The sequence below is a fragment of the Oncorhynchus keta genome, chromosome 13 (genome assembly GCF_023373465.1).
Source record: "Oncorhynchus keta strain PuntledgeMale-10-30-2019 chromosome 13, Oket_V2, whole genome shotgun sequence".
Taxonomy (NCBI): domain Eukaryota; kingdom Metazoa; phylum Chordata; class Actinopteri; order Salmoniformes; family Salmonidae; genus Oncorhynchus; species Oncorhynchus keta.
Window position 1 is genome coordinate 30,519,174 of NC_068433.1, and position 144,179 is coordinate 30,663,352.

A 144,179-nucleotide genomic window follows, 5' to 3' on the forward strand; every position below is an offset into this window, starting at 1 on the left:
TAAAGGTTACATTTAAAAATAAAAATAATTAATACTATGGAATTGTTTCTAGTCACCACCAGATGGCAGTATATCGCCACAATCTCATGAAAGAAATACTATTAAAATCGATTTTATTGGTCACAAACATTTAGCAGATGTTATTGCGGGTGTAGTGAAATGCTTATTCATCACTACCTTAAAAAGGTTCTACTCAATACATTGTTTCACTAATTTACATGAGTGTTAAGTCAGTACTTACGATTTTGTCATTTGAGTAGTGATGAGCACAGTGGCGACCGCACAATTTTTGGGGGAATAGTGACATTTGCGCGATCGGTTTTCTATCACTCATTTACACATCACGTCAAAGATATGTCACCGTGTGGGACTGGATCAATTAACCTTGTCAGAGTGGGCGCCCTGATTCTATTTTTTGAGCTGGGCAGGTCTCCCACTCAAAAGTACGAGATGGGGAGGGGGGTCGGTTGACCTCAGGTCTCCCCACTGGAAGCCCGATGGGGGAGAGGGGGAATCTATCAAACAGCGCACATCTAACTGTGTACAGTACTAATGCAATTAGTCAAATTAGTCACACTACCAAATAAACCACAATTCATTCATAATAGTGTGAATATATAGTTTCAGACATATTGTTGCATTTTTTTCTGGTTTGTGCAAAATCATTAAAAATAAAATTAAACCAGTCTGCACACCACCAAGGTGAATTGGTTTAGTCTTGACTCTTGGTTGACATTGTTGGGGGATGGGTAATGTATCGATGCTCGAGTGCCAAACCAACACACATGTTTTTGTGTGTTTTAAATGTTATGATTATTTTTGTGTTCCAAATTTCTGAATAAAAATTACAGTTAGTGCAGAATGGTGCTTTTTTTTGTTGTTGGTGGGGGGGAGCTGAAGGGGGGGGGTCGCCCAGGGAGCGGAATTTAGGTCGAGGGACAGCTATTGGGGAACTGTGGGGGGGATCTTGGAGGGTTCAGGCTTCACAAGATTGTGATCATGAAAAAGGAAACTGACATATTTTACATCACTATCATGCACACGCACCCTCACACATAAAGGATGGCTCTGTTGCGGAAAGACATACATGTTTGAGTGTCTTGATGCTGCTGTATTGTTTGTCCTTCATGTTTTAATACTTTACCCATTCCTTGTTTTTTGTAATAAATAATTATAAATTAACATTTTTTTAAAGCACTGGAGGTTGTTACTGAGAAAAAGTCAATGTAGAACTGGCACCAGCGCAGGGTGCAGCATTGTATTACTAATGCCCTGGACAATAGAAAGTACTGCGCCGCCTTGTTCATAGATTTGTCTAAAGCTTTTGACACTGTAGACCATGCAATACTTTCAGGTAAGCTGTCGTTAATAGGACTGGGATCAGATGCTGTTAATAGGACTGGGATAAGGTTTCCCTGTTAGTAAGCATTTATCCTTTGCCAAGATAACCCATCCACCTGACAGCTGTGGCATACCAAGAAGCTGATTAAACAGCATGATCATTACACAGGTGCACCTTGTTCTGGGGACAACAAAAGGAAACTAAAATGTGCAGTTTTGTCATGCAACACAATGCAACAGATGTCTCAAGTTGAGGGAGCGTGCAATTGGCATGCTGACTGCAGGAATGTCCACCAGAGCTGTTGGCAAATAATTAATTGAATGTTAATTTCTCTACCATAAGCTTTCTCCAACATCATTTTAGGGAATTTGGAATTCCAATGTCCAAATGGCCCCATATCCACAGACCATGTGTAACCTCGCCAGCCCAGGACCTCCACATCCGGCTTTTTCACCTGCGGGATTGTCACCATTGGTGGTCTGAAAGAAGCCAATGAAATGTAATAACAGCACATTGCATTTATTTATCTTTATAACATTCATGCAGAATTGATTGGCTGGATAGAACGACAAACTAATTTGCTCAAAATCACCCGTATGAAAATCCCTGAAAAATATACTATTTTGTCAAATGATATTTACAAACATTCACTGTCAACTTTTGTAACAATGTGAAGAAAAAACAGATCCCATGCAAGACACAAAAGCCATGATGTACCACCATGTTATTTGCAGAACTTATTTGCAAATAGATAGCCATACAAAATATGTCTAAAATAGCACACATTATCGATTGCTACAGTCATTAGAAGTAGACCTGCAAATGTTTCCCCGAACTGCAAGTCATGAAACATGGGTCGTATTCATTAGTATGCACCATTTCAAAACGTTTTGCAACGGGAAAGGAGAACAAGGGCTTCTTATTGGACAAGTCCTGGTCCATCCTTCCCAGTTTTCTTCTTTGGTGCCTAATGAATAGGACCGTGGGTGTGCAAATGATTACAAACATATACTGCATTATATTGTGCATTATTAAACAGATTGATAAACATTATCTCAACTTATTTGACAAATTGCGAACAGCTTTTGAAGAACACACCCACGCTTTAACACATCTACCCGTCTGTCAAGTCTCCTTTGTTTTCTTTCTACAATCCATCTTCTGTATAAATTCACATATGTCAGAATTCAGTCAAGACATGCACTCACGTGTCTAGTTACACAAACACCTAAATGCTAGCCTGGTCCCAGATCTGTTTTTGCCATCTTGCTAACCCCTATGGTTACAAATATTGGACTCAAGGATACCTAGACGTACTAAATTAGTTGTGAACTATTGTGGTTTGAAATTCATATCTGCAGGTAAGTGCAATACCTTTTAATTATTTATATAATATTAATTATCCAGTGCACTCAAATAATGAACACAGTATAACAATGCACCATGCGTTCAACCAGAGAATACAAAATAAAATGTAGCTTTCACTGTTTTCGGAAAGTATTCAGACCCCTTGACTTTTTCCACTTTGTTACATTAGAGCCTTATTATAAAATGTATTAAATTATATTAAACTAAAAATAGGACTACTTTATTTACATAAGTTCAGACCCTTTGCTATTAAGACTCGCAATTGAGCTCAGGTCCACCCTGTTTCCATTGATCATTCTTGAGATGTTTCTACGACTTGATTGGAGTCCACCTAAATTCAATTGATTTGACATGATTTGGAAAGCCAAACACCTGTCAATATAAGGTGCCACAGTTGACAGTGCATGTCAGCAAAAACAAAACCATGAGGTCGAAGGAATTGGAACACAGTGGCCTTCATCATTCTTAAATGGAAGACGTTTGTAACCACCAAGACCCTTCCAAGAGCTGGCCGCCCGGCCAAACTGAGCAATCGGGGGAGAAGGGCCTTGGTCAGGGAGGTGACCAAGAACCCGATGGTCACTTTGACAGAGTTCGAGCGTTCCTCTGTGGAGATCGGAGAACCTTCCAGAAGGACAACCATCTCTGCACCACTCCACCAATCAGGCCTTTATGGGAGAGTGGCCAGACGGAAGCCACTCCTCAGTAAAACGCACATGACAGCCCGCTTGGAGTTTGCCAAAAGACAACAAAAGACTCTCAGACCCTGAGGGTCATGGTGGTGGCGGCATCATGCTGAACGGAGCAAAGTATAGAGAGATCCCTGATGAAAACCTGCTCCAGAGCGCTCAGGACCGATCAAACATCTATAGAGACACGCTCCCCATCCAACATGACAGAAGAGCTTGAAAGGCCTTGCAGAGACAATTGGGAAAAACTCCCCAAATACAGGTGTGCCAAGCTTGTAACGTAATACCCAAGCAGACTCGAGGCTGTAATCGCTGCCATAGGTGCTTCAACAAAGTACCGAGTTAAGGGTCTGAATACGTAAGTAAATGTGATTTCAGTTTTTTTTATACATTTGCTAAAATGTCTAGAAACTTGTTTTTGCTTTATAATTATGGGGTAGTTTGTGTAAATTGATTTTGGGGAGAAAAAAAACAAATTTAATACATTTTAGAATAAGGCTGTAATGTAACAAAAATATGGAAAAAGTTGAGGGGTCTCTGAATCCTTACCCGAATGCACTATATACTAGACCAGGTCCTGTATTCATAAATTAGGGCTATTCAACTGGTGGCCTGTGGGCCTGCGGGCCAAAATGACAAGCACTATAGTTTCTAGAAACCTACGTGACATTTGGATTATTCTTTCTTTATATGAGTTTGGCTCTAGCATTTGAACAGTTTAAGGGAACAAATACATTTTGACCCCATTTCTGAAAGCTAAGCACACGTACATGCCTTCTGTTTCCCTCTCTGATGCCCACGAGGACTTGCTAGAGGAAGTGTGACAAAAAAAAACACACCAAATGACTGAGGGAAATAAACTCAAAGCATACTTCCTTCAGACTGGAATTTGGCATTACCGGACTTGACATAAGTGTGTTATTTTTTGAGATACTTCGTTTTCAGAATTTAAAATGACCTAATTACTTTTAAGAAGCTTTAAATGGTGAGCGAACATTGCGCCTTTTCTTTTTCAATTATTGCATTTTTGGGTTGCACCTCTAACCACATTGGTTGAGCGACATCCACTTCTTTCCTAATTCATTTTAGCAACAATTTAAGAAAAGTACTTGTTGTGTGCTTTTATTTTTTAAACAGTTCTTCCTTAAACTAAACGCATGTGGATAATGTCTGCCCCCCCTGCAATTAACCTTTTTTACATCTGTAAGAATATAGTTGAATAGCCCTGGCCTAAATAGTGTACAACATTTGACCAAAGCCTGGTCAAAAGTAGTGCACTATATATGAAATATGGTTCCATGCACCCATAAACATCTCTCCTTCGAAACATTGATGTAGAATGTATAATATTTGAAAGGATTCCCAAAATGGTTGGGAAAATCCTAAATTCAAAGTAAAATGTTTACATGGTCAAATATTGGTCAGTGGGAGGCTATGAGAGACAGGTTGACTTAAATGGAAGAATGGATTAGACAATTCACCCCATAGTCATTTCATCAGTTCGAATAAATCTCCTCTTCATCTTCCTCACCGTAGAGTTCGTCTGCTGACTCGTGGTCGTGTATACCCTCCTCTTCCTCGCTCATCTCCTCCTCTTGTTCATCTCCATCACTGCCATCCTCCTCGTCGTCATCTTCATCCTCCTCTCCTCCGGTGTCCGGCTCTTCCCTGACTGAAGGACCTGGTAGAAGACAAAACCTTTAAAACTAGAATCTGCATTTGGTGAAGCAGAGCCACTGTTCACCCTCAATGCCTTTTGTGTATATTTTGTTGAAACGGAAGAGCAGCGTCCGGCAGCGTTGTTAATTACATTTCGCAATACATATTCTGCTGTTCAATCGCAACATTTGTTGTTGTTTCAAGTAACTTTGTTGTAATATCCCAAACGGATTTGGCAGTTTCACCAAATACAGATTCTAGCTTTAAGAGAACAATACTTTGTCGATTTGTCGTCACTGGGAAACAAATGTGTGTGTAGGCGTGTGAGTGTGTTGCACAGTATACTGGTATCACAGTACCAAAATGTCATGATACCAACCTTTTTAAATAGCTTAGTAGTTTCATATGATAACACCAACTTTATCAGCCCTACTAATCTAAAAATGTTTATAAAGTCCGCTGTTTAGTTACATTTTTGACGGGCGGGGATGGAGACCATGATCAGTCTTCTGTTGTTACATTTGTACATTGGAGCAGCACGCAAAGCAATGTAAAGTTGATACATTGTATATAATTTAATCCCTGGTATAACCAAGAGCACAGGCCAGTCTTAAGTACAGGCTTTGCAAGTTCGCTGTCAAGCAGCAGTGCCAGAGAGGAAACACAGCAAAGGAAAGTGCTTGCTCTAGCTCTAACAACAACAAAAAATAGCCTTTTTCTTCTTCCAGCACGATTTTTATATTATTTCACAAACCATGTCAAGGCCATTTTAAAATAATCCCAGAGGGCTAATTATTGATTTGATAACAAACAATGTTGTTCAGTCATGTTACCTAGCTAACTAAAAACATATTTGGGGAATCTATTTGATTTTTTAAATTCAATGCAGTCTGGTATTAGAACGGTAGCGCCTACCTGCAAAAGCAGGGTGTCTGCAGAAAGCTGTGTATCTTGGCTATTGATTGGTGCCTTCAAATCTTTTGCGTGACTTACTACCATATAATTAATTTATAAGGGCAGGCCCAGCTGATGACCTCATTTTAAGATGGCTGATATCTACATTCCGGGTAGTTTAGTGAAGCATAAACGAAATAAACACAGAATACGTTGATACACACCGAAAGCCGGGACTCCACAGATCATGGGGATATGTTATTTGTCTGCCTGTGACCTACCGTTTTTGATCACCAGCCCCGAGTGTCAAAATGTATATATTTTACACAACATTTCCCCAAACAGCTTACAAGTTAAGCTTACATTTAGTCTGTGTTTGAGCTATAACTACATAGGGGGTATCTAGCCTATTGCCAATGTTATCTGATGTATGACTTAATAGCAACATTGAATGTCACCGAGTGACTATATCAAAAATATGATGTTGCCTGCTTACGCGCTGTAGGCATCCATTACAAGGGACTGGCTACAATGGCACCATGACAGTCCATTAACCAATGATATGCAGTTTACCTGGGTGGGACAAAGCAAGACCTTAGTCTTGTAACTTGGGTGACTGGAGACTGACAATTTTAAGTGGCTTTTCTCTGACACCGCCTAGTATAAAGGTCCTGGATGGCAGGAAGCTTGGCCCCAGTGATGTACTAGGCTGTAGAGCCTTACGGTCAGATGCTGAGCTGTTTCCATACCAGGCAGTGATGCAACTGGTCAGGATGCTCTTGATGGTGCAGCTGTAGAAACTTTTGAGGATCTGGGGACCCATGCCAAATATTTTCAGTCTCCTGATGGGAAAAAGGTTTTGTCGTACCCTCTTCACGACTGTCTTGGTATGTTTGGACCATGATAGTTTGTTGGTGATGTGGACACCAAGGAAGTTGAAACTCTCAAACCGCTCCACTACCGCCACGCCGATGTTAATGAGGGCCTGTTCGGCCCGCCTTTTCCTGTAGTCCACGATCAGCTCCTTTGTCTTGCTCACATTGAGGGAGAAGTTGTTGTCTCTGATCTCTTCCCTAAATGCTGTCTCATCGTTGTCTGTAATCAGGCCTACCACTGTTGTGTCATCAGCAAACGTAATGATGGTGTTGGAGTTGTGTTTGTCCACGCAGTCGTGGGTGAACAGGGAGTACAGGAGGGACTAGGCACAAACCCGAGGGGCCCCAATGTTGAGGATCAGCGTAGCAGACGTGTTGTTGCCTACCCTTACCACCTGGGGCTGCCCATCAGGAAGTCCAGGATCTAGTTGCAGAGGGAGGTGTTTAGTCCCAGGGTCCTTAGTGATGAGCTTTGTGGGCACTATGGTGTTGAACGCAGAGCTGTAGTCAATGAACAGAAATCTCACGTAGGAGTTCCTTTGGTCCAGGTGGGAAAGGGCAGTATGGAGTGAGATTGCGTCATCTGTGGATCTGTTGGGGGTGGTATGCAAATTGGAGTGGGTCTAGGGTATGTGGGAGAATGCTGTTGATGTGAGCCATGACCAGCCTTTCAAAGCACTTCATAGCTACCGACGGGAGTGCTACAGGGCGGTAATCATTTAGGCAGGTTACCTTCGCTTCCGTGGGCACAGGGACTATGGTGGTCTGCTTGAAACATGTAGGTTTTACAGACTCGGTCAGGGAGAGGTTGAAAATGTCAATGAAGACACTTGCCAGTTGGTCCGGGCATACTTTGAGTACACGTCCTGGTAATCCGTCTGGCCCCGCAGCTTTGTGAATGTTGACCTGTTTAAGGACTTGCTCACATCGGCTACCGAGAGCGTTATCACAAAGTCATCCAGAACAACCGGTGCACTCATGCATGCTTCAGTGTTGCTTGCCTCGAAGCGAGCATAAAAGGCATTTTGCTTGTCTGATAGGCCCGCGTCATTGGGAAGCTCGTGGCTGGGGTTTCCCTTTGTAGTCCGTAATAGTTTTCAAGCCCTGCGACGTCCGACGAGTGTCAGAGCCGATGTAGTAGGATTCAATCTTAATCCTGTATTGATGCTTTGCTTGTTTGATGGTTTGTCTGAGGGCACAGCGGGATTGCTTCTAAGCATCCGGATTAGTGTCCCGCTCCTTGAAAACTGCAGCTCTAGCCTTTAGCTCGATGTGGATGTTTGCCTGTAATCCATGGCTTCTGGTTGGGATATGTACGTACGGTCACTGTGGGGATGTTGTCGATGCACTTATTGATGAAGCCAATGACTGAGGTGGTATACAGTAGCGTAGCATCCGCGTCATCTAACCACTTCCGTATTGAGCGAGTCACTGATACTTCCTGCTTTAGTTTTTGCTTGTAAGCAGGAATCAGGAGGATAAAATTATGGTCAGATTTGCCAAATGGAGGGCAGAGGAAAGCTTTGCATGCATCTCTGTGTGTAGAGTAAAGGTGGTCTAGAGTTTTTTAAATATCCTCTGTTTGCATTTGAAACGCAGGTAGAAATGAGGTAAAACGGATTTAAGTTTCTCTGCATTAAAGTCCCCCGCCACTAGGAGCACCGCTTTTGGATGAGCATTTTCTGATTTGCTTCTGACCTTATACAGAAGGTCGAGTGCACTCTTCGTGCCAGCATCGGTTTCTGCTGGTAAATAGACAGCTACAAATAATATAGATGAAAACTCTCGTAGTAGATAGTGTGGTCTACAGCTTATCATAAATACCTTGAGACTTCAATATTAGACATCACGCACCAGCTGTTATTGACAAATAGACACACATCCCGCCCCTCGTCTTACCAGAGGTAGCTTCTCTGTCCTGCTGGTGCATGGAAAATCCTGCCAGCTCTATATTATACATGTCAGCGTTCAGCCATGACTCGGTGAAACATAAGATATTACAGTTAATGTCCCATTGGTAGTATAATCTTGATCGTTGGTCATCCATTTTATTTTCCTATGACTGCACGTTGGCCAATAAAACAGATGGTAGTGGGAGTTTACTCACTCGCCTACGAATTCTCAGAAGGCAGCCCAACCTCTGCCCCCTTTTTCTCAGTCTTTTCTTCATGCAAATGACGGGGATTTGTGCCCATTCCCGAAGAAGCACTATATCCTTCCCATTGGACTTGTTAAAGAAAAAGGGGGTGTATGTTTGGTTCTCACCTCTGCCTCCAAAGTGTTACTGTTTGCATTGTGTGTGTGCTTCACACCTATGCAAGTCACTGTACAGATAAAGTTTAGGCTTGGTGTTTTTACTTGATAGTAATGTCGTTTTGTAAATTTAGTCAACTGTAATTCTGTGTGTCTTACAACAATATATCCCTAGATTTTATTCATCAGGATATGGATGCAGAGGATTTGGATGATGACGTTTGAGAGCCACCCCTCCCCAGCAAGCTCTTTGTGCTAGCCGATTCAGCCTCTGCCTACACGTGGAACTTTTTCATCTATGAAGGCAAGGCGATCACACCCACTAGAAAGGGCCTTAGTTATGACTGTTATGCAGCTGATGGACTTCTTATTTGGCAGTGGGTAACAAGCTCTTTGTGCACAATTTTATACTAGACATCTTGAAAAAGCAAGTAGGGGCTTGTAGCATTCGTGGGGAAACTGATTCTAAGGTAAACGACATGACAAACAAAGCGGAGAGGGGGTCCATACATTTGATCAGGACTAACAAGCTGCTTTTTGTGAAAAGAGGAACACTAGAGAAGTAACTATGCTCACCACACAGCATAAGGCATTAAAAAAACAACCATGTCTCGAGGAGGGTGAAAAATGCCAAAGGGCATGGGTGAGAAAGAATGTCCCCATTGCCGTTTCTGTGAAGGACTATAATGCCACCATGGGGGGTGGCAAACTAGCTGATGCTCTGATAGGCTACTACCAGGTCCTCCACAAGACTGGATAGTGGTACACTACTTTTTTTAACCATTTTGTGGACATGGCGACAGTAAATGCCTTCATTCTCCACAAGCAGATTGCCAAAGTAAATGGTCAAAACCCTCTCTCCCTGTTCGCCTTCCAAAGCAACCTCACAACCATCAAAGACGCGCAAGGTGGGTGACACGATTCAACACACATGCCAAAAGACAAAAGGAAGAACTGCAAACATTGCAAAAAACATTGCTCAGGAAGGAAAGGGGTCTTCAAAAGGTAGGATTCATATAGGCCTAACTATATATTAAAAAATCTATCACTTTCTGGTGTTCCTTACATTCTGTTTGGTGCCTAAACGTTTTTAAAGTTGGGAGTAGTGTGTGTGTGTTTGTGGAAGAGAGAGTGGTGTGTGTTAATGAGAAAGGGAGACAGTGTGTGAGGGAGGGAAGGAAGGTGCGTCTGTGTCCATTCCTCCAGCCAAATCACAGGTAGGGCTTTGCAAATATGAGCAAATTAGCCATTCAATGCAGTATTCTATTATATACAGTGAACAGTGTGAATTAATATGTGTAGGCCTCCCGAGTGGTGCAGCAGTCTTAGGCATTGCATCACAGTGCTGGCCGCGTCACTACAGATCCGGGTTTGATACCTGGCTGTGTCGCAGCCGGCCGCGATCGGGAGACCAATGAGGCGGCGCACAACTGGCTCAGTGTTGTCCGAGTTAGGGGAGGGTTTGGCCAGCGGGACATCATTGTCCCATCCCGCTCTAGACTCCTGTGGCAGGCCGGGTGCATGCACACTGACACGGTCACCAGGTGTACGGAGTTCCCTCCAACAGATTGGTGCAGCGAGCAGTGTGTCAAGAAGCAGTGCGGTTTGGCAGGTCGCGTTTCTGAGGACGCATGGCTCTAGACCTTCGCCTCTTCCGAGTCTGTACGGAAGTTGCAGCGATGGGACAAGACTGACTACCAAATGGATATAACAAAATTGGGGAAAAGGTACAATAAAAAATCCATATATGTTGCATTGAGTGAAAGTGTGAAAATCAGTGACAGGTTTTGTGTGTAGCACATGCGCATAACGTTCAGAAGACAGTAACAAGTGTCCGGGAGACGGGGCGACCAGTACCCTAGGACATTGAATTGTTCCCCCGTGGTATCGAGATAATACTTGGCCTGGTATCATGACAACACTAGTGCATGAATCACAAATTCAAAATCTATTCAAATTATTCTAAACTTCCAACACCCTGGTTCTTTTATCGCATGCGCACACACACACACACACACACACACACACACAACCTCTTTCTTTCCCCTCACTCACTCACGCACGCAAACACGTCTGTTACTCACAGATATCGTCGATGAATTGAGAGATGCAGGAGCGTACATTAGTGAGGAAGTCATCCTGCTTAACCTCCAGGGCCTCAGCCAGGCCTTCAGTATCCACACCAACATACTCTGGGTAGAAGAGGGGCTTCTTCAACTGCCTGCAGAAACTGGAACACACGCATTACAAATTGCACGTCACCCATAGACAGGATGAGAGACGCACTGCAAATGGCATTTCACCCATAGACAAGAGACACACAATACATATAATATTACACCCCACACAGACAGACACATTTCAGGTATACAGTGCCTTCAGAGAGTATTTATACTACTCGACCTAGTCCATCTTTAGTTGTGTTATAGCCTGAATATAAAGTTGATTAAATACATTTCTCACCCATCTACACACAAAACCCAATAATGACAAAGTGAAAACCTGTTTCTAGAAAATGTATTGAAAATGAAATACAGAAATATGTCATTTAGATAAGTATTAACACCCCTGAGTCAAAACTTTGTAAAGCACCTTTGGCAGCGATTACAGATGTGAGTCTAAGGGTAAGCCGAAGAGCTTTCCACATCTGGATTGTGTAACATTTGCCCATTATTATTTTCAAAATTATTCAAGCTCTGTCAAATTGGTTGTTGATCATTGCTAGAAAACCATTTTCAGGTCTTGCTATAGATTTTCAATTAGATTTAAGTCAAAACTGTAACTTGGCCTCTTGAGAACATTCACTGTCTTGGTAAGCAACTCCATTGTATATTTGGCTTTGATTTTAAGGTTATTGTCCTGCTGAAAGGTGAATTAATCTCCCAGTGTCTGGTGGAAAGCAGACAACCAGGTTTTTCACTAGGATTTTGCCTGTGCTTAGCTTCACTCCATTTATTTTGAATCCTGAAAATCTCCCCAGTCCTTAACGATTACAACCATACCCATAACATGATGCAGCCACCACTATGCTTGAGAGTGGTACTCAGTAATGTGTTGTATTGGATTTGCCCCAAACATAACACTTTGTGTTCTGGACAAAACGTTAATTGCTTTGCCACATTTTTTTGCAGTATTACTTTAGTGCCTTTTTGCAAACAGGATGAATGTTTTGAAATATATTTATTCTGTACAGGCTTCCTTTTCCCTCTGTCAATTAGGTTAGTATTGTAGAGTAAGTACAATGTCCAATATCCATCCTTAGTTCTCCTATCACAGTATTAAACAGTTTCAAAGTCACCATTGGCCTCATGGTGAAATCCCTGAGCGTCCTCTCTCTCCATCAACTGAGTTAGGAAGGACGCCTATAACTTTGTAGTGACTGGGTGTATTGATACACCAACCAGTCTAATTAATAACTTCACCATGCTCAAAGGGATATTCAATGTCTGTTTTTTTTAACCATCTACCAACAGGTGCCCTTTGTGAAGCATTGGAAAACCTTCATGGTCTTTGTGGTTGAATCTGTGTTTGAAATTCAGTGATCGACTGAGGGACCTTACAGATACAGTGCCCTCCGTAATTATTGGGACAGAAACAACATTTGTGTTGTTTTGGCTCTGTACTGCAGCATCATCACTTTCAGGTTAAAGTGCAGAATCTCAGCTTAAATTTCAGGGTATTTTCATCCATCTCGGGTGAACCGTTTAGAAATTACAGCACTTTGTGAACATAGGGACTATTTTTGGGGACCAAAACTACAGGTACAAAAATTCACTTGTGTATTGAAGTAGTCAAAATTCACTATTTGGTCCCATATTCCTAGCACCCAATGATATCAAGCTTGTGACTCTACTTGCTTGTCTCTCTACATCAAACTTGTTGGCTGTATTCAAATACAAAGTGCTGGAGTACAGAGCCAAAACAACATAACATGTGTCACTGTTACAAAAATTAAGGAGGACACTAATTGTATGTGTGGGGTACAGAGATGAAGTAGTCATTCAAAAATCATGTTAAACAATAGTATTGCACACAGAGTAGTCCATACAACTTACAGTGCGTTCGGAAAGTATTCAGACCCCTTGACTTTTTCCACTTTGTTACGTTACAGCCTTATTCTAAAATTGATTCAATTCTTTCCCCCCCCCCTCAATTGACACACAATACCCCATAACGACTAAGCAAACACAGGTTATTAGTATTTTTGCAAATGCATAAAACTAAACTGACATTTCACATAAGTATTCAGACCCTTTACTCAGTACTTTGTTGAAGCACTTTTGGCAGCGATTACAGCCTCAAATTTTCGCTACAAGCTTGGCACCCCTGTATTTGGGGAGTTTCTCCCATTCTTCTCTGTAGATCCTCTCGAGCTCCATCAGGTTGGATGGGGAGTGTCACTGCACTGATATTTTCAGGTCTCTCCAGAGATGTTTGATTGGGTTAAAGTCCGGGCTCTGGCTAGGCCACTCAATTAAATTCAGAGACTTGTCCCAAAGCCACTCCTGCGTTGTCTGGCTGTGTGTTTAGGGTTGTTGTCCTGTTAGAAGGTAAACCTTCGCCCCCAGTCGGAGGTCCTGAGTGCTCTGGAGCAGGTTTTCATCAAGGATATCTGTACTTTGCTCTGCTCATCTTTCCCTCGATAGTCTCCCAGTCCCTGCCACTGAAAAATATCCCCACAGCATGATGCTGCCACCACCATGCTTCGCCGTAGGGATGGTGCCAGGTTTCCTCCAGACGTGATGCTTGGAATTCAGGCCAAAGAGTTCAATCTTGGTTTCATCAGACCAGAGAATCTTGTTTCCCATGGGTTGAGAGTCTTTAGGTGCCTTTTGGCAAACTCCAAGTGGGCTGTGCCTTTTACTGAGGAGTGGCTTCTGCCTGGACACTACCATAAAGGCCTGATTGGTGGAGTGCTGCAGAGATGGTTGTCCTTCTGGAAGGTTCTCCCAACGCCACAGAGGAACTCTGGAGCTCTGTCAGAGTGACCATCGGGTTCTAGGTCACCTCCCTAACCAAGGGAGCAGCCGGAAAGCCAGCTGTTGGAAGTGTCTTGGTTGTTCCAAACTTCTTCCATTTAAGAATGATGGAGGCCACTGTGTTCTTGGGTACCTTCAATGCTGCAGAAATGTTTTGGTACCCTTCCCCAGATCTGTGCTTCGACACAATCCTGCCTCGGAGCTCTACGGACAAATGCTTGACCTCATGGCTTGGTTTTTGCTTTGACATGCACTGTCAACTGTGGGACCTTATATAGACAGGTATATCCCTTTCCATATCATGTCCAATCAATTGAATTAACCACAGGTGGACTCCAATCAAGTTGTATAAACACGGATGATCCGTGGAAACAGGATGCACCTGAGCTCAATTTCGAGTCTCATAGCAAAAGGTCTGAATACTTATGTAAATGTAATATTTCCATTTTTTATTATGGGGCATTGTGTCAATTATTGAGGATTTTTTAAATGTATTTAATACATTTTAGAATAAGGTTGTAACAAAATGTGGAAAAAGTCAAGGGGTCTGAATACTTTCCGAATGCACTTTATTATGTGACTTGTTCAGCAGATGTTTACTCCTGAACTTATTTAGGCTTGCCATAACAGAGGTTGAATACCTATTGACACAAGACATTTAAGATTTTCATTCATTTGTAAAAATTTCTAAAAACATAATTCCACCTTAACATTATGGGGTAGTGTGTGTAGGCCAGTGACAGAATACATTTGAGATTCAGGCTGTAACATCAAAATATGGAAAAAGTCAAGGGGTGGAATACTTTGAAGGCACTGTAACATACAACAATAACTTACTTTTTGCTTGATGATTTGTATGCCTAAACAGCAAATCAGAGAAAAGGATTAACATTTATTAGTTCCAGAAAACAGAACGAAAAATTAACTATTTAGGGACAGCAAGAGATTTTCCTGACCATGTGACTTTTTGTTGTGGTCAGTGAACAGCATCAACCACTTATGTACTATCCTTGATGATTTGAAATGCATATCCACCTGTTAATGTACAGTTGCATCCAAATATATTGGAACCCTTGAAATTTTCATAAATAATTTCCTTTTCTGAAATAAGTTGAAAAATAAAATTCATCTCCACACCCTCGTCATTGGACAATTTTAATTTAGAAAATAAAGACGAATGGCATGGCCAAAATTCTTGCCACCCCTGAGTTAGTACTTGGTTGCACAGACTTTGGCCAAGATAACTGCCAACAAACGCTTAATGTAGCCATATGAGCTTTCTGCACCTTTTTACTGGTAATTTGGCCCACTCTCAGCAGCAAACTGCTCAAATTCTTCAATGTTTGAGGGGTACCCTCCACTAACTCCTGTTTTCAGCTCTCGCCATAGGTTTTGGATGCTATTCAGATCTGGACTCATTGCTGACCACTCCAGAACTGCTTCTTGAACCTTTGATGTGCGTTTGAGTTTGTCGTCCTACTGAAAAATCCACAGCCTGCAACAGACACTGTTTTTGGAGTCTGGGTTGAACATTGCACTCCAAAGCCCCTTGATAATCGGTTGTTTTCATGTCTTGCACACATTCAAGGACTCCAGTGGCAGAAGCAGCAAAGCAATCCAACAGCATTATCGAACGTCCCCCATGTTTGATTGTGGGGAGGGTGTTATTTTCTTTAAATAGATGTGGTAAAGAGGTCAATGGAACGCAGACCATGGGGGATAGTAGGATGCCGGATTGGCGCACATTCAACAAATCGGATCTATTCAATGAAAAGAACACTCGCACTACAATCAAAAATGAGGAGGCTTGATAATGCTGTGGAGGTTGCTTTGCTACCTCTGGTACTGGGGGCCTTGAACATGCGCAAAGCATCTTGAAATCAGCAGAGGTCTTCTTTGAAGATTGTGGGTCTTTCAGTAGGACAACAACCCCATAACACACATCAAAAAGCACCCAGGAATGGTTCAAGAGATGCTGGCCAACGAAGAGTCCAGATCTGAATCACATCCTAAAGGTGGCAAGATCTGAAAACAGCAGTTGGTGGAGGGCAACATTGAAGAATTAGAGCATGTTTGCTGCTAAAAAGTGCAGTTATCTTGGCCAAAGTATGAGCTCAGGGGTGCCACTTCTGTGGGTTGTAGACTCAGTCATGCTACCACCAGAGTGAAAGCACCACCAACATTCAAAAGTGACCAAAACATCAGCCAGGAAGCATAGGAACTGAGAAGTGGTCTGTGGTCACCACCTGCAGAACCACTCCTTTATTGGGGGTGTCTTGCTAATTGCCTATAATTTCCACCTGTTGTTTATTCCATTTGCACAACAGCATATGAAATTTATTGTCAATCGGTGTTGCTTCCTAAGTGGACAGTTTGATTTCACAGAAGTGTGATTGACTTGGAGTTACATTGTGTTGTTTAAGTGTTCCTTATTTTTTTGAGCAGTGTATAAAACATGCCTTACCTTTGACAAGCTTCTTTTGTTGGCGCTCCAATATGTCCCATAAACATCACAGTTGGTCCTTCTGTTCGATTAATTCTGTCCATATATATCCAAAATGTCCATTTATTTGGAGCATTTGATCCAGAAAAAAAACAGCTTCCAAATTGCGCAACGTCACTACAAAATATTTGCCTGTAAACTTTGCCAAAACATTTCAAACTACTTTTGTAATTCAACTTTAGGTATTTTTAAACGTTAATAATCAATCAAATTGAAGACGGGTCTATCTGTGTTCAATACAGACAACAAACCAAGCTACTTTAAGTCTTGCGCAACTCTCAACAGTGTTACGAAGTTCCTAGATGGCTGTACTTCTTCATTGCAAAGGAATAACCTCAACTAAATTCCAAAGCCTGGTGACATCCAGTGGAAGCGGTAAGAACTGAAAACAAGTTCCTAAGAAATATTGTTTCCCAATGAGAACCTTACTGAACAGAGACCACAAAAAAAAGAATTCTGAACGGTTAGTCCTCTGGGTTTTGCCTGCTACACAAGTTCTGTTATACTCACAGACATGATTCAAACAGTTTTAGAAACTTCAGAGTGTTTTCTATCCAAATCTACTAATAATATGCATATCTTATATTCTTGGCATGAGTAGCAGGAAGTTGAAATTGGGCACGCTATTTATCCAAAAGTGAAAATGTAACCCCCTATACCTTAAGAAGTTAACAAAAATAAAATTGGTTCTGCAATGTTGAAAATCCAACAACGTGTGGTGACCAAAACTGTTTGAAATTTCAACTTATTTTAGAAGAAATAGGGAATTATTTAAGAAAAGTGTAAAGTTGCCAATATATTTGGCCGCAACTGTATATCCATTGTTTGGCTGAATATATTATAATATGAAAACAATCAAATGAAAAACTACACACTGACCTCTAGGAAGCGGAAGGGGTCGTTCTCCTGGGCGAGGTTCTGGATTCTGCTGTGGACATCCTGCAGACGAGCGTGATCCTGGGTCACCTTGGCTATGTTCCGCTGGATGTTGGGGCTACACTCACTCTCTTGGGAGCGTGTACAGTCCCTTAAAGCTGTGAGCAAGCCCTCCAGGTGGACCTGTAACTCCTCCCCCACCGTCATGATCCGCTGGTCCGAGTCCTCCAGGAACTTCTGCACAGAGAGAGAAAGAGAGTTGAGAGATGGGGGCAGGGGTGTGCGTGCGTGTGCTTAACCAGAGAAAAACAACGAATCAGTGTCCAAAGTTTCTCTTCGTCTGCCACTAAAGTAAAATGCATGAAAATATACAACTCTGAACAAACAAATACATGACATCTTACATTACGATAAGAGTCCGGGTCGGTACTCAGAAAGTGTCTCAGAATAGGAGTGCCGATCTAGGATCAGGTCCCCTCCGTCCATATAATCATATTCATTCAGTCTACAAGACAAAACATATCCTGGATCAGCACACTTACCGTGTTAATTTGTTCCTCCACTTTCTGCTCCTGGAGAGTTTTTTCTGCTTTGCTCAACTTCCTGTCTACCTTCTGTAGCTGGGTCTCCAGAATGTCCTGAGGGACCAGAGAGAGGGGGAGAAACCAGGGAGGAGAAGAGAGTGTGTGTTAGGGGGAAGAGAGAGAGTTAGGGGGAAGAGAAATAGAGACAGGGGGAGAACCAGTGTTACCTACATTCACTATGACAAGACTATAGTGAGGGTAAATGGTGAACTGAAAATGTCTCCCTTTCTCTCATTGGTTCAGACAAGTCACTTCTGGAAATGGGTTGAACAAGTCATTCAAACAGTGAGATCACAAGTTATGATTAGTCCTAAATGACACGCTACTTTATAGTTTACTACTTTTGAACAGAGCCCTATGGGATAGCTTTCTTCCCACTATAGGGAATAGGGTGCCATTTGGGACTTGCACATTGTCTCATTCGCTCAACCATGTCAGACTCGTGACAACAATAAAATTATATTCACCTGTGTTCTAGACTCAATAGCCTATCTGTGGCAGCCTAGTCTAGAGCACATAAGTGTGGTCTTTGTATCTGTGTGTGTGTGTGTGTGTGGTTCACTGTTGAGTGTGTGTGTGTGTTTACCTTTTGTTTGAAAGTAATTGGGGGTATATTCTTCTTGCTTGGGAGTGTGTTCTAGCAGAGCTTTAACAGACCTGCCAACCCTGTCCAACTTTTTAGAGTACCAGAAGCATGTAGCAAATTCAACCGAATTGGGGTTCTCTTTCCCCTGCAAGCTCATGCTGTTTGTGAGTATGATCGCAATTACAGAATTGTACCAGATCAAGTCTATAAAAGGTTAAAATATGTTCTTGACATTATTCCATTTACACATATGGTAAGTCACTAACAAGATATAATTAGAAAGAACACAAATGGTGTTTATTCTTGGAGTTCTTATTTTATTAAACAAATAAGTAATTTGTTTAGGTACAAAATGTACCAACGTCTTATCCACGATACCCTTTTTATTTAAAAACTCTGATATGATAAGAACAACAAATGTTTGAAGCAGAGCATCAGTATCAAATAACCATATTATTCATAATAAAAACAAAAACGCTATGATAGGAAACAGTGGGTGAGAACACATCTTCTGGAGACCTTCAAATGTTCAGGAAATAATAGCTTTATGCAGCAGGGCATCAGGGTAGACTTCTCTGTGGTAAACAGTTCCTCTGGCAATCATTGAAACCTTCTTGGTAACGAGGGCACTCAGCATGTCTGTACTGAGGGAGGCTTTGTACTGGGTTTTGTTCTTGGAAACGAGACTGAATATTCATTAGCAGTCTGTATTGCAGTGGAATATAACCAGCATCACATCCGAAAGGTGGGAGTAGACCAGGCTGGCTGCCCCCCCCTTTTTCATTGTGCCAATTTCTCTCCAGGTCTGACCCGTGCACATGTTGACCAGACTCAAAAAGGTTGTTGCCTGATCAACAGAGGTTCCCTCAGGAATAATGCAAGGAAAGCGGGCCATGAAAAAGTTGAGGGATGAGAATTTAGCAGTCTGCCTGTTGGCAATGTCAGCGACCACTGCATGCTGGAGGAGCACATCTCCAAATGGTAATTTCAGCAACATGTAGTCTACTGCAGAGGAAAATAAGTTTCTGACATCTGCATAGGTCTTCAGATCCAGCTTGCCTTGGCCCCCAAATTCAGTCTCTATAGTAGAGGAACGCTTGTCACCTCTCAAACAGAGCCAATCACTAGGGCCAGCTCACAAGTATTGGCTTTTTAGACACGGTTCCTAATTAACACCAAAAGGAAAATAATTTTTAAAACATATAAACAAAAATAAATGATTGCATCGACAGACCGCAAACTGGCTACGCAGAATAGAAGTAGGCTACCGCAAAGGGAATCTGAACGCTGTCGCTAGAAGAGTCCGGTGTTTCAGCCTATGTAAAAGGTGCCTATTGGATTTCTTTGCTGCGCAAACATCATTTAAGATTTTTGAAATGTATATAATCTCCAATCTAGTGCAAAGGCATTTTTAGAAGCATTGCCTCTATAGCTATTACCGGACACTCATGCATTCTTCATCGCGCAGTCTTCTAAACTTCTAAACTTTACTTTTGATTATACTTTTGTAATGCTTTTTGTGACATGGATCATAATTACAGTTACAGTCTATCAGGATGCATGATCCTCGTAATGTTACGTGGAAAATACAACTAATGGACGCAGAATTAAATGTATATCACACTTTCTTTCACTAGCAAATGCGAGTGAACTGCTGGCACTTTAGAGCCCACTGAATGACCATATCATGTTCGCTAAAGTTAGCTTGAAACAATTAGTGTTGACCTTTCCACAACACACGGAGTCAAAAAGAGATTTGTCCGCGAGTTTACGTACAGCTGACAGTTGGCAAACTCAGCATCACAACAAACAGGAGGGGCAGACACGGGGTAGCTACGTCGAATAATGATGTATTAATCTCCATGTCCGTTGACACAAACTCCATACATGTCTGTGTGTTGCAGCTCAAGAATCGGGATGTTAGATTTACTCAGTGGATTTAGTTTTTATAAAAAATATTTTTTTAAACATGTAAAAACAAAAATCAGGCCTTATTTCTGAGTACTTTTAACTCGGATCTCGTACCTGAGTACATGCGTACAGAAAATTGTGTACAGAGAATTGCATTTTGGCATGTCTGCTTTTACCTTCAGATCTTTCATGGTGTTCTTTGGTTTTTGGAGTGCTACATTTAGGCATGTACATCACCCTCCTGACTAGTAGACCAACCAACAGAGACCTCTTAACGCTACCGCTCTTCCTACAATCATTGTCATTTAGGTTCCAACTCCAGAGCCTTTACCTTCAGACCCTTCATGGTGTTCTTCAGGGTCTTGATGGTGTGTCCGGCGTGGCCCCCCTCTATGGTACAGGCATTACAGACACACATGCTGTCGTCCATGCAGTAGTAGCGGTACATCTCATCATGTTCGGGACACTTCCTCTTCCTAAGGTCTCCCAGGGGCTCGGTCAGGGGGTGCTCCCTAAATGCAGGAAGCTCCAGGTGGGGCTTCACATGCTCCTGACACGGACAAAATTAAGAAAAAAAAGTAATGTTTGAAAATAAATACATATTTGGGAGGCACTATTTGTCAATCAAACATCAGGGGAGTTTTGTAAGACCAACGCAAACGTGGCCAAAGACATGACTGAAACAGGAACCAACTTTTCCGTAATTCTAAAGCAAGGGGTCACAAATGAAAGTGATACATGAGACCTCTCTAACCAATTCAATTGTACACAGTCTGTTTTAAATTTGTGTGTGTGATATGGGGGTATAGAAAAGTTTGACATTTATAAAGAAAAACTTTTATTAACAATCGCAGCAGTGTAAAGTTCTTAAGTAAAAATACTTTAAAGTACTGCTTAAGTAGTTTTTTGGGGTATTTGACAACTTTTACTTCACTACATTCCTAAAGAAAATAATGTACTTTTTACTCCATACATTTCCCCTGAGACCTAAAAGTGCTCGTTACATTTTGAATGCTTAGCAGGACAGGAAAATGGTCAAATTCACACACCTATCAAGAGCGCATCCCTGGTCATCCCTACTTCCGGGGGAATTCACTAAACACAAACGCATCTTTTGTAAATTATGTCAGAGTGTGCCCCTGGCTATTGATAAATGAAATAAAAACAAGACAACGGTGCTCTCTGTTTTGCTTTATATAAGTATTTTACTGGGTGACTCACTTTTACTTGAGTAACTTTCTATTAAGGTATCTATTCTTTTACTCAAGTATGACAATTTGGTACTTTTTCACCATGAATCACAGCTCTGTTGACACTGCCATGTTGATATGAGCCTTGCTGTTGAAAAACTACTAGCGTCCGACTTTCGGTTGTCACAGATGCACCTCTACAGACTTCACTCGCCAACTTTCGTCTACATTCAGCTTAGTTAGCCTTAGTGCTCGAAAACACCCAATGTGTTGAGAATACTGGTGCTGCGCAAGCTGCGCAAAAACATAGACTTAGATAGCAGAATAATGTTGGAATATTTCTGCTCCACAGTGCTTAACAAGGGTGCCACACTAACATATTTGGAATTATGGGTGCTGAATAGCAATATTCCATGTATGGGCCTCATATCTTTACCTGACACATGGACACCTCGCATTTCAGACACGTCTTCACGGCAAACACCACCTCTCCTCCAGCCCCGGGAGCTCCAGGTTCCCCTTTCCCCGCCTCGCTAATGTCCCCTGGGCGGCAGTAGTCACAGGGCACGGACACAGGGATCTTGGCTGTTGCCGGGCGGCCACCATCTGGTTGTTGTAGTCTTGACAACGCTGCCTGGACATCATAGTGACAGCACAGAGAAAGGACAAGGAATAGAGTACGCTGTGTTTTGTGGTAGACCTATAGGCTATGAATCAGTAGAGTAAGCTATTGTATAGATGAATTCTCCTAAAACTAAGGTCATCATCACAGTGACAGTTCTATAAAATAGCAAAAATATCAAATTAATGGCATCCGGTAATCACGATTAATCAATATTTTTGAATTTGCTCAAATTTGGCCATAAATAAATATTCTTCCATTTCAAACAGTGCATTGAAATTACAGGCATATTATGCTTGATTGTAAGGGACGTAAAACACAAAATGATCTACATCAGAATGTTTTAATAGCATTTCTCACCACAGACAAAGTCACTGTAACATACAGCTTATTAATTAATGGTCCCAGTGTTTAAGTAGGCCTATTCCCTCTCATTAATGTTATTGAAGTGTAATTCGCGCACAGCACATACACACTCTCTCACACACCCACACCTTTAAGTACTGTTAAAGCTTCAGGCCTTCTAAATGAGTGTGACTATTAGAAAAAATAATTGGCTCTATGGATACAAAGAGCTTTAAAACTTGTCCAACAATGTTATGAAAACACTAACTATAAGCACTGTTCAGATAACCCACTCACACACATCCTCTCACATACACGCACACAATCATACACACCCCACTGTTGCATATGCAACCTACGTTTGAAGCATCTCTTTGAGTAACCTATTCCATTTCAGTCCTTCCTGTGCCATCCAAATGTGCACAGGAAGGTCAAGTTATCCGGTTGGCTAGCTAGCTAAGTAGCATTACTAAACAATATTGCTTGTTTAGCGACTTCGGGGTCATTTAAAATGGCCCTCGACATAAGCATGAATCCACAGCAGAAAGAAAACATAGCTCCAGTAATATTAGCCATAACTTTTACGATTTTGCCTGGAGGCACACGGTACTTCAGCGATGTAGCTGAAGGCGCAAGCATTGACTGTAGCTGTGTTTTGTTCTGCGCTTAACCCCCTAAATTCAATGCAGTGAAAGGTGACAGAGCTAGAGCAGTGTTTGTCAAATCGTCTGTAGCATCTGAAACAGTTTGACCCCTCTGTGGAAAGATGAGACTCTCACGAACATGTTTGTGTTCTCCATTTTGCTTTACGACCCCCACAAGCATCTTGGGACTTGTCTGAAGTAAGTACAGACGATCTGCCAACTTGTGTCTGTAGCGTCCGAACAGTTTGGGCTACACACTAACCGTCTGTGGAAAGGTGAGTCTCTCACAAACACGTATATGTTGGTTGTTTTTCTCTAGGACACCCACAGGCCTCACAAGACTAGTCTGAAGGTCCCCCGGTACCAGTTGAAAGAAATACATGGAAGTATATACGGAGACTGACAAAAATAAGGGGTTAAATACATATAGAAAAAAATTAGACATTCGTCTATTCCATGCAGGGGTGCAACTTTCACTGGAGACGGGGTGGCATGACCCCCCCACATTCTCAAATTGCATTTGTCCCCCCCCAGTTTTATCATTGCACTGTGATACAAAAAGTGGCACTGGTATCAGAGTGGTCGGGTAGACTCTTTGGCACATGCCGACTGGATTTAGGACTGCGCGGACATCACAAAGTGTGCGAACAGAGGCAGCTGTTGCCTCAGTGTTGTGCTTTTTCTCAGAGTTGTAAAAGCAAGCAGAGCAGAAACTGGCTACTCTTTATTTGACTGAAATCACTGACAAGGATATGCTGTTTGACTTAACATAAATGGTTTTTATTTATTAGCAGTGCTGAGTTGGTAGTGTAACTGACATGTAACGTTAGCTAATGCTTTACATGTTTCATCCCCTCTCAAATGAAGTGAATTAACTAGCTAGCTAGCTTAGAAGTTACCACAGCCAGTTCAGCTCCAGCCTCTAGCTATCTGTATCTAACAGCTTGTGTATATGGAAATGTTTTGTAGCCTTTGTTTTGTCGCATTTCAACAGAAGTAAATGAACTTGGCTAGTTTTCAATAACTTTAGTTATTATTTTTGCCTCAATCCCACGACATCGGAATCAAACGATGAAACAAGCGGCCAAAAAATGGAAGACCGATATTCTGACAATTTCTGAGAGCACAATGTGAGATTTCTTAGTCAGTATAGCAATGTAACGTTAATAATCTGTCAGTTTCCCTAGCTAATTCCATACTTCTCACACCGACACGGTATAAACAGCGCTATAGGCTTCACTGTCATGGTGCACAGTCAGTACACAACACTATGCTCATCATGTCTTAGCAGGATCAGATGGTGACAAGTGTCCCAGCAGGGTCAGACAGCCAGGGAAGACCAGTCTGCAGAGATCAGGTTAATTTTGTAGTATATTATTACAACCAGTGAATGGATACAAAGCTCCAAACTTGAGTTGAAGGGCAGGCTACTGTGTAGAAACGGGGAATAATGGTAATTTCAAGTATTGAACCATTGATTCTATTTTTGGATAATATAATGTACACCAAGGTCAATCTTTGTCATGCCTCATCTGAGCAGGTTCAAACAGTGACAGGGGTCTCAGGAGGGTCAGGCAACCTGGGAAGACCAGTCTGATGGCGCTGAGGTGAACTTTGGCAGATGCAACACTTTATTCTGTCTGTGCAGCAAACACTGGACAAGCCAGAAGATTCAAGGATAAACTTTAGAGGTTTGTCAGACTATTTCCAAACCATATCAAGGGTTGATAGAGGATTTTACCGATGACACAAAACATGTAAAACAAAAAAGTGAGGAAGATCTGGGAGACACTATGAATGGAAACAGATACACTACTGTTCAAAAGTTTGGGGTCACAGGCCTCCCGGGTGGCGCAGTGGTCTAAGGCACTGCATCGCCGTGCTAGCTGTGCCAACGGAGATTCTGGGTTCGAGTTCAGGCTCTGTCGCAGCCGGCCGCGACCTGGAGGCCCATGGGGCGGCGCACAATTGGCCCAGCGTCGTCCGGGTTAGGGAGGGTTTGGCCGGCAGGGATATCCTTGTCTCATCGCACACTAGCGACTCCTGTGGCGGGCCGGGCGCAGTGCACGCTGACCAGGTCGCCAGGTGTACAGTGTTTCCTCCGACACATTGGTGCGCCTGGCTTCCGGGTTGGAAGCAATGTGGCTCGGTTGGTTTGTGTTTCGGAAGAAGCATGGCTCTCGACCTTTGCCTCTCCCGAGTCCGTACGGAAGTTGCAGCGATGAGACAAGACTGTAACTACTACCAATTGGATACCATGGAATTGGAAAGAAAAACAGGGATACATTTTCTTTTTTAATAAATTAAAAGGTTTGGGGTCACTTAGAAATGTCCTTGTTTTTGAAAGAAAAGCACATTTTTGGTCTATTAAAATATCAAATTGATTAGAAATACAGTGTAGACATTGTTAATGTTGTAAATGACTATTGTAGCTGGAAACGGCAGATCTTTTATGGAATATCTACATAGGCGTACAGAGGCCCATTATCAGCAACCATCCCTCCTGTGTTCCAATGGCACGTTGTGTTAGCTAATCCAAGTTCATCATTTTAAAAGGCTAATTGATCATTAGAAAACCCTTTTGCAATTATGTTAGCACAGCTGAAAACTGTTGTCCTGGTTAAAGAAGCAATAAAACTGTCCTTCTTTAGACTAGTTGAGTATCTGGAGAATCAGCATTTTTGGGTTTGATTACAAGTTCGAAATGGACAAAATCAAAGAACTTTCTTCTGAAACTCGTCAGTCTATTCTTGTTCTGAGAAATGAAGGCTATTCCATGTGAGAAATTGCCAAGAAACTGAAGACTGTACAACGCTGTGTACTACTCCCTTCACAGAACTGCGCTAACTGGCTCTAACCAGAGTAGAAGGAGGAGTGGGAGGCCCCGGTGCACCACTGAGCAAGAGGACAAGTGCATTAGAGTGTCTAGTTTGAGAAACAGACGCCTCACAAGTCCTCAACTGGCAGCTTCATTAAATAGTACCCGCAAAACACCAGTCTCAACGTCAACAGTGAAGAGGCAACTCGGGGTTGCTGGCCTTCTAGGCAGAGATGCAAAGAAAAAGCCATATCTCAGACTGGCCAATAAAAATAAAAGATTAAGATGGGCAAAAGAACAGACACTGGACAGAGATATATATATGGCTTTTTCTTTGCAACTCTGCCTAAAAGGCCAGCATTTCGGAATCGCCTCTACACTGTTGACGTTGAGACTAAACAATTTTTATATTTTTGAGAATGTGGGAATGGTCCGTGGGTATTTAAATAACAATCCTGTCGAAGTTGTTTTCTTTTGTGACATCGGGAAAGGCAGTAGGACAGGATAATGGCATCTCTGGAAGTGTACATTCCTCAGTTATTAGTTTTCTACCTTAATGTTGTATAAAATGAATGAGTAAATATGAAACTATTTGTGAAAGATGTAATGTGATGTTTGCCTTCTAAATGGGAAAATTGACTGTAGTCGATAAGACATAAAAATATCGGAAGAGTTAATTTGGGAAATAAAGACCAAACATTTTCCCATGGTGCCCCGACTTCCCAGTTAAATAAAAAGTTACATGATTAGTTTAAATCACACAGAGAATTGATTTGATAATATACAGTCTTCACATTTAATGATAGTCAACGACACAACACTAGCATTTATAGTGACTAATTGCATTGGCATTCATTTTAAGATTGGTTATCCTCGCGCAATGTCATAATAGATGGAAGAAATGTGATGCCTCACTAGATTTTATTTATTACACGATTAAGGGTATACTGTGCAACTTTCGTAAATTCTGGATGCCTTATATGGAATATGGTACGACAAAAGGAGTCTATTGAAAACATGCCCATGTCAGGGGAGATACCTATTTATGCAATCCCTAGCTGCTGGGCGGCTCAGTCCTGGCCCTGGGGGTCTGCCATACTGTTGGTTGTCACTCTGGCCTTGGAGTAACACATCTGAAACCAATAATAAATGTTTCACTAAGATCCTAAAGCTGAGTGGGGTGTGTTGGGGCGCTGCAGGGCGGTGGACCCCTAGGGGCAGGATGGGGTGATCCAGCTATATTGTATGCAGGTAAAAAGAGCACTACAGTACTATTAGGCCTGTGATCTGAATTACAGTGCCCTCCATAATTATTGGGAAGTCATTTATTTTTCGGCTCAATACACCAAGTTTGGATTTGAAAACAAACAATGACTATGAAGTGAAAGTAAGTACTGTCAGGTTTAATTTGATGGTATTTCCATCCATATCAGGTGAACCGTTTAAAAATTACAGCACTTTTTATATATCATCCCCCCCCCATTTTAGGGGAGCAAAAGTAATTCAGACCCCCTGCCAGGTTATGTCCTCCCCTCTTCTAAAACAAAAGTTACGCCCCTGGTTCCATGCGGTGAAGCTGTTATTCAATAGGTTTCTATGAGCTAATAGCAGTAAGGCCCCCCCAAAAAATTCATCAAATAATTAGATGTATTTTTTTCCCCAAGGGGTCGTAAAATTCAAAAAGCAAAATGATCCTTGGTAAGACGAGCTTAAAACAATTCCATATAGCTTAGTAGAACCCCCCCCGGCTTAGACTCTTATGGGTTAAAAAGGGTAAATGCGGAAACAGGTGTACTTAAAAGGTTTCGTGCGGTGAACAAATGGAGACGCAATTAACGACGTCAAAAAGAATTATGCCGATAAACATCACGCATTAACTTAGACAATCCTACTATAAACTGATCAACTTTACTTTTCTGCTTTTACCACAACTTCTATGACCAAGCGCCATATGTATCAAGCGTCTCAGAGTAGGTGTGCTGATCCAAGATTGAAAAGGTAAAACTGATCCTAGATCAGCAGTACTACTCAGACGCTTTGTGAAAATGGCCCCAGGACACACATACCTGTCCCCGGAGGCGGTAGTCGTCGGCGATGTTGGCCAGCTTGAAGTTCTTCTGCGAGCCTGCGGAGCAGCGGTGGCTCTCGCGACACTCTGGGCAACGGAAGCGACCTCGCTCTGCCTGGCGTTTGAGGCGGCGGACGCAGAGGAGGCAGAAGTTGTGGCCGCAAGGCAGCAGGTGGGGGTCACGGAACAGGTCCAAGCACACGGGACAGGTGAGCTCATCTTCAAGAACAGTGGACTGATCCATGGAGGTAGCCATGATGGGAAGGGGAGGAAGCTGATAGATGGGAAGAAAAAGGGGGAAAGGAAGGGAGCTGAGCTGATGTGAGAGGGGGAAGAGACACGGTATGTGTGGTTTGTAGAGAAAAATTCAATGTTGATAGGAGTTTATGTCCCTCTAATATAAAACATGGTTATTGGAGTATTTCGAGGTGATCAGATAAGTAGTAACACATTTGGCAATTTAAAACATAACTAGATTTAAACTTTTATTTTCTCATTTCAATAAACACTGTAGATGTTGGATGAAAAGTGTAAGAGATGAGTCACCCAGCTCTGAACTTGCTGACAAAACCTAAAATTCAAAGGTAATTTGTGGTCGTAGTTGAATATCTGCTGGGGTGTATTCATTAGGTTGATGTTGCAAAAGGTTTTGCAACTGAAACCGTTTACTCCAAACGGAAAAGATTTTACCTTGGAAAACCAGTTACTATTGGACAAATTAATGTTGATCCCTCCAGGTTTCGTTCGGTTTGTTTCTGTTTGCCATGAACAGTGAACGGTTTCATTGCAAGACGTAACGAACAGGGATGGAAATTAAGTTGGCCCCCTAACCCGTGGCTACTTTTCAGACAGGACTAGAACAGTAGAAAATGTGCACAACTAGCCCACTGGCTAGTGAATATTTGTATTTTCAAATATTGCATGACAAAAGAAATGGGCCAATTTCAATTCCGATAGTAGCCTCATAACTCACCATTTCATACAGTGCATTCGTTAAGTATTCAGACCCTTGAATTTTACACAATGTTACGTTACAGCCTATTTCTAAAATGTATTAAATCGTTTTCCCTCATCCTTCTACACACAATAACCCATAATTACCAAGCCAAAAACAGGGTTTTAGAAATGTTTGCGGATTTATAAAAAATGTAAATACCTTAGAGGTCGACCGATTAATCGGAATGGCCGATTAATTAGGGCCGATTTCAAGTTTTCATAACAATGAGAAATTGGTATTTTTGGACACCGATTTACACCTTTACTCAACTAGGCAAGTCATTAAGAACACATTTTTATTTTCAATGACGGCCTAGGAACGGTGGGTTAACAGGTGCAGAACGACAGATTTTTACCTTGTCAGCTCGGGGAGTCAATCTTGCAACCTTACAGTTAACTAGTCCAATGCTCTAACCACCTGCCTCTCATTGCACTCCACGAGGAGCCTGCCTGTTACGCGAATGCAGTAAGAAGCCAAGGTAAGTTGCTAGCTAGCATTAAACGTATCTTATAAAAAACAATCATAATCACTAGTTAACTACACATGGTTGATGATATTACTAGGTTATCTGGCGTGTCCTGCGTTGCATATAATCGATGCGGTGCGCATTCGCGAAAAAGGACTGTCGTTGCTCGAACGTGTACCTAACCATAAACATCAATGCTTTTCTTAAGATCAATACACAAGTATATATTTTTAAACCTGCATATTAAGTTAATATTGCCTGCTGACATGAATTTATTTGTGTCACTTCTCTTGCAACAGAGTCAGGGTATATGCAGCAGTTTGGGCCACCTGGCTTGTTGCGAACTGTGTGAAGACAATTTCTTCCTAACAAAGACAGCCAACATCGCCAAACGGGCAATGATTTATTTTTGAGAAAAAAGCACAATCGTTGCACGACTGTACCTAACCATAACTAGGCAAGTCTGTTAAGAACACATTCTTATTTTCAATGATGGCAAGTCATTAAGAACACATTTTTATTTTCAATGACGGCCTCGTTCAGGGGCAGAAAAAGAGTTTCACCTTGTCAGCTCAGGGGATTCAATCTTGCAACCTTACAGTGAACTAGTCCAACGCAATAACAACCTGCCTCTCTCTCGTTGCACTCCACAAGGAGACTGCCTGTTACGCAAATGCAGTAAACCAAGGTCAGTTGCTAGCGAGCATTAAACTTATCTTGTAAAAAACAATCAATCATAACCACTAGTTAACTACACATGGTTGATGATATTACTATATATTATCTAGCGTGTCCTGTGTTGCATATAAACTGACTGAGCATACAAGCATATAAGTATCTAAGTATCTGACTGAGCGGTGGTAGGCAGAAGCAGGCGTGTAAACATTCATTCAAACAGCACTTTCGTGCGTTTTGCCAGCAGCTCTTCGTTGTGCGTCAAGCATTGCGCTGTTTATGACTTCAAGCCTATCAACTCCCGAGATGAGGCTGGTGTAACCGAAGTGAAATGGCTAGCTAGTTAGCGCACGCTAATAGCGTTTCAAACATCACTCGCTCTGAGCCTTCTAGTAGTTGTTCCCCTTGCTCTGCACGGGTAACGCTGCTTCGATGGTGGCTGTTGTTGTGTTGCTGGTTCGAGCCCAGGGAGGAGCGAGGAGAGGGACGGAAGCTATACTGTTACACTGGCAATACTAAAGTGCCTATAAGAACATCCAATAGTCAAAGGTTAATGAAATACAAATTGTATAGAGGGAAATAGTCATTTAATCCCCATAATAACTACAACCTAAAACGTCTTACCTGGGAATATTGAAGACTCATGTTAAAAGGAACCACCAGCTTTCATATGTTCTCATGTTCTGAGCAAGGAACTTAAACGTTAGCTTTCTTACATGGCACATACTGCACTTTTACTTTCTTCTCCAACACTTTGTTTTTGCATTATTTAAACCAAATTGAACATGTTTCATTATTTACTTTTGGCTAAATTGATTTTATTGATGTATTATATTAAGTTAAAATAAGTGTTCATTCAGTATTGTTGTAATTATCATTATTACAAATAAAAAAATTGGCCAATTAATCGGTATCATCTTTATTTGGTCCTCCAATAATCTGTATTGGCTTTGAAAAATCATAATTGGGTCGACCTCTATACCTTATTTACATAAGTATTTAGACCCTTTGTACGAGACTCAAAATTGAGCTCAGGTGCATCCTGTTTCCATTGATCATCCTTGAGATGTTTCTACAACTTGATTGGAGTCCACCTGTGGTAAACTGAATTGAAGGTCCCCAAAAACACAGTTGCCTCCATCATTCTTAAAATGGAAGAAGTTTGTAAACACAAAGACTCTTCCTAGAGCTGGCATCGTGGTCAAACTGAGCAATCAGGGAAGAAGGGCCTTGGTCAGGGAGATGACCAAGAACCTGATGGTCACTATGACAGAGCTCCAGAGTTCCTTTGTGGAGATGCGAGAACCTTTCAGAAAGAAGGTCAACCATCTCTGCACCAATATAGGCCTTTATGGTAGAGTGGCCAGACGGAAGCCTCTCTTCAGTAAAAGACACATGACAGCCCGCTTAAGAGTTTGACAAAAGGCAACTAAAGGACTTGCAGACCATGATAAACAAGATTATCTGGTCTGATGAAACCAAGATTGAACTCTTTGGCCTTAATGCAAAGCGTCACATCTGGAGAAAACCTGGCACCCTCCCAACAGTGAAGCATGTGGCACCATCATGCTGTGGGGAAGTTTATCCACTGGGAGACAAGTCAGGATCGAGGAAAAGATTAATGGAGCAAAGTACAGAGGGATCCTTGATTAAATTCTGCTCCAGAGCACTCAGGACCTCAGACAGGTTCACCTTCCAACAGGACAACGACCCTAAGCACACAACCAAGACAACGCAGGAGTGGATTTGTGACAAGTATCTGAATGTCCTTGAGTGGCCCAGCCAGATCCCAGAGTTGAACCTTTATCTAACAACTCTGGAGACCCGAAAATAGCTGTGTAGAGAGAGACGCTCCCCATCCAACCTGGCAGTGCTTAATAGAATCTGAAAGGACTGGGAGAAACTCCCCAAATGTGCCAAGCTTGTAGCGTCACACCCAAGAAGACTCGAGGCTGTAATCACTGCCAAAGGTGCTTCGACAAAGTACTGAGTAGTAAAGGGCCTGAATACTTATGTAAATAACAGTTCAGTGTTATTTTTAATAAATTAGCTAAAAAGCTAAAAGGGGGGTGTAATACATTTTAGAATAAGGCTGTAACGTAACAAAATGTGGAGTAGGTCAAGGCGTCTGAATACTTTCCGAAGAATGCACCGTACATGACATCTCCCTTTCTTTAGATGCACTGTAGCTAGCTAACTCTTTCATCGTGAACGATACTGGAGACATTTAACTACGTCTTGTATGCAAGTGCAATGGCTCAAAACAAAAGCAGCTGAGTTCAAATCTATTTATATGATAAATAGAATACGCTGACCTACATGGAATGCTGTAGTTTAGAGCGCTAACGTTAGCTATCTAGCTAAAGTTAATTAATTAGCTAGCTATCATAGGTGGCATAATAGCAGCGCAAGCGCACCTTGTGGCGCTAGGCGTTGACAATACAAACATTGCAGCACATACCTTACGTCTTTTACAGAGGACACCGTATTTCACAAATTCTTATTTATCCTCTCCCATTCTTTGCCATACCGGTATCTCCAATGAACATGATTCAGGCACTTACAATTGTTCTTCGACCATTCTTACCAGGGAACCGAAAGTGAACTCTCTCGTGACCTCGTGACGCTGCGGGCAAGCTGATAGGATCACGTGACTAGAATGCGCGCGTGGAACTTTTTTGTATTATTTTGTATTATTATTAAACAGTAACACACAATACGGGACAGACAGAGAGGGATTACATAGAGAAAAAACACATCAAATCCAGACGGGAAGTGACATTTTGTTTTGCATACATTTGAATGATTCTAAATTATTTTCCAAATCATTTAAATATTTTAAAAGGGACCATTTCTTCATACACTTCGTACAAAATGTTCCTAATAAAATAGAGAGATTCGTGTCGAATCAGTTTCGTAAAACAATATGTACAATTTGCATATTTAAATGGTGTATGCATTTTGTTGCCAAGATATAGCTTCAAATCAGTCCACAACACATCATTACTACAAAATAAGTGTAAAATGGATTCCGTTTCTAGTTCACTGGTTAACATCAGGTATACATTTAGAAATCAAGCTATTACACGGGTATAATCTATGGATAATCTTAACGGAGACCTTTACTTTTCGTCACCATAAATGTGTGTGGAGTGGGCCAAACAAGCCGTCAGCACACGTCAAACGATGGAGTCCAAAAAGCGCTCGTGGAATTTTTTTCTATATCGTTAACATTTTAGTCTTCATTTCAGGTTAGGGTTAGTCATAAGGTTAGCACTGTGGTTACGTTTAAAATCAGATTGTATGAAAATAAATTGCATCACTGCCTGGTCGGGCAATTGCTCGGCCTCTGACCGCAAGGCACAACAGAGGGTAGTGCGTACGGCCCAGTACATCACTGGGGCTAAGCTGCCTGCCATCCAGGACCTCTACACCAGGCGGTGTCAGAGGAAGGCCCTAAAAATTGTCAAAGACCCCAGCCACCCCAGTCATAGACTGTTCTCTCTACTACCGCATGGCAAGCGGTACCGGAGTGCCAAGTCTAGGACAAATAGGCTTCTCAACAGTTTTTACCCCTAAGCCATAAGACTCCTGAACAGGTAAACAAATGGCTACCCGGACTATTTGCATTGTGTGCCCCCCAAACCCCTCTTTTTTACGCTGCTGCTACTCTCTGCTTATCATATATGCATAGTCACTTTAACTATATATTAATGTACATACTACCTCAATTGGGCCGACCAACCAGTGCTCCCGCACATTGGCCAACTGGGCTATCTGCATTGTGTTCCACCACCCCCTCTTTTACGCTACTGCTACTCTCTGTTCATCACATATGCATAGTCACTTTAACCATATCTACATGTACTTACTACCTCAATCAGCCAGACTAACGGGTGTCTCTGTATGTAGCCTCGCTACTGTATATAGCCTCGCTACTGTACATAGCCTCGCTACTGTATATAGCCTCGCTACTGTATATAGCCTGTCTTTTTACTGTTTTTTTTATTTCCTTACTTACCTATTGTTCACCTAATACCTTTTTTGCACTATTGGTTAGAGCCTGTAAGTAATCATTTCACTGTAAGGTCTACCTACACCTGTTGTATTTGGGGCACGTGACAAATAAACTTTGATTTGATTTGAAATAGGTGAGGTTTGTGGCTGTGTTATTAACTACTGATGACCCTGCTGTAGAGGGACACCAGCAAACCACTTTTGTCAAGTCAGTGACCAACTTTCAAAGTGTGTTACATTATGGGTATGAACATTGTCCAATTTGCGCCAACATGTCAACTGCATGAATTTTACAAAAATCATGTCCTCCAAGGTCCTGACGTTTTGGCTGCAGTCAACTCAGAGATAGATAGCACGGGTGTGCTGACATGGCCGTATTCGTAATCGTATCCGTAAATTGACAGTTGGATGACACTCGTGATCAGAAAAAAAAAGTTTTTTAATATGCATAAATATATTCTGGCAAAATACCTCCTTGCACGTTTGCACGTGAAAAAAAATGCAGATTAGGAGCAGCACGCAGAGGGGGCGTGTGTGGTGGCTACTGAGGGGAGGACGGCTCATAATAATGGCTGGAATGGAGCAAATTGAATGGCATCAAACACATGGAAACCATGTAGTTTGATGTTGATACCTTTCCAACTATTCTGCTCCAGCCATTACAACGTGCCAGTCCTCCCCAATTCAGGTGCCACCAACCTCCTGTGGTGTGTATTTATGCGTTTATCCTCATTTTATAGCAGGCAGACATATATTATATTATGCACATTGATAGCAAATGTCCTTGCCATGTGTTTTATCATAGTAGCAGGCAGCAGTAATCTACATGATCAGACCAAAAACATGCAGGAAAAGTGATCATGTGAAATTATGAACCGAGTGGATGGAAAAATACAGCTTCACTCCATCTAATCAGAGCAGCTAGATCAGCGTGCAGCCCGCCCTTCTCTTTACAGACAGGTAAACTAGCCAGTTTAGTTATTTAGACCATGTAGAACCTTGCACATGGCTGACAAATGAGAAAGATGTGTGCTGGCACCTGAGAAATCTTTTTTTTTAAGATGAGGGATAATTACAAAAAATGAAAATCGAAATGTATTGGTCACATACAGGTCACATTGGTCATTTAGCAGATGTTAATGCGAGTGTTGCTTAATGCTTGTGCTTCTAGTTCCGACAGTACAGTAATATGTAACAAGTAATCTATCAATTTCCCAACAACTACCTAATACACACAAATCTAAAAGGGGTGAATGAGAATATGTACATATAAATATATTGATGAGCGATGGCCGAGTGGCATAGGCAAGGTGCAATAGATGGTATAAAATACAGTATATACATATGATATGAGTAATGTAAGATATGTAGACATTATTAAAGTGGCATTGTTTAAAGTGACTAGTGATCCATTTATTCAAGTGGCCAGTGATTGGGTCCCAATGTAGGCAGCAGCCTCTCTGAGTTAGTGATAGCTGTTTAGCAGTCAGATGGCCTTGAGCTGTTTTTCAGTCTCTCGGTCCCAGCTTTGATGCACCTGTACTTACCTCGCCTTCTGGATGATAGTGGTGTGAACAGGCAGTGGCTGGGGTGGTTGTTGACCTTGATGATCTTCTTGGCCTTCCCATCGATGTGGATGGGGGGGATGCTGTTTCCTGAAGTCCACAATCATCTCCTTTGTTATGTTGACATTGAGTGAGGTTGTTTTCCTGACACCACTCTCCGAGTGCCCTCACTTCCTCCCTGTACGCTGTCTCGTCGTTGTTGGTAATCAAGCCCACTACTGTTGTGTCGTATGAAAACTTGATGATTGAGTTGGTAGGCATGCATTGTCACGCAGTCGTGGGTGAACAGGGAGTACAGGAGGGGGCTGAGCATGCAACCTCGTGGGGCCCCAGTGTTGAGGGTCACCGAAGAGGTGACTGAGACTGCTCTTCCCTGTATCACGGAGGCGCTCCGCACCGCTAAAGCTAACTCTCTCTCCTCTGCTCTCATCCTTCTAGACCTATCGTCTGCCTTCGATACTGTGAACCATCAGATCCTCCTCTCCACCCTCTCCGAGTTGGGCATCTCCGGCGCGGCCCACGCTTGGATTGCGTCCTACCTGACAGGTCGTTCCTACCAGGTGGCGTGGCGAGAATCTGTCTCCTCACCACGCGCTCTCACCACTGGTGTCCCCCAGGGCTCTGTTCTAGGCCCTCTCCTATTCTCGCTATACACCAAGTCACTTGGCTCTGTCATAACCTCACATGGTCTCTCCTATCATTGCTATGCAGACGACACACAATTAATCTTCTCCTTTCCCCCTTCTGATGACCAGGTGGCGAATCGCATCTCTGCATGTCTGGCAGACATATCAGTGTGGATGACGGATCACCACCTCAAGCTGAACCTCGGCAAGACGGAGCTGCTCTTCCTCCCGGGGAAGGACTGCCCGTTCCATGATCTCGCCATCACGGTTGACAACTCCATTGTGTCCTCCTCCCAGAGCGCTAAGAACCTTGGCGTGATCCTGGACAACACCCTGTCGTTCTCAACTAACATCAAGGCGGTGGCCCGTTCCTGTAGGTTCATGCTCTACAACATCCGCAGAGTACGACCCTGCCTCACACAGGAAGCGGCGCAGGTCCTAATCCAGGCACTTGTCATCTCCCGTCTGGACTACTGCAACTCGCTGTTGGCTGGTCTCCCTGCCTGTGCCATTAAACCCCTACAACTCATCCAGAACGCCACAGCCCGTCTGGTGTTCAACCTTCCCAAGTTCTCTCACGTCACCCCGCTCCTCCGCTCTCTCCACTGGCTTCCAGTTGAAGCTCGCATCCGCTACAAGACCATGGTGCTTGCCTACGGAGCTGTGAGGGGAACGGCACCTCAGTACCTCCAGGCTCTGATCAGGCCCTACACCCAAACAAGGGCACTGCGTTCATCCACCTCTGGCCTGCTCGCCTCCCTACCACTGAGGAAGTACAGTTCCCGCTCAGCCCAGTCAAAACTGTTCGCTGCTCTGGCCCCCAATGGTGGAACAAACTCCCTCACGACGCCAGGACAGCGGAGTCAATCACCACCTTCCGGAGACTCCTGAAACCCCACCTCTTTAAGGAATACCTAGGATAGGATAAGTAATCCTTCTCACCCCCCTTTAAGATTTAGATGCACTATTGTAAAGTGACTATTCTACTGGATGTCATAAGGTGAATGCACCAATTTGTAAGTCGCTCTGGATAAGAGCGTCTGCTAAATGACTTAAATGTAAATGTAAGATGTAATTACCTACCTTCACCACCAGAGGGCAGACCGTCAGAAAGTCCAGGACAGGACCCAATTGCACAGGGCGAGGTTGAGACCCAGGGCCTCCAGCTTGATGATGAGTTTGTAGGGTGCTATGGTGTTGAATGCTGGGTTGTAGTCAATGAACAGCGTTCTTACATAGGTACTCCTCTTGTCCAGATGGGATAGGGCAGTGTAATGGCGATTGCATTGTCTGTGGACCTGTTGGTATTCAAACTGAAGTGAGTCTAGGGTGGCCGGTAAGGTGGAGGTGATATGATCCTTGACTAGTCTCTCAAAGCACTTCATGATGACAGAAGTGAGTGCTGCGTGGCGGTAGTCATTTAGTTCAATTATCTTTGCCTTCTTGGGTACAGGAACAATAGTGGCCATCTTGAAGCATGTGGGGACAGCAGACTGGGATAGGCAGCTATTGAATATGTCCGTAAACACACCAGCCAACTGGTCTGAGCATGCTCTGAGGACACAGCTAGGGATGCCGTCTGGGCCAGCAGCCTTAAGAGGGTTAACACGTTTAAAATGTTTTACTCACGTCGGCCACGGAGAAGGAGAGGGGTGCAGTCCTTGTATGCGGGCCGCGGCGGTTACACTATTATCCTCAAAGCGGGCAAAGGTGTTTAGTTTGTCTGGAAGCGTGACGTGTCCGTGACGTGGCTGGTTTTCTTTTTCTAGTCAGTTATTTCCTGTAGACCCTGACACATATCTGAGCCGTTGAATTGCGACTCCACTTTGTCCCTGTACCAGAATTTTACTTGTTTGATTGCCTTGCGGACGGAATACCTACACTATTTATATTCAGCCATATTCCCAGACCTCTTTCCATGGTTAAATGCGTTGGTTCGCGCTTTCAGTTTTGCGCGAATGCCACCATCCATCCACGGTTTCTGGCTAGGGTAGGTTTTAATAGTCACAGTGGGTACAACATCTCCAATGCACTTCCTTATAAACTCACTCAACGAGTCAGTGTATAGATTGATGTTGTTCTCTGAGGCTGACCGGAACATATCCCAGTACGTGTGATCAAAACAATCTTGAAGCGTAGATTCCGATTGATCAGACCAGTGTTGAATGGTTCTAGTTGCTGGTACATCCTGTTTCAGTTTTTGCCTATAAGACGGTTGGAGCAAGATGGCGTCATGATCGGATTTGCCGGAGGGAGCACGGGGGAGGGCTTTGTATGTATCGCGGAAGTTAGAGTAGCAGTGTTCGAGTTTATTACCCCCGCGAGTACTACAATCAATATGCTGATAGCCTTGTTCTCAAATTTGCTTTGTTAAAATCCCCTACTACAATAAATGCAGCCTCAGGATATATGGTTTCCAGTTTACATAGAGTCCAGTGAAGTTCCTTGAGGGCCGTTGTGATGTCTGCTTGAGAGGGGAATGTACATTAGCAGTGACAATAACTGATGAGAATTTTATTGGGAGGTAATATGGCCGGCATTTGATTGTAAGGAATTCTAGGTCGGGTGAGCAGAAGGACTTGAGTTCCTGGATGTTGTTATTTGCAACTGTGTGCAACTGGGTACTGGACTTCCTGACGGGCCGCCCCCAGGTGGTGAGGGTAGGCAACAACATCTCCACCCCGCTGATCCTCAACACTGGGGCCCCACAAGGGTGCGTTCTGAGCCCTCTCCTGTACTCCCTGTTCACCCACGACTGCGTGGCCATGCACGCCTCCAACTCAATCATCAAGTTTGCGGACGACACTACAGTGTTAGGCTTGATTACCAACAACGACGAGACGGCCTACAGGGAGGAGGTGAGGGCCCTCGGTGTGTGGTGTCAGGAAAATAACCTCACACTCAACGTCAACAAAACTAAGGAGATGATTGTGGACTTCAGGAAACAGCAGAGAGAACACTCACCTATCCACATCGATGAAATAGTAGTGGAGAAGGTAGTAAGTTTTAAGTTCCTCGGCATACACATCACAGACAAACTGAATTGGTCCACCCACACAGACAGCATCGTGAAGAAGGCGCAGCAGCGCCTCTTCAACCTCAGGAGGCTGAAGAAATTTGGCTTGTCACCAAAAGCACTCACAAACTTCTACAGATGCACAATCGAGAGCATCCTTGCGGGCTGTATCACCGCCTGGTACGGCAACTGCTCCGCCCACAACCGTAAGGCTCTCCAGAGGGTAGTGAGGTCTGCACAACGCATCACATAATGAATTACAGTGTGAGTCAAAAGTTTGGACACCTACTCATTCCACGGTTTTTCTTTATGTTTACTATTTTTTACATTGTATAATAATAGTGAAGACATCAAAACTATGAAATAACATTTGGAATCATGTAGTAATTTCTTTCCTTAATGCATTTTGAAGCAATCAATTGTGTTGTGACAAGGTAGGGATGGTATACAGAAGATAGCCCTATTTGGTCCATAGTATGGCAAGAACAGCTCAAACAAGCAAAGAGAAATGACAGTCAATCATTACTTTCAAGTTCTTAATGTTTCCGCATTGACTGACCTTCATGCCTTGAAGTTTCGCAAAAACCATCAGCCGCTATGATGAAACTGGCTCTCACGAGTACCGCCACAGGAATTAAAGACCCAGAGTTACTTTTGCTGCAGAGGATAAGTTCATTAGTGTTACCAGCCTCAGAAATTGCAGCCCAAATAAATGCTTCAGAGTTCAAGTAACAGACACATCTCAACATCAACTGTTCAGAGGAGACTGTGTGAATCAGGCCTTCATGGTCGAATTGTGGGAAAGAAACCACTACTAAAGGACACCAGTAAGAAGAAGAGACTTGCTTTGGCCAAGAAACACAAGCAATGGACATTAAACCGGTGGAAATCAGTCCTTTGGTCTGACGAGTCCAAATGTGATTTTTGGTTCCAACCACTTTGGGAGACATAGAGTAGGTGAACGAATGATCTCCACGTGTGTGGTTCCCACTGTGAAGCATGGAGGCGGTGTTGTGATGTTGCTTTGCTGGTGACACTGTCTGTGATTTATTTAGAATTCAAGGCACACTTAACAAGCATGGCTACCACAGCATTCTGCAGCGATACGTCATCCCATCCGGTTTGCGCTTAGTGGGACTATCATTTGTTGTTCAACAGGACAATGACCCTAAACACACCCCCTGGCTGTGTAAGGACTTTATGACCAAAGAGGAGAGTGGTGGTGCTGCATCAGATGACCAGGCCTCCACAATCACATGACCTCAACCCAATTGAGATGGTTTGGAATGAGTTTGACCACAGAGTGAAGGAAAAGCAGCCAACGAGTACTCAGCATGTGTCAACTACGTGGTTCCATTGGTTACTACATGATTCCATATGTGTTATTCCATAGTTGTCTTCACTATTATTCTACAATGTAGAAAATAGTCAAAATAAAGGAAAACCCTGGAATGAGTAGGTGTGTACAAACTTGTGACTGGTACTGTAAGTCAAAACTAACTCGGCCTCTCAGGAACATTCACGGTCTTCTTGGTAAGTAACTCCAGTGTATATTTGGCTTTTTGTGTTTTAGGTTATTGTCCTGCTGAAAGGTGAATTAATCTCCCAGTGTCTGGTGGAAAGCAAACTGAACCAGGTTTTCCTGTAGGATTTTGCCTGTGCTTAGCTCCATTCTGTTTCTTTTTTATCCTGAAAAACTCCCCAGTCCTTAATGATTACAAGCATACCCATAACCACCACTACACTTGAACATATAAAGAGAGTGGTAATCAGTAATGTGTTGTATTGGATTTGCCTTAGGACAAAAAGTAATTGCTTTGCCACATCCTTTTGCAATATTACTTTTGTGCCTTGCTTGTTTTGGAATATTCTTACTCTGTACAGGCGTTATTCTTACCACTCAGTAATCGTTAGTTCTGTGGAGTAACTACAATGTTGTTGATCCATCCTCAGTTCTCTCCTAATCACAGCCATTAAACTAACTGTTTTAAAGTCACCATGGTAAAATCCCTGAGCGATTTCCTTCTTTGGCAACCGAGTTAGGAAGGACGCCTGTATCTTTGTAGTGACTAGGTGGATTGATACACATCATCCAAAGTCTAATTAACTTCACCATGCTCAAAGGGATATTCAATGTCTGCATTTTTTCATTTTTACCCATCTACCAATAGGAGCACATATTTTGTGAGGCATTGGAAAACCTCCCTGGGCTTTGTGGTTGAATCTGTGCTTTAAATTCCCTACTCGACTGAGGGACCTTACAGATAATTGTATGTGTGGGGCACAGAGATGAGGTAGTCATTCAAAAATAATGTTAAATGCTCTTATTGCACAGTGTGAGTCCATGCAACGTATGTTACTTGTTCAGCTCATTTTTACTCCTGAACTTTAGGCTTGCCACAAAAAGGGTTTGAACACTTCATTTCGCAAGACATTTCAGCATTTAATCATTAATTCCACTTCAACATTAAATGGGGTCTTGTGTGTAGTGGCCAGTGACGTCTAAATTGAATCCAAATGTGTCAAAAGTAAAGGGGTGTGAATACTTTCTAAAGGCACTGTATACAGTATGTGGCCATACATTGCATTTTAAAATGGACATGTACAGTGTGTACTAATAGTATTTGAAGCCAGGTCTGAAATACAGGTCTGAAATACACCTCATCATCATAACACACAGAGAAGTTGAACCGGAATGATGTAGTAGAATACAGAGACGCAGGGTAAAATTGATAAAATAAATCTAGTAGTACTATACAGGGCATTCGGAAAAGTATTCAAACCTTTTCCTTTTTTCCACATTGTTACGTTACAGCCTTATTCTAAAATGGATGACATTTTTTCCCCTCAATCGACACACAATACCCCAGAATGACAAAGCGAAAACAGGTTTTCAATTTTTTTTCAAATTTATATAAAAAAGCAGATACATAAGTATTCAGACCCTATGCTATGAGAATCAAAATTGAGCTCAAATGCACCCTGTTTCTATTGACCATCCTTGAGATGTTTCTAGAACTTAGGTGGACTCCAATCGTGGTAAATTCAACTGATTAGACATGATTTGGAAATGCACACACCTGTCTATATAAAAAGGTCCCACAGCTGACAAGGAATTGTCCGTAGAGCTTCGAGACAGGATTGTGTCGAGGCACAGATCTGGGAAAGGGTACCAAAACCTTTCTGCAGCATTGAAGGTCGCCAAGAACACAGTAACCTCCATCATTCTTAAATGTAAGAAGTATGGAACCACGGAAACTCTTCCTAGAGCTGGCCTTTGGCCAAACTGAGCAATCGGGGGAGAAGGGCCTTGGTCAGGGAGGTGACCAAGAACCCGAAGAATTCCTCTGTGGAGATGGGAGAACCTTCCAGAAGGACAACCATCTCTGCAGCACTCCACCAATCAGGCCTTTGTGGTAGAGTGACCAGACAGAAGCCACATGACAGCCTGCTTGGAGTTTTCCAAAAGGCACTTAAACTTTCACACCATGGATAACAAGATTCTCTGGGTCTGATGAAACCAAGATTGAATTCTTTGGCCTGAATGCCAAGCGTCACCTCTGGAGGAAACCTGGTTCGATCCTTACGGTGAAGCATGGTGGTGGTAGCATCATGCTGTGGGGATGTTTTTCAGCGGCAGGAACTGGGAAATTAGTCAGGATCGAGAGAAGGATGAGCGATCCCCAAACTCGTCTGGAATGTCATTGTATCCTGTAGCATTAAGATTTCCATTTACTGGAATGAAGGGGCCTAGCCCGAACAATGAAAAACAGCCCCAGGACATTATTCCTCCTCCACCAAACTTTACAGTTGGCACTATTGGGGCGGGTAGTTTTCCTGGCATCCCCCAAATCCTGATTTGTCCATTGGACTGCCAGATGGTGAAGCATGATTCATCACTCCAGAGAACGCGTTTCCACTGCTCCAAAGTCCAAAGGCGGTGAGCTTTACACCGATGCTTGGCATTGTGAATTCTGATCTTAGGCTTGTGTGCGGCTGCTCAACCATGGAAACCCATTTCATGAAGCTCCCAACGAACAGTTATTGTGCTGATGTTGCTTCCAGAGGTGGTTTGGAACTCTGTAGTGAATGTTGCAATCGAAGATAGGACATAGCTACGCGCTTCAGCAGTCCCGTTCTGTGAGCTTGTGTAGCCTACCACTTCGCGGCTGAGCAGTTGTTGCTCCTAGACGTTTACACTTCACAATAACAGCACTTAGTTTACCGGGGCATCTCTAGCAGGGCAGAAATTTGGTGAACTGACTTGTTGGAAAGGTAGGCCTCCTATGACGGTGCCACATTGAAAGTCACTGAGCTGTTCAGTAAGGCCATTCTACTGCCAATGTTTGTCTATGGAGATTGCATGCCTGTGTGCTTGATTTTATACACCCGTCAGCAACGGGTGTGAGGGAAATAGCCAAATCCCATAATTTGAAGCGGTGTCCATACTTTTGTATAAAAAAAAATATATATATATATATATATATATATATATATAGTGTGTTACAATGAGTGCTAAAAAAAGAATCCCACCTACACACACACTTAACTTTTTCTACTAGCAGGCCTTGCCGATAACTACCTTGAGGACAAATGTACTTACTAGGACAAAGAAATGTGGTTGTCTCCCCTAACCATCTTAAGATGAATGCACAAAGTCGTGCTGGATAAGAGCATCAGCTAAATGACGTAAATGTAAAATGTAAATACTCATCCCCAGTGTGGTCAAGGACAGGTGAAAAACCACAAATAAGTACCCCCAGTCACACCTAACTGGTTATCTACCCCTCCCCCTTGCCTCTGAAGCTTAGTGTGGCCTGATGTCCCAAAGGGGACGATGACGATTAACCAACTACGGGTTTACTAAGGACGGGTTAACTAAAGATTAAGGAAGTTGCCTTTCTTTTACACAATTTAGATTACTTTTTTGGTCACATTATTATCACGTGTCAATTGTAATTGTTCTCGTACTAATTTGTTCGGTTAGGTGGCGGAGAATGCAGCCAGCCAACTCGGAAGTGAACCATGTAGCACAATAAATGGTTTATCAATTTCATAATAATTCATAGGTAGCATTGATAGTGACATTTTAATTAACGAAATGGACAGAAATAGTTCCTTTTCAATTTTATTACCCAAACAAAGAAAATCTGGATTTTGTTTTATTAACAATACAACAGTCTACCTATCCAGGATGAACAAAAAGAGAGAGGATAGGAAGGGAGAGGGTAGGAAAGGAGGGAAGGGAAAGCGACAGTGTGGGGTTTGTGAGTGTGTCTGTGTGTGTCGGTCTGTACAAACCCCCATTAAAAAAAAGGAATTGGAAAACTGAATATTGATATCTGCCCTCCAAAAATGAACATAAATCTTTCAACAAATAAAATGCGTCCAAGAAGATAAAAGAGCAAGGGAATAGATGGATTGTGACAGAGCGATGGGGAAGGAGGAAAGGGAGTATTCTTAGTTTTCACAAAGTCTTATAAAACGCTTGGCAGAAGATACTGTATATCATCGTCACTGCTTACTAGATCTATTAGTTCAGAAACAGTTTACCAGAAAACCAATGGTTTGCAATAAAAAAAACGTTCAACACACACATATGTACCTGGCCCCTGAAAACAGGAGAGTTAGTTGCCAAAGGAAAGGAAGGAGGAATGAAGGAAGGAAGAGAACAAAATAAAAAAGATGGATGGAGTTTGTCGGTTGCCAGGTACGATATGCCCATTTTAATCAAGACACTCAATGCCTAATACAAACGCATGGGGGTGCTACCTCTATATACACATTGTATAGTGTGTGTGTGTGTATGTATTTTTGTTTGAAAGAAAGATGAAGAGGAGTGACAGAGCGAAGATGAATGGGAGGAGAGGGTGATCGAATTGACAATGTTTTGGCAGTGTGTGTGTGTGTGTGTGTGTGCGTGTCTGGTGGTGTTATCGTTCAGTGGCGCCGTTTCTTCTTGCTGCTGGGGGGTGGGGCTGACGAGCGGCCCTTTCTCTTCCTATTGGCCGACGAGGTCTCCTCCGCGTCCTCATAGTGAGACTCTTTGTCCGCTGAGGGAGAGGAGGAAGAGGGAGATGTGTCAATACCAAACAATTTGCAACCGATTTCACAGCCCCTTTTCATTATGTGAAGTGTGTCAACGACAAACATATAAAAAAAAATTTAAAGGTCAAAAGTGTCACGGGTCGTTGAATGAAGAATTTCCAATTCACATCAAATAGCTAAGTATTATTTTCCGGTATTTCTCAGGCTTTTCTATACCAGGGACAAGCAAGCAATAGTACCTCTTGCTTCAGGAATGGTAAGCTATGATTCTCTCCTTGGGGGACCGCTTACATTAAAATGGGCATGTAAGTAAAGTAGACTCACCTTTCCTGGCCTCCTCTTCCAACTCATCCCAGTCTTTACCACTCTCCTCTTCACTGCCCAGCGATGCACTGTAGTCTGAAATATACACACACACAGTACTAAGCCTCTGTATGTGTTTGTATGCGTGTCAGACAGCGAGTCCACGCAAGTGATGTGTGTGCATGTGTGTCAGTAAAATGTGTGCGTATCTCAACATGATGCGTTACCATTACCAGAGTCCTCGCTCTCTGAGTCATAGTCTTCATCACTGTCTTCCTCCTCTGCCTCGCTCTCGTCTGCCGAGGGGTTGAATGTCTCATCTTCCCCCGACTCAGAGTCATCCTCCGCTCCCTCCCCCTGAAAGAGACAGATGTCGAACATCTTCATTTTAACACAACACATGTTCTGTCTTGCAATAATAGCTCAAATCACACACACGCTCCAGTCACACCAGTGTTAATTTCGTCAACAATAACGAAAACACTTTTTTTCTTGATGAAAACTAACGACGATAACAAGATGAGATGCCCTGGATAAAAATAAAAAATAAATCACTTTTCATTTTAGTTGACAAAAATGTAATGAGAATTTAATATGAGACTAATGGACATTCAATTTGACATGAAGCTCCTTTTCATCTGTTTTGTCCAATGATAAGCATTGCATCCCTTTGCAGAATATATAATGCAATCCACTCATTGGCCGAAAACGTCTTTCTGTTGAGCGGGCTGATTGAGAGTTAACCTGGCTCTCCCACACCCACAGCTCCCGGTCACTTCAAATCACTCTCAGACTCTTTTGAAGTGGTGTGCAATTGTAAGGAACTAAGCTCAATTAGAAAACAATGTCTTAAAAAAAAAAAATTGAGGCCATTTTTTGCTCTGATCACATCAAAAGCTCTATTTTGCCATGAGCGCTGTTATTATTAATGTGTGTTGCGGTTGCTTTTTTCCGATTGAAAAAACTGCTGAATAAAGTACCGTATTACTTCTGGCATTGTTGGAAAGCTCATTCTCCCCTTTCAAGGAAATCACTGTTATTTTACCCCCCTCCGACACTTATGAAGGGGAGAAAAATCAAGGCTAAATTGTTTAACCTGTAGGCTTTATATGCTATATGTTTAAATATGGCTGGCATTTGTTACAATTTTTCCAGCTGAGGTCAGCTAAGGTATACGAGGCAATGGTAGGCCAAGTTGGACACGGCTATTTGAAAGTACACATGATGCAAGTACGAGGTCAATATTCATTATTTAATGGAAAAGATGCACTGACTAAAATGTGACCAAAACTAGACCACAATTGTGCAGAGTTTGTGTCACCTGATCACTAAAACGAACGATGGAAGAAATTACTCAAATGTGACTATTAAGACCAAAATATATATTATATATTTTTCTCAAATCAAATTTTATGTCACATGCGCCGAATACAACAAGTGTAGATCTTACCGTGAAATGCTTACTTACAAGCCCTTAACCAAAAGCGCAGTTCAAGAAGAGCTAAGAAAATATTTACGAAATCAAATAAAGGAAAAAATAAAAAGTAACAAAAACGAGGCGATATACAGGGGGTACCGGTACAGAGTCAGTATGCGGAGGTACACGTTAATTGAGGTAATTTGTAAATGTAGGTAGGGGTGAAGTGACTATTTTGAGACGAAGACTAAATCGAAAATAGCTGGCAAAATTATCATTGGCTCGCTCGCTCACAAACACACACTCCCCTCACCTCACTCTCCGGGTCTAAAAAGGACCAGCCTCCCTGTTCAAAGAAGCCCTCTGGATCGTCCACTATAGTCTTCATGATCTTAGTCCAGTTCAGAGACTGGACCCCCTCTGTGTACTTGATATCACAGGAACTGGAGGGAAGACAGCACGGGGGGGGGGGGCAGAGAGAAAGGTTTTTAAAGTAGTTATTCTTTAGGCGAAACACTTGGTTAAACTCTGCTAAAACACAAATATCAATTGAAAATTGAATTCCTTTCCCGAGAAACTCCAAAAAAATCCATTCACCGTTAAAAGGGACAAGACTAAACCATTAAAATATGGCCATAAAGAGACTTATTGTTTTGTGATATTTAGCAGACACTTCAATCCAGAGAGTTTTACCGATGTGCAAACATTTTCTCATTGGTAACCCAAGTGTGAATCAAATCCACGGCTCTAGCATTGTGAGTGGCACACTACCAACAGCCACACGGAACCAATTGACTTACTTGAGCCACTCCTTGATGGGGTCCAGTGAGTTGACGGGCACTGCGTTGATCATGGTGACCTTCTTGCTGTAGTCCTTGTAGACGATGACCACGTCAAAGTTCTTCAGGTGGAACTGAACACGCTCAAAATGAACCAGCTCGACCTCATCCAGAGTCACCACGAACGGAGGCTGGGAAGGAAGAAAACAGGAGGAAAAGAGAAGAACATATGTACTGCTGAATGACCCTTTTAGCCTCAACTTTAACCTACTGAGGATTTGATCTTTAGTAAAATATCTGCCCTAAGGCCTAGCTTTGTTTAAAACACATGGTGGAGAATGCAAGCAGTACTGCTGACAATATCAGTGAAGGTGAATTATTAATATGTGCTGCAGTAGTAGTAGTAGTATTTATATGTGCTGCAGTAGTAGTATTCATATGTGCTGCAGTAGTAGTAGTAGTATTCATATGTGCTGCAGTAGTAGTATTCATATGTGCTGTAATAGTAGTATTCATATGTGCTGTAATAGTAGTAGTACATTTACATTTAAGTCATTTAGCAGACGCTCTTATCCAGAGTAGTATTCATATGTGCTGTAATAGTAGTAGTAGCATTCATATGTGCTGCAGTAGTAGTAGCATTCATATGTGCTGCAGTAGTAGTAGCATTCATATGTGCTGCAGTAGTAGTAGCATTCATATGTGCTGCAGTAGTAGTAGCATTCATATGTGCTGCAGTAGTAGTAGTATTCATATGTGCTGCAGTAGTAGTAGTATTCATATGTGCTGCAGTAGTAGTAGTATTCATATGTGCTGCAGTAGTAGTATTCATATGTGCTGCAGTAGTAGTATTCATATGTGCTGTAGTATTCATATGTGCTGTAATAGTAGTAGTATACATATGTGTTGTAATAGTAGTAGTATTCATATGTGCTGCAGTTGTAGTAGTATTCATATGTGCTGTAATAGTAGTAGTATTCATATGTGCTGTAGTAGTAGTAGTATTCATATGTGCTGCAGTTGTAGTAGTATTCATATGTGCTGTAATAGTAGCAGTATTCATATGTGCTGTAGTAGTAGTAGTATTCATATGTGCTGCAGTAGTAGTAGTAGTATTCATATGTGCTACAGTAGTAGTATTCATATGTGCTACAGTAGTAGTAGTATTCATATGTGCTGCAGTAGTAGTAGTATTCATATGTGCTGCAGTAGTAGTAGTATTCATATGTGCTGCAGTGGTAGTAGTATTCATATGTGCTGCAGTAGTAGTAGTATTCATATGTGCTGCAGTAGTAGTAGTATTCATATGTGCTGCAGTAGTAGTAGTATTCATATGTGCTGCAGTAGTAGTAGTAGTATTCATATGTGCTACAGTAGTAGTATTCATATGTGCTGCAGTAGTAGTAGTATTCATATGTGCTGCAGTAGTAGTAGTATTCATATGTGCTGCAGTAGTAGTAGTATTCATATGTGCTGCAGTGGTAGTAGTATTCATATGTGCTGCAGTAGTAGTAGTATTCATATGTGCTGCAGTGGTAGTAGTATTCATATGTGCTGCAGTAGTAGTAGTATTCATATGTGCTGTAGTAGTAGTAGTATTCATATTGCTGTAGTAGTAGTATTCATATTGCTGTAGTAGTAGTATTCATATGTGCTGCAGTAGTAGTAGTAGTATTCATATGTGCTGTTGTAGTAGTATTCATGTGCTGTAGTAGTAGTAGTAGTAGTAGTATTCATGTGCTGTAGTAGTATTCATGTGCTGTAGTAGTAGTAGTATTCATGTGTTGTAGTTGTAGTAGTAGTAGTAGTAGTAGGAACTCACCCACTCAGTGGTGTTACACAGGGAGCTGGATGTGGGCTGCAGCAGGCAGGTACTCCTGTAGGGGGCACCCTGGAACCTGAACACACACAACCATTCAGTTAATGTCCTCAACAAGTCTGATATTCTTCAAATTTTAACACGGTTCTATACAGTTTATTACCCAACTCCGTGCTTCCCACCCCTAAAGCTAGAACCCTCAATTGAAACAATTAAAGCGGGCATCCTCCTCTGTTTTAGTAAAAAGCTGAGGGGATGGGCCTGGAGAAATGTAAAACACCAACGCTAAGCTAATAACCAAAATTTGAAATAACCAATTGGCCGACATCGGTTCAAGTATTTGAATTGCATTTAGCTTGGTTGTTTTCTGAGCTCAACGCACCATTTCTCTTCAGGACAGATTAATATTATTACTACTACAGCACATGTGAATACTACTACTAATCATAGTTAAGTGCAGAAAACTTGGTCATTAACGACAATGACCAGCTGCCTGTTTTCATTGGTTCTTGCCCAGGCAAGCCTGGGGGGCCGGCAGGCAGACATGTAGAGTAACCACTCTCAAATTCATAAACAGAAGTAAAGATGCAAGGACAGACCATCCAAGATATCAAAATTATAGTTTTAAACAGGGTTTTGAGGCTATACAGTTTGTTTACAAACACTGGAGTAAAACAAGCTTATATTTTAGGTTCTGATGGGGCATATACAAGTAATATGGCTGTAGCACACACGCCCCTTCTCATAGTGCCCTACCCTGCCAATATCCCTCAACTCCTCTCCATAACGATAATAATAATAATAAATGCCATTTTGCTGACACTTTTATCCAAAGCGACTTAGCCACGTGTGCATACATTTGAAGTCCATTTTACTCCATCCCTCTCTTACCCATACACTTAGACGACTGCCAGCTGGAGTGTGATTTAAAAAAGGAATAAATCCAAGGTTGGCGATTTACTGCCTCCTGCAGTTTATGGAATGTTTGCTCACAAGTATAATTAATTGGCTGACCCCAATAGAAAGTCACACCCAGTTCACTACTTTAAAATGGTGGAAGTCCTCAATGGCAATTCGTCCATGCAAAAAAGGAGTTATTTCCAAGCAGCGATGTCATCACTCTACGCTCTTACCCGAGGTCCCGGAAGGGCACTTCGAACTCCAGCTCCTCCTTGGTGAGGGTCTCCACCTTCTCGATGAAGTTCTTGAAGGCAGACTTGAGCTTGTGTCTCATCTCCCTCTCCATCTGCTCGGCGTACAGGTCGTCGCGGTCGTGCATGTGCTGGTGCTTGCCCAGGTCTGTGGTGATCTCACCCACCTCTGTGTAGAACTGTACATCCGTGTGACGCTTCTTACCAAACATGATGGCGTTCTGAGGGTGGATAAGTCAAAATGGACGCACAAACACACGCCAAAATTAAGACCCCTCCAAGTGCCACCGGCAAAAGCATAGATCCAAAATACCCACAGCTTGACTACAAAACGCATACGAGATCAGACATGAACTAAGCCAAAGTTTATCACAACACACAAAACACCGGTAGGTACCTTGAGGTGGAAGTGCAACACGATGATCATCTCTCCGTCACAGGGCTGGAAGAGGGAGTGTTTGATGTTGTTGTAGAGGATGTCCACTTTGTCCCCACGGACGGACGTGAAGCGGAAACCTAGACAGACGCACGTTATTTACCAGGTGCGTTGATTAGTAGTATTCATGTGCTGTAGTAGTAGCAGTAGTAGTATTATTATTCATATGTGCTGTAGTAGTAGTATTATTATTCATATGTGCTGTAGTAGTAGTATTCATATGTGCTGTAGTAGTAGCAGTAGTAGTATTATTATTCATATGTGCTGTAGTAGTAGTAGTCATATGTGCTGTAGTAGTAGCAGTAGTAGTATTATTATTCATATGTGCTGTAGTAGTAGTATTATTATTCATATGTGCTGTAGTAGTAGTATTCATATATGCAGTAGTAGTAGCAGTAGTAGTATTATTATTCATATGTGCTGTAGTAGTAGTAGTCATATGTGCTGTAGTAGTAGCAGTAGTAGTATTATTATTATTCATATGTGCTGTAGTAGTAGTAGTAGTAGTATTCATATGTGCTGCAGTAGTAGTAATAGTATTCATATGTGCTGCAGTGGTAGACTACATTCATGTAGTCTTTTACAGCAACTATCTGATCTGGGGAAAAAAATATATACAAAATAAATACAAAAAACGTTCCCTTACTACTCTCCTCCACTCCCTTGATCATAGAGTTCCAATTATACATAAACTCGTGCTCAAAGTCTCTTGGAGGGACTCACAATTACATTGTAATTTGAACTCTGCTCCTTTCCTCACCATTGGTATGGGCCTCCAGCGACCCCTGCATCCTCTTCTGGGCGATGTTGGGCCTGATGTAGAGGTCTTTGAGTTTGGGGTTGGAGCGGTTCAGGTTGATGACCAGCGAGTCCTGCTTGACGATGCCCTCCTTCTCCTTCTCCTCAGCCTCCCGGGTCTTGTAGCGCTTCTGCACCTCCTTGATGATGCGGAAAGCATTCTGGAGGTTGGTGGACGGGACCGTTGGGTCACCTGGCGCCTTGAGGTTCGACGCCCGGTACGTACTGCACGGGGGGGCAACGGTTAGACATAGCAGCAGCTGGACACAAAGACGAACACATCAAATACACGTATGTACACACAGGGTCTACCCTACCACCTGCTTTATATTTGACAGCAGTGAAACCTACAGTAAGTGGGCGCACACAAAAATGTTTAATTTCCTCTTACATTTCTTTGACGAAGGTGGCGTCAGGGTTGGGGAAAATGTTGCCCTCGTTGCGTCCCAGAGAGCTGCCGGGAACGTAGAAGTTTATCCTCAGGTAGGTCCAGTCTCCTTCCACTGACGAACTGATGTTCTACACACACACACACACACACACACAAACGTGGAGAGACGGACACAGAAATGCAAAATTTTACCTCAGATAGGTGTCGTCTCAAATTCGGTCGAATTGTGCGATTGTGTGAAAAGAGGTCACAGGAATCCAAATATGCATTTTGTGAGTGAATGAGTGAGTGCACGATATTAGAGTGTGTGTCAGGTACCTTGATGGTAGCGATGTGGAAAGGGGTGGCGATGCCGAAGACGGGCATGACGACAGTCTCGTATTTCTTATCGATGAAGATCTTCATATCTCGAATGTCTTTCTCTCGAGGCATCTGAGAGCCGTTCTTGTAGGAGACATTGGACTTTCTGGACCTAGAGGACAAAGACACAGGGAAATACTTAATTTAATCATTCAATTCATTTGGTACTGCCACACATTTTTGGAAAGTGCATTTACATAAAAACGGAGAAAGTGAAATCATTAATAATTTAATATAAATCATTAATTAAAAACATGCTTTTAGACAGTCTGAAGCACACACAGACTTTGTTCAGAAAAGTCTAAACACAAATGTTCTACCATAGGCCATTTAGACAAACAAAACACCATATAAATCCCCATAACATAATTCCCATCCCCATTTTTCAATCTCTCCCCAATTATACACATTCTACCACCTCTCAACGCTCCATTCCACTCCTTTATTAACTAACCAGCAATCATCCCATTTCCCTCCTTCCAAACATCATTCCATCACCTCCACTCCTCTTTTCCCCTCGTTCACTCACTTCTGGACCTGTTGCTCTCCTTTCTGTTCCGTCAGACGTCGCTTGGCCTCCTCGTTCACCTGATTGGCCAGCTCCTTTTGGTGAGCCCGCCTCTTCTCCTCCGCCGTCATCTCGTTCTGACCAATCAAATAACAGTGTTCCCTCACATTCTGACCAATCAAACAGCCTTCACCTCATACACACAAACTGAGATGGTTTAAGTACAGTGAATTTCTCTCAAGAACACAGACAAACACAAACACACCCTAGTCCTGTCCTGAAGTAAAGCTTGTCCACGCGCTCCCTTCCCCAGTAGCTCCTCTGCATCGTCTGCATCTTCCTCCTCATCCTCTTCCTCATCGTTCTGAAGAGAACAAACAGTGTTTTATAGATACTCTGTTTTGATAAAGGATTTTTTTTTTTTTTTTTTAAGTGTAAGATAGCATGTCAACGCAACAGTTTCAGAGGGCATAGAGCCCTAAAAGAAACATTTTAATATATGAAATAGATGTGCATCTTTCAGGGTTGGAGAGGGACAGAGTGAAACAAGAATCCGAGAGAGACGGTGGTCATCTTTCGTACCTTTAGGAAAATTCCAACGTTCTTTAACTTCTTCTTGACCGGTGTGAGAACTGTGGCTGGATCATCCTACAAGATACGCAGACATTTTAAATGCACACACACAGAATGTTTGGACTGTTTTTTTTTGTTTACTACTGTCAATGTGCTTATATCAAAAATTATATTGACAGAACTAGACGTTTGACTCTGTAAAGACTTTGCAAAAATTAAACAAAAGTGTGTGTCCCGGTTTTACTATACTTCTGAGTACCAGAGGTCCTCACAAGAATAGTAAACCAAGGGAAATTATAACAAGTGAGGATATGTTGCCGGTCCTCACAAAAACAGCTATTTTAAGATTAGAGGTTAGGTTTAGAGGTTAGGTTTAGGGGTTGGGGTTAGGAATTAAGGAAAATAGTATTTTAAATGGGAATCAATTGTTGGTCCACAAATAGTCCTTACAAACGTGTGTGTGACCCCTACTTTGTCGAGTTGTACAGAGTCCTATGAACAGGGCATATTTCTGCTCCTTTTCCCTCTCATTCCTCCATCCCACCCAGCCTTATCTCTCGATGATCTTCAGTCTCCTATGAACAGAGCGTTTTTCTTCTGCCCCCCTCTCTTCTACCTCGTTGATCTGTACAGAGTCTCCTATGAACAGGGCATATTTCATCTGCGCCTTCCCCCCCCACATCTCTCTCGCCTCTACCTCGTTGATCTGTACAGAGTCTCCTATGAACAGGGCATATTTTATCTGCCCCCTACCTCGTTGATCTGTACAGAGTCTCCTATGAACAGGGCGTATTTCTTCTGCTCCTCCTTCTTCCCCTCCTTATTCACCAGGTCAGCGAAACCCAGGCTGATGCTCAGTACCATACCTAAAAACACACACACAGTAACTCACAGTTATGAAAGCGTCCGCTCTACACACACACACACACACCACTTAAAATTGCCTCTGTCTGAGACACACAACCGTGCCTACAAAGTAACCTACTCCGTAAGACAGTACAGTGACTTGTTTTCTCACCTTTCTTCAGTTTGTACTGGTTCTTGCTGTTCAGGACCAGGGAGCCCTCTCTGAACTCTATCCCCATGGCAAACCTACAACAGGAGGAGAGAGAGGGGCCGCACAATAAACACACGGGCCCATGGGGAGCAGAAGTGAAGAACGAGAGAGAGAGAGAGAGCGTCGCGGCGCGGCGTCCTACCCGAGGTTCTTGGTGAGTTTGGCCGCCAGGTCTGGTTTCTCCTTCTTAACGTAGTTCAGCACGGCGCTGTACGCGTCGCAGATTTTCACACCTACAAAAGAACAAGAAGGTTAAGAAGAAAAAAGGGGTCCGGTTACAGCAACCACGTGTACCCTATCCCACAAACACACTCCCTCTCATCCACAGCCCTCTCGCCCCTCGGGCAGCTTCAAACTGATGTCCTGCCCCCCCCCCCCATACACACTCTCTCTCCCGCCATCCTTCACCCACCATGTTTCAGCTCTTTGAGCAGCTCCTCCTCCACCTGTAGCAGGAAGCTGTAGTTGTCCTGCATCTCCTGTGGGGGGTCCACCATTAGGGTCCGGACCAGGTTGGCGCAATAGGACTTGTAGCGGATGCCCATGGCACACGTGATGGCCCCGAAGTGCATGTGGTTCTTGTCACTGTCATAGGGAGTTAGAACAGATGTATACAATAATTATAACATGGGGGTATAATGGGTTGATAGAGGTTATACTGTTTTAGAAAAAGGAGTCTGCTGTGACAGGTTATATACAATTTGATACAGTTCCTTGTGTGTCTTTCTGGTCAAGAAAAAGGGGATAAAATGAAAGATTGACGACTTCGCAGCCACAAGTCAGTGAAGCAGCAAACTGCCCGATTGACCTATTACCTGACGACGCTGAACTTGAGGCTGTAATTGCCCCCGCTCTGTATAATAGGGGGGTAACACATCTCCACCGTCGAGGGGTCCACTCCCCCGAGGTACTTCTTCTCCTCGATGGCCTTCTCCACAGACTCCGCCAGCTTACTGTGGCGCACCTTCTGTTTAGGGCACACATAGGGACACACTGTTAAGAAAGGAAAGGAATGGATTCAAAACTATTTGGACGTAAACTGTGAAGCTTACATCTATGTTTGCTGTATGATGTTCTCTCAGGCCAGTCTAGCCCGGTTCCAATACTTTGAAAATGCATCCTTTCTTCCTAATTTGAAAGATAGCACTGATCTGACTTGACTCGAGTGGTGAAAGCTGGAGTTGGGCCAGTGATTACTCCATGGGAGAAAGGAAGGTAGGGAGAAAGGAAAGAAGAAAGGAAGGATTTTAAAAGTACTCAAACAGGACCTAGAGCTTCTCTCGTGTCCTTCCCCTTACCTCATCCGCGTCCACGATCTCCATGACCCTCTCCTTGAAGAACTTGGAGTAGACCTCGCTGGTGACGGCTGCAGCTTTCTTCATCAAAGCCAGCTCCCCATCCTCCTTCACAGCCATGGTGTAGGCCACTACCGCACTGATGTCCACCTGGGGGGGGTTAAACTGTATGAGGATCCACAAACCAATGAGTAGGTACTTGTGCGTTACACGCAGACGAGCACATCACAGACATATCCATGGGTCGGATTGTCGGCCTGCTAACACACACCCACCCCCCGTCGGCCTGCTAACACCCCCCCCCCCATCATCCCTTCTTCCCTCTCTCCTTTCTCTCACCTTCTCCAGGCCCTCAGCAGTGATCATGTCATTCCAGCTCTTCATGTACTCTCCGGGGAACTTGTCCTTGCTGAACACACCTACAGTCTTGCCCTCCTTACTGGCCCTGATCGCCTCCATCATCTTCTCAAAGTTAGCCTTGTTGCTTTCGTTCTGAGTGGCAAGCAGGCGGGCGGGCGAGAGAGAGAGAGTTATACCAACAGGCTTGAACACACTCATGTGAGCGAGTGAGCACTCACACACAGGCTTTCCCCTCACACAAAAACACAAGCGCTCACAAACATGAGCTGATAAGGTCTCGCTCTCACACAACTTGGCAATTACAAATGGCTATGAGACTTACAACAACCACACGAACTTGATGTGTCACACACTACAAAGGACAGGCATGTCGGGGAAAGATACATCAACACTGACAGCCAATCAGTGATAGACCATGCAGCGTCTACCAAGCGGTGCTTACCTTTTCCCTGACGAGCAGTGTGATTGGTGGAACCCCATTGGCATTCTCGTTGCCCTTGCTGACAGCCACCTGTTTCAGAAACTCCACCTTCTTCTTGCTGGCCAGGAAGATGATCTTAGACTCACAGAACACCATGATGGTGTCGGTCAGCTCATAGCCAAACAGCCATGTCTTCAGAAAAGAGGAAGGGAAGAGAGGAGGAGAAGAGCATACATGTCATTCTCTGAAACGGTCGCTTATGCTGGAGTAGGGCTTGGCGATGTGGCCTAAAAATCATATATAGATTTCTTTTTTTTCCAAACTTATGGTTTAATGTTCCCTCGGAATAAGCTTTGTCGTACAATTAAAGGGTCAAACACACTGCATTTCAAACAGTCAGGAATAACCTAATGAATTCAGGGCGTGCGAAAATTCTACCTCGGCTAAATATAAGCCGTCCACAACCATAAGACCCACTTTTTGTAAACATTTGACCAGAATCATGCATAATGGCCATTCACTAATAATGACTTAAATTCTTGTAAGCAGGCATTTTAGACAATGAACACAGCTCCCGAACAGGTAGCCTAGTGGTCAAGACTGTTGGGCCAGTAACTGAAAGGTTGCCGGTTCGAATCCCCAATTGTTGTGTAGCACGCGCCAGATGACCTAGTTACAGCATGACATTCACAAATAAAAGGTTTGCCAGCTAGATACCCTAGAACTATTAAGTTAAATGTCTAAAATGTGCAAAATGCTCCGCATTTGTGCATTTGGATTGATAGCCAACATGAATGATCTAACTAAGTGCTTAGCTTCTTCCAAAACCAAGCTCTGTTTGGTATCAGCAGAGAATCCCCTACTGGATCAAGAGCCTTGCTGTCTAATATGTGCTTTGTGTGCAGCAAACTGTGCTTTTTTATTTACTTGTATAACTTTGAGCTGGGATGTCTGTCCTGCAAATACTTTAGGTCAGAGACAGGTGAAATGCAACAACCTCTCCCTCAATGTGAGCAAGACAAAGGATCGTGGACTACAGGAAAAGGCGGGCCGAACAGGCCCCCATTAACATCGACGGGGCTGTAGTGGAGCGGGTCGAGAGTTCCAAGTTCCTTGGTGTCCACATCACCAACGAACTATCATGGTCCAGACATACCAATACAGTCGGGAAGAGGGCACGACAAAACCTATTCCCCCTCAGGAGACTGAAAATATTTGGCATGGGTCGCCAGATCCTCAAAAGGTTCTACAGCTGCACCATTGAGAGCATCCTGACAGGTTGCGTCCTCGCCTGGTATGGCAACTACTCGGCGTCTGACCGTAAGGCGCTACAGAGGGTAGTGTGAACGGCCCAATACATCACTGGGGCCAAGCTTCCTGCCATCCAGGACCTATATAATAGGCGGTGCCATAAAATTGTCAGAGACTCCAGTCACCCAAGTTATAGACGGTTTTCTCTGCTACCGCACAGCAAGCAGTACCGGAGCGCCAAGTCTAGGACCAAAAGGCTCCTCAACAGCTTCTACCCTGAAGCCATAAGACTGCAGAACAATTCATAAAACCGCCACCGGACAATTTACAGACAACCCCCCCTTCCTTTTGTACACTGCTGCTATTCGCTGTTCATTATCTAAGCATAGTCACAACACCCCCACCTACATGTACAGATTACCTCAACTAACCTGTACCCCCGCACACTGACTCGGTACCGGTGCCCCCTGTACAATAGCCTCGTTATTGTGTTACTTTTTATTTTAGTCTACTTAGTAAATATGTTCTTCTTCTTCAACTGCACTGTTGGTTAAGGGCTTGTATGTAAGCATTTCACGGTAATGTCTACACTCGTTGTATTCGGCGCATGTTCACATCGTTAGCATTTAGTTAGCATTCTCTATGGGATTTTACATGTAAGCATTGCTACCCTTCGGATTATAAAGGCTCAGCAGGGGTTGGAATTTTTTTTATTTTTAAAACCATTGTGTTCCATGCCGTTATTACAGTACATCCCTGTATGGCACAAAGTTGGTATGAAGGTATGAGAAGCTGGATTCCACCCAAGCCACGTTCAGATACTGAAATCAAATGGCCTGCTTTATTTTTTTAGAATGAGTTGACAATTCATTCTATAAAATGTTTTTAATACTTATTGCATATTTATAAAAGACAGACTTGACAGCTAGTATAACAGTCTTTGGCTAAAATGCTGCTAGCCGTACGTGGTACCGCAATGCCACAAACTTGAGCATACATTTTCCAGAATCAATGTTCAGTGATACTCCCATTTTAGTGGTGTCGGCTCTGAGCGCAATTTGATGAGTTGAGACAAAGGGTATCATTATAAAGGTTAACTTCTCCATTACAGTCAAATGACGTCTCAATGTGTTTCGGTGTCCATATGACCTATTCTGTTGGACTAAATCTCAAATGCAAATAGTGAGTTGAAACAGCTTGTCAGAGAGAAAGTGATCTCTCCATCTCTGTTGTTGCAAGTGGCAGGCGGAGGGGCTTGGTGTGTATGTAAACAGAGAGGAAGAGCCGAAGCGAGAGGTTTCACGCTTGCAAAGAAAAATCGGTCAAAAATAAGCCCTATGCATTAACGGGTTTATTTTAGATCTAAGCTTGTTGCCTGCCTTGCCCGCCGTCGGGACAACGACTACAAATCTTAGGGCAGAGACATGAGCATCTCATCGTTATATACAGATATCTGGTGTAAATGGGAATGTGCAAAGAGCACACAAGGAGCAAAGTTGACGAGACCGAAAAGACGACAAGAGGTCAAACGCTCATTAAAACAAAAAATATTGCAAAAAAAGATCAAGTAGAATTAATCAAGTTATACATCACCCAGCCTTATGCTTGAGTGTAAACTAGCTATATGTCTTCATTAGACAAGTCATAACACACATGTAATGAGCGCACGCACACACGATTTGAAGTCAGACTATGCAACAAGTTGTCAAGGAGACATATTTTCCTGACCGGACCCAAATGACTCCAGGCCCCAGCTCCAGCCTACAATTGGGGTCCAGAGTTTTCCCTGATCAGCTCACACAGTTAGGAATAACTCCAGGATAGGGGTAAGGTTCATGAGTTTTACCTGCAGGGCAGTGGATTTGGCGTATACAATCTCCTCGTCCACACCAACAGAGACCACCATGGCATCCACTTTGCCAAACTCATCTTCTCCTTTCTGATAGAGAAAAATAACAAAATAGATAATTGATTAATAATACAAGAATGTTTTAACATAGATTCTAAGTTAAACAATGAGCAAAAAAGTACAGCTAGCCACAGTTGTGAGTTTTGGTTGACAGTTTGCTGGTTGTTCTTTTTGAGTGCAGGTGTTAAGTACGGAAAAACTGCTAGCAAGCTACAACCTAGCTAGCTAACCAGTTAAGAACAAACTGAAGTTTATAGCCATCTATTGCTATAGATACAGTAGTATCTCAATGTAGCTCAAGAGCAAGTTGCTAGTTAGCTAGCTTGGTTGGCATTCAAATGCAGGGGATGAGCTTAATCATTGCGTGCCCCAAAAATAATAAAAGTGCACTGTGCACGTAACAAATCAACGGCTAGCTATTGCGCTAGCTTGAACATGTCCAGCTTTCTGATGTTCAATAGTTGCAGGTCCGGCACCAGAACGAATCAGTTGGGTGGGCATTGACATTTTTCAAATGGGTTTTATAGTAAAGACATCATTTAACTGTAAAAAATGTATTATGATTTAACGTGGCATGAACACAACTAGTCATGATGTTTTCATCTGATTGTCAAACAAAATCGCTTTAAAAAGCAGGTTACCTTTGAACGTTCAACAAAAATAATTCCAGCATCCGAAGAGTGGCTGAAACGATCTCACCGGAGAAAGCATCCAAAGGAGCTAAACACGCCCCTCTGTTTTACTAGAAATAGCCCATGTATCTGATGCTGTCTGGTCAAAAAGAGTATGACATGCCACACTCTTTTTGTCCACACAGCATCAGGCTACACATTGAGACAGGGGGCCGCTGTTTTGCTCGCTCAGATTTGGGAAGTCGAATGAATGGGCTGTTGCACAGTCACTATGGGCGCTCTTTCTAGAGCCCCTGGTTAAAATTGTGCATAAGAGCATCTCTAAAATGGTTAAACTAGTGAGAAATGTGATTATTGAAAGTAAATAAAGCAAACTCGCATATTTTTTATCATCCAAAATCAGGATAATTATTTTGCCGTGGGCCTCCCTAGTGGCGCAGTGGTCTAAGGCACTGCATCGCAGTGCTAGCTGCAGACCCTGGTTCAATCCCAGGCTGTGTTGCAGCAGGCCGCGAACGGGAGAGCCATGAGGTGGCGCACAATTAGCCCAGCGTTGTCCAGGGAGGGTTTGATCGTCCGGGTTGTCCTTGTCCCATCGCGCTCTAGCGACTCCTGTGGCGGGCAGGGCACAATGCATGCTGACACAGTCGTCAGGTGTATGGTGTTTCTTCCGACACATTGGTGCGGCTGGCTTCCGGGTTAAGCGAGCATTGTCTCAAAAAGCAGTGCAGCTTGATGGGGTCTTGTTTTTGGAGGACGCACGGCTCTTGACCGCCGCCTCTCCCGAGTCCTGTTGATTTTGTCATACTCGCTGGAGGTGGTGGGGGAGTCACAGGACACAACTATAGTTTTATTTCTCAAATGGCACTGATCATTCAGGTGGTCTCTCTAAAAAGTTGCAGGCCACCACAGGAGGTTGGTGGCACCTTAACTGGGGAGGACGGGCTCATGGTATTGGCTCAAGCGGAATGGTATCAAATACATCAAAACACATGACTCTGATGCATTATTATGAGCCATTCTCCTCTCAGCAGCCTCCACTGCTGGCCACACACCAGTCAAACTATCACTTAAATAGAAGCCAACTGTTGTCGTTGTTGATATCGTGATTCGTTGAAGTTAACAGAAAAAGTGGTTTGTTCCCTTTTCTGGTGATGCCAGCCTCCTGAAATCAACATCCGCAATTACAAAAGATAGAAGGCTTATATCTACAACACCTTGTTCTACTTCAGCGTGATATCGAGAGTTCCTCTGTCCAGTGTCTGTTCTTTTGCCCATTTCAATATTTTATTTTTAATTGGCCAGTCTGAGATATGGCATTTACTTTGCAACTCTGCCTAGAAGGCCAGCATCATGGAGTCGCCTCTTCACTGTTGACGTTGAAACTGGTGTTTTACGGGTACTATTTAATGAAGCTGCCAGTTGAGGACTTGTGAGGCGTCTGTTTCTCAAACTAGACACTAATGTATGTGTCCTCTTGCTCAGTGGTGCACCGGGGCCTCCCACTATTTCTATTCTGGTTAGAGCCAGTTTGCGCTGTTCTGTGAAGGGTGTAGTATACAGCGTTGTACGAGATCTTCAGTTTCTTGGCAATTTCTCACATGGAATAGCCTTAATTTCTCAGAACAAAAATAGACTGACGAGTTTCAGAAGAAAGTTCTTTGTTTCTGGCCATTTTGAGCCTGTAATCGAACCCACAAATGCTGATGCTCCAGATACTCAACTAGTCTATTTGAAGGCAAGGTTTATTGCTTCTTTAATAGGAACAGTTTTCAGCTGTGCCAACATAATTGCAAAAGGTTTTCCTAATGATCAATTAGCCTTTTAAAATAATAAACTTGGATTAGATAACACAACGTGCCATTGGAACACAGGAGTGATTGTTGCTGATAATGGGCATCTGTACACCTATGTAGATATTCCATTAAAAATCCACCTTTTCCAGCTACAAGTCATTTACAAAATTAACAATGTCTACACTATATTTCTGATCAATTTGATGTTATTTTGATGGACAAAAAAAAATCTGTTTTTCTTTCAAAAACAAGGACATTTTTAAGTGACCCCAAACTTTTAAACGCAGTTTATATTTAAGTTTTTAATATATCAAACTGTTTCTGCATATTTGGTATTAGGAATATAAATGGGGCTTTCAACATTAATTTCCAATGGGGTATTGTACTTAAAAATCAGGTTTAATAGCTGCTGAATGAGATTTTTAATTTTTATATCCGGATAACTCCAAAAAGGGTTTGCCCTGCCTTCTCATATGCTTTATCTGGGATTGATGTGTCTTTCTTTCAGGGAGTGTCTCAGTCAAAGAAAGTATTCATATTGGAATATTTTATTTGGATGGGCAAGGAGCTACGTTAGGGCGGGCCATGCACCCTAAGGCCCGCCCTGGATAGTTGCTGGCTGGCTAGGTAGCTAGCTAGCATGTTTACTGATGCTAGTTAGGCATGTGAACAAGAAGCAACTAGTTACTGAAGATTACCATGGGATTTTTTGACAATGGTTCTTTGGCATTGTATTTTGGATGTGCAACCCAGAATATGAATTCATAATTTGCTAGCTAGCTAACGCTGGCTAGACTGGCAACGAGCTAAAGTGGTTGTGCCACACAGTGCCAGATACTAGTAAATGACTGTCTGGCTAGCTAGCTACGCGAATGAATAGATAACTTGGTGAATAATATACAATGCAGAATAAGTGGCAATGTTGTAGATATCATTGTTAGGATGTTTAAGATCTCCTGAATGTATTAAATCCACAGTAGTGTTTCATGCATGGAAGTCTACCTATATAATCAAAGTGAGGCCTTCCGCTCATTGTTGGGTGCTTTTTGCGCTTCTGTGCAACACCACCATGGCACTCACTCATGCCGAAAACAAAATCAACCACGCACTTCAAAAACGCGGCTATCCGCCAGTATCAGCATCTAAGCTAGAGCATGATTTTACGAGATTTACCCACAACTATACAAAACAAAATCGTTTCAAAACGTGCCGTTTACCTTCCAATTGCCATATAGGCGCTTGATTCGGCGGTAGTACGCTTCCTTGTCCAAGTTTACCGCCATAGCGAGTCTTCTGCACCTTCAAACTTCAGCTCCTAGCTTCTCAGAGTAGCACAGGCCGGATGAGTGTTTGCTGTTTCACGCACTTTCCACGCCTTGAAACCTCTCTACCAAAAGACACTCTTCCTTCCTCCTCGATGTATGGACGATGGTTACGTTCAATTCTTCCCAAGATGTGCCTCTATGGCTATGTTGCTCAATTTAAAAAATCAACAAATGTTTACATTAAATACACGTTTTGTTAAAAATCGATATTTGAAGTAAAAATGTCAAATTCATAATTTTTCTTGAGATGAATAATTGCATAACATCTAGCTGTTTGTTATCCACACTGGTGCCACGCATAAACGACTCGATTATAATTAATACCCCCCACCTTCTCCGTTTTCTCCTCCTTCTCTCTCCCCCTCCCTCTTCTTGCAGTCTGTCGAGCACTTTACGTGTCAGATAGGTCAATTCCAATACTCAGCCTATATCTGGCAAGCACATTATTTGGATAAAAGAATGAGACATGTTTATTATATAATGGTGCACTAGTTTATATGACACACACGCAATCTTGGTTTGCTCCTGTTTTCCTCTGGACCGCCTGGATTTCTAGCTTTAATCGATGTATAAAAAATAATATCATTGTATTAAATCGTTTGATGGGGTATTCAATTTGGGGCATTTCATGTATATTGTTAGATTGTTACAGTATAATTTTATTGTTTTACATTACTCGACAGCGCCTCCAGAACTACATCGGAATACCCACCTCCAGTCGGATTGTGCCAGCGACCATGCGCCCCCCACTACTGTATATTTTCCCGCCACCTCCACCCCCACTGCTGTATATTTTCCCGCCACCTCCACCCCCACTACTGTATATTTTCCCGCCAACTCCAGAATTCGAAATTCCTGAACACGTCACGCTGGAAACAAACGTTTCATTGCACAAACGTTTAAAACATATTCTTCTTACCGCTGGAATGAGATGTGCATGGAAGGCTCTTGCAAATAGTTTATCATGGTGATAAAATCATAATCTTTAATAGATTAGTTAATTTGATTTTTTTGATTTAAAAAAACAAAACAAAAATACCTTTTAGGGATATAAACCAAAAGTCAAACCAAAAATATTACGTTATGATACATAAAATATTAAACATTTCCATAAAACATTTCCATCACCATTCATTCATTCATTTGTTTTTGCTTTTTTTTATTATTATACATGTTTGTGTGATTTTTGTTCTGCACCCATAATATACTGACGATGACAACTGGTAAGTGATTAGAAATCAGAACCCATCATTTCTCTTTCACTAATCCAATGCCAAGCAAATATATTGATGCACGTGGTGAAACCATATGAAAAATAATTACTATTGTACAGAATTAAGATTTAATTAAATAATTATCTTTATGGGTAAAACACTGACATTGCTTAGTTACACGTCACTGCCGTTTTCATAAAGCATCTCAGAGTAGAAGTGCTGATCTAGGAACAGTTGTCTTTTCAATCAAAATTAATAAGATTACATATGGCAGCAGGGGACATGATCCTAGATCAGCACCCCTATTTAGAGAGCTTTATGAATATGGGCCCAGATTGAGATTAAACAGGGAAAAAATAATTAGGTTACAAAATCAAAATCATTTTTCCTTTCCCCTACTGAAATAAAAGTACAAACTGGTTAAGTGTTATTGTGTGCATTGTTTAAATTATTTTATGTATTTTCTTTCAAATACATTTTCCCAAATCTTATTTCACCACATAATTGTTTTTCAAAAACAAACTGTAAACCTGAATGTTCCAAATATCATACTTTAAAGGAGAGAAGCCTTCCCATTCAACGGGAATCATTTTCAGTAAAGAACAACCGTACAGATAGAAATATATTATATGAAATGCATGTAGTACAGACATACTTTTGTCAGGTACTAGAGAAAGGAATCATGTCCGTTCTATACATAGCATTTCTATCTGCAACCTTCAGAATGTTGCACACTCCTGAACACAGCCCAGAAGTTTATTTTATGTCAAACCCGGTCCCCTGCTCCGGAAACCAACTGTCTTAACCATTAACCACCGAGAGGAAATTCCCACTAGGGCTGAGGGTGACACTGATTTTAAGTTGCAGGCAGAGCTACCAAATCACAATGCATGATTTACAGTGCATTAGAAAAGTATTCAGTATTGACTTTTTCCAAATTTTGTTACGTTATCGCCTTCTTCTAAAATGTATTCAATTGTGTGTGTGTGTGTGTGTGTGTGTCCATCACATTTATTACAAATAAAAAATAAATATCAAATTTGCATAAGTATTCAGACCCTTTACTCAGTACTTTGTTGAAGCACCTTTGTCAGCGATTACAGCCTGGATTATTCTTGGGTATGATGCTACAAGCTTGGCACACCTTTGGGAAGTTTCTCACATTCTTCTCTGCAGAGCCTCTCAAGCTCTGTTAGGTTGGATGGGGAGCGTTGCTGCACAGCTAATTTCAGGTCTGTCCAGAGATCTGGTTCAAGTCCGGTCTCTGGCTGGGCCACTCAAGGACATTCAGAGACTTGTCCTGAAGCCACTCCTGTGTTGTCTTGGCTGTGTGCTTAGGGTCGTTGTCCTGTTCAACACCTTCGCCGCTGCCCCCCCCAGTCTGAGGCCCTGAGCGAGCAAGTTTTATTGCCGATCTCTCTGTACTTTGCTCCGTTCATCTTTCCCTCGATCCTGACTAGTCTCCCAGTCCCTGCCGCTGAAGAACATCCCCACAGTATGATGCTGCCACCACCATGCTTCAACGTAGGGATGGTGCCAGGTTTCCTCCAGACGCGATGCTTGGCATTCAGGCCAAAGAGTTCAATCTTGGTTTCATCAGACCAAAGAATCTTGTTTATCATGGTCTGAAAGTCCTTAGGTGCCTTTTGGCAAACTCCAAGCAGGCTGTCATGTGCCTTTTACTGAGGAGTGGCTTCTGTCTGGCCACTCTACCATAAAGGCCTGATTGATGGAGTGCTGCAGAGATGGTTGTCCTTCTGGAAGGTTCTCCCATCTCCACAGAGGAATTCTGGATCTCTGTCACTAACCATCGGTTCTAGGTCACCTCACTGACCACGGCCTTTCTCCCCCGATTACTCAGTATGGCCGGGCGGCCAGCTCTAGGAAATGTCTTAGTGCTTCCAAACTTCTTCCATTTAAGAATGATGGAGGTCACTGTGTTCTTGGGGACCTTCATTGCTGCAGACAGTTTTTGGTACCATTCCCCAGATCTGTACCTCAACACAATCCTATCTCAGAGCTTTAGGAATAATTCCTTCAACCTCATGGCTAGGGCTGTGGTGGTCATGACATTTTGTCAGCCAGTGATTGTCAAGCAAATAACTGTCAGTCTCACGGTAATTGACCGTTAATTAACATAAGCACATTTAGCATCTCCTGGTTTCCACACACGGCCCACAAGCCATTTTGAAAAATCCATGTAATATAGCATACATACTATAAATCCATTATTTATTTTAGACAGGTCTAAAGCAGCATGATAAGAAGAAAATGTAGTCTATTTCAGAAGAAAATAATAGCATACTCTGAGTTGTTCTTGTGTTAGGTCCTGATGTGGCTATGTCACATGACTGTGGGCTACGCTAGTTCATTTAGCAGACAAGATTTGCTTATAATTCCATGGCATTATTTTATAGTATTGAACAAAGCAGAATAAAATATAAATATTCTCTCGATTTGAGGGAGTGAGCACATGTGGCTATTCTATGTTGAGCGGTTAACAAAGAAATAGGTACTCCTATATGCTTAATTTAGAGGTATCAATGTAACTTTAGTTGTTCTATAAACATTGTAAGGCTGCATGATGAGACTAATGATGATTTGAAAAAAGTTGCTTGAATGGCAATGAGCTCTGTTTTATTTATTTTTTTGCGCAGGCTGTACACACTCCAATAGTCTCATTCACAATTTAACAAGAACTTGACAATGCCTCGAATTCATGGTGGCATCCCCTTTGTGGCCGTAATGCACCCTAAAAAAATCCATGCCTTTTGCGGCCCGGAGTGCTGCGTTGTGCCCTTCTCAAAGAGTGTGCTGCGCAATCTGTCACGTGACCAGGTCTTTCTCACAGGCTACAAGTGAAGACAGACATATCCGGGGACGCAGCTGCGTGAGTCCTTATCCAATTCCGAGGTACATATTGAAGATATTGGATGAACTGTCCACATTTACTTTTTGTCAGCCAACAAGATGAGTAGGCCAGCAAAAGCACTAGTCTATATCAAGCTACTATCCCCCGTAGTACAAAGGTCGACCTATTCTATCCTGTGCGATAAATAAATATTCCAAACAGTCTGGGACAGTTGTGGGATGCTATAGGTCCCAAATTAATACAGCCACTAGCATAAATGACTGACACAACAGATCAGAACGTTTAGCTTAAAATGTTGATAAACTATTAGGCTATTTCTTCACATTATAAGCGCAGCAATGTGGACATAGTAGTAGGCTGTAAGCGCGAATGTTCAATTAGAGGAAAACACCAGTATCAAAAGTGACCGCAAATGCAATTATGCATGTAATGCTTTTATTATAAAGGTGCATTTTTATGGTGAAAATTATCTTCCCCAAACTTGAAACTCAGGCGCTGCAAACAAGTCGCAAAAAATGTCATTGTTTCTTATGCTGGGCATCATTCACAAGTGATAACATATAATTCACAAGTGACAGGCTAATATTGTCACCCATCAGACTATTCTTGATTTAATTTTGTCTTTACATATACTAAATCATATATGTATGACATTTGTTTTGATTTAGAATGGACCATTATCATGCACCTGTATCGAAACAGGGCAGGGGGGAAAAATAAGTAATCTATGCACTTAAACAGCGAATGGAGGATGCTTTTCCCAGTGGTTTATTTTCATGCCAGCCAGGTAGGCTATACTCCTGTTGTAAATATAAGTAATGTTCTTAACATGAGGAAATTTGAGAAATTAATAAATATAGTAGGCCTAGCCTTTAGAAAGCTAATGGGATCCTCCTCTTTTTGTAAGTGACCATCACTCGGTTTTCTCCCACAATTGAATAGCCTATAGAAATGTTGCGCAACATGAGCTGATGGGCTCTCATGAAGTGTTTGATTCGATTTTAGAATACATTTACATTGATGTCAGAGTGATTAGAGGGACAATAGATTGCTGAGTAACAGGCAGTTAGCAAGTTTGGTAGGCTACCAATGACCAGCAGCAGCATCAGAGCTTAGAGAAGCCTAATTACCGTGACTAAACAGTCATGTGGAATTTGACTGCCTTCATGACTCGTGACTGCCGGTGTGGCAGTAATATGGTCACCACAACAGCCCTACTCATGGCTTGGTTTTTGCTCTGACATGCACTGTCAACTGTGGGACCTTATATAGAGAGGTGTGTGCCTTTTCAAATCATGTCTAATCAGTAGAAAGATCTTAAGGATGATCAGTGGAAACAATTTCGAGTCTCATAGAAAAGGGTCTGAATACTTATGTAAATAAGGTATTTCTGTTGTTTATTTTTTTTTTCATTTGCAAAAATGTTTTGAAAAAACTGTTTTTGCTTTGTCATTATGGGGTGTGTAAATTGATGAAGATTTTTTTTCATTTAATCAATTTTAGAATAAGGCTGTAACGTAGCAAAATGAGGAAAAAGTCAAGGGGTCTAAATACTTTCCGAATGCACTGTACATACCTTGAAATCACTTGTAACGACAACACTGATAACACGGTCAGGAGAAAAAACATAATTAGCTGTAGAGTTAGATAGATTAACACAGTCTATTTTTGCATGTACAGCACCATTTGCAGAAATGTGCCCTTTGTCCAACTCTATGGCACTAGCTATGAAATGCAAGAGACATACCAGTGGTGCCTGTAGTGTTATATTAGATATTACCTTAAAAACATTTCATATAAAATGATCGTATTATTTAAACTTCATAATGTATCAGCACAGGAGTATTGGTCTTCTGCTTGATTATTCTATGAGGACAAAGTCTGGTTGTGGAAAAAAGCCAAGTCCCTCTCTTCTCTTCTCCATTCTTCACTCTCCTTTCTCTTTAGTCCTGGCTAATCCCTATCATGTCCATATGTCACTCTTCTCTCCTCTCACTCCTCTTTGAAGTCTTTGTCCATCTATCACTCCTCTCTTCTGTCCATTCCTTACGTGACAGTGGAGACCTGCCCTCGGATCGCACACCAGGCCATGAACACATCCCTTTGAAGACAATAAATTGGAGAAGAAAACAAAAAAAAAAATAGATCAACTAATCAATAATAAATCAATTAAATCATAATTAGAGCAGAAATGTTGCTTTATCGACATTTTCCTTTCCTGGCTGCCGCCAAATGCTACGCCACGCCCACGGACATTAGTTTCTTCTCCACAATGAGTCTGGATCTGAGCTGTCGAAATGTTGGTTATTAGGTTATAACATTATTGCATCGGAGCTCCTAGAGTGTGCGGCTCTCCTTTTCTTTTCCAAGTGTTCTACTCCGCTAGCCAGCACCTCGCCTAAACAGGTGTGCGGTTCTCTCGCCTCGAGACCATTCTTTGGGAAGAACATGATCTACCTTGACTCCTAAGTGTTTCAGGTGGTAATGTCAGTGTGTTCTGTATATGTGTCTGTATGGCTGTATTTAGACAATATTTTTTCCACAAATTGGTATTTTGACCAATCATCAGATCTTTTCACATCAGATTATTTTTTCGCACTTATCTGATTGATCAAAAGTGAAAAAAAGTTTAAAAAGCGCAGAATTGGGCTGCCTGTCTAAACGCAGCCTATGTCCATCTATCTGTCTGTACCTGCAGTGTGTGGCGACACACTTGTTGCTGCAGTATTCCCTGTCCCAGTCCTTGTTCTCTACAGCTGGGTTGGTGCAGCCGGCTCGGACACACAGGTTAGGGCTGCAGGTCTGGGTCACATCTGGCCCTGGAGACACATTCAACTCCACCTGCATCTGGGAAGGGAGGGAGAGGTGAAAGACCGGAGGGAGAGAGAGGTAGAGGAGAGAGAAAAACAGTGGTTGATATACAGTAGTGTGAAGGATACCAATCATTAGATGACCAGGGCCCTGAGTTTTCAGAGAAAATTATGAAAATATATGCAAAAGTTTTTCTATTCTATACTTCTCTTACCCCATCCTCTCCTTCAGCCCCGTCCTCGGCTTCCGTCGAACAGGCCGTTACTAAGGAAGCGGACTGTACCACCTCCCCCGAGGTCGGAGTGGCCCCCCCCAACGCGGCTAACCCCCCTGCCGCCGTGTCGATAACGGGAGAGTCCAAATCTGAGGCGGGAGGGACGATCTTGATCTGCAGAGGGGGTGGTGCCATGGCACCCCCGCCTCTTGGTTTGGCCTGCAGTGGCGGTGGGGCCTGGGCATGTACCATCTGCTGGAGACGAGGCGGAGGAGGGGTGTTCTGCATCTGTTGGAGTGGTGGCGGCTGCCGAGTAGACAATACCGTACTACTTGACACCACCATTACCCCTGATGGCGACGTCTGTTGCTTGATGATGATTTTCGTAACGGTGGGGGGGTTTAGGGCCAGGGCGGGCGTATGAGTTGGGTTTTTTTGCGCCCCTGTACGGGAGCGGGTGGTGACCTGAGGGAGGTCTCCACCTGCTAGGATGATGTTGGAGGTGCAGATGTTGGTGATGGTGTTCTCTTCAGGGGCGAGGTGGGGGACGGAGGAACGGGTGGAACGGGGAGCAGGGGCGGGGAGTGGGGCAACGGGAGGAGGAGAGGGAGGCGACGGGGAACTGTCCAGAACCTCAATGGTCGGCTGGGAGAGAGAAGAGGAGGAGAAAGGTAGAGGGGTTGCAAGAGAGAGGAGTTGAGAGGGAAAAGAGGAGATGTAGTTTACACACTGACAAAGGGTGGCCATCATAATAAACTTACTCACACAAATAACTGAAGTGCTCTCTAGGAACACTCGTCTTGCCTCACCTGAGAAAGCTGATGATCTCTGTAGGCTTCCAGAGCCTCGAGATAATCCTTCTTAGCTGCTTCTGTCTTCCTCTTGTACACCTGAGAGGAATACACATACAGGGATATCATGAACCCGATACCATTACATTATTCATATCTGCGTGTGCTTGTGTAGTGAATGTGATTGTGAACATGCGTGTTTGCACATGTGAATGTGTGTACCTGCTTCTGCTCCTCCCCCAGGCTATCCCACATGGAGGCCACTATCTTGGACACCTCTCCGAAGGTGGCGCTGGGGTTCTGGCCCTTAATGGCTGCCTGCGTGTCCCTGAAGAACAGAGCGTAGGCCGACACAGGCTTCTGGGGCTCGTTAGGGTCTTTCTTTTTCTTCCCTTTCTTCCCTCCTCCCCCTCCGGCCACTGCCCCTCTCCGGACGAGGGTAGGAGGGGTGCTGGAGGACGGAGCAAAGGAAGGAATGGGGGAGTCGGAGAGAGGGGGCTCGAGGGAGATGACACCGAGAGAGATAGGGGACTCCACCAGCACACTCTGCTGAGTTAGAATGGAAGAAGGAGGGGTGGGATGGGAGAAAGGGAGGAATAGCAAAAACAAGGACATCAGTTTCATATAAAGTGTGTGACTGTAATCAATGAAGAGACTGAGGCAGACAGACGAACCAATAAACAGACAGACTGACTAGTAGACAGACCGACCAATAGGACTGACCTGTCTGAAGTCGTCCATGTCGTCGTCCTGTAGCGAGCCGGCCGGCGAAGCAGCGGCCGACAGTGGTTGGTCAGGTGACTGCGACCTCGCCAGGTTGGCCCCGCCCCCTAGGCTGAGCCCCAGCTGGGCGCTGAGCTCCGATTGGTCGATGGTGATCAGCTGGTTGTGGCCCAACAGGCTGTGGTCCATGTCACTCAGCGGGACGTCTATGGTCATGGGGGAGGAGCTGCTGAACTGGGAGCCAACAGGATGGCCCAGATCCTGGAAAATGAGGCAGGGTTCATACTCAGAAAAAGCCAAAGACAATGTTTTACAGGCAGGCAGGACTGGCCCGCCCATTAGGCAGGATTAGGCGGCCGTCGACAGCAGCAGATTGACGAGGGCGACACACTGTCAACAACACATAAAACCTCACATAATTTTGCCCAAAAATAACTACAATTCCTCTCACCTAGTGGCATATGGATTATTTAGGTGAGCGCTGATCCCCTCCTGTGATAAGCAGAGGCCACTTTGTCAACAGCAGGGGCGCAAAATATTTTGCTCGTCCATGCCGAATGCGCCTCTCCAGTGTGCTGTTGGCGAGACACACCGCTGCGGCACTCCACCAACATTGCTTCAAAAAAATCATCTAACATAAATAATTTAGCCTATGGTAGAAAGAGTATATGGCCTTTGCTGTAGCCTACAGGTAAAATGTATGTCAATGTCATGAGACACTTTTAACATCATGCACGCTTCGCCGATCAAATAGCCTAACCTAAATGGCACCCAATCAAATAAAAAATGTGCTTCGATGCGAATATGGCATGTTAACAAACATCATATCCTTAAAACAGGACAGCTCAAAATAAAATGGATAATATGGAATGGAAAAAATCAGGCTACTCACAACTGCTGTCCAGGAGTGTCACACCGTGGGCTAAATTGTCATGATAATCACTGGTTTCAAGTTTGTATCCATAATTGTTTTTACAAGATGATCATAGTGAAAAATACCATGTTTCAGCATTTACCGCTATGTAAACACATTGATTCTCATTGCAAATAGGCTCAGGATAACTCCTGATAAAGTTGGGGAGCTGATATTCAGAGCTTAAAACAGCCAAAATGATTATTAACAGGAATCAGGACTATTAAAGCCAATGCAACTGCCTATTTTTTTTATATTTTTTTTTACAAATGGTAGGTCTATCACATGGATGAGCATTCATAAAATGTCATTGTGGTCATTGATACCGTCCCATTTATTCCAGTCCAGCCATTACAATGAGCCCGTCCTCCTATAGCTCGTCCCACCAGCCTCCACTGCACCCCAGTAAGCACGGACCAACGAGGACGTCTTTTGGACGTATTTCTTTTGGTCCTGTCAGGACGTCTTTTTTGTGTATTGATTTGGTGTCGTCCGGACTTGATTTCAACATCCATGGACCGGATCTAATCTGGACCAATCATAGACGTATGTCTATGTTAAATTGAGATTTGGTCTGGTCTGGACCGGCCTTGATTTGGCCCAACCATAGATGTCTATGTTTGGTTCAGGTTTGGTCCGGTCCAGTCCTACTCAAGACATATGTGCAACTTTCATTCAGAACCGAAAATGAACCCAATAAAATTGTCTCGCCTAGGTTGGCAGAAGGGCCAGGACCAGGCCTGATTACAGGCAGCAGCCATCTTGTTATCAAAGAATGGACTGTGGTGTGAAAAGGGCCCAATTCATATAATTTCACATTTCTGGCAAGAACTAATTGTGTCGGAAATGGCACCCTAATAGGCTATTACCTACAGTACCAGTCAAATGTTTGGACACACCTACTCATTCCAGGGTTTTTCTTTATTTTTACTATTTTCTACATTGTAGAATAATAGTGAAGAAATCAAAACTATGAAATAACACATATGGAATCATGTAGTAAACCAAAAAAGTTTTAAACAAATCAAAATATATTTTATATTCTTCAAAGTAGCCTCCCTTTGCCTTGATGACAGCTTCGTAACACTTTTGGCATTTTCTCGACCAACTTCATGAGGTAGTCACCTGGAATGCATTTCAATTAACAGGTGTGCCTTGTTAAATATTTGTGGAATTTCTTTCCTTTGAGCCAATCAGCTGTGTTGTGATATGGTAGGGGTGGTATACAGAAGATAGCCCTATTTGGTAAAAGACAGAGTCCATATTATGACAAGAACAGCTATAATAAGCAAAGAGAAGTGACAGTCCATTACTTGAAGACATGGTCAGTCAATACAGAACATTTCAAGAGCTGTGAAAGTTTCTTTAAGCGCAGTCGTAAAAACCTTCAAGCGCTATGATGAAACTGACTCTCATGAGGACCGCCACAGGAAAGGAGTTACCTCTGCTGCAGAGGATAAGTTCATTAGAGTTTACTACGGGCTATTTGATCAAGAAGGAGTGATGGAGGGCTGCATCAGATGACCTGGCCTCTAATATCACCTTGACCTCAACCCAATTGAGTGAAGGAAAAGCAGCCAAGTGCTTTGCATATGTGGGAACTCGTTCAAGACTGTTGGAAAAGCATTCCAGGTGAAGATGTCTTCACTATTATTCTACAATGTAGAAAATAGTAAAAAAAATTTAAAACCTTGGAATGAGTAGGTGTGTCCAAACTTTTGACTGGTACTGTATATAGTGTATTACATTTGACCAGATTCATATGCAGGCCCTTTTCAAAAGCAGTGCACTACATAGAGAATAGGGTGCCATTTCAAAAGCATTCTCAACCCTTGCAGTCCTCACCATGCCCAGAGCAGACCCCAGAATAGCTCCTCCTCCACCTGGCTGACTGATGACCCCCAGACTCAGGTGGTGGTCCAGTCCCTGAGACCCCGGGTGGGGATTCACAAAGGTGGAGGCGAAGGACGGATCGTCTCCCCCGACCACAACGTTCCCGGGGGTGGACAAGCCACTGCGCTCTCTATCCGATAGCTCTCCGAAATGGGCCACCACATCGGACGCGATGAGCGCCTGGTCTGGATCCAGGGAGATGGGGGGGATCTCGAACTCCTCATCTCCCAGACTGGGGGTGTGGAACGTCTATTGGGGAAAAGCGAGAGAGAGAAGAGACGGTGGGGGATGGGGGAGCGGAGATGGTAAGAAGGAAAGGGGGTATGGAGAAAAGAGGAAGAGAGAAGAGGGTGGGAAGAGCAAAGGTTATTATTATTATAGATTGAGACATCCTCCCCTGCTATATTGGGTGTGAGTGTTGTGTGAGTAACTGCAGATTGTGTGTGTTGTAAAGAGAGAGAGAGAGAGAGACAGGATAGTCGAGAGAAAAAGAGAGCGAATGAGAGTTTAGAAGCGAGAGAAGTTGAAGGAAGGAATGAGTAGCTACCTCAGAAGATGAGAGGAATGGATGGCCCGCCCCGCTGATGGTCAGGTAGTTATTACTGCCTTCAGGGAACTGAAACACACACACGGGTCAAATCATCATCACATAGGAGAATAAGTCTCATCATCATCCTAACAGTCAGCATCCCTTTAAAACATCAGTGGCATCATACAAGGCTGCTGTTTCCCATCCGGCCGTGATTGGGAGTCCCATAGGGCGGCGCACAATTGGCCCGGTGTCGTCCGGGTCTGGCCGAGGTATGCCGTCATTGTCAATAAGAATTTGTTCTTAACTGAGCACATCTACTGCTGCTAAGCTTCCCAGTAAAGCAACGAAAGCAATTAAGCATTCCAGAAGAAAAGTGCTCAAAATAGCCCTTGTTAATATATGCAGCTTAAGAAACAAGGTTCATGAAATCAATAATTTACTAGTAACAGATGACATTCATATTCTGAAACTCACTTAGATAATACCTTTGATACAGTGGTAGCAATACAAGGTTATAACATTTATAGAAAATATAGAAATGCCAATGGTGAAGGTGCCGTTTATATTCAGAACCACATTCCTGTAAAGATTAGAGAAGATCTCATGTCAAATACTATTGAAATAATATGGATACAGGTTCATCTGCCTCACCTAAAGCCCATTCTGGTGGGAAGCTGCTATAGACCACCAAGTGCTAAGTCAGTATCTGGATAATGTGTGTGAAATGCTTGATAATGTATGCGATATCAACAGAGAGGTATAATTTCTGGTTGATTTAAATATTGACTGGCTTTCATCAAGCTGCCCACTCAAGAAAAAGCTACAAACTGTAACCAGTGCCTGCAACCTGGTTCAGGTTATCAGTCAACCTACCAGGGTAGTTATAAACGACACAGGAATGAAATCATCAACATGTATTGATCACATCTTTACGAATGCTGCAGAAATTAGCTTGAAAGCAGTATCCAGATCCATCAGATGTAGTGATCACAACATAGTAGCCATATCTAGGAAAACCAAAGTTCCAACGGCTGGGCCTAACATAAGAGGTCATACAAGAAGTTTTGTAGTGATTCCTATGTTATTGATGTAAAGAATATTTGTTGGTCCGTGGTGTGTAATGAGGAGCAAACAGACACTGCACTTGAAACATTTATGAAATTGCTTACTCCAGTTGCTAATAAGTATGCACCATTAAGAAAATGGCTAAATCCCCATGATGAGGAATTGAAAAATTGTATGGTTGAGAGGGATGAGGCAAAAGGAATGGCAAAAGGAATGGCAAATAAGTCTGGCTGCACAACCAATTGGAAAACGTATTGCAAATTGAGAAATCATGTGACTAAACTGAATAAAAAGAAGAAGAAACTACACTATGAAACCAAGATAAATGAAATAAGGATTGATAGTAAAAAGCTTTGGAGTGCCTTAAATGAAATTCTGGGGAAAAAGGCAAACTCAGCTCCATCATTCATTGAATCAGATGGCTCATTCATCACAAAATCAACTGATATTGCCAACTACTTTAATGATTTTTTCATTGGCAAGATTAGCATATTTAGGCATAACATGCCAGCAACAAATGCTGATAGTACACATCGAAGGAAAAATGCCCGAATTATGACAGAACAAGCATTGTAATTTTAAATTCCTTAAAGTTAGTGAGGAAGAGGTGAACAAATTATTGTTTATCAACAATGACAAGCCACCGGGGTCTGACAACTTGGATGGAAAATGACAGGATAATAGCGGATGATATTGCCGTTCCTATTTGCCACATCTTCAATTTAAGCCTACTAGCAAGTGTGTGCCCTCAGGCTTGGAGTGAAGCAAAAGTCATTCCGCTACCTAAGAATAGTAAAGCCCCCTTTACTGGCTCAAATAGCCGACCAATCAGCCTGTTACCAACCCTTAGTTAATCTTTTGGAAAAAATTGTGTTTGACCAGATAAAATGATATTTTACAGTAAACAAATTGACAACAGACTTTCAGCATGCTTATAGAGAAGGACATTCAACAAGCACAGCACTTACACAAATTACTGATGATTGGCTGAGAGAAATTGATGATAAAAAGATGGTTAGACTTCAGTGCGGCCCTTTGACATTAATCGATCAGTCTGCTGCTGGCAAAACTTATGTGTTATGACTTTACACCCCCTGCTATATTGTGGATAAAGAGTTACCTGTTTAGCAGAACACAGAGGGTGTTCTTTAATGGAAGCCTCTCCAACATAATCCAGGTATAATCAGAAATTCCCCAAGGTAGCTGTCTTGGCCCATTACTTTTTTCATTCTTTACTAATGAATTGCCACTGGCCTTGAGGAAAGCCAGAGTGTCTATGTATGCGGATGACTCAACAATATACATGTCAGCTACTACAGCGACTGAAATGACCACAACGCTAAACAAAGAGTTGCAGTTAGTTTCAGAGTGGGTGGCAAGGAATAAGTTAGTCCTAAATATTTATAAAACTAAAAGAATTGTATTTGGGACAAATCATTCACAAAACCCTAAACCTGAACTAAATATGGTAATAAATAATGTGGATATTGAGCAAGTTGAGGTGACTAAACTGCTTGGAGTTACCCTGGAATGTAAACTGTCATGGTCAAAACATATTGATACAGTAGCTAAGATGGGGAGAAGTATGTCTATGATAAGGCACTGCTCTACCTTCTTGACAGCACTGTCAACAAGGCAGGTCCTACAGGCCCTAGTTTTGTCGCACCTGGACTACTGTTCGGTCGTGGGGTCAGGTGCCACAAAAAAAGGACTTAGGAAAATTGCAATTGCTTCAGAACTGGGCAGCACGGCTGGCCATTGGATGTACACAGAGGGATAATATTAATAATATGCATGTCAATCTCTCCTGGCTCAAAGTGGAGGAGAAATTTACTTCCTCACTGCTTGTATTTATGAGATGTATTGACATGTCAAATGCACCGAGCTGTCTGTTTGAATTACTGGCGCACAGCTCGGACACCCATGTATACCCCACAAGAGGTTTCTTCACAGTCCCCAAGTCCAGAACAGACTACGGAAGGCGCACAGTACTAAATAGAGCCATGACTACATGGAACTCTATTCCACATCAAGTAACTCATGCAAGCAGAACATTTTGATTTAATAAACAGATTAAAAAAACACCTTATTGAACAGCAGGGACTGTGAAGCAACACAAACATAGGTGCATATACACACACAATAGCATACACACTATACACACACACACGTACGCATGGATTTTGTACTGTATACAGTGGGGCAAAAAAGTATTTAATCAGCCACTAATTGTGCAAGTTCTCCCACTTAAAGATGAGAGAGGCCTGTAATTTTCATCATAGGTACACTTCAACTATGACAGACAAAATGAGGGGGAAAAATCCAGAAAATCACATTGTAGGATTTTTAATGAATGTATTTGCAAATTATGGTGGAAAATAAGTATTTGGTCACCTACAAACAAGCAAGATTTCTGGCTCTCACAGACCTGTAACAACTTCTTTAAGAGGCTCCTCTGTCCTCCACTCGTTACCTGTATATTAATGGCACCTGTTTGAACTTGTTATCAGTATAAAAGATACCTGTCCACAACCTCAAACAGTCACACTCCAAACTCCACTATGGCCAAGACCAAAGAGCTATCAAAGGACACCAGAAACAAAATTGTAGATGTGCACCAGACTGGGAAGACTGAATCTGCAATAGGTAAGCAGCTTGGTTTGAAGAAATCAACTGTGGGAGCAATTATTAGGAAATGGAAGACATACAAGACCACTGGTAATCTCCCTCGATCTGGGGCTCCACGCAAGATCTCACCCCGTGGGGTCAAAATGATCACAAGAACGGTGAGCAAAAATCCCAGAACCACACGGGGGGACCTAGTGAATGACCTGCAGAGAGCTGGGACCAAAGTAACAAAGCCTACCATCTGCAAGGGCATTGAAGATGAAATGTGGCTGGTTCTTTAAGCATGAAAATGATCCCAAACACACCGCCCGGGCAATGAAGGAGTGGCTTCGTAAGAAGCATTTCAAGGTCCTGGAGTGGCCTAGCCAGTCTCCAGATCTCAACCCCATAGAAAATCTATGGAGGGAGTTGAAAGTCCATGTTGCCCAGCAACAGCCCCAAAACGTCACTGCTCTAGAGGAGATCTGCATGGAGGAATGGGCCAAAATACCAGCAACAGTGTGTGAAAACCTTGTGAAGACTTACAGAAAACGTTTGACCTCTGTCATTGCCAACAAAGGGTATATAACAAAGTATTGAGATAACAAAAGTTTATTGACCAAATACTTATTTTCCACCATAATTTGCAAATACATTCATTAAAAATCATACAATGTGATTTTCTGGATTTTTTTCCCTCATTTTGTCTGTCATAGTTGAAGTGTACCTACGATAAATTACAGGCCTCTCATCTTCTTAAGTGGGAGAACTTGCACAATTGGTGGCTGACTAAATACTTTTTTTGCCCCACTGTATATGTGGTAGTGGTAGAGTTGGAGCACACAGTCTGAATGTATTGTAATGTTTTTTAAATTGTATAAACTGCCTTAAATTTTGCTGGACCCCAGGAAGAGTAGCTGCTGCCAGGGGATCTATAATAAATTCAAATATTGACTTGCCTAGTTAAATAAAGTTTAAATTAAAAATATATAATGTTCACACAAACTTTACCATTAATCAAAACATTGAAAATCCCAATAACAGCTGAGCTCACATCACTTCCCCACACACATGTACTGTATATACTACATATTCAACCAAGCCCTTAAATGCTGTTGTAAAATAGTTATTGTACAGGATTGAGTGCATGTGAGAGTCCGTGAGTTTTCCATAGAGCACAACACACAGACAGACACACAGGTCGCTTGTCAAATCAATCTCGCTGTCAGTCACCTTATTGTCATATCCATTGAAAGACCCAGGGTCCAGGAATTCTGGATCTCCGTGTGGCCCAGTCCCATCCGTTAGATTGGAATAAAAATTCAGGTCCATTATCTAATGGCGCCTCGTATGACATTAATTCAATGCAATTGGTTGATATGCGGAATAAATCTATAATCTAAAACGTCTGTACCACTGTCTTTGTTTCAGTACCACAAAATGTATAACCAAAAAAAAAAAAATACAACTCGAGGCTACACACAATGAATTCAGATTTCTGTCATGAAATATGCAGGATTTAGCGACTTCATATGAAACGAAGCAGTTGTTAGCTATGCTCATATGGCCAAATATTTATTATAATGCACCCCAGCGCTCTCACACCAAAAATAACCTGTCTCTTGACTAATTCGCGTGGCTATCCTAGCTGACGCAAGGCTGTGTGGTACGGAATCATGTGCTAGTGGTATGTCTGGTTAAAATTATACAGCTACTACACCCGACAAAAACAGAAACTCATGTTAACAGATGGGTAATATTACAAGTTATATGGAGTCCCGCAAATAACCGTATTTTGATGTGTCTTGAGGCATTTCAGAATTGAGCTCGTCTGGTTCTCTTTCACAGCTGCTCTGCGCTCGAACAAGGCTGCTCAATGGATCCCGAACTGTGGATTTGGATTGGAATCAATCACCGTGGGTCGGGTTCCTGTGTGGGGAATGGTTGGGAATAGAGGGTGTCTGGGATTTCGGACTTTTGCATTCACAGTTGTTTTAGTTCAAAGATTTGTCATCATGTAACAATCAACGTTCTTGTGTAGATATTCATGGCTGACTCAAGTCTGTATACAACCACTCTCTAATTGAAATAAGTAAACAAATCGCAGACTTCTCTCCCCCCCAGGACCCAATTTTTCTCAAATGGTTCATCCCAATGGCCTAGTACACCAAATGAAATCATTTTAACAATTTATTCTCTGGAGGCAGAATATCCCAGACCACTAGTAACCCAATTTCAAATATTTGGTAAAGCCAATCGTCAACATTAATTTTGGTAAATAGCCATTTACCAAGAACAGTCGGAATATGGTAAGAAAGGGATCATGACTGCACTTTTCCTGTGTTGAGCTCTTGGTTTTACTAGCAAGCGTTCTCAGCCTTTGAAACAAGGCCACGTGAAACTCACTAACAAGTTCGTCTAAGGCTTCAATGACTTTTAAAGAATCAGAAGCGAACTGCAGCTCTCGTGACAAACTAGGAAACTGTAAGCGAACGTTATATCGGAATTGATGTCGGGCTGAGCGTGAGTGTTCATTGTGTGTTGGAAAACCAAAGATTGTGGACACTTGTGCGATCCAATCTGTACACGTAGTGAATATGCCGACCACGCGTGATTCCCCACTGCGAAACTTTATACGCATCTTACCTCCATTATTACCCCGAAATCTGCTCTGTCCCACTTTTCTGAATTTCGCCCGTGATAATTTATCCTAAAAAAATGACATTGCACCAGCTTCCGTGATCGTCTCGAGAAGTGGAAGTGACATCATTTCCACAGAGCGACAAAGTGGAAAAGCTATTTTTTTGTGAACTATAGCTTAACAATCATTTGAATGTTCTTTAATAAATAACTCAATTTCTACTGTATCCTGTCCTATAACATGTCAGAATACACAGAAAACGATAAGTCATCACAACTTAAAACGTGTTTTACTCACATTTTCATATTAATGCAATAAAAAGATACAACTTTACGTCTTTGTTGCTTGTACATAAACAAAAAGTCAAATATAACATTTACATAATTATTCAGACTAAGCAGTACTTTGTTGAGGTACCTTTGGCAGCGATTACAGCCTCAAGTGTTCTTGGGTATGACGCTACAAGTTTAACTACCTGTATTTGGGGAGTTTCTCCCAGTCTTCTCTGCAAATCCTCTCAAACTCTGGCAGGTTGGATGGGGAGTGTCACTGCACAGCTATTTTCAGGTCTCTCCAGATATGTTTGATTGGGCTGGGCCACTCAGAAACTTGTCCCAAAGTCACTCCTGCATTGTCTTGGCTGTGTGCTTATGGTTGTTGTCCTGTTGGAAGGTGAACCATCACCCCAGTTTGAGGTCCGGAGTGCTCTGAAGCAGGTTATCATCAATGATCTCTGTACTTGGCCGGTCATCTTTCCCTCGATCCCGACTAGGCTTCCAGTCCCTGCCGCTGAAAAACATCCCCACGGCATGATGCTGCACCACCATGCCTCACCATAGTGACGGTGTCATGTTTCTTCCAGATGTGACACTTGGCATTCATGCCAGAGTTCAGTCTTGTTTCTCACGACGTAGTGTCCTTAGGTGCCTTTTGGCAAACTGCCCTTTACTGAGGAAAGGCTTCGGTCTGACCACTCTAACCTAAAGGCCTGATTGGTAGAATGCTGCAGAGATGGTTGTCCTACTGGAAGGTTCTCCCATCTCCACAGAGGAATTTGGTCAGTGACCATTGGGTTCTCGGTCTCCTCCCTGACCAAGGCCCTTCTCCCCCGATTACTTAGTTTGGCCAGTTCTAGGAAGAGTCTTGGTGGTTCCCAACTTCATCCAATTAAGAATGACGACTGTGTTCTTGGACAATTCTTTTGACCTCGTGGCTTGGTTTTTGCTCTGACGTGCACTGTCAACTGTGGGACCTTATATAGACAGATGTGTGCCTTGCACATCCAAATCAATTGAATTTATCACAGGTGGACTCCAATCAAGTTGTAGAAACAGCAAGGATGATCAATGGAAACAGGATGCACCTGAGCTCAATTTTGAGCCTCATAGCAAAGGGTCTTGAGTACTTATGTAATAAGGTATGTCTGTTTTTTATTTTTAATGCATTTCTATAAAACCTTTTGCTTTGTCATCAGTATTGTGTGTAAATAGGGGGGGGACAATTTAATCAATTTTAGAATAAGGACATGTAACAAAATGTGGAAAAAGTCAAGGGGTCTGATACTTTCTGAATGCACTGTATATACTAGCTAGCCGATCTGACCTGCTTGTTTAGTTGCACTAGGCTCAGTTAGGTGTGTAGATTAAAAGCCAATTCATGCTTGATCCGAAAATGTGGTCCGTATGAAGGTTCTAATCCCAAATTTGGTAACAATGTGGAGGTCTCTAGAGCTCCACATTAACATGATTGGTTGGCTACAGGAGGTCCTGTATATAAATAAACTCACTTATTTTACAACAGCTCTCCAAAGCGCAAGAATGGAAATGCTGCACGGCAAATGCTCACGGTCGGATTGACCGTGCAGCGCCTTTAAGACACCATGGAGCCGGCGTGAGATTTGTCTCGGGAAAACATGCCTCAATCCAGGGCTGATAAATGCATTGTAATCCCATTATCCCAAATTTTACAACAAGATTGAACAACTGCTAGTTTAATTAATAGCGGTAGTTCAATCTTCTCTGTGTAACAGTTGGGATGATGGAACAATTAGGAGTACAATACATTTCTCACCCTAGGATTGAGGTACAATTCTGAATCTGGCACCAGTTCTAAGGGGTCTTAATCTACACAGAAACCCTGTAAGAAAATGGATCTGCTGGAGATTATAATATATACACAATCAAAACATAATTAGCTAACAAAAAGTTGTTGAAAAATATAATCAATATCTACAAAGCTCTCTGCCTAAGCAACCTCACAGCCCCATGGCACCTCTGTCCTATACATTTATCAAACTACATTTCAGTACACATACAAGAGTCGTTTTCACGTTTAATTTATTCTCCATCTCCAAAACAAATATCTTTAGAAAAAATATTGACACTAGTACATGTTAATTGAACAGTTGATATTGACAGCTCTGAAACCACATTCATAAGGATTAGGAAAATCACATACAGCACTCTGTATGGACTTCATGTCCAGAATGATATTCTGTACACACACAGAAATAAAAACTCAATTTAAAAATTACATTCTTCAGGGCAAATAGCCTATATAGGAGCAGGCTTGAGATTTTCACAAACAGATTTCTCAGGCTAGCCCCAAGACATACATCCTCTGGGCCCAAACAATTGTGGAGCGAGTCTTTTAAATCAATTGATGATAAATCAAAGCCTGATTCACACTTTAGGGCCATGCTGAGCTGTACTGGTTTAGCTGTAACCGTGCTAGAAAGGACAACGTACAAAGAAAATATCCAAGCCAACACAGTAGGTCTACGGTTCGGGTCGGGCCTGGAGGGAGAATCAGGCACAATAGTTGTCATTCATGCTTCAATCACAGAACTGGTCTGGGCTGCTGGGTGAGGAGGAGGCCGAAGCGTTTCTTCAGGGTTACCCGGTGCCGGGAGAACTTGTCGTCAGGCGAGAAGCGGGCGGGATGGGCAGAGCTGGTGGGCTGGCCCAATAGATCCACCTTCTGTTTGGTCACAGGGTGAAGAGAGGAGAGGGGTATGACAAGGAAAGAGATAGCATGAACAAGTAGCTGAGTATAGCTTGTCACAACGTTACAGGGTTGGACAGGCCCATTTTCTACAGAAGCCGTAGGGTCAGAAAAAAATTTGATGTAAAGTTTGGATACGTGGACCACCTCTGAGAAGGTTATGAATTGCATCAGTAGTTGATGTTTAGAGATGCCATCTAAGCAGGACCTAAGAACAGTTACAATCAGAAACTAGCTACAATAAGAATAACACCATATACAAGTAATAATTAGGTGGGTGATTATATTTGTCCTATTTCACACATGTACAAGTTTGTATTCACGTATAAGCATGTGTTTTTTGCATATCTCAACTCGGAGAGACCTTCGGAGAGTGGGGTCACAGCTGAACCAGTACCTGTGCTCCAGGAGATGAGATCTCCTCTGATGCCCAGGATTCTTCAATTCAAAGTCCCATTAACCAACTCCGTAAACATATAACGCCAAAATATGGAGCGTTCGCACAGCAACTATCGTCATTACTGCAGTTACGCATGGTATGTGCTTCCAAAAATGGTCTAAATAAAAATGTATCGTTTTTGACCAAGTGCGCATGCACATTATCTAACTTCGGCACTGGCAATAAAAAAAAAAATCACTCATTACTGCCAAGCACAAGTCAGCTGATCCAGCTACAGTACTGTATCCCGAAAGTATCATTGATTTTATTTAGACATGTTTTGGAAGTACATACCCTGCGTAACCACAGTAATGACGATAGCGGCTCTGCATATTTTGGTTAAAGCCCAAACCTATGTGGACATTAAAACATTTGCAGAGCTAGTTAATGGGACTTTGAATTTAAGGATACTGGGTGTCAGTCTCAAGCCCAGGTACTGGTTCAGTTCACAGCCAGAGTCTGACATTATCAATGGCGACCCTGGAGCATTTAGGGGTTAAGCTCAAGGGCACAGGAACAGATTTTTCACCTTGACGCCTCTGGGATTCGAACTAGCTTCAAACTAACGACCTTTTAGTTACTGTCCCAACCAGATAAATATAATTAATTATATTTCTATGGGCCCAATGGTCTTACCGCTAGGCTATCGGTGTATTAGAGACCTCTAAACTCTGATTGAAACTTCCATTCACCAGCTCTGCAAAGCGTTATAACCTTAATTTCAAAATATGTTTGCTTGTCACCAAATACGAGCTTAAATTTACTCCTGTACGGCCAGTATGTACCAGAGCTGTTTTCGACTTTGGCATTTTTTTGGGCTGCTTGTATATGTTGTGTGTGTTTTGGGCAGTACATATTGGCCTTAACATGAGTAAATGAGCATAGTTTCTCAGCAAACTCCATATGATCAACGAACGTATTTTGACAATGCTTGCAGAGCTGGTGAATAGGAGATTAAATCTAAACGTTAGGTCTCTAACCCAGATAGTGATTCACCTGTCGCCCTACTTGACTGCCTACCGCTTAGCTTTGGGACACAACATCGGGAGTCTTTGTATTGGTTGGACTCCCTCTGAGAATAATCCATACCACAATATAGCCAGCTTCACCCCCAAAAAGTTTCCAGTCCAAAAAGGGCATATATATATAATCTCTAGCAACTCTACCAGACGCACAGTGAAATGTGTGCTTCGCTATCAAATAAACATCTGAATTCAACTTCTGTCCGAACCGCACCATATTCCTGCTGTGTTGAGTAGACCGTGGTAGACTTTCATGGTAGGAATTCTCACGTGAACTGCGTGGTCTAATGGCGGCCGGCTGTTTAACATGACATGAATATGGTGCTTTTCGGACTAAAGTTGGATTCAGACGTTTATTTGATAGCGAGGGACACATTTCACATATGTTAAGTAGAGTTTCTATATAGTAAATACATGGCGTTGTTAACTGGAACGTTTTTTCTTAGGGTGAAGCCCTAAGATATGCGGTAGCGTTATTTTGATGCACAGCTAGCCTACCTCCCTAAAAAAACAATGAACGCACTCCGCTAAACTTTTCTTACAATGCAGAAGACAGACATAATATTTATGTGCACAGAGTGGACACGATTCTGTACCACATCATTGAATATTGCCAACGGGTTTGCATGCTAGTTAATTAGTTGTTAGCTAGCGAAACCTACCTTCAGAGTGTAAACTCTCTCCCCATTCTCGTTCAAGTAGAACTGCAGAAACATCGTGACGAATAACTTGTGCTTTGTAAGTTATAAACAAGTGGACTTGTTAGCTTTTATTTGACAGAAAATGTGCCTGTATTTGTTGCGTTCAGCGCTCCACGTGCTTTTTTCCCCCTCGGAGTGTTGAAAGCGGATATACGTGAGGGCAAAAAGTGCCTATTGCACAAACCTAATCGATCTTTTTTTTTTTCTTATTCGTTGAGGTGGCATCCAATAAATGTTGCATTACCGCCACCTACTAGACTGGAGTATAACTCCTTTGCTTGAAAAAATAAATACAACAAATACCCTACAATCTAACACCACTTTATTTATAATAATACAAACAATACCATACTTTGTCACATGCGCCGAATACAACAGTGAAATGCTTACTTTATTACAAGCCCTTAACCAACAACACAATTTTAAGGAAAATAGGTGTCAAGTAAAAAAATATAGGTAAAAAAAAAAAATAATAATGTAACTCATCTGATGTCAAGTCTCGAGACACCCAAATACCTCTCTGCAGCTACCACCACAACCTCTATTTTCTGTGATCCTTGCAGTACAGTTGATAACCATTGCCATAAATGCCAAAAATCCAATCTTACTGAAACATATCACTTGTTGGTTTATCCCTACTCACACCACTCCTCTCAGGATCCCTCCACCTTGACCCATCTTACTCTATTTTCTTCACTGCCTCAACATATGACTTCTGCACTACTCTAACCCGGGAAACCTCAGCGTGCCTCTCTCGCACAGGACAGTTCTGATCCCCAGCCCCATGGGCACCCCTACAATTAACACATACCACTACTTTGTTTCATGCCCTTCTGCACACTTCTCACACCTAGGAACCTCCCTCCGACACACTGCTGCCACATGCCCTTAAGTTTGAGACCTGAAACAACGTAATGTATTTGGCACAAAAGCTACAGGATAGGATATATATCCTAACATCACTTTGTCGGGCAAAGACTCATCATCAAAACTCAAAAGAACAGACAATGACAATGACTCCTGTTTTTCCACTCACGCCACCCTGTCTGCGTCACAACAAACAACGAGCATCACAAACACCGGGAATCTTCCCGTTCAGTTAGTCAGCTTTCATATTTACCGCTTCCCCAGTAATCATTCCTTTCAATGCCACCCTTTTCTTGAGAGCAAAACAATTCACATTTCTTGCCCACATTCATTTAACACAGAGCACCTGCTCCCTCTACCCAGCAGAAACAAACAATTATCACAAGACCACTTCTGGTTACCCTCACCGATTCCACAGCACCCAACTCTGTTGTCACCCACCCTGAAACCACAAATGGATCAGCAGAAAAGCAAGGGTCCACTTTTTCCAAAACTTCACTCCTACTGTCACAGACTCATCTTGATCCTGACCCTCTGTACAAGCCCCGGGCTCCAAGAACTACACCACACCTCTAAATTAATGGCGCCTGAGGAGACGGCTGCCGTTTACGGTCTCATAACCAATTGTGTTATTGTGTCTGTTTTTTCGTGTTATTTGTAACTGATTTTGTACATAATGTTTCTGCCACTGTCTCATATGACCGAAAATAGCTTCTAGATATCAAGACACCGATTACTCACCCCATAATGGAAGAAATTTTTTTCTTTAACGAGTCAGACACAAAGGATTTACTTCAGATGCCCGACAAGGCCCTCATCCCGTCATTCGCAGGAGAAAGAGACAGAGACATATCGGGGACATAGGTCTGGGTCCCTTGTAAGGATCTGACGGCGAGTGGATAATATGCCTTTACAATCGGTCCTATTAGCCAACATACAATAATTGTATAATAAAATAGATGAATTACGAGCATGTATATCCTACCAACGGGACATTAAAAACTGTAATATCTTATGTTTCACCGAGTCGTGGCTGAACAGCGAAATTAATAACATACAGCTGGCGGTTTTTACGCTTTTTTGGCAGGATAGAACAGCTGCCTCCATAAGACAATGGGTGGCAACAGGGGGTGGCAGTCTGTAGACAACACTATTTACCAAGATAGTTTATCATCTATATTCTTCGTAGCTGGCTATTTACCACCACAAACCGATGCTGGCACTAGGACCGCAATCAATGAGCTGTATACAGCCATAAGCAAGCAGGAAAAGGCTCATCCAGAGGCGGTGCTCCGAGTGCCCGGGGACTTTAATGCAGGGAAACTTAAATCCCTTTTACCTCATTTCTATCAGCACATTAAATGTGGAAAAATAAAAAACTCTAGACCACCTTTACTCCACACACAGAGAAGCGTACAAAGCCCTCCATTTGGCAAATCTGACCATTATTCTATCCTCCTGATTCCTACTTACAAGCAAAAACTAAAAGCAGGAAACACCAGTGACTTGGTCAATAAAAGAGTGGTCAGATGAAGCAGATGCTAAGCTACAGGACTGTTTTGCTAGCATAGATTGGAATATGCTATGGGATTCTTACAGGGGCATTGAGGAGTACACCACATCAGTCACTGGCTTGATCAATAAGTGCATTGATGATGTCATCCTCACAGTGACAGTACTTACATACAGCTACCAGAAGCCATGGATTACAGGCAACATTTGCACTGAGCTAAAGAGTTGAGCTGCCTCTTTCAAGGAGCAGGAAACTTATAAGAAATACCACTATGCCCTCCAAAGAACCATCAAACAGGCAAAGCGTAAATACAGAACTAATATTGAATCATACTTACACCGGCTACAATGCTCGTCAGATGTGGCAGAGCTTGCAAACTACTACAGACTACAAAGGGAAGTACAGCCGCAAGCTGCCCAGTGACACAAGCTAAATTACTTCTATGCTCACTTCGAGGCAAGTAACACTGAAACATGCATGAGAGCATCAGCTATTCCGGACAACTGTGTGATCACGGTCTCCGTAGCCAATGTGAGTAAGACCTTTAAACAGGTCAACATTCACAAGGCCGCAGGGCCAGACGGATTACCAGGGCGTGTACTCCAAGCATGCGCTGACCAACTGGCAAGTGTCTTCACTGACCTTTTCAACCTGTCCCTGACTGAGTCTGTAATATAATCATGTTTCAAGCAGACCACCATAGTCCCTATGGCCAAGGGGGACTTCTATGCCCAAGAACACTAAGGAAACCTGCCTAAATGACTACCGACCCGTAGCACTCATGTCTGTAGCCATGTATAGCCAAGTGCTTTGAAAGGCCGGTCTTGGCTCACATCAACATCAACACCATTATCCCAGAAACCCTAGACCCACTCCAATTTGCATAACGCCCCAACAGATCCACAGATGATGCAATCTCTATTGCACTCCACACTGCCACCTGGACAAAAGGAACACCTATGTGAGAATGCTGTTCATTGACTACAGCTTAGCGTTCAACACCATAGTGCCCTCAAAGCTCATCATTAAGCTAAGGACCTTGGGACTAAACACCTTCTTCTGCAACTGGATCCTGGACTTCCTGACAGTCCACCCCCAGGTGGTAAGGGTAGGTAACAAAACATCCGCCACGCTGATCCTCAACATGGGGGCCCCTCAGGGGTGTGTGCTCAGTCCCCTCCTGTACTCCCTGTTCACTCATGACTGCATGGCCATGCATGAATCCAACCCCACCGTGGTACATTTACATTTACATTTAAGTCATTTAGCAGACGCTCTTATCCAGAGCGACTTACAAATTGGTGCATACACCTTATGACAACCAGTGGAACAGCCACTTGCATCTAAATCTTGTTGGGGGAGAAGGGGGGTGAGAAGGATTACTTACCCTTACTTACCCTATCCTAGGTATTCCTTGAAGAGGTGGGGTTTCAGGTGTCTCCGGAAGGTGGTGATTGACTCCGCTGTCCTGGCGTCGTGAGGGAGTTTGTTCCACCATTGGGGGCCAGAGCAGCGAACAGTTTTGACTGGGCTGAGCGGGAACTGTACTTCCTCAGTGGTAGGGAGGCGAGCAGGCCAGAGGTGGATGAACGCAGTGCCCTTGTTTGGGTGTAGGGCCTGATCAGAGCCTGGAGGTACTGAGGTGCCGTTCCCCTCACAGCTCCGTGGCGAGCACCATGGTCTTGTAGCGGATGCGAGCTTCAACTGGAAGCCAGTGGAGAGAGCGGAGGAGCGGGGTGACGTGAGAGAACTTGGGAAGGTTGAACACCAGACGGGCTGCGGCGTTCTGGATGAGTTGTAGGGTTTAATGGCACAGGCAGGGAGCCCAGCCACCAGCGAGTTGCAGTAATCAAGACGGGAGATGACAAGTGCCTGGATTAGGACCTGCGCCGCTTCCTGTGTGAGGCAGGGTCGTACTCTGCGGATGTTGTAGAGCATGAACCTACAGGAACGGGACACCGCCTTGATGTTAGTTGAGAACGTCAGGGTGTTGTCCAGGATCACGCCAAGGTTCTTAGCGCTCTGGGAGGAGGACACAATGGAGTTGTCAACCGTGATGGCGAGATCATGGAACGGGCAGTCCTTCCCCGGTAGGAAGAGGAGCTCCGTCTTGCTGAGGTTCAGCTTGAGGTGGTGATCCGTCATCCACACTGATATGTCTGCCAGACATGCAGAGATGCGATTCGCCACCTGGTCATCAGAAGGGGGAAAGGAGAAGATTAATTGTGTGTCGTCTGCATAGCAATGATAGGAGAGACCATGTGAGGTTATGACAGAGCCAAGTGACTTGGTGTATAGCGAGTAGCCCTGATCCCCGACAACAATGAGACAGCCTATAGGGAGGAGGTCAGAGACCTGGCCTAGAGGTGCCAGGACAACAACATCTCCCTCAACGTGATCAAGACTACAGGAAAAGGAAGACAGAGCACGCCCCCATTCTCATCAACGGGGCTGTAGTGGAGCAGGTTGAAAGCTTCAAGTTCCTTGGTGTCCACATCACCAACAAACTATCATGGTCCAAACACACCAAGACAGTTGTGAAGAGGGCACAACAAAACCTTTCCCCCCCTCTCAGGAGACTATAAAGATTTGGCATGGGTCCTCAGATCCTCAAAAAGTTCTACAGCTGCACCATTGAGAGCATCCTGACTAGTTGCATCACTGCCTGGTATGGCAACTGCTCGGCCTCCGACTAGTACATCACCGGGGCCAAGCTTCCTGCCATCCAGGACCTCTATACCAGGTGGTGTCAGAGAAAGGCCCTAAAAAAATGTAAAAAACTCCAGCCACCCTAGTCATAGACTGTTCACTCTGCTACCGCACGGAAAGCAGTACCGGAGTGCCAAGTCTAGGTCCAAAATGCTTCTTAACAGCTTCTACCCCAAAACCATAAGACTCCTGAACAGCTAATCAAATGGCTTACCAGACTATTTGCATTGCCCCCTCCCTCTTTTACACTGCTGCTACTCTCTGTTTATTATCTATGCAGTCACTTTAACTGTACATACATTTACATATTACCTCAATTACCTTGACTAACCGGTGCCCCCGCACATTGACTCTGTACCAGTACCCCCTGTATATAGCCTCGATACTATTATTTTACTGCTGCTCTTTAATTATTAGTTACTTATATTTTTCCTCATCTATTTTTTCCTTAACACTTGTTTTTTTACTGCATTGTTGGTTAAGGGCTTGTAAGTAAGCATTTCACTGTAATGTATTTGGCGCATGTGACAAATACAATTTGACCTCCAATACATCGCCCCCATTCACTTTCAATTCCTTTCCCGTCTTCAACTCACTCTGCTTACACTTTCTACCATTCTTCTTTATCAAACCCTCTCCCCTTTTCCCACCATTTTTAACCAACTCAAGCTCACCCTCTTCCTCCCTCTCTCTCTTAGACCTCCTCTGCCTCTCTTTTTCACTCCATTCCTCCTCCGTATTCCAAGTATAAGTTTCCTCACAGAGGGTAGACGGACTGCATCACTTCTTTTCATAAGAAACATTGTGTTGAAAATCCCAAATGGTTTGCATAGTCAACTTACACACAGCTCTGACACAAACACTTATCCCACCAGACATGCCACCAGGGGTCTTTTCATAGTCCCCAAATCCAGAACAAATTCAAGAAAACGTACAGTATTATATAGAGCTCTTACTGCATGGAACTTCCTTCCATCTCATATTGCTCAAATAAACAGCAAACCTGGTTTAAAAAATACAGATATAAAGCAATACCTCGCGGCACAACACCTCTCCCCTATTTGACCTAGATAGTTTGTATGTATGCATTGATAGGTGGGCTACGTGTGCCTTTTTAAAAAAAATGTATGTAGTTCTGTCCTTGAGCTGTTCTTGTCTAATGATGTTCTGTATTATGTCATTCTGTATTGTTTCATGTTTTGTGTGGACCTCAGGAAGAGTAGCTACTGCTTTTGCAACAGCTAATGGGGATCCTAATAAAATACCAATAATACTGCACTTCTCCTGACATACATCTTGTTCTTGCCTTGTCAAGGGATGCCGTTTAACCAGCTGTCACAATCTCCTAAATTGAGTTTTATTTGCATCTCTCGTACTTGAGTTTTCATAGGATAATATTATTTCAGTCAATCATTAAATCACATGTAATGTTCTCTTGTTAGAATGTTTTTTTTTTGTCCTCAGAATGTTGGATCATCATCAGTGACGGAAGGAGCCATGGTAGTCTATTATTAGCCTATTCAAGTTGTCCAAATGTTCAGTACTGGCTAAAAATACACCAGATTTTCCAGTCTCCAACCAAAGTTGGCTTTATTACATTGCTTACATAGTTGTTGTTTTATGCAGGTAGGCTAGTTCTAATAGTCCTATTGCAGGGAGAGATTGAGATGTTCACGGACTCAAATCACACTAAATAAAAACTCCAAAGTTACAGTATGTTGGATATACTGTATGAAACCCCAGAGGCTGCATTAGAATGATCTCAGATACAAGGGAGGCAGACGCCGACCGAGCACAGATACTGTCAGATCAATCCCGTGTCTGTATAAGATCCACCTCTGATTCAGATAAATTAAGAGTCTAACCAAGTCCAGATACAGGCTTGTGCTCCTCTCCCTCACTTAGATTATCATGGATTTGAGTCTGTGCCACCTCATTCCCAAGGGGAATCCAACCCAGTCCTGTTACAGCCAGTCCCAGCCACAGACCTTAAATTGAAGACTGAAACCAATCTCTCTTCTCCAGTTTTATCATACCCGGCGTTTTACTTTGGACCAGAACCAGGTGCAGTGACTCTGCAGTCTGACTCACAGGACAGAGTCCTTGAAGGCTCCCACTTGCGACGCCTTCAACCTCACCCTGTCCCAAACCTCTCACCCATATACAGCCTCAGCAGCCTCCATCCATATCTAATGGCCTTCCACAGATAATCTGTCACTCAACCCTTATCCCAAGCTGCCCACTTCTGGATATAGCTCTCCACCAGGACATAAAAAAAAATGATTTCAAAGTTTAAAGCTAGAATCCTAAGCCGCTCTATCCATTTTTGGGCTTGCAAATGAATGATATTTAGCCATTGATTTTTGAAGAGTATAACTTATAAATGGCTCATGAGCTTAGTTCAACTGTCATACCCGATCAGAACCTAAAAATATTGTTTTACTCCAATGTCGGTAAACAATGTAAACAAACAATGTACAGCCTCAAAACATGGTTAAAACTATAATGTTGATATCATGGATGGTAAGTCCTTGCATCCATAGCTCTGTCTATGAATTTGAGTGGTTACATTTCTCCAGGCCCATCCCTCAGCTTTTTACCAAAACCGAGGCGGGATGACCGCTTTGTTATTGTTTCATTAAGGATTCCAGCTTTAACAAAACCTTACAACTCTATGCACAAGGACACATTTTAAACAACTCCCACTGAACATTTGACAAAAACGCATTTACTGGAAGGACTGTTCAGATGCAAAGTATGGTAACAGAAATTCTGTAAAATCACTCAGTTTATGTGATTATGTTTTCCAAACACTTCAATATTTGCTCTGAATTCAAATATGTCTGCATTAAGAATTGGGTTTTATCTTTGTCATGACACCTTGACTTTGAAAACATCTCTTTTGGTTATTGAACTACAGTAAGTGAGGTGGATTTACATCCGGTAACAGAATTACGGTAACGGAATTACATTATGGGTCCCTGATCTGTACCATAGAAAAATGCATTATTATTGGATATGAATGCCATTCTCTTCATGTATCCTAAATGGGTACCCCAAAAGTAGAAATATTCAATATCCTCCTTTAAACATCACAGCATACTTTAAAGATATATGGTGCGTAGAAATCTGCAGAGGGTGGTCAGCAGAGATAGGTGGGATTGGCTGAGGGAAGCTGAGGGTTGCGATGTGGAATTGGAGACAAGTGGGGGTGGAGTTGCCGGGCGGGGGATATAATGACAGTCAAAGATAAAAGTACAAAAATAAGGCCAAAATAAAACAGAAAGTACATTTGAATGACACCGAGGGGCAACGTTGTTACAGCTAATACCTGTTCACATGAGGCTGATGCATGTACACATGCATATACACACACACTCATTCAAACGCCCAACCGTGCACATTCACGGACACACACATGTAAATAGTGCCATACATGTACTCAAACATATTCAGTTGGCCTTGCTGTTATGATTTTTGTTGTCCTAGATGTCTTTTGTATTGTTGTTTTGTTTTTCTTAGGTCCATTTTGTTGGTTGTTGGGGAAGATGAGGGAGCTTGGGCCGGTGGCTGATGGGGACCCTAACCAGCGACCTGTTTTTGACCTTGTGGGAGATCTGTCGACGTGCCGTTGAGCAGGGAGTTGACACTGGTTGCTCCTGCGGGTTGCTCTGGATGGGAGTCTGTTAGATTACTGAATGTAATGTAAATGTTGAGCGGCTTCACTGCAAGTAGATTGTACGTTTTAAAACTCAATAATAAGAAATAAAATATCCTCCTTTGCATATTTAGCTATTATTCTAATGAGCTACACACCCAAACAAGACCACATTTGGTTGGTCTGGACCAGACCAAATCTGAACCAATCATAGACATCTATGTTTCACAAGTCTGGACAGTACAGCACAGTAAAGCTCAGTAGAGTTTAGTACAGTCGTTCAGTAGAGTACAGTAAAGTAGATACAGTACATTATACTGTACTCTAGTGCAGTGTGCTCTACTGTACTTAACTCAACTGTACAGTACTGAACTATGGTCAACTTTTCTTTACTGTTCTCTACAAAACTGTGCTGTCCAAACTTCTGAAACACATCTATGATTGGTTCAGATTTGGTCCGGCCAGGGCGAACTGACCAAATTTCAACTACTTTTCAATGTCTAAGGACATCTCGTGTCAGTTGGTGCTCAGTGGGTGAGGATGCTTGTTACAGTAAATGGAAAGAGGGTAAGTGTTAGGTGTCATGGTAGTTCCCTATAAGAGCCGTGAGAGGTGCCATTAACTGGAGAGAGAGTGAGAGGGAGGGGTTGTCCAGACTGTTTTTACACTCTTGTTTTCACCCCCAGACAACAGAAAGAGAAAGAAAACAGTTATGAGCTGAACATAACAGTATGCTAGTAGAAGGGAGGACAGACAGTAGCAGGTGTCTGACCCAACTGTGGTTTGTGACTACTATGATTTCCCATTGTAGCCATTTCAATTGCAGTAATTTGATTTGGGGACAGAATTACACATTTTAATCACTTAATTCATAAACTCAGTAACATAAACTCAGCAAAAAAAGAAACTGCCCTTTTTCAGGACCCTGTCTTTCAAAGATAATTCGTAAAAATCCAAATAACTTCACAGATCTTAATTGTAAAGGGTTTAAACACGGTTTCCCATGCTTGTTCAATGAACCATAAATAATTAATGAACATGCACCTGTGGAATGGTCGTTAAGACACTAACAGCATACAGACTGTAGGCAATTAAGGTCACAGTTATGAAAACTTAGGACACTAAAGATGCCTTTCTAATGACTCTGAAAAACACCAAAAGAAAGATGCCCAGGGTCCCTGTTGCAAGGAGGCATGAGGACTACAGATGTGGCCAGGGCAATAAATTGCAATATCCGTACTGTGAGATAACTAAGACAGCGCTACAGAGAGAGGAAGGACAGCTGATCGTCCTCGCAGTGACAGACCACATGTAACAACACCTGCACAGAATCGGTACATTCGAACATCACACCTGCGGGACAGGTACAGGATGGCAACAACAACTGCCCAAGTTACACCAGGAACGCACAATCCCTCCATCAGTGCTCAGACTGTCCACAATAGGCTGTGAGTGGCTGGACTGAGGGTTTGTAGGCCTGTTGTAAGGCAGGTCCTCACCAGACATCACCGGCAACAACGTTGCCTATGGGCACAAACCCACCATAGCTGGACCAGACAGGACTGGCAAAAAGTGTTCTTTACTGATGAGTCGCGGTTTTGTCTCGCCAGGGGTGATGGTCGGATTCGCGTTTACTGTCGAAGGAATGAGCGTTACAGAGAGGCCTGTACTCTGGAGCAGGACCGATTTGGAGGTGGAGGGTCCATCATGGTCTGGGGCGGTGTGTCTCAGCATCATCGTACTGAGCTTGTTGTCATTACAGGCAATCTCAACGTTGTGCGTTACAGGGAAGACATCCTCCTCCCTCATGTGGTACCCTTCCTGTAGGCACATCCTGACATGACCCTCCAGCATGACAATGACACCAGCCATACTGCTCGTTCTGTGGGTGATTTCCTGTAAGACAAGACAGGAATGTCAGTGTTCTGCCATGGCCAGCGAAGAGCCCAGATCTCAATTCCATTGAACATGTCCGGGACCTGTTGGATCGGAGGGTGAGGGCTTTCCCCCCAGAAATGTCTGGGAACTTGCTTTGGTGGAAGAGTGGGGTAACATCCCACAGCAAGAACTGGCAAATCTGGTGCAGTCCATGAGGAGGAGATGCACTGCAGTACTTAATGCAGCTGGTGGCCACACCAGATACTGACAGCTACGTTTGATTTTGACCCCCCCCCCTTTGTTCAAGGACACATTATTCTATTTCTGTTACTCACATGTCTGTGGAACTTGTTCAGTTTATGTCTCAGTTGTTGAATCTTATGTTCATACAAATATTTAAACATGCTAAGTTGACTGAAAATAAACACAGTTGACAGTGAGAGGACATTGCTTTTTTTGCTGAGTTTACAACTAATTGGTAGGTCTACCTTTACTTGTTAATTCTATGAACTTTCATTATCCTCCCTCCTCACGAGGGAGATACATATGTGGGGTTTTGGTAACAGAATTACAAGGCAAATCATTTCTCCAAAACTAAATATAAGTGTAGATATTTTTTGGCAGGGGTTATTACTTAAACAATACTGTGTTTTTCTGTATTTCTAATACCTTTTAAGACTTTTTCTGGTAAATGTTGTCAAAGACCCATATTTCCATCTGTTTGACAAGAAACCAAAGCCTATAAATCAAATTTGGATATGCCTTCATTTCTCAAAATTATAGTCTCTTAGCTTTAATTTGTAATCAAATTTGACACGCTCCTATGAACATCACGTTTGTGTTCATGGGTCCTAACAGTGATGTTATTAGTGGTTAAAAAAAGTAATTCTGCATCACAAATGGCAACCTATTCCCGAATCCCCATATTCTGCACTACATTTGAATTGAGGCCCATATGGCTCAGGTCAAAAGTAGTGTACTATATGAGGAATATCTGTGAAAATGAGAATGGGACGAACGGGTAAATTAATTGCAGTAATTCGATTTGGTAACAGAATTACGAAATTTAAATCACTTAATAATTCATAAACAAACTTGATATAAGTAACAACACAAGGTCTACTTTTATTGATGTTCATTTTATGGTTGCGTTTTTAGTAACAAGCATACTATGTGGCCGGGAACAGGGCGTCATTTGAGATGTGCCGTGTGTGTTCAACCCTAGATTCTTGAAGTTTGAGGTGACAGGTGACAGCAGGGATATAACATTCAAAATAAGGGAGTAAAGGAAAAAAGATAAAAAAGGGAAAAAAAGTGAAGTAGCTAGTTATAGGAGAAGAGGTGGAGAAAGTGATAGCAACCAAATACATGACGGAACACAAAATAAACAGTCAAGAGGAGAGACAAGCAACAAAAACTGAAGAGAAACAGACATACAGTGAGGAAGAGAAAGTGCGAGTCCAAGGCGACTACTGTTCCTAATATTAACACTGATAAACTGAAGGTGATACTCAAAGAGCCTCAACAAGGACAAAGAAAACAGACGGTGAAACAACGAGTCAAGGCAGACAGAAAAGACAAGTCCCATGATGAGAAGAGGAAAAGCAAAGCTGCAGAGAATAGGGGAAAGGAATTGACGAAAACAGCAATAATTACCAAAAAAAGAGAAAGGGGATGAAGCAGAGGACAGAAAAGGCTACTTCTATGACAAGTCAGAGAAAGAAGAGTAACGGTTTAGAGAACTAACTTTGTGGCTGTGGTAACCGTTGTGCCTGTTGTTCACATGCGTATCTGCACTCTCATTGGCTGGAATGGTCCCACCTGATCTTGCCACATCCTGGCAGCCTTCCATTGTTAGAGCCGCCACTTGAGTATCTGGTCACGAAGACTGCAGCTGTTTCTGATGAATAAACAATACCATGCTAGTAGTGGGTGGTGACATTCAAATAAAATCCAGCCCTGAAACTAAATGTAGGTTTAAAATAATTATTACGTCATATCATAGGACGACACCGCATTCACACACATTTTCACAAAGTGGGTAGTTCGGGTGTCACTTCTAGCCGAAATCATACTTGACTAAAACAACGACTTTTATAGACTTAAATTGTTGTGCAACACAATATGTAAACTGCCCAGTAAACTGTGGCCATTGTCTTTCAGCTCAAAAAAAGTGGTTTTCTACAGGTGTATGTATAAGACAAAAAAAATCTTGAGAATTGTCATTTACATTTGGTTTATATATTTTGTTCTTTAAACAATACAAATTATTCACATACCACATCTCTTTCAAGCAGTACAAAATACAAGAACTCTTAATTTTATTAAAACATCACATTTATAAATAACTTGTGATACTATTTTCACAGCATCTTGACGAACAGACTCGGAACTGCGTGAAATAATCATAGCTAGCTATGTACATTGTAAACAATATATAACTAATCTGAGACTCACACAAACTAGTCATGACATATATTCCATTTAACATCTATGGGGCTTACTGTAGATACTGTAGAGCTGCTTTTCTCCATTTCTCAAAACAGTGTAAGCCCCATAGAAATATAATTCCTAGAAGGGGATTCGCCATTAAAGTCATCATTGGGTGTCATTGGAGACGTAGCCAGCAATAGACTAGCCTTCAGAGTACATAAATATAATTTCTAGAAGGGACATAGCCCTTCAGATCACAGCAATTAGACTGCCCAGTCAGGAATTCAATTACTATGCTTCAGAGTTCCTTCACTTAGTCATCCTTCTTGTGGGGTAGAGCCGAGCTGTTATCAGCGGTTTTATGAAGCAAAGCCGATCTGTTGTCGTTAGGCAATCCTTCATTATTGTTCCCAACCTTCCCATTGATCAGAGGAGTAGATGGCATTGTAGACTCTGCCCCCTCAGATGTGAGGTACTCGCTGATCAGCTTCTGATAGGTGGGGTGGGTGGTCAGCACTCTGAACAGCTCCTCTGTAGAGATACAACAATGTAGCATTAGGGTTGTTGACAAGGATGTGGATCTCTCAACTTGTCTTTCCTTCAGTCCTCGCTACCTATCTCCTTGGCGCCTCAACTGTATTGGAGAAGGTCCACGGTCACTCCCGTCAGACCTTCTTCTCTAATGGGTTTTGAGAAGGAGGCAAGGGGAGAGGATGCGGGGGAATCAAGGAAAGATTAATTGAGAAAGAGCCAGTAATTAAGAGCGATCATCCGACTGCCCCTCTTTGAAACAGCTTGTGTCACATGATCACAGACTTGGTTTCTGCTCAACAGCCACAAAAAGTTTAATTATAAAACCACTAATAATCAAGGTAAATTGGAATGGGCTGAAAGTAGCCGAGGGTTGAATTTAAAAACCCATGATTTATAATAGTTATGACTGAAAACACTTCATATAATGTATACCGGATGTGTTTAAGTACCATCTGTCCAGATGTAATCAAATAGCATATATATACAGTGGGGCAAAAAAAGTATTTAGTCAGCCACCAATTGTGCCAGTTCTCCCACTTAAAAAGATGAGGCCTGTAATTTTCATCATAGGTACACTTCAACTATGACAGACAAAATGAGGGGGGAATCCGGAAAATCACATTGTAGGATTTTTAATGAATATATTTGCAAATTATGGTGGAAAATAAGTATTTGGTCACCTACAAACAAGCAAGATTTCTGGCTCTCACAGACCTGTAACTTCTTCTTTAGAGGCTCCTCTGTTCTCCACTCGTTACCTGTATTAATGGCACCTGTTTGAACTTGTTATCAGTATAAAAGACGCCTGTCGCACAACCTCAAAAAGTCACACTCCAAACTCCACTATGGCCAAGACCAAAGAGCTGTCAAAGGACATCAGAAACAAAATTTTAGACCTGCACCAGGCTGGGAAGACTGAATCTGCAGTAGGTAAGCAGCTTGGTTTGAAGAAATCAACTGTGGGAGCAATTATTAGGATCCACGCAAGATCTCACCCCGTGGGGTCAAAATGATCACAAGAACGGTAAGCAAAAATCCCAGAACCACACGGGGGGACCTAGTGAATGACCTGCAGAGAGCTGGAACCAAAGTAACAAAGCCTACCATCAGTAACACACTACGCCGCCAGGGACTCAAATCCTGCAGTGCCTGACGTGTCCCCCTGCTTAAGCCAGTACATGTCCAGGCCCGTCTGAAGTTTGCTACAGAGCATTTGGATGATCCAGAAGAAGATTGGGAGAATGTCATATGGTCAGATGAAAACAAAATAGAACTTTTTGGTAAAAACTCAACTCGTCGTGTTTGGAGGACAAAGAATGCCGAGTTGCATCCAAAGAACACCATACCTACTGTAAAGCATGGGGGTGGAAACATCATGCTTTGGGGCTGTTTTTCTGCAATGGGACCAGGACGACTGATCCACATTTACATTTAAGTAATTTAGCAGACGCTCTTATCCAGAGCGACTTACAAATTCCGTGTAAAGGAAAGAATAAATGGGGCCATGTATCGTGAGATTGAGTGAAAATCTTCCATCAGCAAGGGCATTGAAGATGAAACGTTGCTGGGTCTTTCAGCATGACAATGATCCGAAACACACCGCCCGGGCACCAAAGGAGTGGCTTCGTAAGAAGCAATACAAGGTCCTGGAGTAGCCTATCCAGTCTCCAGATCTCAACCCCATAGAAAATCTTTGGAGGGAGTTTAAAGTCTGTGTTGCCCAGCGACAGCCCCAAAACATCACTGCTCTAGAGGAGATCTGAATGGAGGAATGGGTCAAAATAACAGCAACAGTGTGTGAAAACCTTGAAGACTTACAGACAACGTTTGACCTCTGTCATTGCCAACAAAAGGGTATATAACAAAGTATTGAGATAAACTTTTGTTATTGACCAAATACTTATTTTCCACTATAATTTGCAAATACATTCATTAAAAATCCTACAATGTGATTTTCTGGATTTTTTCTCTCTCATTTTGTCTGTCATAGTTGAAGTGTACCTATAATAAATTCCAGGCCTCTCATCTTTTTAAGTGGGAGAACTTGCACAATTGGTGGCTGAGTCAATACTTTTTTATCCCACTGTATAGTTATGTAATTACGGTGTAAAAAAAAGTACCATGTAAATAATGTGTAGAATATACATGTAACGAAAACATTTGTTGGTCCTCCGAAAGAGGGGTCGTGGTGGATGGATCCCCAAAAATTAAAGATATGTTAATTTGATTAATCAAGTTGTTCATTCATTTAAATGTAAATTATGTTAATATAGATTGGTGTCTTGCGTTCAGTGGGCACGCCTCTCCGGGACAGTTCTGAGTACAGCTCCTCTGTGTGGTATTGAGGACTCCCCACTACCGCCCCCATCAGGTCAGACACATCCACCGCTGTCAGACTGCCACTACCCTCTCTGTCATACAGCTGCAGACACACACAGAGCAGATACTTCTAACCCAATATAAACTATACCGTTTATGTAAGTATATAAAGTTAATATACAGTTTAAAATATTCCATTTAGAAAATACAGTACATACATTTACAGTGCATTCGAAAAGTTCAGACCCCTGTATTTAATCCATTTCAGAATAAGGCTGTAAAGTAACAAAATGCGGAAAAAGTGAAGGGGTCTGAATATTTTCCGAATGCACTGTACAAATACAGTACATACAAACACATGTAAAATATACTGTATATGTACAGTTTATAGGTTAAAGCGCCCTCTAAATACTGTATATACAGCCTGGGTTTGTTCCTCTGTTCTTAATCTGGGTGCCAGTCTGTTTCTGCTCGCTTGCCAAACATGCTCGAGTTGCCAAGCGCACAAACAGATCTGGGACCCAGGCTACGTACACACACTTTACAGGTTGAAATGCATAACTTCCTACCAGGTTTAACATCTACTCTAAACATTAACACAGGGGTTATGAATCCATTCTACACGTACACACAAACACCGGGAGAGGTACTTACAGTGAAGGCGATGTGAAGGAGAGACTTGAAGTCCATAAAGCTGGAGACAGCTGCCACACTTAGATAGATCTGTCTGAGATCCACCTTGTCATCCTGCAATGCACACAGACCACATTTACATGCACACCAATAATAAATATATATATATATATATATATATATATATATATATATTACTTGGGATATTCAAGTACTCTGTTTTTGAGTTGATGCATATAAAACATCAAATTCTGTTCACAATAACCCCAAAAAGCTTGTATCCCACAGTAAAACTGTGGAATTATGTGAAACCAGGATAAGATGCCTGGAATATGCTTATCTTAGATGGAATAGTGTGGCACGCTCTCCGTAGTCAATGAGTAAGACCATTAAACAGGTCAACGTTCACAAGGCCGCAGAGCCAGACGGAATACCAGGACGTGTACTCCGAGCATGCGCTGACCAACTGGCAAGTGTCTACACTGACATTTTCAAACTGTCCCTGACTGAGTCTGTAACACCAACATGTTTCAAACTGACCACCATAGACCCTGTGTCCAAGAACATGAAGGTAACCTGCCTAAATAACTACCGACCCGTAGAACTCACATCTGTAGCTATGAAGTGCTTTAAAAGGCTGGTGTGGCTCACATCAACACCACTATCCCAGAAAACCTAGACCACTCCAATTTGCATACTGCCCCAACAGATCCACAGATGATGCAATCTCTATTGCACTCCACATTGCCCTTTCCCACCTGGACAAAATGAACACCTATGTGAGAATGCTATTCATTGACTACAGCTCAGCGTTCAAAACCACTTCCTGTACTCTCTTTCACTCCTGACTGCACGGCCAGAACACCATCATCAAGTTTGCCGATGACACAACAGTGATCACGACAACATGCAGTGCCAGGACAACAACCTCTCCCTCAATGTGAGCAAGACAAAGGAGAAGATTGTGGACTACAGGAAAAGGCGGGCCGAACAGGCCCCAATTAACATCGACGGGGCTGTAGTGGAGCGGGTCGAGAGTTTCAAGTTCCTTGGTGTCCACATCACCAACGAACTATCATAGTCAAAACATACCAAGACAGTCGTGAAGAGGGCATGACAAAACCTTTTCCACCCCAGGAGACTGAAAATATTTGGCATGTGTCCCCAGATCCTCAAAAGGTTCTGTAGCTGCACCATTGAGAGCATCCTGACCGATTCCATCACCACCTGGTACGGCAACTGCTCGGTATCTGACCGTAAGGCGCTACAGAGCGCAGTGCGAACCAAGCTTCCTGCCATCCAGGACCTATATAATAGGCGGTGTCAGAGGAAAGCCCATAAAATGGTCAGAGACTCCAGTCACCCTGTTCTCTGCTACCGCACAGCAAGCGGTACTGGAGCACCAAGTCTAGGACCAAAAGGCTCCTCAACAGCTTCTACCCTGAAGCCATAAGACTGCAGAACAATTCATAAAACCGCCACTGGACAATTTACAGACAACCCCCCTTCCTTTTGTACACTGCTGCTATTCGCTGTTCATTATCTAAGCATAGTCACAACACCCCCACCTACATGTACAGATTACCTCAACTAACCTGTACCCCCGCACACAGACTCTGTACCGGTGCCCCCTGTACAATAGCCTCGTTATTGTGTTACCTTTTTACTTTAGTCTACTTAGTAAATATGTTCTTCTTCTTGAACTGCACTGTTGGTTAATCGCTTGTAAGTAAGCATTTTACGGTTAAGTCTACACGTGTTGTATTCGGCGCATGTGACAAATAAAGTTTGATTTGATACTTTCCTAATGCACTGTACTATTAACTAATATGAAAATCAATTAGGAATATTCTGGATATTCAAAGATTCCATGGATACTCGTGAACAGGATATCAAAAGGTACATATAAACAGCTTATCCCGAATTAGACCGTAAGCAGAATATGAGTTTCTAGCCGGAATACTGTGTGCATGCAAACGTTGTCACTGTTACACAAACAACAGAAACAAAGTACACACAACACCAAGAAATACTCAAAATGTACTGCACACACGCTTGACGCTGGTGGACAATTTTACCTCAGGAGGACTTTACCTTTGAGTAGAGACCACAGATCTTAGCAGCAGTCTGTCTGTCAGTCAGTCCCATAAGAGGGACCAGCTCATCCACAACAGCCCCCCAACCCTGTTCGGACTGACAGCGGTCGAGCATCTGAGTTAGTGCCACCTCAACCTCTGACTCTCTGAGACTGAGGATGGAGAGGGAGAGATGGAAGGAGAGAAACAAATTGAAGGGGAGATAAATGAGAAAGGGAGGTTTCTAGATGACAAGTTAAGAAGTACTGCACACAAGAAGGAGTGCACCTGCGTAGTTAGGATCAAACACAAAGCCATAGATAAATCGCCTACATATACAGTGCAATCTGAAAAAGTATTCAGACAACTGGACTTTTTCCACACTTTGTTACGTGACAGTCTTACTGTAAAACCGATTAAATTGTTGTTTTCTCATCAAATCTACAGTGGAAGTCGGTAGTTTACATACACCTTAGCCAAATACATTTAAACTCAGTTTTTCACAATTCCTGACATGTAATCCTAGTAAAACTGTCTTAGGTCAGTTGGGATCAACACTTTATTTTAAGAATGTGAAATGTCAGAAAAATAGTAGAGAGCGACTTATTTCAGCTTTATTTCTTTTAATTCCCAGTGGGTCAGAAGTTTACATACTCTCAATTACCATTTGGTAGCATTGCCTTTAAATTATTTAACTTGGGTCAAACATTTCGGGAAGCCTTCCACAATAAGTTGGGTGAATTTTGGCCCATTCCTTCTGACAGAGCTGGTGTAACCGAGTCAGGTTTGTAGACCTCCTTGCTCCCTCAAAACAAGCTTTTTCAGTTCTGCGCACAAATTTTCTAAAGGATTGAGGTCAGGGCTTTGAAATGGCCACTCCAATACCTTGACTTTGTTCTCCGTAATATATTTTGCCACGACTTTGGAAGTATGCTTGGGGTTATTGTCCATTTGGAAGACCCATTTGCAACCAAGCTTTAACTTCTTGATTGCTGTCTTGAGTTGTTGTTTCAATATATCCATATACATTTTCCTACTTCATGATGCCATCTATTTTGTGAAGTGCACCAGTCCCTCCTGCAGCAAAGCACCCCCACAATATGATGCTGCCATCCCCGTGCTTCACGGTTGGGATGGTGTTCTTCGGCTTGCAAGCATCCCCCTTTTTCCTCCAAAGATAATCATGGTCATTATGGCCAAACAGTTCTAGTTCTGTTTCATCAGACCAGAGGACATTTCTCCAAAAAGTACAATCTTTGTCCCCATGTGCCGTTGCAAACCGTAGTCTGGCTTTTTTAAAATGGTGTTATGGAGCAGTGGCTTCTTCCTTGCTGAGTGGCCTTTCAGGTTATGTCGATATAGGACTCGTTTTACTGTGGATAGATACTTTCGTACCGGTTTCCTCCAGCATCTTCATAAGGTCCTTTACTGTTGTTCTGGGATTGATTTGCACTTTTCACACCAAAGTACGTTCACCTCTAGGAGACAGAACAAGTCTTCTTCCTGAGCGGTATGACGGCTGTGTGGTCCCACGATGTTTCGACTTGCATACTATTGTTTGTACAGATGAACGTGGTACCTTCAGGCATTTGGAAATTACTCCCAAGGATGAACCAGACTTGGAGGTCAACAAAAGTTTTCTGAGGTCGAAGCTGATTTCTTATGATTTCCCCATTATGTCAAGCAAAGAGGCACTGAGTTTGAAGGTAGGCCTTGAAATACATCCACAGGTACACCTCCAATTGACTCTAATGATTAGCCTATCAGAAGCTTCTAAAGCCATGACATAATTTTCTGGAATTTTCCAAGCTGTTTAAAGGCACAGTCAACTTAGTGTATGTAAACTTCTGACCCACTGGAATTGTGATACAGCGAGTTATAAGTGAAATAATCTGTCTGTAAACAATTGTTGGAAAAATTACTTGTGTCATGCACAAAGTAGATGTCCTAACAACAAATTTGTGGAGTGGTTGAAAAACGAGTTAATGACTCGAACCCAGGCGTATGTAAAGTTCAACTGTACACACGGCACCTCATAATGACAAAGTTAAAACAGGTTTTTAGAAATGTTTGCAAATCTCATTTAAAAAAAAATCTGAAATATCAAATTTACACAAGTATTCAGACTTCACTACTTTGTTGAAGCACCTTTGGCAGTGATTACAGCCTCAAGTCTTCTTGGGTATGACGCAAGCTTGGCACACCTTTGGGGAGTTTCTCCCATTCTTCTCTGCAGATCTTCTCAAGCTCTTTCAGGTTGGATGGGGAGCGTTGCTGCACAGCTATTTTTCAGGTCTCTCCAGAGATGTTCAATCAGGTTCAAGTCCGGGCTCTGGCTGGGCCACTCAAGGACATTTAGAGACTTGTCCCGAAGCCACTCCTGCGATGTCTTGGCTGTGTGCTTAGAATCGTTGTCCTGGTGGAAGGTGAACCATCTCTGAACTTTGCTCTGTTCATCTTTCCCTCGATCCTGACTTGTCTCCCAGTCCCTGCAACTGAGAAAAATTCCCACAGCATGATGCTGCCACCACCATGCTTCACCGTAGAAATGGTGCTAGGTTTCCTCTAGACGTAATGCTTGGCATTAGGCCACAGATTTTAATCTTGGGTTCATCAGACCAGAGAATCTTGTTTCTCATGGTCCTAGGTGCCTTTTGGCAAACTCCAAGCAGGCTGTCATGTGCCTTTTACTGAGGAGTGGCTTCCGTCTGGCCTGATTGGTGGAGTCCTGCAGAGATCGTTGTACTTCTGGATAGTTATCCCATCTCCACAGACAAACTCTGGTGCTGTGTCAGAGTGACCATCAGGTTCTTTGTCACCTCCCTGACCAAGGCCCTTCTCCCCCGATTGCTCAGTTTGGCCGGGCAGCCAGCTCTTGGAAGAGACTTGGTGGCTCCAAACTTCTTCCATTTAAGAATGATGGAGGCCACTGTTCTTGGGCACCTTCAATGCTGCACAAATGTTTTGGCACCCTTCCACAGATCTGTGCCTCGACACAATCCTGTCTGAGAGCTCTATGGACAATTTCATTGACCTCACGGCTTTGTTTTTGCTCTGACATGCACTGTCAACTGTGGGACCTTTCATAGATAGGTGTGTGCCTTTCCAAATCATGTCCAATGAATTGAATTTACCACAGGTGCACTCCAAGCAGGCTGTTGTAGAAACATCTCAGGATGCACTTGAGCTCAATTTCAAGTCTCATAGCAAAGGGTCTGAATAGTTATGTAAATAAGGTATGTTTAAAAAAAAATTGTAATACATTTGCAAAAAATTAAAAACCTGTATTCACTTTGTCATTATGGGGTATTGTGTTTTGATTGATGAGGGAAAAAATATTTTATACATTTTAGAATAAAGTTGTAAAGTAACAAAAATGTGGAAAATACTTTCTGAATTCCCTGTATACAGGCAACTCGCAAAATAATGGAAACACCTGAGTCAATGAGGGGTACACTGCATTTTGAAAGCAAGTGCTTCTACACAGGTGTGGTTCCTAAGTTAATTAAGCAATTAACATCCCATCATGCTTCGGGACATGTATAAAAATGCTGGGCAGGCCATTATTTTGGCCACCATGGCTATGCCCCCATCCACAGAGCACAAGAAGTCACTGATAGGTTTGATGAGCATGAAAACGATGCAGTCTCAGTCGCCAGATGTCAACCCAATTAAACATGTATGAGAGATTCTGGAGTGGTGCCTGAGACAGGGTTTTCCACCATCATTAACAAAATACCAAATTATGAAATTTCTCATGGAACAATGGTGTCGCAACCCTCTGATAGATTCTACAAGTGTCTGGAATTCTATGTGAAGTTTAATTGAAGCTGTTCTGACTCACGGTGGCCACTTTATGTTGGCAGATACTTGTATGTATATATTGTCATGGATTCAGTTCCTAGATTCTAAAGTAGCCATTTCTATAGAACCTTTGCAGGCACGTTTCCAACGTGAATTTGCATTAATGACTTGAGTCAATAGATATGCTCCCAATGTACGGGTTGTCACAGTGATATATATATTTTTGTAAATATAAAAATGTGATAAGGCATTTGTAAACTGTTTTTCTGGAAGCATCTTCCAAGGCCCGTCACACCTGTTCCAACTCAACACTAACAGCATCTCCCCATAATCCCTTTATTCTACTCCTACAGGTAAGCCACACAGGTGACCACCAGGTGTAACTTACAAAATAGGAAGTTCCCATATACATAAGTGTTCATACATTCTATACACAGTAACAAACAAGTTCTACACATGTTCTTCTCTAATACAAAATGGTTATTGTTATGACTCTGCATACGCACACGCAATTGATGACTCCACACAGACAGATAAACCACAGGTGACTGGTGGCACTTTAAATTGGGGAGGGCTGGCTCATAGTAATGGCTGGAACAGAGTGTACTTAACAGTATAAAAACAAATCAAACATAGATTGATACCAATTAATTTACTCCATTCCAGATATTATTATGAGCAGTCATCCCATCACCAGCCTCCTGTGACACACACGTCTCTTACCCGTCTTTGTGCAGCAGTGAGAGGGTTTCTCTGGCTGGGGGTTCTAGGGGGAGGGAGAGCCCCCCTAGCATTCTGGTAGGAACACGCCCCTCCATCACATGGTCTGTAGCTGGGATACCCAAAGTCCTGAAACACATAGGAGATGATACTGTTAGACCACACATACACCTCTCATTCACATAAGCAGTGCCTACTACTTAAACTGCATATGGTTTACTAATCGTACTAGATATTTGGTCAAAACGCCTGCAGTAAACAACAAATATCAGCATACTAGGCTGATCCTACTGAGAATGCATCATCTAATGCGCAATTCTTCTAGATGAAAAGTGTAAATGAGCATAACATCCTGGCATTTAAACCATACTCATTATTTTCTTCTCAAAAAGCCTACAATTTAAAAATGCAAGTACAGGTATTCGTACACAGTCATTAGCCAGGATACACAGAGCCCTGACAAACTCAAAGAGGTAAACTCAGTACTGTTAGAATAACACGCATACAACAAAACACACCTCAAGAAGACTGAGCCCAAAGATGAGATAGACATACATTACAGGCAGTAATTCTGTGTAAACTTACTTGGCCATGAGTTTCTGGACATTGTCTGCATACAGGTTAGGGTCATCCTTCTCTTCCTGAGAGGGGGTGTATACTGGCAGATACTGTAACCAAATCAGAGTACAGGACACTAATACAGGTACTGTAGCCAATAAGAGAACATTCAATTTATAGTTTATAGTGACAGGTAATACAGGCAATCAGAACAGGATATTAATACTGACAGGTAATATCGCTAATAAGAGAAGAGGACATTTACACCGACAGCCAATCTGAAAACAGAACACGATCATACCTCAATAGTAACGTTAGTGTAGAGCTGAGAGCAGGTGTGCCACAGTGTCTCAATCCTGGAGGGAACAACACCAATCAGTGAAATAACATTTAGAAAAGGCTTATTTCCAGTATTATAGATAATGAAGTTGAATGATTATCATATTCCAAAGAAAAATTAATTTAGATGATGCTTTACCAGGTTGTGCCCTTGTGGGTCCAGCGCACAGTATCCTAGAAAAATAAGCCAGTTGTCTTTTAAACTCACACGTGCAGACAGTACATCACCTGATTATGTTCAGAACATTGCATAGCCTACAGGTCACTCAGTTCAAAACACACCCTGTACAGACAAGCTGTTGCACCATTGGAGTTCCAACATGCAAAGATTAACAAGAGTGCCCTCCACTTATATTGGCACCCTCGTTAAATATGGGCAAAACATCTTTGCTATTTATCCTCTTGCTCTTTCATTACAAATATTCACAAAAATCAAACCTTTAATTGAAGTAAAATTATAGAAAAAAAAAAAAAAAAGTGAAATAAATCACAAATATTTTTCTCTGAAACGTGTGACAACTATTGGCACCCCTAAAACTTCTTATGAGTAAAATCTAACTGAAGTATATACCCATTCATATTTTACATTTAAGTTCACCTGAGTGATTAGGAACACTTAAGTGGAAAGCCATGACTTTGCTGTTTCACTGGGGTATAAATATGAGGTGAAACACAGGCCAGGTGCCCATAGTCATCCATTACTATGGGAAAGACCCGAGAATACAGTAATGATGTGTGACAAAGGGTTGTTGAGCTGCACAAACCAGGAAATGGCTATAAGAAAAAAGCTCAACGGTTGAAAATGCCCATTTCTACCATCAGGGCAATGTCCTCTTTCAGGCCGATTGTTTACGTGTTTGAGGAGTGGCCAAAAAATCTCCAAGGATCACAGCTGGAGAATTGCAGACGTTAGTTGGGTCTTGGGTCAGGAAATCTCCAAAACTACATTCACAACTTGTTTGGGAGAGTTGCCATAAAGAAAAAGCCTTTGCTGTCAAACAACAAACTCAAGCACCTACATTTTGCCAAATGTTACTGGAACTTTCATTGGGACTGTGTTCTATGGTCAGATGTCAAAATATAGCATTTTGGAAACAAACACCAGAGGTGGGTTTGGCATAGACAGAAAGATGGCCACACAAAAAAGTACCTCATCCCCACTGTGAAGTATGGTGGTGGATCTAGTGGTTAGAGCGTTGGACTAGTAACCGGAAGGTTGCAAGTTCAAACCCCCGAGCTGACACGGTACAAATCTGTCGTTCTGCCCCTGAACAGGCAGTTGACCCACTGTTCCTAGGCAGTCATTGAAAATAAGAATTTGTTCTTAACTGACTTGCCTAGTTAAATAAAGGTAAAATAAAAAAAATAATTTGATGTTGTGGGGCTGTTTTTCCTTCCAAAGGCCCTGGACAACTTGTTAGGATACATGGTATCATGGACTCCATCAAGTACCAGCAGATATTAAATCAAAACATGACTGCCTCTGCTAGGAAGCTTAAACTGGGCCAGGGTTGGATCTTCCAGCAGGGCAGTGATCCAAAGCACACCTCAAAATCAACACAAAAATGCTTCAATGACCACAAGGCTTTGCCATGGCTATCCCAGTCCCCTGACCTAAACGCCATGGAAAACCTGTGGGATGAGCTGAAGAGGAGAGTCCACAAGCGTGGATCTTGGAGAATCTGAAGGATCTGGAGAGATTCGATATGGAGGAATTGTCTCAGATCCTTTGACATGTGTTCCCCAAACTCATTACACATTATAGAAGAAGAGCTGTTATCTTGGCAAAGGGAGGTTGCACAAAGAATGAAGGGGTGCCAATAATTGTGGCACACATATATTTGAGAACCAACATATATTTGTTTTATGATAAGAATAGATATTTTTACTTGAATTAAAGGTTTGATTTTTATGAATATAAAAGAGGTTTTTCTTCTTCCCCGCAGCCAGTTTTGCTCATATTTACCAAGGGTGCCAACATTAGTGGAGGGAACCGCATCTATGATTAGAAAGCAAACATGGTATTTTCCCACGACCAGAACACTGTAGTCCTTAATAGGAAGGGTGTTCTCAGGCCCAATTCCAATCCATCGGCAAGTCAACTACTCTGTCTGGAGCTGGTCTAGTGGTAGTGCGGTCATCCCAGACCATATATGCTCCAAGGCAGCGGTTCATTCCACCACTCAATTTCTATTTCCCCTCTCTACTCACCACTTTGTTGGGGTAGTGCAGCAGGACTGGTTGGACTGGGACTCCAGCCAGGAAGGCACCTTGAAGGGAGAGAGAGAGAACAGTAAACCAGTCAGCTCACACCTTTCTCCCCTCCCTACGCAACACAACATGCCATCCATTTCTTTAGGTTCGGCATAAGTGACAGTTTGTTGAGTTAAGCCAAGATATTCTTTGTGTGCTCACCAATACCAGGTTCATATGCTATTAGAAATTATATGAACTATTGGAATAGAAGCAAAAGTGCAAACGCCGCCAATCTGGCACCCTAGGCAGGCTAAAGCAAAGGCTAAAAGCATTTGAAAGATTTCAAATAGTACTTGAACCAAGGTCTGGTTCTCACCACGTTTAAACTTGATGAGAATGGTGCCGTTCGTAGTGGTGCCTTCTGGGAACATCAGCATCTGAGAGAGGGAGAGAAAGATCGTGATTGATGAATAGAGACAATGACAGAGATGGGGAGTGAGAAAGCAAGGGAGTTCGTATAGCCAGTCCATCAGTAAGGTTCATTAGGAGGAGAAAGAGGGAGAGAGAGAGAGAGAGAGAGAGAAAAAGATGGAGGGAGGGATAGAGATTGAGACAGTGATTGATATATACTGAGAGAAAGGCGTTAAACCAGTTCTATAACAGTCGTCCATTCATCAGTAATGTTAATTGTTCTATAGTTACATCATTCTAACGTGCCAGTTAACTCAAGAGTCGTCGCGCTACATGGCACAAGACTGATGCAGCGAGGTTACATGCGTGTAACTGGTTGGATGTGAGCCCACGTCGCCTATGTGATAACCCAATGTCTCAACCACTGAAAATCCTTGAACAATTGGGTTTACATGTCTCGGACAAGGCTACTCCGTTACACCTGTTACTTCCATTGGCCAAATAGGACCTTTGAACACTGCTTACCTGTGGCCAGTAGCCGTTGGAGGTGAGCCTCTCTATGATCTGCGCAATAGCTTGTTTCCTGGACTCTGGATTCTTCCTATTTACCATCACTGACTGGTTAAACTCCAGGAGGGCTAAAGGGAGAAAAAAGGAACCATACACAAGGCTGTTATAATGTGACATAACCATAACAACGTGATCATTATATTAGTTAGGACACAAAAGCCACTGAAGGCCTATGCTACTGAAGAGATAGGAAAGGGAATTACAAAGGGAAAAAGGTGAGAAAGAAAGCGGAAAGGTCGGGAAAAGATAGCAGGAGTACAAAAACAAGAAAAGCCATGAGGCAATAGTTTGTTTTAGGAGTTTGTCAACATTTCTCAATACTCCCTGTTCTCCAATCCCTGCCCCATATCTCCTTCCTTTCCCATCCTCCACCCCCCCCCCTCTCATTCTCCATCTCACCCCAACATAGTAGAATGAAGTTGCCCCCAGTGCAGTATTTTATCCCCAGTGATTAAGGTTACCATTTGAGGACAGCAATCAGATACTAGATCTGTGTCTTTTAAGGGCAACTTTGATCCAGAGTCACTCCAAGTATCCCGCATAACACTCACCCCCTATTACAGGCAGGCTCTGGTTCTCCAATCTGGACACCACCTTAGCCAACTGTGTGTGTGTGTGTGTGTGTGTGTGTGTGTGTGTGTGTGTGTATGTACACACACACACACACGTGTCCCACTCCCAGTTACCCCAACACTCACCCCCTATAACAGGGATTTTTTTGTTTTCCGATCGGGACACCACTGTAGCTAACTGGGTTTCCGGCAGCACCAACATGTCCAGGAAGCTACTGTGAGGCGCCACTGCCAGCACAGGAGCCTCCTTACGCCCTGCCCTACGTCCTTTAACCCGGACCCAGAACCCCAGGAAGAAAAACGCTGCCCGGCTCAGGAACCGGATGATGGAATGTAGCAGCCACCAACGCCACCCCGCCACTACTGGCCGGGAGCGTTCCTCCTCTGACAAGCCGGCCCATCGCAGCCGGGCAATAGGCCACATCATCAGGAAGCAGAGGGTGACCAGGAAGATTCGTATGGGGAAGAGGATGGTGCCCAACACAATACCCTGTGGATTGGAGGGACATGTTAATATATGGAGAATAGTAAGTTAAATAGGGTAGGTAGCCTGCAATGTATAATATTCATTACACACACAGATGTACACATTCTGGCACAGGCTACAATGTATCATATTGTATCACAGTTCCTAGACAAGCTGCTACGTGCTACAATGAATCCAGAATATAGATGCGTGCACGGTTGATAATCAACAATAGGTACGTACATGCATGCAGACACACAAACCATTCAAATGTGTCCTCTTTTCAACACAAACTCTTACCACATTTCCTCAAGCATAATAAGACAACTCACCCGTATTCTTTGTGCCCTGGTCAGTTTCAGTTTGTGTATAAATGGGTGAGGGTAATCGGATGTTGCTTGGCGACTGTCCCGCCTCTCCATGGCGACTAGGCAAGCCTTGACAGACTCAATATCTGTAAAAAGTAGGTCAGACCCAACCAGATTTCAAACTAACCCTTTGAGGTTTGATGTGCGAGGTATTCACTGAATGGCGATGAATATCCCGGTGCGTCGACAGTTTAATTCCGCCGCAACTATTTGGCGTTGCGTAAAAAGTTGTGATATAAAAGTTATAAAAGTGCCTCTCAAAATGTAACGTTATCAAGATGCAGAGAGCCAAAACCAGTCCGAGGGATAGGGGGAGTGCGACAGTTGGTTGGATAAAAAGAAACAAAGAAACAAGTTCAAAAGTGAAAACGATCCAAGTGAAATCGAAGATGTGAATCCGAATTTTAAAATTCCAATACGTTGATTTATTGTACTCGAATACAAGGAATTTAATACGAAATGTGCGCTCGTGTCAATGCATATGGCGTAAAAAATAAGAACAACAACTCGCATTGGTGATCTTCTTCGGTGGGGTTTTAGGGCGGACTATATCCTGAAAAGTTATATTACCGCCCACTTTTTCTTCTCCTTCCTCCTGAAAATAAAATATTCCATTGTGGGAAAGGAGGGGGGAATAATATATAAATAACTCGAAACCCGTCCCACTCCTTCAATAACAATCCAATCATGTAAAGTGGTGGGCCGTAGCAAGCTATCTGCTTTCGTTTTCGAGATGACAGATCTGTCGAGGGAGGAGCTATTTATTCTGAAAACATTTCCGTTTGTTGGCAATGTCAAATCTCGGAAATGTTTTCAAAATACTTACTTTTATATTCGCTAGATAGACAGGCAAACGCCACCGAGTACTAAACTGTACACCAATCAAAACGGGTGTACCATGGTACCATCTCTGCTGGTCACGTCTGCCAATCACGTTATACGTCTCTAAGGTCGTAGACAATTGGTGACATCTTGAGAACAAACTAACGTAGCAGGCGCCTGATAATATATACATTTTTTATATATATATTGGGGGAGTTTTTATTCTGCACTGTTTAGATTTGTTGAACAGTGCAGAAAACCTCCCCCGACCGTTTTTTGAAATTGTCGTCAAGCGCCTGCTATGTTATGTTAGTCTCAAGATGTCACCAGCTGTCCACTACCTTTAGATACGGATAAATTGATTGGCAGAGATAGTAAGTACCATGGTACACGAGTTTTGTCTGTAACCTGGTTTCTGAGAATTTCGTATTATTCTGTAGTTAATCCTAAACAATACATTTGGTATGACATGTTACGTTTGTATGGTATTTATTAATTTGTGGATGTCCATCACCCATTTCGTAAAATATGGTACACATTACAATTCGCATTATATGTTGTGAATCTGTACAATATACATTATGTTAACAATTGGAAAATGTATGATATATTGCAGCGCTCAAAATATTTTTTCCCAGTCTGAGCTCGTTTTTTCCCGAGTTCCCAGTTGTCTTCTAACGCACTGTAGTCGGAAATGTGAGATTTCCCAGTTGTTTTGAACTCGGCATTTGCAACAACGTGATTCAGAATGACAAGGTGAACGCGATTGGTCGACAGTCTGCTGTGTGGGGCGTTATACAGTACGTTTCTCCATTCGTGGCCCAAATGAGCCCGACATAATACCCATAAAAACTAGAAGTAAAACACGGAAATGGTTCCAAACTTTTTTCAGCATTTAGTTTATTCATTGTGGATTTTAGAAACACTTCAAATAAGTGTTTCGTGTAGGCTTACCCTGGCGTGACGTTTTGATAACAGTGTAAATCTCTCTCGGACAAGGTGACTTTTATTATTATATTTGGCGCTCAAATTCAAAAATACTAATTGGCATCAAAGCAAACATCTTTAAGCAAACATCATGCAAGACTATACACATCCTTGCAAGCTTCTGTACATCATCTCTAGCTGACACCTTTGCTGTCAGCACACTAGCTACTTTGATCCAAAAATAAAATATATTTTAATTTACTGTTCCATATTTTATTTAACTAATATTTGTTGACTTATTTATACATTGTCTTGTGTCTTGCACATGATTCTATACTAGTAGCAGTAGCTTTTTGCAAAGAAGCTACAGTGCATTTGGAAAGTATTCAGACACCTTCCCCTTTTCCACATTTTGTTACATTACAGCCATATTATAACATGTATTAAATTCTAAATTTTCTTCATAAATGGGGTGGCAGGTAGCCTAGTGGTTAGAGCGTTAGGCCAGTAAATGAAAGTTTGCTTGATTGAATCCCTGAGCTGACAAGGTAAAAATCTGTCGTTCTGCCCCTGAACAAGGCAGTTAACCAACTGTTCGTAGGCTGTCATTGTAAATATGAATTTAGTCTTAACTGACTTGCCTAGCTAAAAAATCTATCTACACACAATACCCCATAATGACAAAGTGAAAACAATTTTTTTGAAATTGTAGAAAATTTAAGAAAAATAAGAAATAGAAATACCTTATTTACATAACTATTCAGACCCTTTGATATGAGACCTGAAATTAAGCTCAGGTGCATCCTGTTTCCATTGGCCATCCTTGAGTTTCTACAAGTTGATTGGAGTCCACCTGTGGTAAATTCAATTGATTGGACATGATTTGAAAAGGCGCACACCTGTCTATATAAGGTCCCACAGTTGACAGTGCATGTCAGAGTAAAAACCAAGCCATGAGGTCGAAGGAATTGGCCTAGAGCTCCGAGGCAGGATTGTGTCGAGGCACAGATCTGGGGGAGTGTACCAAAATAATTCTACAGCATTGAACACAGTGGCCTCCACCATTCTTAAATGGCCACCCGGCCAAACTAAGCAATCGGGGGAGAAGGGCCTTGGTCAGGGAGGTGACCAAGAACCTGATAGTCACTTTGACAGAGCTCCTCTGTGGAGATGGGAGAACCTTCCAGAAGGACAACAATCTCTGGCACAAAATCAATCAGGCCTTTATGGTAGAGTGGCCAGACAGAAGCAACTTCTCATTAAAAGGCACATGACAGCCCGTTTGGAGTTTGCCAAAAGGTATCTAAAGGACTCAGACCATGAGAAACAAGATTCTCTGGTCTGATGAAACCAAGATTGAACTCTTTGGCCTGAATGCCAAGCGTCACGTCTGGAGGAAATCTGGCACCATACCTCAGTGAAGCATGGTGGTGGTAACATGTTGTGGGGATGTTTTTTTAGCGGCAGGGACTGGGAGACTAGTCAGGATCGAGGGAAAGATGGACAGAGCAAAGTACAGAGAGAACCTGCTCCAGAGCGCTCAGGACCTCAGACTGGGGTGAAGGTTCATCTTCCAACAGGACAACGACCTTAAGCACACAGCCAAGACAACGCAGAAGTAGTTTCGGGACAAGTCTCTGAATGTCCTTGTGGCACAGCCTGTGCCTGGACTAGAACCCTATTGAACATCTCTGGAGACAGGAAAATAGCTGTGCAGCGATGCTCCCCATCCAACCTGACAGAGCTTGAGAGAATCTGCAGAGAAGAATGGGAGAAACTCCCCAAATACAGGTGTACCAAGCTTATAGCATCATACCCAAGAAGACTCGTGGCTGTAATCACTGCCAAAGGTGCTTCAAAGTAAGGGGTCAGAATACTTATGTAAATGTGGTATTTTATTTTATTTCTAAAAACCTGTTTTTGCTTTGTAATTATGGGGTATTGTGTGTAGATTGATGAGGAAAATAAACAATTGAATATATTTTAAACTAAGGCTGTAAACTAACAAAATGTGAACAATGTCAAGGATCTGAATACTTCCCGAATGCACTGCAGCTATCTACCTACCTAGATATTAGCAACATACCGTTATTTTACCAGATGCTCTTCTGCTTCAGCTGGTGGAGATTTTTTCTTATTTCTGACAGTTATATGAACAAGGTGAAATCTATTTCAATTGAATGGTGTCAGAATGCACTGCTTTATTAAAGCAATTCAGAACTAACTTATGTTGCAGACTCAAAAGCCTGATTAACTCATTGCAGAATGTATCCATAAGGATGAATGAATAAGCATATTTGACAATACACCTAATCACCCATCAATCACATTTGTTTTAATTAAATCAAAATAGTAAACAATGCATACATGTGCCTTTTATACACAACATAACATATAAATATCTGAATTTAAGTAAACATTAAATTATTTATTCATCAATGCCACAAACCTTGGACATTGAAGTGCACCCTATGAACTATTGTTACTATCCAAGAGTGCACAGATTCTCCCTTTTAGGAATTAGACCAGTAAAAATAACAATGTAAAACAGCATATTGTGCTTTTGTGGGTGAGTTACAAATGGACATTGGATGCTTAAGGTAGCTTTTTATATAAAATACTAGGTTCAACTCCAGCAGAATGAGAAACACTTAGACTCAAAACAAGGAAGCCATGCCTAAACGCAGCTACTGTATATCAACACCCTTCTTGTAAATTTAACAGGCCCATGTTGCTGCTGTCCATTGTAAGCAGTACATTTACCACTGCATTCAGGCTGAACCCCAGAATAAGCAGGACAGCATTACACAGGTGACAAAAAGGTAGTAAAAACAGTACATCACAACACTTTTAAACATGTTATCAAATCAGGAGAAGAAAAAGCGAAGGAAGCAGCATTGGGAAAATGGGTGAAGCTAGGGTGGGTTTACAGAGATAAGATGGAGAGTTCTAAAGTGTTGACACAAATGATAAACTAAGCAATAAGAAGCAACAAACTACTACACATATGAAACAATGTACTCCACAGGCCAGTACAATAGCCTACACATGGAGGGGTACCTAATGGCACAAGTGTGCAGCACTTAGTGGTTATGAGATGGTTTGGCTTGGAAAGGTTTTTTCACCTGGTCATAGTCAGTTGGTGTTGTGCACTGAAGTTCAAGGTGAGAGGAGGAGGACACGTAGATGCGAAAAGGAATTATACAAAGATTAAAGTTTACATGCTATTTGCATGTGACTACTATGAAGGTGAACTGTGTTTGCGTGTGATCAGTTGTGTATTAATTCTGCCGATTCTGTTGAAAAACGTTTCTTAAATAGAACGAAACGGGGATTAACATACCTGAATTTGTCCAATAGAAACTCTTGTTTGCAGCTGTTGGACTAATGATTACACCCTAGATCAGCTAGATGCAGGCAAGCGTGGTTAAGGCGGTATTGAATGTGTCACTTTCTGTTACCTTGATTACTCACATTTCTCGACCTGTGCACCTGTTGTAAACTTTTATTCATAGGCTAGGTTGTAGCAACCTCATGATGGGTATAAGGAAGTAGTAGCCTAAATCTATCGATGTTACATTGAGCTGGGTGAATAGAATATGAATGACAGTCATCTAATATACTGTAATAGAAATAAGTGGCACGTATAGGGGTGGTAATGTGTGAAATAATGGAGTCCAGGTGTTCCTCATGATTACGTACAGGTGCGTGTAATAATTGATGCCTGCTGTGCATAATGATGGATCCCAGGACCGGTGGTAAGTATACAGTCGACGTCGAACGCCGGAGGGGAGGAGCGGGAGTAGACATGACAGTACCCCCCCCGACACACGGCTCCAGCCTCAGGATGACGCCGACCCTGAGGATGCGGAGTGGGCCAGTCCAAGCGGCAAAGGTGGAAATAAGGTGAGATATGGTAGTCACTGGGAAGCTGTAACCTATACGTTACCTCGTTGATCCTCCGGAGAACCTTGAATGGCCCCACAATCCGGTTACTCAGCTTCTTGCGGGGCAGGCAGAGTGGGAGGTTCCTGGTAGAGAGCCAGACATGATCCCCAGGGTGGTACAAGGGGTCGCACCGCTGTGACGGTCTGCCTGATTCTTTTGACGGTGGACGACGAGTTCTGGGCGTACTCCGTCCATGGAAGGAATTGAGCCCTGACTCCTCAGGAACCTTCCCAGCTCCTGGTTTATCCTCTCCACCTGCCCGTTGGACTGAGGCCTATACCCGGAAGTGAAGCTGACTGTGACCCCGAGCTTCTCCATAAAGGCTCTCCTTACCCATGATGTGAACTGGGGGCCACGGTCAGAGACGATGTCCTCCGGAAGACCATAATGCCGGAAGACCTGCTGGAATAGTGCTTCAGTGATCTGGAGTCAGTAGGTAGACAAGAAAGAGGGATTAAAGGACAGGATTTTGAAAATCTATCCACAACCGTTGAAACTGTCAGAGGAGGGGAGATCAGTAACAAAGTCAATGCATAGATGGGACCAGGGAAGCTGAGGCACAGGAAGGGGAAGGAGTTTCCCTGCTGGAGCATTCCAGGGGGATTTGATTTGGGCACATACGGAACAGGAGTTGACGTAGCGAGTGACGTCCTGCGCCAAGGTGGGCCACCAGTACTTCCCAGAGATGGATTGATAAGTGTGAGAAATACCTGGACGTCCAGCGGAGACAGCTGTTTGTGCCCAGGTCAACAGCCGATCCATTATCCCCATGGGAACATAGATGCGCTCAGGAGGACAGTTAGGAGGTCCGGGCTCCCTCTCCAAGCCTGGCGAATGTCCACATCTACATCCCAGACCACTGGAGCTATGACTGGGGAGGAAGAGATTATAGGTGCACTCTGGACAGGTCCCTCTCCCAAATTGTAGAGACGGTGTTCTTTGAACCTGGGTGATAGGTCAGCGTGAAGTCGAACCTTGTGAATAAAAGGGCCCACCTTGCTTGGCGCGGATTCAGCCTCCCCACTGTTCATATGTACTCCAGGTTCTGATGGTCAGTGAGGATGACAAATGGTTCCTTGGCGCCCTCCAGACAGTGTCTCCACTCCTCTAATGCCAAATGCACAGCAAGGTGCTCTCGATCGCCAACGTCGTAATTCCTCTCTGCAGGGGACAGTTTCTTAGAGTAATATGCACAATGATACAATTTGTGGCTGATTTGGTAGCCTAAGTAGGAGACAGTCTTCTGATGAAATTGGCACTTCTAAGCCTTGACGTACAGGTGGTTATCCAGGAGGCATTCCAGGACTGCTCGAACGTGAGTGATGTGATCCTCCAAGGTAGCCAAGAAGACCAGGATGTCATCGATATACACGACCACCTGGCGTCCGAGCATGTCCCTAAACACCTCGTTAACGAATGCCTGGAACACTGAACAATGCTAAACGCAGTCTTCCACTCATCCCCCAGGTGAGATTGTTTACACTCCGCAGGTCCAGTTTGGTAAAGAACCTGGCCCTGTGGAGCTGTAGGATGGCTGCCGGCACCAACGGGAGAGGGTAACGGTACTTTGTGGTAATTTCATTGAGTCCTTTGTAATCAATACATGGACAAAACCCTCCATCCTTCTTGGCCATGATGAAGAAACCAGCTGACGCAGGAGAAGTGGACGTGCAGATGAAACCTTGGAGGATTACATCCAAGAGGCCCTCCATGGCGTAGAGGCATAGACCCTGCCAGCAGGTTGATGGCACATTCCCAGGGATGATGAGGGGGAAGACAGGGGGCGTGGGTCTTGGGAAAATACCTCCCGCAGTCCTGGTATACCTCTGGGATGTTGGGCTGAAGGCCAACCACAGGACTCTCAACCGACGTGGAACCACAGGGGATGGGGAAGCAGGTCCTCCAGCATTCGGGTGACCAGTCTGATTCTCATCCTCGACTATGAGTTGGTGGGGTTATGGCATTGAAGCCAAGGGAGGCCGAGGGTGATTTTGTGACCGGGTGATGAAGGGGATGTTCTCCTGATTAATGGACTCCATGGTGAGTGGTTGGGTGATGTGTGTGATGTTCCGGATCCTAGTGGCCGATTATTAAGGGGCGTGAACCGGGAAAGGAGAGTGGGTATGAGATGTTAAGAGAGGAGATAAGGGTCTGGTCTATAAAGTTCCCTGTGGCACCGGAATCCACTGACGCTGTAGACACAGTACATGAGGGCAGTCAACAAGTGTGATGGACACCAAAAAGAGTTTAGCAGAAAGTGATAAAGATGTGATAAAGACACTCCTGCCCTATGAGGTGGAAGAGCACATATTCTGCACATATTCTGCCGTAATTAGAGTAAGTGCTCACCTCCCTCTCTGCCCTCCGGGGATAATCAAATATGCATTTGAACAGAGACGTGAACCCCTCATATGAATCTAGCTCCTCCGCTCTCCCAGACGGCCGTGGCCCATTCCAAAGCCTGCCCAGTCAGCAGAGAAATAACCGTGGCAACCTTGGACCTCTCGGTGGTGGGGGCTTCCCTTCGGTGTGTAAAGTTGAGGGAGCACTGAAGTTGGAAGCCGGGGCATTTAGATGGGGTACCATCATATATATCCGGTAGGAACAAACGGGCGTCGCTGACCTGAGTGGGTTGCTGAATGGGCTGTTGTGCAGGCTCGACTGATTGTAGAGTATCCTCCGCTAGTTGACGGCAACGCCTCCTAGGTATGTTTGAGATGTTGCACACGGCGAAGAACCTCTCCAATAGCTGTCCCCAGTTGTGCCAGCTGGTCCTGGTGTTGACGTAGAAGGTATGCTTGTCGACCATCCCTGCTTGTCGACCATCTGGGAAATATTTTGTTCTCTTGCTGCTTCCATTGTTTAAGTCAGTATTCCATAACAAAGACGCTGTGAGTCGAGAAGCAGGTGCAGGTGAAACATTTAATAAAACAACAAACATGGAACGAGAAAACATAACAGTAGCGTCTTTGCATAAACACAGGATCAATACTGACTGGGGAAGGAACCTAAGGGAGTGCCAGATATATGGGAGGTAATGAGTGAGGTAATGGAGTCCAGGTGTACCTCATGATGACGTACAGGTGCATGTAATGATTGATCCCAGGAATGGTGGTTAGTATACAGGCGACGTCAAACGCCAGAGGGGAGGAGCGGGAGTAGACGTGACACACATACAGTGTACAGTCTGCAAGCAGTTTAGCAGTTACATCGGTGAACCCCGGTGGCAATAAATTGATAAAACCAAAAGCTTACCTTGACTTGGAAGAGTACCAGTGTTGGATAGTCATAGCCAGCTAGCTAACATAGCATCCCTCTATGTTTAAGCCGGGTGTTTGAATAGGCTAAACTAGCTAGCTGCATTTGCTAGCTAAGTAAGTGAAAGTGAAAAAATATTAAATATAGCTAGCTCTCTCTTGCTTTCAGTACTACATTTATTCTCTGATCCTTTGATTGGTCAACAATATGTCAGTTCATGCTGCATGAGCTCTGATAGGTTAGAGGACGTCCTCCGGAAGTTGTCATAATTACTGTTTAAGTCTATGGAATGGGGTGAGAACCATGAGCCTCCTAGGTTTTGTATTGAAGTCAATGTACACAGAGGACGGAAACTAGCTGTCTCTGGCTATACTATGGTGCTACCCTACAGAATACGTTTGAGGCTAATGTAGACCTTCATTGCAAAACAGTGTGTTTTAATCAGTTATTTGGTGACCTGAATATATTTAGTATAGTTTTATCTAAAAAGGATAACTGCTATTGTTTCACTATTTTTATGAAATTCACTGAGGAGGATGGACATTTGTTTTACTGTCCTTGTTAGGCCCAACCATTTATTCCCATTCAAAATCCCTTTTCCCCCAACCTTAACCCCTAACCGTAACTCTTTGCAATTAAAGTTTGTTTCCTTTCACTATATAACAATGCAATTGAATCACAATTAAACACTAAACAATAACTTGACAGACATGAATATATATACAATAGAGAATATATTAAAGGAAACATATTTTAGCCCGTTTAAACATGAGCTTCAGTCTATCAATATCCTTAGTGATATTCAGTAATAGCATAGCAGGATTTGCAAGTATTGTGGTACCCATTTATTCCCCAGTCTATTCCATTACAGAACATATGGATAATTTCACTTGTACATTTTGATGTTTTTAAAAATGTTGGTTATGATTTTTAAAATATAATTTACAGTTTTTGTTACCCCCTTTTTCTCCCCAATTGGTAGTTACAGTCTTGTCCCATTGCTGCAAATCCCATACAGACTCGGAAGAGGTGAAGGTCGAGAGTCATGCGTACAACAAAACACAACCCCGTCAAGCCGCACTACTTTTTAACACAATGCACGCTTAAGCCGGAAGCACCAATGTGTCGGGAAGAAACACCGTACACCTAGACCGTACACGCCAGAGCTTGATGGGACAAGGACATCTCGGCCGGCCAAACCCTCCCCTAACCCGGACGATGCTGGGCCAATTGTACGTCACCTCATGGGTCACCTGGTTGCAACACAGCCCAGTATCGAACGAGGATCTGTAGTAACGCAGCTAGCACTGCGATGCAGTGCCCAAGACCGCTGCGCCATTCGGGAGGCCCATGTCACCTGTACTTGATTGACATCTTCAGTATAGGCTGGATTCTATCAACCCTATTCTGTTCAGCCTCAGAGTCCAATAAATCCCATTGAACAGTTTAAATTGATTCAGCATCCCTCCTAGGGGTCTGCATCTGTTGTACTATTTTGTTCCATTCTTCCTCTACAAATGTTACCTCAAGGTCTTTTTCCCCATACAGCCTGTAGGCCCTTACAAGTTTAATTAAATCCACCTATAAAGGTGGCTATATATAAGCCCTGTGGTATGTGGTCATTTGCAGAGGATTTCTATCTTTTACACTTACATCAGAATATACAGGGAATTTGTTGTTTTTCAGTCCCACCTTAAACATATGTTATCTCCAAAAGTGTTGTTCCTGTAAATTATACTTGGACCTTAGTTCTTCAAAAGAGGTAAATGTGTTTTCTTGACATAGGACACCCAATGTTCTTTATTCCCTTTCTATATCACCGCATCCTCCTATTTAGGATTGTTCCATAACAAAGCAGAGCTTGTCAAGAAAGGTGAAGTTTTTTTTTTTCTCTTATGGATCTGACTCCACATATTTTTCGTATGGGACATTATTGGATTCTGCCGTCCCACCTTTTGTTGACTCTGATGCTCCAAATGGGGCATTAAGTTCTTCTTTGATGTCCACCAAAAATTGGCCTATTGGAGTTCTCAATGAAGAGAGAGCCTATTTGGGCAGTTATAAAGGCTTCTCGATATAATTGCGTGTCAGGGAGCTTTAATCCTCCCTTCTCAGTCTTTGCCTGTAATCTCGGCAGTTTCATCTTGGCTCTTTTACCAGCCCAAATAAAGGGAGTATTAATTTTGTCCCTGGATTTTAAAGGTACAGACATGTATGGATGGTGGTAACATGCTGAGGATGTAATTCAGTTTTGGACAGTAGCTCCCACACTCATGGGGATTCTTTCCTTTCATGAGGATTAGGGCGATTACTGTCTCACTCATGGAAGGTAGGACCTCACCTGTGTTAATCAATGTGTTAAATGTTTTAAATAATCCCTGAGTAGCCCATCCAAGCCTGAAGTTTTACCAACGGGTGCTTGTCTTATAGTTTCGGTCAATTCCTCCAAAGTAATGGGGCGGTCTAGTCAATTCCTGCATTCCGATGTTAGATTATGCAGGTTCAAATTCTGAAAGAATGTCTCTGCTTTCTGCATATCCAAAGGACCATCTGAAGTATAACGTTTCTGATTGAAGTCTCTAAATATATTGTTTATTTCTTTATGATTGGTAATCAACATGCCGGTCTTATTTCTGATTCCACCTATTTGCTGAATTGTTTCATTTGACTTGGACTGCCTTTTCACCTGATTCGTACCATCTCTGCTTCCACCTGTACAGGGAATATTCCACTTTTACTGTATAAAGTATTCAGCTTGTGTTTTTTTTGTGTGTCAGATTTGCTGTTGTTCGCTGTTGTTGAGATTGGACCAATATCCCTCTCCAGCATTTTGAGCTCCATTTCAAATTGATGAACGTTCTATTTATCCAATTTTTGAATAGTATCTGATCGTTGTCATTACTTCGCGTATGTAAGCTTTAATAGCTTCCCAAACAAGTATCTGTCATTGTTTGTTTCAAATAATATTGTAATGTGTGTTTTAAGGAATTCACGAAACACCTTGTCCTGTAAGAGGCTGGTGTTCATTTGCCAACATTTCAATGTTTCTCTTTCTTCTCCTATTCCAGAGGTCAGATCAATGGGTGCATGATCTGTCATAGCTATTATGCACCACTCTATGGGACTCTCAATCCCGGCTGGATGTGATACAGCCTGGATCGACCCGTTTTAGATTCATCTAAAATGTATCAGGGACCTGATTATAATCCCCCCCTAGTAACAGAGGAAAATCATCTAAATCCAGTATTATTTAGCTAAATAATTGATGTCACTTGTTAAATCCACTTCAATCAGTATAGATGAAGGGGAGGAGGCAGGTTAAGGAAGGATTTTTAAGCCTTGGTGAATGGGCAAGACAAAATATTTATGTGCCTTTGTACAGGGTATGGTAGTATGTGCCAGGTGCGCCGGTTTGTGTCAAGAACTGCAACGCTGCTGTTTTTTTTAATGCTCAACAGTTTCCTGTGTGTATCAAGAATGGTCCACCACCCAAAGGACATCCAGGCAACTTGACACAACTGTGAGAAGCATTGGAGTCAACATGGACCAGCATCTCTGTGGAGCGCTTTGACACCTTGCAGAGTCAATGCCCTGACATATGGAGGCTATTCTGAGGGCAAAATGGGGGTGCGACTCAATATTTGGAAGGTGTTCCTAATGTCTGGTATAAATTCAGTGTGTGTGTCACCTCTGTGAACACATTTCTCTTGTCCTGAACATCCTTGGAAAAGTCAGGGAAAACCGTTGCCCCTTTCCAGTGAAAAGTTCCAAGAGCTTTTGCTCTGAGCCGGACCTTCTCCCTGTCGGTGTATTGTAAGATTTTCACCAGGTTGGGGCAGTGTCAACGCTGTCCGATGTGTTCTCTCGATGGTAATGTTGTTAACATCCTCAGGTATGTCCTAAAATGTCTTTCACACAATCAAATACAATCTTATTTGATTTAGCAGAGAGAACAGTCTATAACTTGGGTGACTGCCTTCCTCTGATACCGCCTAGTACATAGGTCCTGGATGGCAGGAAGCTTGGCCCCAGTGATGTACTGGGACGTACGCACTACCCTCTGTAGCGCCTTACGGCCGGATGTCGAGCAGTTGCCATACCAGGTGGTGATGCAACGGGTCAGGATGCTCTTGATGGTGCAGCTGTAGAACTTTTTGAGGCTCTGGGGACCCATGCCAAATCTTTTAAATCTCCTGAGGGGGAAAAGGTGTTGTTGTGCCCTCTTTATGACTTTATTGGTGTGTTTGGACGATGATAGTTTGCTGGTGAGTTGGACACAAAGGAAGTTGAAACTTTCAACCCACTCCACTACAGCCCCGTTGATGTTAATGGGAGCGTGTTTGTCTCACCTTTTCCTGTAGTCCATGATCATCTCCTTCGTCTTTCTCACATTGAGGGAGAGCTTGTTGTCCTGGCACAATGCTGCAAGGTCTCTGACCTCCTCCCTATAGGCTGGCTCATTGTTGTTGGTGATCAGGCCTACCACCGTTGTGTCATCAGCAAACTTAATGATGGTGTTGGAGTTGTGCTTGTGTTGAGTGTGTGGCAGATGTGTTGTTGCCTACCCTTACCACCTGGGGGCGGCCCATCAGGAAGTCCAGAATCTAGTTGGAGAGGGAGGTGTTAAGTCCCAGGGTTTTTAGCTTAGTGATGAGTATTGTGGGTACTATGGTGTTGAACGCTGAGCTGTAGTCAATGAACAGCATTCTCACATAGGTGTTCCTTTTGTCCAAGTGGGAACAGGCAGTGTGGGGTGTGATTGACATTGCGTCATCTGTGGATCTGTTGGGGCGGTATGCGAATTGGAGTGGGTCTAGGGTTTCTGGGATGATGATGATGTTGATATGAGCCATCACCAGCCCTTCAAAGCATTTCATGGCTACCGATGTGAGTGCTACAGGGCAGTAGTAATTTAGGCAAGTTACCTTCGCTTTCTTGGGCACAAGGACTATTGCGGTCTGCTTGAAACATGTAGGTATTACAGACTCGGTCAGTGAGAGGTTGAAAATGTCAGTGAAGACTTGCCAGTTGGTACACTCATCCTCCCAGTACATGTCATCCGTCTGGCCCTGCAGTCTTGTGAATGTCTACCTGTTTAAAGGTCTTGCTCACATCAGATATGGAGAGCATGATCACACAGTCGTCCGGGAACAGCTGGTGCTCTCATGCATGCTTTAGTGTTGCTTGCCTCAAAGAGAGCATAAAAAGCCATTTAGCCTGCCTGGCAGGCTCGCGTCACTGGGCAACTCACGGCTGGCTTTCTCTTTGTAGTCCATAATAGTTTGCAAGCCACATCCAATCCACATCCAATCTTAGTTCTGTATTGATGCTTTGCCTGTTTGATGGTTCGTCGGAGGGCAGAGCAGGATTTCTTATAAGCATCTGGATTAGTGTCCCACTCCTAAAAAGCAGCAGCTCTAGCCTCTAGCTCAGTGTGGATGTTACCTGTAATCCATGGCTTCTGGTTGGGATATGTACGTATGGTCACTGTGGGGATGACGTCGTCGATGCACTTATTGATGAAGCCGGTGACTGAGTTGGTATACTCATCAATGCCATTGATGTCTGTGCTAGCAAAACAGTCCTGTAGCGTAGCATCCTTATCATCTGACCCCTTCCGTATTGAACGAGTCACTGGTACTTCCTGCTTTAGTTTTTGCTTCTAAGCAGGAATCAGGAGGATAGAATTATGGTCAGATTTTCCAAAATGAGAGCTTTGTACTCGTCTCTGTGTGTGGAATAAAGGTGGTCTAGAGTTTTTTTTCCTTCTGGTTGCAGATGTGACATGCTGGTAGAAATGAGGTTAAACAGATTTAAGTTTGCTTGCTTTAAAAAAAATCACAAAAATTTGCACAAATGCTAAGGAGCCTGGAAAACAGCAGCCATCCCCTTCAGCGCCATTCTTGGTATTGTATTTATGTGGACTTCATGAATCCCTCTGATCTGAAGTGTGTTTCTCCGACTGCAATGTCCCTGGTATTGAAGTTTTTCAAGTTTTACGATCACAGTCGTCATTTTTTCAACAGTGTCGGTGTTCTTGTCCTCTAAACTATCAAAATAAAGAAAGTTGCACACCCCATGTATAATCTCCCAGCAATTGAATGGGTATTTACCAACGTTTCGGCATCACTGTGCCTTCCTCAGGGTCATGTCGTGAATACTTGAACCAGGTTATGTAGACACACAGTGCAATTAGTGTAACCAATGACAGTAGTGAGGGGTGTGTCATAATGATTAAGTTAGTTAAAATGAATTAGTGAAACTGTTGGAAAATAGTATATGGCATATTAAATAAATTATGCTATTGTTACCATATAGAAACAATGGAATATTGTACATCATATTAGCATCCACATACATTATTGTTTCGTTCAATTTCACATAATAATTTTGCATTTAATTTTTGTTACATGTATTCTTTTGGTTCAACCTTAATATATAATGAACATCATCAACTGGAGGAAAATATTAGGTGTACGCTAATAAGCTGTAAAAAATAATTTTTCAATTTATAATACTTGTTCATAGAGGAAAATGTGTTCATAAAAAGGGCCTGAGATCAAAGTTAATATTCAGACCACTTCGGGGTCAATGTTTTTAGATCGGATCTCCAGTAAGCCTCCCTTTGTAGTAATAGGATCTCGATGTTACCTCCTCTCCTTGGTAGAGCAACATGTTCAATGCCTGTGTATTTGAGGGAGGAGATGGGGATGGTCAGCGTCAACATAGTGAGCTGCTACTGGATAGTCAATGTTCTTACACCTGATTGAGCTGCTGTGTTCAGCTATGCATTGTTTTAATTGTCTTTTCGTTTCTCCAACGTATGCTTTTCCACATGAGCAGGTGATGAGATACATTACTCCCTTGGTTTTGCATGAGATGATCCCCTAACAGGGATCTTTCAACCTGTATGTTGGTGTCTGAAGAAAGACGTTTTTATATTGCTATTACATTGTGCGCATGAGCCACCTTTGTAGTTCCCATTTGGGACAGGTGTCAAGAGTGTCTGAGTGGGCTCAGGGGGCATGTCAGATCTCACCAAACTATCCCCAATATTGCGACCACGCTTATAGACCACCAGTGGGGGCTCCTTGAAGAGGTGTGCGATTTGTTTTGTCTGATTGCAGAATATGCCAGTGCTTTTTCAGGATTGCTTTCATTTTCTCCGAACCCTTGATGTACTGAGTGCAAAAGACGGTAGCGTTGCTTTTCTTCTTTGGTTGAGTTTTTAGTAATTCCTCTCTTGGTTATTGATATATTTTCATCATTGCAGCATCAAGAGTTTTGTCCTTGTAGCCACTCATTTTGAATTGATCTGTCATTTTTTTAAAGCATTGCTGTCAAAATCTGACTGGTGGTCACAGTTTCGTTTAACCTTGCATAACTGGTACACCATTCTCGAGGGGAAGGGGATGCATACTATCGGCACACAGCAAGGTATTGCGATCTGTGGGCTTTGTGTATAAGTCTGTGTGTAATGCATCACTCTTTGATAATCCATAAATTTAGGTAGTTTATTTTTCTCTCATCAGCCTGCATGGTGAATTTGAGGTATTCAGAGCTCTCGTTTAGTAGAATTTGGAATTAATTTAGTTCCTGCTGACTTCCTTCCCAGAGCACAAAGACATCATCTATGTATCTCTTCCGTAGAAGTATTTTAGAAAGTAAGGGATGTGTCTCTGTTTTAAAAAGGAATACTTCTTCAAATTTTCCCACATAAAGGTTTGCATAGTTGGGGGGGGGAAAGGGGAGCCCATGACTACACCCCAAATTTGAAGGATAAAGTCTGACTCAAAGACAAAAGTAGTTATGGGATAATACCAGTTCAGTAAGTTGTAAGATGCAATCATTAGATGGAGCAAGGGTCGAGTCTCTCTGCTGAAGGAAGTGTTGTAGTGCCTGCAAGCCTCCAGTGTGTGGGATGTTAGTGTACAAGCTCTCCACATCAAAAGTGTCCAGCAGGGTGCCCTCTGGTACCCTTCCTAAGCCCTCTATCAATGAGATCATGTGACTAGTGTCTTTGCCACACGATGGGAGATTCTCAACCGTCGTTTTAATGTGGTAATCCACAAATTTAGAAATTTTGGATGTTACACAGTCGGTTGCTGCTACAATGGGTCTGTCTACCTGGAGGAGGAGATAATGGGTCTACCTGGAGGAGGAGATAATGGGTCTACCTGGAGGAGGAGACAATGTGTCTACCTGGAGGAGGAGACAATGGGTCTACCTGGAGGAGGAGACAATGGGTCTGTCTACCTGGAGGAGGAGATAATGGGTCTGTCTACCTGGAGGAGGAGATAATGGGTCTGTCTACCTGGAGGAGGAGACAATGGGTCTACCTGGAGGAGGAGACAATGGGTCTACCTGGAGGAGGAGACAATGGGTCTACCTGGAGGAGGAGACAATGGGTCTACCTGGAGGAGGAGACAATGGGTCTACCTGGAGGAGGAGACAATGGGTCTACCTGGAGGAGGAGACAATGGGTCTATCTGGGGAGGAGACAATGGGTCTACCTGGGGAGGAGATAATGGGTCTACCTGGAGGAGGAGATAATGGGTCTACCTGGAGGAGGAGACAATGGGTCTACCTGGAGGAGGAGATAATGGGTCTACCTGGAGGAGGAGACAATGGGTCTACCTGGAGGAGGAGACAATGGGTCTACCTGGAGGAGGAGACAATGGGTCTACCTGGGGGAGGAGACAATGGGTCTACCTGGGGGAGGAGACAATGGGTCTACCTGGGGGAGGAGACAATGGGTCTACCTGGGGGAGGAGACACTTGTTTGTGTAATTTAGCGACTGTATAGAAAGTTAGTATCTTGGGAAATTTCACACATAGAAATTCAACTTATGTTTTAGTGATTTGTCCTGATTTCAAATAGCTTTCCACTGTGGATGAGATATTATGCTGGAATTCCAGGGTAGGGTCACAATTCAGTTTGCGATAGAAGTCACCTTTAGATAGTTGTCGGAGACATTCATAAAAAATAATCGAAGGATCTGACTTTAAGTCCTTAAGAGCCATTCTCTAGTCTCTACTCAGGTTATCATAGGATTTGTGTTTCTGTTTGTCTTTCAGTAAGTCACCTACATCATTTTCTACAATCCTACAGATGGTTTCTATGGAGGCATTGCGTCTGGGGGGGAGGTACAAATGAACTTTTTGCTCTAAATGTAGTTCTCTCAGAGTTCAGGTACCTCAGCTGGGTTAATGGCTCCATCTCCTCCTTGACTCACGGTAGGACAGGTAAGGCTATTGATTTGCGTGGTAGACCTATGTATACATTTCACTGAGGATGACATTTCAAGTGGACTCATGTAAGTTTCACTCTTATCAAAGAACTCACGCAATCTCAAATTACGGAAAAACTTGAATAGATCGATCTGGCCATCAAAGTCATTAGTGTATGCAGTGGGTACAAATGTTAACCCCTTATTGAGAACACGGAGGTGAGCGGAGGTCAGGGTCTTACTTGATAAGTTGAAGACATTTAGCTCCTGTTGGACTGGGGGCCAGTCCTGGGTCTCAATTGATAGGTGTCGCGGGGTGGTAGTGGATTTCTTCTTCTCCCGACGTATGCGTCGAACCCTCTTACGTGCTGGGGTTGTTGGCCTCGACGTTGCCCCCGATGTCCCAGCCCTCAGTTGTAGAAAAAAACACTCACCGTTGGTAGAGGAGCCAGAGTTAGCGTTGTCTGTGGATAGTTGGTCTGTCAGAGGCACTCGGCGTCTGTCATCGGCTTGTCTCTTCCGTTTTTTTTTTGGTTTCTTGTGCTTAGAGTCTCGCCAGAGATATATTAGTCCATTTTTTTCAACAGTGTCGGTGTCCTTGTCCTCCAAAGTTGATATCCTCTCTTCGCCATGTGTAACTGGGTTGTCGAGAGTTTCCTCTTTTGTTTTCCGTGCGCCCCACTGTATGTTTTAGTTCAGCCACGTCTTCGCCAACTTTTGCAATTTTCTCTTCAAGGTTTTTGTTCATTTTGAGAATCTTCTTGAGAATTGGGTCGTCTGGATGTTCTTATCAGCCATTTTTCTTGCTAGCAGACGCCACAGGAAGAGACATTTTCATGTTTTTTGTCAAAAGTGTCTGCTTTTGTGCTTTTCTAAGTAGTCTTTCCATGTAACCGATTTCTTGGACGATTAGTTAACTAAATATGTAAGTAGGCGTACAATAATTAGTTAAAATAGCCTCTTTAGTTAGCTGCTGCTCGAGCCTCATCATCACCGGAAGTCCACCCTAACCCTAATCCTCATTCTTGCTGGCATCTACAGACACCATGCTGACTGACATGAGAGAGAGGAGAGAGAGAAATTACTATGAGGAGGTTATTGTGGTGGGCTTGTATCTGAAGCTATATAAAATAATGATTTCAGATGTCTTTTTTGCAAGATGGGCATCCTGTATAGTTGGGTTGAAGGTGAAAAATGGTTACTGCTGGAACGTGAGGGTCCCGCGGGAGAGTGTGTGGCGTGTGTGACCACCATGCTTGTCACAAAGCTCAGGGCCCTTGGTCTGAACCCCTACCTGTGCTACTGGGTCCTAGACTTCCTGACGGGCTGATCCCAGGTGGTGAAGGTAGGCAACAACAAATCTGCCACGCTGATCCTTAACATTGGGGGTCACGGGGATTGTGTGCTCAGCCCCCTCCTGTACTTCCTGTTTACACATGACTGCATTGCTACTCACATTTCCAACTCAATCATCAAGTTTGCTGATGACATGACAGTGGAAGGCCTGATTACCAACAAATGACGAGACAGCCTACGGGGAAGAGGTTAGATCCTTGGGGGAGTGACTACAGGAGACAGATGAGGGAGCACGCCCCCATCCACATCGACAGGGTCCCAGTGGAGAGGGTCAAAAGCTTCAACTTCCTTAGTGTGCACATCACTGAGGACCTAAAATGGTCCCACCACACCGAAACCGTGGTGAAGAAGACGCAACAGCGTCTCTACAACCTCAAGCAGCTGAAGAAATTTGGCATGGCCCCCCGAGTCACAGTCTGTTCCAATATTCCATTCACCCAGCTCAATGTAACTTTTATAGGTTTAAGCTACTACAGGATCCTAGAATTTGCCCTATACCCATTAGGATGTTGCTACAACCTAGCCTAGAAAATAAAGTATAGAATGTAGGTGCACATGTCGAGAGACAAATTGGAGTAATCAAGGTGACAGACGGTGACACATTCAATTGCACCTTGCACACTCTTGCCTGCGTTTAGCTGATCGGGGGTGTAATCATTAGTCCTACTAAAACGGGAGTTTACTTGGACAAATGCAGGTAGGTCTCTCCCATTTCATTCCGTTAGCTTCCATTTAAGAAATGTTTTGCAACAGAATTAGAGGATTTAATACACACCTGATCACTTTCATAGCAGTCACATACAGCATCAAAGATGTTTTACAACTAACCGAAGATAGACCACAGCCTGTCGATGATTTCTGTTAAAGAATGCCCACTCTGAAGTGCGCGTGTGTAATAACTCAATTCGGCCTTGCACTCCTTCAAAACAAAGCAATTTTATAAACTTTGGCAAAGGGTAAAGTCAACAAAACTTTGTCCACTCTGTTTGTAACATATTTGAGTTTTGGCAACAGAAAACTGTATTGAGATCAAATATTTTATTGATGAGAAAATTAGGAGAATGTCGGACAAAATCCATCTCTGATCATCTTCTCCCACTGCCGGCCACTGGGCTTTCTCTGATCATCATATTTGGTGGCGAGTGGAAAAGCTAACCGGACATCCGGTGAAACATCTGGCTCATTGTTCTATCTGTAGCATAATTTTGATTGTTTTATAATTCCTTCTCGCATCAACGCACTCTCCTCCTCTCACCTTTTCTCTTCGCTTGTTGACTTCGCAGCTGTCTGTGACCAGGCACAAAAACCTCTCCAAACCAAACCTTCATACCATAACTGCTAACTGCAACACAGCCCCTACATACTCACCATATTAATGTTATAGTCAACAAACTAGAACTAACGCGTTAGTAAACCCAGAATCATGCAGTACAGTGTACAGCAAGCAGTTTAGCAGTTACACCGGCGGGGCCCGGCGGCAATAAATTCATGAAACCAAAAGCTTAACTTGACTTGGAAGAGTTGCTGTGTTGGATAGCCTTAGCCAGCTAGCTAACATAAATATAATTCCTCTCTGTTTGAGTCAGGTTGTTGAGTAGGCTACATTAGTTGCATTAGCTAAGTAAGTGAAACCAAGAAGAAAAAAATACAAGCTAGCTCTCTCTCGCTGCTGCTTCTCCTTCATTTTTGAAGGAATTAATTTGTCAACTATTGTCTCTCTTTTTGAGTCAACTACTCACCACTGTTTATGCAGTGCACTGATATCTAGCTGTAGCTAGCTGTCTCTCGCTGCTGCTTCTCCTTCATTTTTGAAGGAATTAATTTGTCAACTATTGTCTCTCTTTTTGAGTCAACTACTCACCACTGTTTATGCAGTGCACTGATATCTAGCTGTAGCTTATGCTTTCAGTACTAGATTCATTTTCTGATCCTTTTATTGAATAGACAACATGTCAGTTCATACTGCAAGAGCTCCGATATTATGATGACTTCCGGAGGACGTCCTCCAACCTGACTGTGTAAGTCTATGGAAAAGGGTGAGAACCATGAGCCTTCCTCGGTTTTGTGTTGAAGTCAGTGTACCCAGAGAAGGATGGAAAGTGGTTGTCCTCCAGTTACACCATGGTGCTATCCTAGAGGGTGCTGATGAGGCTACTGTAGACCTTCATTGCAAAACAGTGTGTTTTAATCAGTTATTTGAAGGGGTGAAAGTAGATTTAGTTTCTTACCGGTACGGGACACCCAAGTGCGTGCACACATTTTTTTGAAATACTACAAAGATTACAGGGTAACCTACTCTGCTGACAAACAGATCAATAAAGTCGCCACCGGACAATTTACATTGACCCCCCCCCCCTCCCTTGTGTACACTCGTGTTTGTTTGTTACCTATGCATTGTCACTTCGCCCCCACCTACATGTACAGATTACCTCAACTAGCCTGTACCTCCGCACACTGACTCGGTACCGGTGCCCCCTGTATATAGCCTAGTTATTCTTATTGTGTTACTTTTATAATTACTTTTTAATTTAGTCTATTGGGAAATATTTTCTTCTTGAACTGCACTGTTGGTTAAGGGCTTGAAAGTAAGCATTTCACGGTAATGTCTACAGTAGAGGTCGACCGATTATGATTTTTCAACACCGATACGATTATTGGAGGACCAAAAAAAGCAGATACCAATTAAATAGGCAGATTAAAAAAATATATATTTGTAATAATGACAATTACAACAATACTGAATGAACACTTATTTTAACTTAATATAATAAATAAATAAAATCAATTTAGCCTCAAATCAAATGAAACATGTTGAATTTGGTTTAAATAATGCAAAAACAAAGTGTTGGAGAAGAAAGTAAAAGTGCAATATGTGACATGTAAAAAAGCTAATGTTTAAGTTCCTTGCTCAGAACATGAGAACATATGAAAGCTGGTGGTTCCTTTTAACAGGAGTCTTCAATATTCCCAGGTAAGACGTTTTAGGTTGTAGTTATTATAGAAATTGTCCTATAATTCCTCTCTATACGATTTGTATTTCATATACCTTTGACTATTGGATGTTCTTATAGGCACTTTACTATTGCCAGTGTAACAGTATAGCTTCCGTCCCTCTCCTCGCCCCTACCTGGGCTCGAACCAGGAACACATCGACAACAGCCACCCTCGAAGCATTGTTACTCATCGCTCCACAAAAGCTGCAGCCCTTGCAGAGCAAGGGGAACAACCACTCCAAGTCTCAGAGCGAGTGACGTTTGAAACACTATTAGTGTGCACCCTGCTAACTAGCTAGCCATTTCACATCGGAAACATCAGCCTAATCTCAGGAGTTGATAGGCTTGAAGTCATAAACAGCTCAATGCTTGAAGCACAGCGACGAGCTGCTGGCAAAACGCACAAAAGTGCTGTTTGAATGAATGCTTACGAGCCTGCTGCTGCCTACCACCGCTCAGTTAGACTGCTCTATCAAATCAAGACTTAGTTATAACATAATAACACACAGAAATACGAGCCTTAGATCATTAATATGGTCGAATCTGGAAACTATCATCTCGCAAACAAGACGTTTATTCTTTCAGTGAAATACGGAACCGTTACGTATTTTATCTAACGGGTGGCATCCATAAGTCTAAATATTCCTGTTACATTGCACAACCTTCAATGTTATGTCATAATTACGTAAAATTCTGGCAAATTAGGCGGCCCAAACTGTTGCATATACACTGACTCTGTGTGCAATGAACGCAAGAGAAGTGACACAATTTCACCTGGTTAATATTGCCTGCTAACCTGGATTTGTTTTAGCAAAATATGCAGGTTTAAAAATATATACTTCTGTGTATTGAGTTTAAGAAAAGCATTGATGTTTATGGTTAGGTACACGTTGGAGCAACGACAGTCCTTTTTCGCAAATCTGCACCACATCAATTATATGTAACGCAGGACACGCTAGATAAACTAGTAATATCATCAACCATGTGTAGTTAACTAGTGATTATGATTGTTTTTTATAAGATAAGTTTAATGCTAGCTAGCAACTTACCGTGGCTTCTTACTGCTTTCACGTAACAGGCAGGCTCCTCGTGAGGCGTGTGGTTAGAGCTTTGGACTAGTTAACTGTAAGGTTGTAAGATTGAATACCTGAGCTGACAAGGTAAAAATCTGTCATTCTGCCCCTGAACAAGGCAGTTAACCCACCGTTCCTAGGCTGTCATTGAAAAATAATGTTCTAACTGACTTGCCTAGTTAAAGAAAGGATAAATAAAGGTGTTAAAAAAATTAATAAAAAAATTCAATTAGCCAAATCAGTGTCCAAAAATACCGATTTCCGATTGTTATGAAAACTTGAAATTGGCCCTAATTAATCTGCCATTCCGATTAATCGGTCGACCTCTAGTCTACAGTTGTTGTATTAGGCGCATGTGACATAAAAATGTATTTGACCACCTCACTTTCACACCTGGTTATTTGTTGGCGTGAATATTTAGTATAATTTTATTTAAAAAATGTAAACTTTTTCAAATGTTTCACATTTTATTTCCATGAAATTCACTGAGTTAGATGGTCCTCCTGTTCCTCCTCTGAGGAGCCTCCACTGGATATGAATAGACTGCATTTGAATTACTGATACAGTTTTATTTTGGTTAACTGGATTCATTCTGACATTTGTCATTTCTTGCTTCTAGTTTTTAAAATTATTATCAATGTACTTGTTTTACATTTTTGCTGCACTGTTAGGGGCTAGTAATACAAGCATTTTGTTGCACCCAATTTAACATCTGATAAACTGTGTATGCGACCAATAAACTTTGATTTGTTTCAAATCACCTTACAGTGAAATGCTTACTTACTCTAACCAATAGTGCAAAAAGGGTGTTGGTGATAATTAGGTAAGTAAAGAAATCAAACAACAGTAAAAAGACAGGCTATATACAGTAGCGAGGCTACATACATATGCTGGTTAGTCTGGCTGATTGAGGTAGTATGTACATGTAGATATGGTTAATGTGACTATGCATATATGATGAACAGAGAGCAGCAGAAGCGTAAAAGAGGGGTTGGTGGGAGGTGGGTGGCGGGACACAATGCAGATAGCCCGGTTAGCCAATGTGTGGGAGCACTGGTTGGTCTACCCAATTGAGGTAGTATGTACATGAATGTATAGTTAAAGTGACTATGCATATATGATAAACAGAGAGTAGCAGCACCGTAAAGAGTGTTTGGGGGGTTGGGGGGGGGGGACACAATGCAAATAGTCCGGGTAGCCATTTGATTACCTGTTCAGGAGTCTTATGGCATGGGGGTAAAAACTGTTGAGAAGCCCTTTTGTCCTACACTTGGCACTGCGGTACCGCTTGCCATGCTGTAGTAGAGAGAACAGTCTATGACTGGGGTGGCTGGCATCTTTGACCATTTGTAGGTCCTTCCATCGACACTGCCTGGTGTAGTGGTCCTGGATGGCAGGCAGCTTAGCCCCAGTGATGTACTGGGCCGTACGCACTACCCTCTGTAGTGCTTTGTGGTCAGAGGCCGAGCAATTGCCGTACCAGACAGGGATGCAACCATGCTCTCTATGTTGCAGCTGTAGAACCTTTTGAGGATCTCAGGACCCCTGCCAAGTCTTTTTAGTTTCCTGAGGGGGAATAGGCTTTGTCGTGCCCTCTTCATGACTGTCTTGGTGTGTTTAGACCATTCTAGTTCATTGTTGATGTGGACACAGAGGAACTTGAAGCTCTCAACCTGCTCCACTACAGCCCCGGACGTGCTCGGTCCTCCTTTTCCTGTAGTCCACAATCATCTCCGTTGTCTTGGTTACGTTGAGGGAAAGGTTGTTATTCTGGCACTACGGCCAGGTCTCTGACCTCCTCCCTATAGGCTTAACAATGTAGAAGTGAACCAATTTTTACAGATTGACAATTGGAAACGTGCCAAGTTAAATAAACGTGCCAAGTTAAATGTGCACCAGGTGCAACACACCTTGTACGACCAGATAGAATATACTGCTCATACTGTTCATGTACTCTTTTCTTTTCTTTTCTTCACTTTACTCGCTCGTTGACCAATGCTAAACTATAGCTAACGACAGCCAGCGAGTAGCCAATGCTATTGGAAAACATTGATCAGTCACGTGAGCATTGGCGATTTTAGCATGTAAATCTTTGTGGGGCAAATTCAACATTTGTTTTTAGATGCATGCCAGCAAAGCTACAACACTAAACAATACATTAGTTGCACTATAAAGGTGACCACAAACTGTTAGGACCTACATAAAGCTGTTCCAACAGCAGAGCTTTCTTTTCAGCACCATGGAGTGAATCCTTACCAAACGGTGCTTTTGTGGCACAGTCGATAGCGCGCTGGACTTCGGGCTGGAAGGTCGAGGGTTCGAGACCTGCTCCCTGCTGTTTAATTACAATATTTTCCCGAGTTCCCAGTTGTCTTGAACTCACTGACGTCTGACATTTCCCAGTTCCGAGTTTACAGTTGTTCTGAACACGGCAGAAGTCATGCTGGATTGACAGCATGGCTATTGTAATTCAACCTTTTCTGGCCCATGGTGTTGTTTGTGAATATGTATCACTCTAAAGCTCAGAAAAGAGACCCTTGAACCACACACACTCTCTATCGAATAGCAGGCAGGGGAAGCAAAATAGTGATTGCTTTGCAATGCTTGCAGTTAGACACTGATTACTTCCAAACAACTCATTGCTGAATTTGCGCTTTCCAACTTGTTGTGTAATGTTTATGTCCAATGAGCATCGATACATTTTTATCTATAATTTCTCTTCGTATGACAACGATTGAAAAGGATTCGCCAGCAGATTGTCGACATAATTCAGATGTTGACAATCAAAGCTACGGTAGATATAACGTGATTTGACGTCATTTTACCTGTGGCCAATGACCTTGATGCTTCTTGTATGGGCACTTCTAATGTAAATCTATGGCAGCAGGGGCTGGAACTGCCTCGCTCTCCCTGGAGATTATGCGGTGACGTAGTGTCCCCATGTATTCAGCCTTCTATTTTTTTTTAGCCAAGCGCTTTATGATTTGGTGCCATCCAGTGGCTGATTTGTGTAGCCGCAGCTAACGTACTATGCTGTGCTACTTCTTTGCTGGTGGCGAAACAGGAAATTATGCAGTTCAGCCTCATTGTTGAAAAAAATAAATATATACTGCATTTTATCTTCTGCCATCTTTCTTGTTAAGCCTTGCCTTTTTACACCGTTTCAACTATAACATTGGAGGTTTATGGAAATCCTTGGCTCTGGTTCAGTTCTTGATTGGAGTTTGGCTGGCTGTCAAATTATGGTTGCATACACCTTAATTAAGGAGGACAGTACACCATGAGTCACAGAACATTGAGTCAATCAACCGCTGGCTGCCGCACCGAGCTAGGCTGAAACACCTGCATTTTGGAACTGCCTTACGCAAGAAAGCAAAAAAAGAGACCATATTTCTTTGCAAACTGCTATTTGACAGGTATTAATGCCAAATGACTACACAAAAGTTGTTTTGTTTTTGTTTATCTTAACAGGTGGGGCAGAGCCCCGAATGACGGGTCGCCACTGCCTCCTGTCACTCGTTAAACAGTTACATATTGATGACAGCAAAGGGTGATGCAAGTCTAACCTGCAGTCTAATACGATTTAATTACCTGTGTTATTCAGTGCAGGGTGGGCTACTACCACCTATTTCGAACACATTTTGAAGTGGTTTTGTATTTTCTAGTGAAGAGGCGAGTCATGTGGGAGTGCGGCAAGGCGCCCGAAGAAGGGGACCAAATACAAATGAATGGCATTCATTGGTTTTAACAAGAGCAAGTGCTGCTCAACAATTGTGTATTTTCAGTCAGTCGTCTCATTTGTTTTCTTAATCCATTTTATTTACAAAGTTGTCGATTTGTAGCTTCCAACTTGCAAGTGTACATACATGAGAATGGGATTTGTTTTTCAAATGACTTAAGATTTTGCAATGTACAAAATGTATAAGACACAATATTTCCAACAATGATGGCATGAGTTAAATAACATTCCGGATTTCGCCAGGACACTAATGAATTGCCTTTGTGATTCAATGCAAAAGTAACCTACATATGCCTCTCCAAATGTATCTTCATAGCCTTCACCAATGTGCCCAACTTTCCCTTTCCTTCACTGCCGGTCTGACCCTATGTCCTGCCCGCCTGTTTTCAGCACACGGAAAATGTTTGTAAAGGGTGTCCAAGGTTAAACGCAAAACCACAATTCCTAAAAACTGTTGATTCCAGAACAACATTTCCACATTTGCCAGTAAACTTAGTTCCACACATTTCTAATGACTGTCACCATTCTATTTAGCAAACAAATGAACTAGTTAACCCTTTTATTTGACACAA

General features: G+C 42.7%; 7 protein-coding genes across 16 annotated transcripts in view; 1 reads left to right on the top strand and 6 right to left on the bottom strand.

Annotated features, from left to right (window-relative positions):
* The window catches only part of LOC118392167 (NACHT, LRR and PYD domains-containing protein 1 homolog), an 8,818-nt gene extending 7,956 nt beyond the window's left edge, over positions 1 to 862 (top strand). For both annotated transcript variants that reach the window (XM_035783861.2, XM_035783862.2), the window contains exon 8: positions 1 to 862. This exon is cut by the window's left edge and continues 2,833 nt beyond it. The gene's annotated coding sequence lies outside the window, so the exon portion shown is untranslated.
* Positions 863 to 896: 34 nt separating this feature from the next.
* Positions 897 to 33,078, bottom strand: LOC118392168 (E3 ubiquitin/ISG15 ligase TRIM25-like). 4 transcript variants are annotated; one of them, XM_035783867.2, is made up of 10 exons: positions 32,806 to 32,974; positions 28,205 to 28,480; positions 22,146 to 22,343; positions 20,851 to 21,069; positions 17,981 to 18,076; positions 17,442 to 17,675; positions 14,897 to 14,919; positions 11,165 to 11,310; positions 4,931 to 5,080; positions 897 to 1,821 (listed from the first exon to the last, which is right to left on the bottom strand). In XM_035783867.2, exons 2-10 carry the CDS (start codon positions 28,460 to 28,462, stop codon positions 1,808 to 1,810), a joined length of 1,338 nt encoding a protein of 445 aa, XP_035639760.1. In that variant the 5' UTR covers positions 28,463 to 28,480; positions 32,806 to 32,974; the 3' UTR covers positions 897 to 1,807. The 4 variants fall into 4 exon arrangements, with proteins under 4 accessions (XP_035639760.1, XP_035639757.1, XP_035639756.1 ...); XM_035783864.2 differs by lacking the exon at positions 897 to 1,821 and having other exon boundaries at positions 1,841 to 5,080; positions 32,932 to 33,078; XM_035783863.2 differs by lacking the exon at positions 897 to 1,821 and having other exon boundaries at positions 1,841 to 5,080.
* An 11,602-nt stretch (positions 33,079 to 44,680) lies between these two features.
* LOC118392169 (FACT complex subunit SPT16) lies at positions 44,681 to 64,527 on the bottom strand. 2 transcript variants are annotated; one of them, XM_052459978.1, is made up of 24 exons: positions 64,090 to 64,527; positions 60,382 to 60,474; positions 57,306 to 57,476; positions 56,843 to 56,995; positions 56,507 to 56,653; positions 56,024 to 56,175; positions 55,621 to 55,793; positions 55,351 to 55,441; positions 55,170 to 55,243; positions 54,905 to 55,017; positions 54,161 to 54,226; positions 53,844 to 53,942; positions 53,600 to 53,715; positions 53,029 to 53,182; positions 52,711 to 52,838; positions 52,282 to 52,544; positions 51,483 to 51,601; positions 51,068 to 51,306; positions 49,938 to 50,013; positions 48,137 to 48,306; positions 47,650 to 47,779; positions 46,153 to 46,276; positions 45,941 to 46,015; positions 44,681 to 45,621 (listed from the first exon to the last, which is right to left on the bottom strand). In XM_052459978.1, the coding sequence occupies exons 1-24, from the start codon at positions 64,153 to 64,155 to the stop codon at positions 45,509 to 45,511; spliced, it is 3,105 nt and encodes a 1,034-aa protein (XP_052315938.1). In that variant the 5' UTR covers positions 64,156 to 64,527; the 3' UTR covers positions 44,681 to 45,508. The 2 variants fall into 2 exon arrangements, with proteins under 2 accessions (XP_052315938.1, XP_052315937.1); XM_052459977.1 differs by having other exon boundaries at positions 46,147 to 46,276; positions 64,090 to 64,525.
* Positions 64,528 to 65,224: 697 nt separating this feature from the next.
* LOC118392170 (TOX high mobility group box family member 4-B-like) lies at positions 65,225 to 82,769 on the bottom strand. Of its 3 annotated transcripts, XM_035783870.2 has the most exons (10): positions 82,479 to 82,769; positions 81,066 to 81,761; positions 76,176 to 76,244; positions 75,581 to 75,877; positions 72,823 to 73,083; positions 72,322 to 72,645; positions 72,118 to 72,198; positions 71,309 to 71,953; positions 70,976 to 71,130; positions 65,225 to 70,384 (listed from the first exon to the last, which is right to left on the bottom strand). In XM_035783870.2, exons 2-10 carry the CDS (start codon positions 81,162 to 81,164, stop codon positions 70,330 to 70,332), a joined length of 1,986 nt encoding a protein of 661 aa, XP_035639763.1. In that variant the 5' UTR covers positions 81,165 to 81,761; positions 82,479 to 82,769; the 3' UTR covers positions 65,225 to 70,329. The 3 variants fall into 3 exon arrangements, with proteins under 3 accessions (XP_035639763.1, XP_035639762.1, XP_035639764.1); XM_035783869.2 differs by having other exon boundaries at positions 81,066 to 82,769; XM_035783871.2 differs by lacking the exon at positions 81,066 to 81,761 and having other exon boundaries at positions 82,479 to 82,768.
* Positions 82,770 to 84,792: 2,023 nt separating this feature from the next.
* On the bottom strand, positions 84,793 to 87,807 carry LOC118392171 (H/ACA ribonucleoprotein complex subunit 3). The gene is made up of 2 exons (XM_035783872.2): positions 87,600 to 87,807; positions 84,793 to 85,452 (listed from the first exon to the last, which is right to left on the bottom strand). Exons 1-2 carry the CDS (start codon positions 87,651 to 87,653, stop codon positions 85,312 to 85,314), a joined length of 195 nt encoding a protein of 64 aa, XP_035639765.1. The 5' UTR covers positions 87,654 to 87,807; the 3' UTR covers positions 84,793 to 85,311.
* A 12,675-nt stretch (positions 87,808 to 100,482) lies between these two features.
* On the bottom strand, positions 100,483 to 116,875 carry LOC118392172 (lysophospholipid acyltransferase LPCAT4-like). Its single transcript, XM_035783873.2, has 13 exons — positions 116,226 to 116,875; positions 115,554 to 115,917; positions 114,811 to 114,923; positions 114,251 to 114,311; positions 113,890 to 113,948; positions 111,818 to 111,852; positions 111,641 to 111,695; positions 111,367 to 111,449; positions 110,785 to 110,910; positions 106,277 to 106,430; positions 104,204 to 104,296; positions 103,517 to 103,652; positions 100,483 to 101,227 (listed from the first exon to the last, which is right to left on the bottom strand). Exons 1-13 carry the CDS (start codon positions 116,313 to 116,315, stop codon positions 101,010 to 101,012), a joined length of 1,587 nt encoding a protein of 528 aa, XP_035639766.2. The 5' UTR covers positions 116,316 to 116,875; the 3' UTR covers positions 100,483 to 101,009.
* A 27,276-nt stretch (positions 116,876 to 144,151) lies between these two features.
* The window catches only part of LOC118392173 (ER membrane protein complex subunit 4), a 5,992-nt gene continuing 5,964 nt past the window's right edge, over positions 144,152 to 144,179 (bottom strand). For all 3 annotated transcript variants that reach the window (XM_035783876.2, XM_035783877.2, XM_035783875.2), the window contains exon 6: positions 144,152 to 144,179. This exon is cut by the window's right edge and continues 326 nt beyond it. The gene's annotated coding sequence lies outside the window, so the exon portion shown is untranslated.

Coding starts and splice junctions, on each gene's coding strand:
- LOC118392170 (XM_035783870.2), bottom strand. CDS start 81,164: ATGGACCTGAATTTTTATTCCAATCTAACGGATGGGACTGGGCCACAC. Junction 75,878..76,175: donor CATTCCTCTCATCTTCTGAG/GTAGCTACTCAT, acceptor TTTCCCCAATAG/ACGTTCCACACCCCCAGTCT. Junction 72,199..72,321: donor TGGGGGAGGAGCAGAAGCAG/GTACACACATTC, acceptor TATTCCTCTCAG/GTGTACAAGAGGAAGACAGA.
- LOC118392172 (XM_035783873.2), bottom strand. CDS start 116,315: ATGGAGAGGCGGGACAGTCGCCAAGCAACATCCGATTACCCTCACCCA. Junction 114,312..114,810: donor CCAACGGCTACTGGCCACAG/GTAAGCAGTGTT, acceptor TCCCTCTCTCAG/ATGCTGATGTTCCCAGAAGG. Junction 113,949..114,250: donor TCTCATCAAGTTTAAACGTG/GTGAGAACCAGA, acceptor TCTCCCTTCAAG/GTGCCTTCCTGGCTGGAGTC.
- LOC118392171 (XM_035783872.2), bottom strand. CDS start 87,653: ATGTTTCTGCAGTTCTACTTGAACGAGAATGGGGAGAGAGTTTACACT. Junction 85,453..87,599: donor AGAGAGTTTACACTCTGAAG/GTAGGTTTCGCT, acceptor GTGACCAAACAG/AAGGTGGATCTATTGGGCCA.
- LOC118392168 (XM_035783864.2), bottom strand. CDS start 28,462: ATGGCTACCTCCATGGATCAGTCCACTGTTCTTGAAGATGAGCTCACC. Junction 17,676..17,980: donor TGGAGGAACAAATTAACACG/GTAAGTGTGCTG, acceptor CTCTCTGTGCAG/AAGTTCCTGGAGGACTCGGA. Junction 14,920..17,441: donor ACCCCTTCCGCTTCCTAGAG/GTCAGTGTGTAG, acceptor TTTGCTGTTTAG/GCATACAAATCATCAAGCAA.
- LOC118392169 (XM_052459977.1), bottom strand. CDS start 64,155: ATGGCGGTAAACTTGGACAAGGAAGCGTACTACCGCCGAATCAAGCGC. Junction 57,477..60,381: donor CCAAATCCACTGCCCTGCAG/GTAAAACTCATG, acceptor TCTTTTCTGAAG/ACATGGCTGTTTGGCTATGA. Junction 52,839..53,028: donor TCCACATCGCTACCATCAAG/GTACCTGACACA, acceptor GTGTGTGTGTAG/AACATCAGTTCGTCAGTGGA.